Genomic DNA, 144,179 nt, shown 5'->3' on the forward strand with positions numbered 1-144,179 from the left:
TCCCCTTCTGGATAAAAAGGGAAGTTGAATTGCTAGCAATGCCATTTGATTGGGCTCTATCTTTGGAGATGAAAGAGGTGATAACACCATGGTGCAGCTGTAGGTTTCTGTTCTGAAAGCTCCAAGTGTTCTTTGTTTTGCAATAGGATTTCATCATCTCTTCTGCAATCCTGCAAATCTGTAAGTCAGCATAGAATAAGAGGAACAGAGCTCTAGGCATCTTCTGCAGTGTGAGAATTCTATTAACATCCACATTTCAGACTTGCAAACTGTTCAGGATTATATGTATGTGTCTATAGCGAAAGTACATTCCACAACCTGAGACTGAACTGACCCAGGTAAATTAGAGCCAAAAGGGGGCCGGCAAGGTGTAGCAAAACAATGGGTTCCATTATAGAAAAGGTGGTTCAGGTACAAATGAGGCACATTCCCAAGTGAAACAAAGATAGAATAAACAATTCCAGAGCTACGGATGTACATAGACCATAAGATATAGGAACAGAAGTAGGTCATTTAGCCCATCATGTCTACTCCGCCATTCTATCAATAGCTGATCCAATTCTTCCAGTCAACCCCATTCCACGACTTCTCCCCATACCCTTTGATGCCCTGTCTTGTCAAGAACCTATCGATCTCTGCTTTAAATGCACCCAATGAATTGGCATCCACAGCCGCTCGTGGCAACAAATTCCACGTATTTACAAACCTCTGACTAAAGTAACTTCTCCACATCTCCGTTCGAAATGGACGTCCTTCAATCCTGAAGTCATGCCCTCTTGTCCTAAAGTCCGCTACAATGGGAAATAGCTTTGCAATATCTAATCTGTTCAGGCCTTTTAACATTCAAAATGTTTCTACGAGATTCCCCCTCATCCTTCTGAACTCCAGGGAATACAAATCAAGAGCTGCCAGACATTCCTCATGTGGTAATCCTTTCATTCATAGAAACATTCTCGTGAATCCTCACTGAACCCTCTCCAATATCAGTATATCCTTTCTAAAATAAGGAGCCCAAAACTGCACACAATACTCCAAGTGTGGTCTCACAAGTCTCTTATAGAGCCTCAGCAGCACCTCCCTGGTCTTATATTCTATACCTCTAGAATACTTTAGATCTGTTTTCACTAAGGAAGACACAAGCAATCTCCCAGATGTATGGATGGGCCAAGGACATAGGGTAACAGAGGAAATGAAACAGATTGACATTCGGAAGGAAACGGTGATGAGAAGACTGATGGGACTGAAGGCTGACAAATCCCCAGGTCCAGATGGTCTGCACCCTAGGGTACTAAAGGAGGTGGCCCTGGAAATTGTGGATGCATTGGTAATCATTTTCCAATGTTCCTTAGATTCAGGATCAGTCCCTGAGGATTGGAGAATGGCTAATGTTATCCCACTTTTTAAGAAAGGAGGGAGGGAGAAAACAGAGAACTATCGACCTGTCAGCCTGACGTCGGTGGTGGGGAAGATGCTTGAGTCCATTATTAAGGATGAAATAGTGGCATATCTAGAGAGCAGTGATAGAATTGGGCCGAGCCAGCATGGATTTACCAAGGGTAAATCATGCTTGACTAATCTGTTGGAGTTTTTCGAGGATGTAACCAGGAAGTTAGACGGGGGAGATCCAGTAGATGTAGTGTACCTCGATTTCCAGAAGGCATTTGATAAGGTCCCACATAGAAGATTGGTGGGCAAAATCAAAGCTCAGGGCATCGGAGGGAAGGCATTGACGTGGATAGAAAACTGGTTGGCAGATAGAAAGCAAAGGGTAGCGGTGAATGGGTGTTTCTCGGAATGGCAGGTGGTGACTAGTGGGGTGCCACAGGGCTCGGTATTGGGACCACAGCTGTTTACCATTTACGTTAACGATTTGGATGAAGGCATAGAAAATAACATCAGCAAATTTGCTGATGATACTAAGCTGGGTGGCAGTGTGACATGTGATGAGGATGTTAGGAGAATTCAGGGTGACTTGGATAGGCTGGGTGAGTGGGCAGATACTTGGCAGATGGCGTTTAATGTGAATAAGTGTGAGGTTATCCACTTTGGGAGTAAGAACAGGGAGGCAGATTATTATCTGAATGGTATAGAGTTGGGTAAGGGAGTAATACAAAGACATCTCGGAGTCCTTGTTCATCAGTCACTGAAGGTGAATGAGCAAGTGCAGCAGGCAGTGAAGAAGGCTAATGGAATGTTGGCCTTTATTACAAAGGGAATTGAGTACAAGAGCAAGGAAATCCTCTTGCATTTGTACAGAGCCCTGGTGAGACCACACCTGGAGTATTGTGTACAGTTTTGGTCTCCAGGGTTAAGGAAGGACATCCTGGCTGTAGAGGAAGTGCAGCATAGATCCACGAGGTTAATTCCTGGGATGTCTGGTCTGTCTTACGCAGAGAGGTTAGAGAGACTGGGCTTGTACACGCTGGAATTAAGGAGATTGAGAGCGGATCTGATTGAAGCATATAATATTATTAAGGGATTGGACAAGATAGAGGCAGGAAATATGTTCCAGATGCTGGGAGAGTCCAGTACCAGAGGGCATGGTTTGAGAATAAGGGGTAGGTCATTTAGGACAGAGTTAAGGAAAAACTTCTTCTCCCAGAGAGTTGTGGGGGTCTGGAATGCACTGCCTCGGAAGGTAGTGGAGGCCAATTCTCTGGATGCTTTCAAGAAGGAGCTAGATAGGTATCTTATGGATAGGGGAATCAAGGGATATGGGGACAAGGCAGGAACTGGGTATTGATAGGAATTGATCAGCCATGATCTCAAAATGGCGGTGCAGGCTCGAAGGGCCGAATGGTCTACTTCTGCACCTATTGTCTATTGTCTAAATGAATGCCAACATTGCATTTGCCTTCTTCACCACTGACCCAACCAGGAGTTTAATCTTTAGGGGATCCTGCACAAGGACTCCAAAGTTCCTTTGCATCTCTGCATTTTGAATTCTCTCCACATAGTCTGCCCATTTATTTCTTCCACCAAAGTGCATGACCATGCACTTTCCAACATTGTATTTCTTTTGTCACTTCTTTGCCCATTCCTTTAAACTACCTAAGACTTTCTGCATGGTCTTCTTTTCCTCAACACTACCCACTGCTCCACTTTTTTTTGTATCCTCGCCAAATTTAAGCCACAAATCCATTTATGCATTGTTCAAGTCATTGACATACATCGTAAAATGCAGCAGTCCCAACACCGACCCCCATGGAACTCCACTGGTAACCGGCAAACAGCCAGAATAGGATCCCTTTATACCAACAATCTGTTTTCTGCTGATCGGCCAATGCTCCACCCATGCTAGTAACTCCCTTGCAATTCCATCAGATCTTACCTTGCAAAGCAGCTTCATGTGTGGCACCTTGTCAAAGGCCTTCTGAAAATCCAAGTACACCATATCTTCTGAAATTCCTTTGCTCGTAATTTCCTCAAAAATTTGCAATAGGTTATTCAGGCAGCGTTTCCCATTCAGGAAACCATGCTGGTTTTGGTCTATCTTGTCATGTGCTTCCACGTATTCCATAATCTCATCCCCAGCAATCGATTCCAGCAACATCCCAACCATTGATGTCAGGCTAACAGGTTTACAGATTATTGCTGCTGCATCCCACCCTTCTCAAATAGTGGAGTAATATTTGCACTGTTCCAGTCATCGAGTACAATGCCAGAATCTATTGATTTTTGAAAAATCACTGTTAATGCCTCCATAATCTCTCCAGCTCCTAACAACTTACTGCAAATTCTTTGGATTGTGTGCTGTCAGAGGCTGGAGGGTGATGGATGTTACTCTGTTCTTCAGAAAAGGTAGTACTGACAAGGCCAGCAGTAACAGACTAATCTATTTATTCTTTATCCAGGAAAATGTTTCAGAAATGTTGATCTGTGACAGAATTAATATTCACCTAGAGGAAAATGAGTTAATTAAGACAAGTCAGCATATTAATAATTATGTTTATCAACTTGATAGCAGATTTTGATAAGGTAATGTTCAAAGCTGATGAGGTAATATGGTAGGTGTGAAGTATGTGGACTTTAATAAGACTTCATCTAAGGTGCAATGTAATTGACTTAATAAGCAAAGTTGACTTAAGACATTCCAACCTATGCTAGGTAATGAAAAGTGATACATCATCGTGGTGAATAGTTATTCTGAAACAGGAGGAAAGAGGAAAGTATTGATCACTAGAGATCTGTGCCATTGCTTTATAATGGGATTTAGTAAATGACCAAAACTAGTGGATGCAAGCCACAATTTCTAAATTTGTATATAATACAAAACCTGGCAGCATTGTGAACTGTAACAGTGATGGATTACTGCAGGATATTAACAGGTTCATGGAATGAACAGAAGGGTTGCAGATGAAGTTTAATGCAGGTAACTGGGAAAAGGTAGCACAGTAGGGCACAGTGGAGGCTCTTCACAAACTACGTTGGCATTGACTCTGTTGTGAATTGAAGATAAATCCATCTAGCTGTACATATCTCTTATCCTCTATTCACGGCCGATCAGGCTAAATGCCTCTTAAACACCTGCCACTCTGTAAAGATAAAACCTCTCTGACACATCTTTAAATACTCTCCCTCTCAGTTTAAATATATGATCCCATTATTTGATTTCCACCCTGGGTAAAAGACACTGACTCCACCTCATCTATGCTTCTCATCATTAAATATACTTTTATCAGATCACCCCTCAGCCTCCAGTGCTCCAGAGAAAGCAATCTACTTTGTCCAGCCTCTTCTTGTAGATAATAGTGCTGCACAAGTCATTGAAGGTGGCAGGGTAAGCTTAGAAAGCAATTGTAACACAATCTGGTCTTTATCTATCGAGCCCTAGATTATCAATGCTGGGAAATTATATTGAACAGAGTTATAAAACTCTGTTCTGGCTTCAGAAGAAGTGGTGTTTCCATATCGTGGGAAGGATATGAGGGCATTAGACAGAGGTAGCAAAGTTAATGCCCCTGTGCTCACATTTGCCATTGTCATATTGTGATAATCCCAATTTTCAATGATAGTATCCTTGGAGCTTAAGCTTTCTCCCTTTGTCCACTGGGAATCTGATTTCCTTCCATATACCAAAGATATGTCGGCTTGTAGGTTATTTCACCAGTAAATTGCCCTGAGTGGCAATGTTTATGTGACTATTCTGTGATTCAATAACCTTGCAAAATGTTAATTTTTTTAATTATAAAAATCATATTGATGTTTGCACTCAAAGCTGGTAAGACCAACGAGCAGATTGTGGACTTCAGAAAGAGTAGGGCGGGGGAACACGAACCAATCCTCGTAGAAAGATCAGAAGTGGAGAGAGTGAGCAATTTGATATTCCTGATTATCAAGATCTCTGCGGACCTAACCTGGTCCCAATATATCGATGCAGCTATAAAGAAGGCAAGACAGTGGCTATATTTCATTTGGACTTTGAGGAGATTTGATTTGTCACCTAATACACTGAAAAACTTCAACAGATGTGCAGATGTACTTTGGAGAGAATTCTGACAGGCTGCATCACCATCCAGTATGGGGGGTGCTACCACACTGGATTGAACAAAGCTACAGAATGTTGTACAATTAGTCAGCTCCATCATGGATGCTGGTCTCTGCAGTATCCAAGACATCTCAGATAGGCGATGTCCATTGTAAAGGACCCCCATCACTCTGGAAATGAACCCTTCTCATTGTTACTGTCAGGAAGGAGGTAGAATAGTCTGAAAGCACACACTCAGTGATTCAGGGCCCTCTGCCATCTGATTCCTAAATAAACATTGAACCCATGAACACTGCCTCACTTTTACTAATTCTAATTTTGTATTTATTAATTTAACTATCTAATATACATATGCAAACTTGCTGTAATTGATTCACTTTGTTTTCTATATTATCATGTATTGCATTGTACTGCTGCTGTTAAGTTAACAAATTTCTCGACACATGTCCGTGATTAAAAAAAACCCTGCTTGGATTCTGATTCATTATCTTTTGCTCACAGCAAAGGCTGAGGAAAGAAGGAAGTAAAATTTCCTGCATGGATGATCAGAAAACATATGACGAAGTCCTGCACAAAAGAATGGTTGGCGAAACTGAGGCCTGTAGTTGTGGGGGCAGGGATAGAGGAAAGAATGGGAGAAAGGGTCACCAACATCATGGATAGCAGTAAAGCAGTAGCGGTTACCATTTGATATTTCTCCCTGGAGGATGGTCAATAAGTTGTCTTCCCTGGAGTCACTGATTTTATTGTTACATACGTAAATTATTTGGGCATGGGTCTGTGAGGTAATGATTTCAAATCTATGGAGATATAAAGCTTGCAAATCTGTTAAACCTGAGGATATCAGCAATGAACTGCATGGAGACCTAAGGAAAGTAGAAATGTTGAAAATCCTCAGCAGATCTGGCATTCTGTGTGCTTCCTGCATGTTCTGCATTTACTTCAGATTTTAATTTTCACATTTTTAATTAGCAAGATTCAGATTCAGTTTATTGTCATTTAGAAACCACAAATGCAATGCAGTTAAACAATGAGACAATATTCCCCCAAAATGATATCACAAAAGCATATAACAAAACAGACTACACCAGAAAAACCACGTAACATTTGGCAATCCCCAATCCAGAGTCCGGAGAGGCTGCTGCGTATTAATATTGCGCTACCGTCTAGCACATTTCCCGGAAAGGAGCTCCAAATCCAACAGACAAAAACAAGACCAAAAACTAAAGCTGCAAGACCTGCACAAAACCACATAATTATAACATAGTTACAACAGTGCAAACAATAGCATAATTGATTTTTTTAAAAACAGACTATGGGCACAGTAAGAATAGTCCAAGATGTTAAAGGACTGTAAGTTCAAAAGAAATCACCACTGTTTCCACAAGTCCCCAGGGTCCCGACAGACTCGCCATCCCACGCCGCGGCAGAAGGGAATACCCCCGCTATGGACTTCCAAGGCGCCACCCGACTCAGCCTCGCAGACGCAGCACACACCGAAGGCGACCTGACTCCGTCGAACCTCAGAGCCGACGACCATACCCACCGGCACAGATTCTCCGAGCACCATCCTCTGCCGAGCGTATTAAGACGGCCCCGCCAATGGCCATCGGTAATGCGACCCCAAGGACTGGGGGCCTGCTCTTCCTAGCAGAGTCCCGGACCTCACAGCAACAGCAGCAGCAGCAACGAAGAAGGTCTTCCTAGAATTTCCCGATGTTTCTCCGTGCTTCCACATCCGTTTTCAATCGATTATGATTGTGCACGGCACCCCACTTCACAAATCACAGATAATCAGCTCCGGAGTGGCTGCTGCAAGCTGCGTCGCACCACCATCTTGGATCCTATATATATATATACAGTTGATATACAGATGATATACAGTTGACGCTGTGAGTGAATAGATTCATTAGAAGGAAATGTCATTTAGCATAGTGTGAAGAAAGAGCAACTTGATAGAAAGAACAAGGAGTGACAATATAAACAGCACAGTTCCAAACACTGTACAGGAGGAGACGTTTTTCCCTGTAGGCGGCACGGTACACGGCAGCAGCGACCTTTCAGACCTGGTGCTACTTTAATTTAGTTTCTAAATTTAATTTTAATGCACAATTAGGGTTTAGGGCAATGGATAACAGAGCGACTATCTATCATCGCCAGATACTGCTACAATACAGAGATCGCCCAAAAAACAAACCTTCATGAAAATCTGCTGGTTAGATTGTGCGACTTTGGCTTGCTGAGAATATCAAGCCTGCAATTCTGGGAGTTGCCTGATGCCGGTGGCTGGAGTTGGGGACGTCATAAGCAGTGTGCGAGGAAGCGAGGTGAGCGAGTAGGAGTCTGTGTTACGAAAAAATGTAAGCCCTAGGCAGCCGGCTCTCCCGTCCATTCTGCTCTCCAATGTCAGCTTGCTGAGGGAATCGGGCCGGCAGTCCTCGCAGTCGCCTGATGCCAGCGGGCGGAGGTGGGGATGTCGTAAGCGGTGTGTGAGGAAGCATGAGCGAGGCAAGCGGGCAGGAGTCCATGCCAGTAAAAAAGCAAGCCCTAGCCGGCCAGCTCTCCCATCCATTCTGCTCTCCAATGGACATTAAATTGGACTACATCTGTGGCAACGAAATACTCGGTGGGAGTACAGAAACGGATGGAATCCAGGACACTGCCATTCAGCTGTTTATTTATGTAACAGATTTTCCGCAAAGCCATCAGTCTACCAACCTGCTGCCCTCTGCTGTGCCTATTGTCTTGTTTATTATTTATTGTAATGCCTGCACTGTTCTGTGTACTTTATGCAGTCCTGAGTAGGTCTGTAGTCTAGTGTAGTTTTTGTGTTTGTTTACGTAGTTCAGTGTAGTTTTTGAATTGTTCATGTAGCACCATGGTCATGAAAAATGTTGTCTCATTTTTACTGTGTACTGTACCAGCAGTTATGGTTGAAATGTCAATAAAAAGTGACTTGACTTGACTTGAGGTTCTCGGTGCATGGAACACTACACAACTGCACAGAAACAGGCTCTTCAGCCCATCTCACCCATTTAGTTCCATTGACCTGCCCCTGGACGACAGCCCTCCAACCATCTTCCATCCAGGTACCAATCCAATATTCTCTTAATGTTTAAATCAAACCTGTATCACCACTTCTGCTCGCAGCTCGTTCCACACTCACCACTCTAAGTGAAGTTTTCCCTTGTGTTCACCGTAAACATTTTGTCTTTATCCTGAAGCCATGACTTCTAGTTTTCAGTCTTCCCCGATTTTGATGGAAAAAGCCTGCTTGCATTTACCCTACATATAACCCATGTAATTCTGTGTGCCTCTACCAAATTTCTCATCATTCTTTTATGCTCATATGCAATTAAGAGTAGTATGGCAAGCTGAGTGAGATAAGTGAAGCACATGGAATTCTAAGCTTTCTGAATAGAGGCATTGAGCATAAAAAGAAGGCGGCTCTATTGCATCTTTATTGAACACTGATTAAGCAGAGTTCTGGTCACTTCACTTCACCTTGCCAAGAATGTGAATGTGGCTGTATTATGCACAATATACTGCAATAGGTAGACCATATTATAAAATCCTGAACCTGCCATTGAGACAGCATCATTTGGATTGGCCTTACTTTGTAAATGCAGACTTTTAAAAGAAAAACATTTAAAATCAGTATTTGGACATATGATGTGGTGGCCATTAGAGACTTGGATGGCTCAGGGACAGAATTAGTTATTTCAGGTGCCGGGTTTTACATGTTTCAGAAAGGACAGGGAGGGAGTCAAAAGAGGTGGGGCATAGTACTGTTGATCAAAGATAGTGTCACAGCTGTAGAAAAGGTGGACACCATATAGGGATTGTCTACGGAGTCTCTATCAGTGGAGTTTAGGAACAGGAAGGGGTCAATAACTTTACTGGGTGATCTTTACAGGCTGCCTAATAGTAACAGGGATATTGAGGAGCAGATAGGGATACAGATTCTGGAAGGTTGTAATAATAACAGAGTTGTTATGATGGGAGATTTTAATTTCCTGATTGGCATCTCCCTAGAGTGAGGCGTTTAGATGGGGTGGAGTTTGTTAGGTGTGTTCAGGAAGTTTTCTTGACACAGTATGTAGTTAAGCCTACAAGATGAGAAGCTGCACTTTATTTGGTATTGGGAAATTAACCTCTTCATGTCTCTCAGTGGGAGAGCATTTTAGAGATAGTGATCATAATTTTATCTCCTTTACAATAGCATTGAAGAGATAGGAACAGACAAGTTAGAAATGCATTTAATTGGAAGAAGGAGAATTATGAGGCTATCAGACAGGAAATTGGAGGCTTAAATTGGAAACAGATATTCTCAGGGAAAAATATGGGAGGAATGTGGCAAATATTCAAGGGATATTTGTGTAGAGTTCTCTATAGGTACATTTCAATGAGACGGGAAAGTTATGGTAGGGTACAGGAGCCGTGGTATACAAAGGTTGTAATAAATCTAGTGAAGAAGAAAAGCATACAAGAGGATCAGAGATCTAGGTAATGTAAGAGATCTAGAAGATTATAAGGCTACTAAAGAAGGAACTGGAGAAGGAAATTAGGAGAGCCAGAGGGGGCCATGAGAAGGCCTTGGTGGGCAGAATTAAGGAAAACCCCAAGGCATTCTACAAGTATGTGAAGAGCAAGAGAATAAGATGTGAAAGAATAGGACCTATCTAGTGTGATACCGAGAAAGTGTGTATGGAACCTGAGGAAATAGCAAAGATGCTTAATGAATACTTTACTTCAGTATTCAATATGAAAAAGGATCTTAGTGAATGTAGTGATGACTCGCAACAGACTGAAAAGCTTCAGTATGTAGACATTAAGAAAGAGGACGTGCTGGAGCTTTTGGACAGCATCAAGTTGGATATGTCACCAGAACTGGACAAAATGTACCCCGGGCTACTGTGGGAGGTGAGGGAGGAGATTTCTGAGCCTCTGGTGATGATCTTTGCATCATCAATGGGGGTGGGAGAGTTTCTGGAGGATTGGAGATGTTGTTCCTTTATTCAAGAAAGGGAGTTGAGATAGCACAGGAAATTATAGACCAGTGAGTCTTACCGCAGTTGTTGGTAAGTTGATAGAGAAGATCCTGGGAGGCAGGAATTATGAATATTTGAAGAGGTATAATATGATTAGGAGTAGTCAGCATAGCTTTGTAAAGGGCAGGTTGTGCCTTAGGAGCCTGATTGAATTTTTTGAGGGTGTGACTAAACACATTGATGAAGGAAGAGCAGTAGATGTGGTGTATATGGATTTCAGCAAGGCATTTGATAAGGTACGTCATGCAAGGCTTATTGGGACAGTAAGGAGGCATGGGATCCAAGGGGACATTGCACTGTGGAGCCAGAACTGGCTTGCCCATTGATGGCAAAGAGTGGTTGTAGACGGGTCATATTCTGCATGGAGGTCGGTCACCACTGAAGTGCCTCAAGGATCTGTTCTGGGCCCCTAACTCTTTATGCTTTTTATAAATGACCTAGATAAGGAAGTGGAGGGATGGGTTAGTAAGTTTGCTGATGACACAAAGGTTGGAGGTGTTGTGGATAGTGTGAAGTGCTGTCAGAGCTTACAGCAGGACATTGATAGAATGCAAAACTGAGCTAGAAGTGGCAGATGGAGTTCAACCCAGTTAAGTGTGAAGTGGTGCATTTTGGTAGGTCAAATATGATGGTAGAATACACTATTAATGGTAAGACTCTTGGCTGTGTGGAGGATCAGAGGGATCTTGAGGTCCGAGTCCATAGGACACACAAAGCTGCTACGCAGGTTGACTCTGTGGTTAAGAAGTAGTATGATGAATTAGCCTTCATCAATTGTGGAACTGAACTTAGGAGCCGACAGGTAATGCTGCAGCTATGTAGCATCCTGGTGAGACCCCACTTGGAGTACTGTGCTCTTTTCTGGTCGCCTCACTACAGGGAGGATTTGGAAGCCATAGAAAGGGTGCAGAAGAAACTTACAAGGATGTTGCCGGGATTGGGGAGCATGCTTTATGAGAATAGGTTGAGCGAACTCAACCTTTTCACCTTGGAGCGAAGGAGGATAAGAGGTGACCTGATAGAGATGTACAAGATGATAAGAGACATTGATCTTGTGGATAGTCAGAGGCTTTTTTCCCAGGCCTGAAATGGTTGCCACAGGAGGACACAGGTTTAAGGTGCTGGGATGCAGCTACAGAGGAGATGTCAGGGGTAAGTTTTTACTCAGAGTTTGGTGAGTATGTGGAATGGACTGTCAGCAACAGTGGTGGAGATGGATACGATAGGGTCTTTTTAGAGGCTTTTAGATAGGTTCATGGAGCTTAGTAAAGTAGAGGGCTGTTGGTAAGCCTAGCAATTTCTGAGGTAGGGAAATGTTCAGCATAACTTTGTGGGCCAAAGGGCCTGTATTGTGCTGTAGGTTTTCTATGTTTCAATGTTTCTAAAAGCCTTAAATCGAGAACTACTGGCATGAAAGCTAGTGTTGGTGAGAGCATAACTATTTTAAGAAATGTCATGCTAATACGTATGCTGGTGAATACTTTGCAGAATGCTGAGTTTGAGTCAAAGCATAGTAGTAGGAGTTGAAACTCATGAATTGGGATACCATTCAGGGTTCCACTTGGTTAGTCAGTGGGCTGACAGGACAGATGTAACACTGAGAATGAATAATTTGGAGTGAGGTGAGGATGGTGATTTCAGAGTCAATACCTCAGCAGGTGGGGACAGATTGAAAAAATATTAAATGAAAAGAGCAGTTGGTTCCCAATGTTGGACCATGTCCAATAAGGTCATGCAGGGCAACCTGTGCTTTAGAAGCTTGCCTGCCTGGGATAGCTTGCTTTTCAATAATACAAACAACTTCAAAATTCAAAGTAAATATTACTATCAAAGTGCATGCAAGTCATCATATACAACCCTGAGAGTCATTTTACTGTGGGCATACTCAGCAAATCTATTGAACAGTAACTATAACAGGATCAATCAAAGATCAACTGGAGTGCAGAAGATAACAAACTGTGAAAATGCAACTATTAATAAATAGCAAAAAATAATGACAACATAAAATAACAAGATAAAGAGTCCACAAAGTAAGATAATTGGTTGTGGGAACCTCTCGATGGGTGACAAGTGAGTGCAATTGCTTCCACTTTGTCCACCTGTGCTTTAACCACTCTGTCCTGTTTGCAGGTACTGTTCTTACATTTGTTAAGTATGCCCGCAGAAAAAGAATGTTAGGATTGTGTGTGGTGAAGTGTATGTACTCCGACAATAAATTTTACTTTGAACTTTGAGCTGGTAGCCAAGGTATTTGATTTTTATTTTTGCTCACTCACATGCTTGTAAATTGAAGGTGAGACCAGCAGCATGAATATTCTCTAGGACCTTGGAGAGTATCTAGGATATTCTCTTGGCTTAAAGGAAGAAAGCAGAGGGTAGTTGTGGAAGGAAAGTATTCTGCCTGGAGGACAGTGACTAGTGGAGTGCCATAGGGATCTGTCCTGGGAACCCTGCTATTTGTGATTTTTATAAATGACCTGGATGCAGAGGCGGAAGGATGGGTGAGTAAGTTTGTGGATGACACAAAATTGGAGGAGTTGTGGATGGAGCTATAGCTTGTCGAAGGTTACAAGAGGATATAGACAGGCTGCAGAGTTGGGCAGAAAAATGGCAGATGGAATTCTATCCGAACAAGTGTGAGATGATGCACTTTGGAAGGACAAACCAGAAGACTGAATACAAGATTAATGGTCAGTTACTTCAGAGTGTGGATGAACAAAAGGACCTTGGGTTTCAAATCCATACATCCCTGAAGGTTGCTGCACAGGTTGATAGGGTAGATAGGGTAGTTAAGAAGGCCTATGTGCCTTAATAACAGGGGGATTGAGTTCAAGAGTAGAGAGGTCATGTTGCAACTCTACAAATCTCTGGTGAGACCACACTTAGAGTATTGTGTTCAATCCTGGTCACCTCATTATAGAAAGGATGTGGAAGCTATGGAGAGGGTGCAGAGGAGATTTACCATGATGTTGCCTGGTTTGGAGAACAAGTCATATGAAGCAAGGTTAGCAGAGCTGGGATTTTTCTGTTTGGAACGTAGAAGAATGAGAGGGGACTTGATGGAGGTCTACAAGATTATGAGAGGTATAGATAGGTTGGACAGTCAGTACCTGCTTCCAAGGGCACCAATAGCAAACACCAGAGAGCATATGTACAAAATTAAGGGAGGGAAGTTTAGGGGAGACATCAGGGGCAAATTTTTTACACAGAGGGTTTTGAGTGCCTGGAATGACTTGCCAGGGATGGTGGTGGACGCTAAGACATTAGGGGTATTTAAGAAGCCACTTGGACAGGCACATGGATGTAAGAAAAATAGAGGATTATGGGGTAGAGTTGCTTTCATACTTTTTTTTAAAGGATTATATTGTTCGGCACAACATGGAGGACTGAAGGGCCCGTACTGAGCTGTAGTGTTCTATGATTCTATGGACCCTGCCCAGGTGGTCCAGGTCAAGTCACACATTTCAAGGATGCATTTTGTTCGGCTGAGACTACATCTTTACTTTCTCCTGGTTCTTCTCCACTTTATGGAGTCCTGGGTAGGTCTGTAGTCTAGTGTAGTTTTTTTCTCTGTGTTGTTTTTACGTAGTTCAGTGTAGTTTTTGTACTGTTTCATGTAGCACCATGGTCCTGAAAAAAGTTGTCTGATTTTTACTACATACTGTACCAGCAGTTATGGTCAAAATTTCAATAAAAGTGACTTTACTTGACTTGAACTATCCTCTTTGCTTTTTCAGAGTCTAAAGAAATATATGAACACGCATTTCAAGGATTTCTGTTCCTCTACACTATGTTGCTTTTCAAGTTTCACCTCGATTTCTTTTGCCTTGCTTGCCTCCCCAAATACTTTTTCTTGCAGTTCTCTTACTAAATACCATGAAGTCTTCGGGGAGGCAATATGCAATCTACCTTAATGTGCAGTACATCCAAGGGAGCCAAATCAGTGAGTTACAAATCACCTCATATTTCTGAGTATTTTTTGTTATTTCGTTAGACTTGCAAAGAAACAGAAAGTTGGCATAGTTGTTTCACAATGCACAGACAGCTGGCAGAGTTGTGATAGAGGTGGGAAATCATACAGAAAGTGATTGGGGCAGGAACAATTACAATGGTTGAATGGTATTTATGCAGGTACATGGATAGGAAAGGTTGAGTGGGTTATGGGCCGAAATCAGACAAATGAGTGCAGTTCTTGTCGGCGGCTTGATTTCCATGGATGTGATGGACCGAAGGGTCTTGCTTCTCTGCTGTATAACTTTGACTCTAATGACACATTTGAATAGCTGTCACAGCTTCCTTTAGTTATCAGTAACAGGAATTAAAAATCAATCTGCCTTTCTAACCTAAGATTTCTGCTTGTAACATAGTTAGTTTGTTTCAATTCTGAGATGCTCTGGTTATTGCACATATTTTTCCAGAGGTTTACAGCAGCATATCTGATTGATGACGTAAATCAAGCAATGGTCCCCAATTTCACCAGGGCCCTAGGTGTCCAGTTGCAATTCCACAAATTTGTGGTTCAGACTTAAATGTAACTAAAGACAGATAACTCCAATTCTAACTCGCTCCAAAATATACCAATTCTGCGAATGTGAATCATCGTGTTCTTGATCAACAGAAACGGAAATAAACAGCAGATCTTGCTGCTTACCAAGTAAGTTAAGTGTACTTAATATTAACAAGAAAAGGGAAGGAGGATTTTGTCTGTGGCTGTGTCAAAAATAACCTATTTTTTACAAAAGTCTTCTTGCATTTTGCCGTTCACACAAACCAAAGTTTGAAATGCTATTGTCAAGTTGCACATACTTGTGACTGAACAAAACCTATTGATGCCAAGTCTATTTTTGGTGCAGTCTATGATTATTCAGTGGATTGTTTTGGAACTGAGTGGTGTCTTAATTCTTGTGCAAGGACCAAAGAAAGGAAATTATCAGCCAGTTTACTGAACTTCATTGGCTCGGAAGATATTGGAGATCATTATTAAGGATGAGATTTTGGGATATTTGGGAGGCACGTGAAGCATAGTTTCATGTAGGAAAGCTTGCCTGACAAATTTGTTGGTACTCTTTGAGGAATTAGCAAGCAGGATAGACAACGGAGAGAGTCAGTAGATCCTGTTTACTTGGATTTTCAGGCCTCTGATGAGGTGCCACAAGTGAAGCTTCGAAACAAGATGAGAGCCCATGGTATTACAGAAATGGCAGAGCACACTTAGTGGGCTGAATGGCTTCATTCTGTTTCTATGCTTTATGGCCTGAAAAGCATTTATTTGTGAACACTCTTGGAAAATGCTGTATGCTGTTGTAAAGGAGTGTTTTTGCTTTGAGGGAGACAATGACTAAATCTGTTTTAACTAGCTCATAATCGGTAATTAATTTATGGAATAAGATCCATAAAAAGGATTATATCTAGAATGTGGCATTCCAAGCTTTATAGCTGAAGCAACTATTCAATGCAAATCTTGCAATGCGCTAAATGCCCAGGAGAATTCCAATATTAGTTTATCTTGACACTGCCAATTTTGATCATTAATTTGTGGCATGTTCAGGGCATGAAAGGGAGAAAAATGTTGGATTGCTGGGACAGTTTGGCAGAGAGAAGTTGCATGTCTGCCCCCCACCCCCGCCACCTTTCACACCAACATACCTTCAGATTCTACTCTCACCTGTGCACTGGGGGCAATTTGCAGTAGCAGATTAACCTACCAACCCACGCATCTTTGGAATGTGGACAGAAATAAGCCCATCCAGTATGTGATCCATGCTGTCAGAGGAGAATGTACAAACTCCACACAGACAGCACCAGAGGTCAGGACTGAGCCTCAGTATCCCAAGCACTGTTCTGAGTCTGTTGATATAAGACCGGGATCATTAATGATCAGTTTGGTTCAGGACAGGAGGAGAGATTCAACAAAGTCTCAAATGTGTAAGATATTGGTTATTTTTGTCCTGGACTATGTTTCTGTAAGCCACCATTTTGACTTATTTCAGAGGAACAATTTGCTTCCTGATGAAAATAACATTACATTTGCAAGAGGAGTTAAAGGCACTGAAACTACATGAGGCAGAGGCAGTGAATTCAATGAAAGAGCTGTACCAGCAGGTGTAGGGTTTGGATCACCACTTGCAGATGAGCGACGTCTGGTCATAATAATGGGACCTTCCAGCATCTTGTGTCTCACATTACACATTTCAGAGTAATTAACATGTAATTTGTGTTTCTAAATCAGATGATCTAAACAGCACCAGGCCAACAGGACATGTTGTATTAAGATGTGCTCTGGAGTAGTTCTCACGTTGAAGTGAAATGCTTTCAGCGGCACCTTGCATGAACTGGCGGTCGGTGGAAGAATTCTCCAAAGAAGAATGCTACAAAGGAACGACACAAAGAGCTGATGACCGTGCGATTTAGTGAAGCCCAGGCACAAGCTGAACTGTGAAGTTGAGGCATAGAATGCTGGAACTGGAGATTCAGTTAGCTGACATAAACATGACAAAACTACCTCTGTCATTCACTATGCAGGAGAGCAGAATAAAGAGCTGCAGTCTCAGCTGCGTGAGACCAGCCGCAAGCAAGCTGAGGTAGACTGTAAGGTGAGTGTGGTGAACTAGATATACCTGTCTGACTGCTCCTGTGGCTCCTCCCACAGACCCTGCTGACTGCTCCTGTGGCTCCTCCCACAGACCCCTGTATAAAGGCGACTGTGGGCTGCTGCTCTCCCTCATTTTCCCCAGGATGTAGTGTTGTTTATTCTTCCAGTCAATAAAAGCCGATATCTCGCTTCCTAAGTCTCAGCGTGAGTTATTGATGGTGCATCAATGTCAGGAATCCTCAGTTTGGTGGGACTTCGCCATATACTCCGTTACCACACGCACATACACACCGAACCACACATCCCGCCCAGCACCATGCCGATAGCTGTGCTACTGACACTACTTGCAGCCTCTCCACCCTCAAGATCCCTCCCCCATCGCTGTTCACCAACCTGACCCCCGACTGTAAACCGGTGGCGACTAAAAGCAGGAGGTACAGCGCAGGGGACAGTGCCTTTATTCATTCAGAGGTGCAGCGGCTGCTCGGGGAGGGGATCATTGAGCCGAGCACAAGCCCATGGCGGTCCCAGGTGGTCGTTGTTCGGACTGGGCAGAAAAATAGGATGGTTGTGGACTATAGCCAGACCATCAATAGATTCACGCAGCTTGACGCGTACCCCCTACCCCGCATCGCGGATATGGTCAACCAGATAGCTCAGTACAAGGTGTACTCGACAATAGATCTGAAATCCGCTTATCACCAGCTCCCCATCCGCCCAGAGGACCGCCCCTACACCGCCTTCGAAGCAGGTGGCAGGCTCTATCACTTCCTGCGCGTCCCATTTGGTGTCACAAATGGGGTCTCAGTCTTCCAGAGGGAGATGGACCGGATGGTGGACCAGTACAAACTGAAGGCCACATTTCCCTATCTAGATAACATCACCATCTGTGGTCGCGACTGGTCGGATCACGACGCCAACCTCCAACGATTTTTCCAAGTGGCCGAAGCTTTGAACCTCACTTATAACAGGGACAAGTGTGTGTTCAGAACCACCCAACTCGCTATCCTTGGGTATGTCGTGGAGAACGGGGTCATTGGCCCTGACCCCGACCGTATGCGCCCCCTGTTAGAACTCCCTCTTCCCACCACTCTCAAGGCCCTCCGGCGGTGCCTGGGGTTTTTTCCTATTACGCCCAATGGGTCCCCCATTACGCAGACAAGGCCCGCCCCCTGGTCAGGTCTACCACTTTTCCCCTCTCTGCCGAGGCCCGCGCGGCCTTCAGCTGCAATAAAGGGGACATTGCCAAAGCAACGATGCATGCGGTGGACGAGACCATTCCCTTCCAAGTAGAGAGTGACACCTCTGACGTCGCGCTGGCTGCTACCCTCAATCAGGAAGGCAGACCAGTGGCGTTTTTTTCTCGTACCCTTCAAGGCTCTGAACTTCGGCACTCCGCGGTGGAGAAAGAAGCCCAGGCCATAGTGGAAGCTATTAGGCACTGGAGGCACTATCTCGCCGGCAAAAGGTTCACCTTGCTGACCGACCAGTGCTCGGTTGCGTTCATGTTCAGCAACCAACAGCGGGGCAAAATCAAAAATGATAAAATTTTGCGATGGAGAATAGAACTCTCCACCTACAATTATGATATCCTGTACCGCCCTGGCAGGCTCAATGAACCCTCTGATGCCCTATCCCGGGGAATGTGTGCTAGTGCACAGCTTTAGTGTTGTTTATTCTTCCAGTCAATAAAATTGATGCACCATCAATAATTCAGGCTGAGACTTAGGAAGCGAGATACCGGCTTTTATTGACTGGAAGAATAAACAACACTACATCCTGGGGAAAATGAGGGAGAGCAGCAGCCCACAGTCGCCTTTATACAGGGGTCTGTGGGAGCAGCCACAGGAGCAGTCAGCAGGGTCTGTGGGAGGAGCCACAGGTGCAGTCAGACAGGTATATCTAGTTCACCACAGTGAGCATCAGTTAAAACTCCCTTTAAAACATTGCCTGCCACGTTCAGCCTGCTCAACGAAAGATGGTTTGCTATCTAGCAATTTACAAACGTGACCTGTGAGAGGAATGTAGAGCAATTCTGAGCATCCTAGAGGAGCTGAGTACTCAGTAAATCAGGAAAGTACAGGGTATATTTTAGTGCTTGAATTAATCATCGAAGATTGTACCATGACATTCGGAGCAACTCGCCAGATACGGGTATTCATCACTCTTATGGAGCACCCCAAATGCAATGAATGTTTATTTCGTGCCTCTTAGTGTTTTACAGTTAAAAATAAACAATGGCCTGAAAATGTTTTTGATATTGAGCTACAAAGGCAACTAAAGGCAAAGATGCTTATGCTGAGCCATTTAAACTGGGGTTGCACAAGAGTGTGTAGTTGGAGGAACGTTAATTCTTCAACTTAATGATGGTTTGAAAGGTGTAATGCATGAAATGCATGTAATGCTGGAGTGAGTTGATCAGAGCAGTTTGCTTTGGATGAACAAAGTCTTGTGTAGAGAACTCATGGTTGTGGGTGGAGCCAGAGTTGGACAGCGCTACATGTCAATTGGCCATCTGGCTTATCGAGTTTACTGTGCCATTTCATCATGGCTGGTGCACTTCCCATTCAACCCCATTCTGCTGCCTTCTCCTTGTATCCATTCATGCCCAGACTGATCAAGGATCTATCAACATCTGCCTTAAATATACCCAATGACTTGGAATCCACAGCTGTCTGTGGCAACAAATTCCACATATTCATCACTCTCAGGTTAAAGAAATTACTCTTCATCTCCATTCTAAATGGATTTCTGAGGCTGTGCCCTCTGGTCTTAAACACCCCCACCATAGAACATATCCTTTCCACATTCCCTGTATTAAGGCCTTTCAACATTCAATAGGTTTCAATGAGATCCTCTCTCATCCTTCCAAATTCCAGTGAACACAGCCCCAGAGACATCAAGAGCTCCTCTTATGATAAGTTATTTTTGTGAACCTTCTTCATACCTTCCCCAGTGTCCGTGCATCCATTCTTAGATAAACGGCCCAAACCTGCTCAAAATATTCTATGAGGCCTGGCCAGTGCCGTGTTAAGCCCCAATAATACATCCTTGCTTTTAGATTCTAGTCCTCTGAAAATGAATGTGACCAATGCATTTGCCTTCCTCACCAGTGACTCCACCTGCAAATTAACCTTTAGCAAATCCTGTAAAACTTCCAAGTCCCTTTGCACCTCAGTTTTTGAATCTTCTCTCCATTTAGAAAATCATCTATGCTTTTATTTCCTGTTCCAAAGTGCATAAGTATGCACTTCCATCTGCCACTTTTTTGCCCACTCTTCTAATATGTCTGAATATGTAATATGTCTTCTGTAGCCTCTCTGCTTCTTCAACACTACCTGCCACTCGACCTATCTTTGCATCTTCTGCAAACTTGGCCACATAGATATCAATTCTGTCATCAAATTATTCACAAAGAAGTGGTCCTAACACGTATCTTTGTGGAACACTACTAGTTACCTGCAATCAAGCAGAAAAGGCTACCTATATTTCCACCCTTTCCCTCCTGCCTATCAGCCTGTGCTTTGTACTTGTTTGAATCTTTCCTGTAATACCATAGGCGCTTTTTTTTTAGCAGCCTCATTTACGGCATCTTGTCAAACCCCTCATAAAATCTATGTATACATCATCCACTGATTCTCCTGTGTATATTCTGCTTGTTATTGTTTCAAAGATTTCCACCACTTTTTTCAGGAGAGATTTTCTCTTAAGAAAACCATGCTGACTATTTTATCATGTGCCTCTAGCTACCCTATCATCACATCCTTAACAATTGACTGCATTATCTTCTCAGCTACTGAGGTCAGACTAACAGGCCTATAATTTCCTTTCTTCTGCCTCTCTCCCCCCTTGAAAAGTGGAATGACTGTTGCAATCTTTTCAGTCCTCTGGAACCATACCGGAATCCATTGATTATTGGAAGATCATTACTAATGCCTCCACAATCTCAAATGTTTATAGCGGATGCCTACTTTCACCACGTGCAATTGTCATTGTAGGATATCATATTGGATTTTCAGTCCACCACCTTTCATGATATGGATTCAGAAAGAACAATGTAATGCCATTTTGACAAGCAAGGCCTGCTGAAAGGAAAAGAACCAAAGGGAGATTAACTGAGGTGAACCGTTTGATTGGAGGGATAAGAATAGGTGTTTGTTTTGGTGCCTGCATTGAAGTGTTTTCTGAGGATCTTTGTGCTTTAGATATTCAGTTGTCTTCAAGTAGCCAGCTTTCTTCTATTTAAAGTATTTTCTTTGTTTCTTGATCCACCATGCTTCCTGAGTCATCAGGCATTCTTAACAAATTATATTTTGCTTCATAAAAGTGTGAGCTTTCATAAGCCTGTTGAGTCAATGCAGCTAGCTCTATCATTGTGATATCAATATTCTTAATATTTTGAATACTGTAGGAGTGAGTACATCATCAGTATACATTCAGAGCATTGAATATTACAGCTTCAATTCTCAGTAAGGAATTCATTGGGATGCATCTGAATGAAAGAACTGTTATCAATGTGTTCAAGTATAGAAGCTGATGATGTATTTATTTTGAGAACTATAAATGTTTTCAAGTATTTGATTTATCTGCCCCGCACTAAATTCTGCAATGAATGGAACCTGTAGAGATTCTGGTGATGTTGTGTGCTGAGATTGAATGGAGCTACAAGATTAAGCTAACAGAATGATGCAACACTTATTTTCAAAATTACAGTCAGAATAAAAACATTTCTAACCCTCCACCACCATAATTCAGAAGGAAAAAACATATCTGCTTGTGCTTACTTTATGTGGGCACTAGGCTACAGTATAACTTTCGCCTCATGCAGTAATATATTCACAGCTATCCAAAGTGGGTTTTTGAACAGAAAACACACACAGCTGATACTATTTAAAACCTGTTTGCTCTAAGTACCGTATATTGTCTAACGGATACACACGTACGCACGGTTCAGGCTTGTTAGAAACTGTTCTTCAATAGTCTCCTGTTCCAATTAAGCGGCGCAATGTACCAAGCAAACAAAGGGAATCCTGGCAAAACTCTTGATTAGCGTTTTGCTCTTTAAATGTTGTCCCAAACAAATGGCTGGCCTGATTGTCCAATTTACTGAAAACGACCTTTTTTTGCAACAGAAAAATACAGCATATTTGCTCACTGCAGTGTTTAGTTCATTAATAAGTCTTGCTTATTATGTGCCAGTCATCGTAAAAAGATGGAATGGGCTGATTTTCAGAGCAATTATGTGAGGTGGGACTGAATATGATGAAATTAGAGGCCAGCAGTTACCTACATTTGGAGATGTAGATCAAGGGTTGGGAACACTCTGGGAGAAAAACTGAAGTGGAGATGTTGGAGCAGTAGATTAATGGTAGGAGTGTTATAAGGGTGTTAATAAGCATTTCAGTTATCTGCAGATATAAATCAATGTCAAGAGTGCCCAGAGCAGCATGGTTAATATTCCCTGTTGATGGTCTAAGAGAAAAGTTGGCCCTCAATTCAGAACTTGCTTCTGAGGTCACAAAGGTAGCTTGCAGCAGCAATTATTGGCCATTTATATTTTCCACTTCAAAATTCCCTGGAACTGTTATATTTACTTGTGGAAAAATGATTTCATAAAGAAGATATTAATGCAGTTAGACTTCCAGGTAAATCTGCTTAAATTTGTTAAAGACTTAGTATAGAGACATGGAAAAGAATCACTTCCTTTGCATGTTTATAAATAAAGCAATTATTTAGCTGTTACTAAAGAGTCAACTGAGTTAATAGGTTTTTTTTCTGATTTTGTAGCTAAAATCCAGTAGAACTCTTTAAAATAACAGTTTCAATTGAACAACGTAAGCATTACTGCTTTGAAACGTAGTCAAGATTATTTTAAAGGCAAACGTTTGTGTATTTTCACAGTTTGTTTTTAGTCTTTATTTAAAGAGGCAGAAAGCTGTTGATACTTTGGTTAAAATCTGTTTGTGTGGTGATTTGCTGATGGATACAAACACATTAATGCTGAAGTGAGAGATGGCAATCTAATGTGAACCTTGCACTCCAAAGGTGTTACAGCTGCAACTTTTTATCTCTAAGCAATTTATCCAGGATAGAGAAGGGGCAGAATTTGAGAAGATTAGAGCTTAGTTAGTTATTGGAGCTCAAAGTCATCACCTGAACTTCCAGCTGGGTTCTTCACAGACCACTGGCTCTGTGCTCAATTAAGTAATTTCATTTTATCTAGAACTTGCCTTTATTGTTGCTGGTTTCTCTAGTTTTCATTCATTGGAGTTGCCATTCTCTCCTTTTCATCTATCTCTTGCTACTCGCACTTTCTCCAAATCATTTGCAATGGACATACATTTGCTGCTATCGTTCAGCTAGCACCATTACGGTTTGCATTATGGTATCTCTTGCTCTTTGTAGGAGGCCCTTTTAGGATTGATGACTCCTATTCCATTCTGACGTAAGTGGTGAGGCCAATATCAGAAGTGACAGTAGCACAGAAGATGCTGGCAAGACATCAGGTGGATAGTATGGCACATGGGGTGCAATTTTTGTCATTTATCCTGGCCTTCTACCTGCTCCCAACATATGGACTTAATATTTTCAGTCTCACATGCTTCCTATCCACACTGCGTGATTTCGAGGAGATGGTGAAGAGGTTGTGCAGTTTTCCAATGAGATGGAATTTTTTATTCTGTTTTCCTGTGACAACAGAGCACAGATCAATGCCTTTATTTTCAAGAATCTGGCAGGCAAATCAATTGCATGCTTTGCCCAACTAACTGAGCAAGAATATGTCAGGTTTTGGAAGCCCAAACTGAGTAAAGCCCTTGAGGAAGATGGAAGAAGCAGGATCTAAGCTGGCTGAAAAGGGCCGTGAAATGCCTTTTTAAGTAGGATTACGGATAATTCCTAGGTATTTTATATGTCTATTTACAAGAGTGTAGCTGGGGAAAAGGGAGATCCACTCAAAGACAAAGGAGAGAATTCATGTGTATTTTACATTTATATTCACCAAAGAGAAGCAAACAACTGATGACGAGATTAGGGAATGGCATGATGATATTCTAGAGCATGTCAATATTAAAGCAGAGGAGAGTTGGATTTCTAGAAAATATTAAGGTGCCTTTGTCCCAAGGACCTGATTGGGTCTGTCCCAGAATACTGAAGTATGCATGGGAGGAGATTGTTGGTTTTTCGACCAAGATTTTTAAAACCTCTTTAGCCATAGGTAAGATTGCAAAAGACTTGAGAAGAGTCAAAATTGTTCCTTTGTTTCTGAGGTGGAGCAGGGACAAACAGGGAATCTGTAGGCCAGTGGCAGGACAATCACTGGTGATGATTTAGAGGGGGAGGATCTACTCACATTTGCTGAAGCATTTGTTAAGGGCTTGCAGATGGTTCTCTCAAGAATAAAGGAGCAATTCCAAATGAGATTGGAGGCAGAATCAGATGCATGTTAAAACTCTTAAGGTTTGCAGGCCATTATATTGAAACACAGAGCATAGAAAACCTACAGCATAGTACAGGCCCTTTGGGCCACAAAGCTGTGCCAAACATGCCCTTACCTGAGAAATTACCTAGACTTTCCCATAGCCCTCTATTTTTCTGAGCTCCATATACCTGTCCAGGTGTCTCTTGAAAGACCCTATCGTATCCACCTCCAACACCGTCGCCGGCAGCCCATTCCATGCACTTATCACTCTATGCATAAAAAAAACTTAACCATGATATTTCCTCTGTACCTACTTCAAAGCACCTTAAAAACATGCCCTCTCATGCTAGCCATGTCAGCCCTGTGAAAAGCCTCTGACTATCCACATGATCAATGCCTCTCATTATCTCTCACTCCAAGGAAAAAAGGCCGAGTTCACTCCTACAAAGCAAAACATAACATCATGATTGGGAAGTTTGCTAAGGCTATTGAGGAGAGTTTAAACTAGGATTGCTGGGGGTTAGGAATCAAACTGAAGAGACAGAACAAGAAGTGGTTGGCTCATAAATAGAGAAGGATTCAGTGTGAGAGGGAGGATAGGTAGGAGATTGAGAAGAGATGCACTCAGACTAATGGTTTGAGATGTGTCTATTTTAATGCCAGGTGTACTATGAACAAAGTGGATGAGCTTAGGGCGTGGATCAATACTTGGAGCTATGATGTTGTGGCCATTACAGAGACTTGGATAGCTCAGGGGCAGGAATTGTTACTTTGAGTGCCAGGGTTTAGAAGTTTAAGGAAGGACAGTGAGTGAGGGAAAATAGCTGTGGGCATGGCACTGTTGAACAGAGATAATGTCATGGCTGTAGAAAAGGATGAAGACATGGAAAGATTGTCCTCGAGGCTCCGTGGGTGGAAGTTAGGTGCAGGAATGGGCCAATAACTCTACTGGGTGTTTTCTTTAATACACCACTTAGTAGTAACAGGGATATTGAGGAGCAGATAGAGAGACAGATTCTGGAAAGGTGGAATAATAACAGGGTTGTCATGGTGGGAGATTTTAATTTCCCAAATATTGATTGGCATGTCCCTAGAGCGAGGGGTTCAGATGGGGTGGAGTTTGTTAAGTGTGTTCAAGAAGGTTTCTTGACACAGTATGTAGATAAGCCTACAAGAGGAGAGGCTGTACTTGATCTGGTATTGGGAAATGAACCTGGTCAGGTGATATCAGTGGGGACCATTTTGGAGATGAGGATCATAACTCTGTCTCCTTTACCGCAGCATTAGAGAGGGATAGGAACAGAAAGTTAGGAAAATGTTTAAATGGAGTAAGGGAAAATATGAGGCTAACAGGCAGAAACTTTGAAGCATAAATTGGAAACAGATGTTCTCAGGAAAATGTATGTAAGAAATGTGGCAAATATTCCGGAGATATTTGCGTGGAGTTCTGCATAGGTATGTTCCATTGAGACAGCGAAAGGATGGTAGGGTACAAGAACCATGGTGCAAAAAATGTTGTTGTAAATCTCGTCAAGAAGAAGAGCTTATGAAAGATTCTAAAAGTTAGGTAATAATAGAGAGCTAGAAGATTATCAAGCTAGCAGGATGGAGCTCAAGAGAGAAATTAGGAGAGCTAGAAGGGCCATCAGAAGGTCTTGGCGGACAGGATTAAGGAAAACCCCAAGACATACTACAAGTATGTTAAGAGCAAGAGGATAAGACATGAGAGAGTAGGACCAATCAAGTGTGACAGTGGAAGAGCGTGTATGGAACCGGAGGAGATATCAGAGGTACTTAATGCGAACGTTGCTTCAGTATTTACCATGGAAAATGATCTTGACGATTGTAGGGATGACTTACTGTGGACTGTAAAGCTTAAGCATGTAGATATTAAGAAAGAGGATATGCAGAAGCTTTTGGAAAGCATCAAGTTGTATAATTCGCCAGGACTGGACGAAAAAGTACCCCAGGCTACTGTGGAGGCAAGGGAGGAGATTGCTGAGCCTCTGGCAATGATATTTGCATTATCAATGAGGACAGGAGAGGTTCTGGAGGATTAGAGGGTTGTAGATGTTGTTCCATTATTCAAGAAAGGAAGAAGAGGTAGCCCAGGAAATTATAGACTGGTGAGTCTTACTTCAGTGGTTGGTAAGTTAATGGAGAAGATCCTGAGAGGCAGGATTTATGAACATTTGGAGAGGCACATTATGATTAGGAATAGACAGTATGGCTTTGTGAAAAGCAAGTCATGCCTTACAAACTTGATTGAATTTTTTGAGGATGTGACGAAACACTTTGATGATGGTAGAGCAGTAGATGTACTGTATATGAATTTCAGTAAGGCATTTGACAAGGTACCCCATGCAAGGCTTATTGAGAAAGTAAGGAGGCATGGGACCAAATGGGAAATTGCTTTGTGGATCCAGAACTGGCTTGCCCACAGAAGGCAAAGTGTGATTGTAGATGTGTCATATTGTACATGGAGGTTGGTCACCAGTGTAGTGCCTCAAGGATCTATTCTGGGATCACTACTCTTTGTGAATTGTATAAATGACCTGGATGAAGAAATGGAGGGATGGGTTAGTAAATGTGCTGATGACACAAAGGTTGGAGGTGTTGTGGATAGTGTAGAGGGTTGTCAGAATTTACAACAGAACATTGACTGGATGCAAAAAATGGGCTGAGAAGTGGCAGATGGAGTTCAACCCAGATAAGTGTGAGGTGGTTTATTTTGGTGGGTCATATATGATAACAAAATTTAGTATTAATGGTAAGACTCTTGGCAGTGTGGAAGCTCAGAGGGATCTTGCAGTTCGAGTCCATAGGACACTCAGGGCTACTGTGCAGGTTGGCTCTCTGGTTAAGAAGGCGTATGGTGTATTGGCCTTCATAAATCGTGAAACTGAATTTAGGAGCCGAGAGGTAATGTTGCAGCTATATAGGACCCTGGTCAGACCCCATTTGGAGTATTGTGCTCAGTTCTGGTCACCTCACTATAGGAAGGATGTGGAAACCATAGAAAGGGTGTAGAGGTGATTTACAAGGATGTTGCATGAATTGAGGAATATTCCTTATGTGAATAGGTTGAGTGAACTCGGCCTCTTTTCCTTGGAGTGATGGAGGATGAGAGGTGACTTGATAGAGGTGTATAAGATGAAGAGAGGCATTGATTGTGTGGATAGTAAGAGGCTTTTCCCAGGGCTGAAATGGCTTGTACAAGAGGGCACAGTCTTAAGATGCTTGGAAGTAAGTACAGAGGAGATATCAGGGGTAAGATTTTTATGCAGAGTGTGGTGAGTGTGTGGAATGGGCTGCCAGTGATGGTGGTGGCAGATATGATAAATCTTTTAAGAGACTCCTGGACAGCTATATGGAGCTCAGAGTATGGGCTATGGGTAACCATAGGTAATTTCTCAGGTAAGGACATGTTTGGCACAGTTTTGGGGGCTGAAGTACCTGTATTGTGCTCTAGGTCTCCTATGTTTCTATGAATGGCAGTGATGTTTCACTCCCAGATGATCTCATGCTCGCTTTGAAAAGGAGAATGAAACTACAAATCTGAGGATCCCTGTAGCACATGGTGACTCTGTGATCTCTGTCTCAGAGGCTAACATAAGACTGTCTTTCATGAGGGTGAATGCTCGCAAGGCAAAGGCCCTGGTGGGGTACCTCCAACTGGCACTGGTGTTCAAAGACATTCAATCTCTTATTGCCACAGTCAAAATTTCTCCCGCACTTCAAAAGGGCAACAATTAAAACAGTGTTAAGAAGAACAGCATGAACTGCGTTAATGACTGTTGTCCAGTAGCACCTACCTTGTGGTAATGAAGCATTTGTGCAATTCATTTTTGCTGTAATTAACTCCTATCTCAGCAAGGACTTGGATCCACTGCAATTTCCATATCTCCACAATAGCTCTACAGCAGATGTGATCTCATTGGCTTTTCACGTGGCCTTGGACATGAAACAATATAAATACAATAACAATATAAATACCTATCACACGATGCTGGTTATTCACTACAGCTCAACATTTAACACAATCATTCCTACAGTTCTGATTGAAAATCTCCAAAACCTGGGCTTCTGTACCTCCTACTGCAACTGGATCCTTGACTTCCTAACCAGAAGTCCAAATACTGTGTGCAGTTTTGAAATAACATCTCCACCTCACTGAAATCAAATACTCTTCATATGATGAACTTCTCAACTGCAGAATCATTTTTGTGAACCTCCTTTGAACTGTCTGCACATCCTTTCTCAGATAGGGTCCCAAAACTTCTCACAATACCCCAAGTGAGGCCTCACCAGTGCATTATAAAGCCTCAACGTTACATCCTTGCTTTTATATTCTGGTCCTCCTGAAATGAATGTTATCACTGCATTTTCATTCTTCACACCATCGCAACCTGCACATTAACCTTTAGGTTAGTACTAGTACTCCTGTGTCCAATTACACATCAGATCTTTGTATTTTCCCTCCATCTAGAAAATTGTTTATACTTTTGTTTCTTCTATCAAAATGCATGATTGTACCTTTCCCAACACTGCATTCTAAATGCCACATATTTGTCCATTTTTCTAATTTGCCAAAGTCATTATGTAGCTTCTCTAATTCACCAAAAGTACCTGCCCATCCATGTGTCTTCCTATCATCCTCAAACTTTGCTACTAAGCCACCATCAACTCCATTGTCCAAGTCATTGACTTATGATGTAGAAAGAAGCAATCCCAACACAGACCCCTGTGGAACACCACTTGTTACCGGCAGCCAAACATAAAAGTCTCCTTTATTTCCACTCTTTGCCTCCTGCCAATCAGCCACTACTTTATTATCTCTGCTTGTATTTTTCCTGTAACACCATGACCTCTTAACTTGTTCAGCAACCTCATGGCAAAGTTCTTCTGAAAATTTAAGTACACAACATCAAACGATTCTCTTTTGTCCATCCTGCTTGTTAGTACTTTAAGGAATTTCAGCGGATTTGTCAAGCAAGATATTCCCATAACAAAACCATGCTGACTGCGACATATTTTATCAAGGTACCCCAAAACCAAAATAACAAGGATAGATTTCCCCTTGTACTACAACCCCACGAGCTTCCACATTCTGCATTTCATTTGTTGTAATCTTCACCATCTTGACAGGGCTACCACTAAACACATCTTTCCCTACCCCATCACTCTCCGGTTTCTACAGGGATCATACTCTCCGTTGTTCATTCATATCCTTCATCCCTCCCCACTGATATTTCTCCTGGAACTTATCCCTGTAGGCAGTACAAATGCTACACCTGCCCATTCACCTACTCCCTTATGACATATTAAGGGCCCCATACAGTCTTTGCAGGAGAGCATCATTTCACCTGCTCGCGCCATCTATTGTATCTGGACCTTTCTGTTTGGCTTGCTCTCTGCATCAGTGAGACCCAAAATAAATTAGGGGACCACTTTGTTGCGTGCTTTCACTCCATCTTCAACAGGTAGGATTTCCTGGTGGTCATTCATTTTGATTCTACTTCCCATTCCCATTCAGACATGCTGTTCCATGGCCTCCTTCATTGCCAGGATGAGCCTTCTCGCAGACTGAAGGAGCAACATCTCATATTTTGTCTGAGTAGCCTCCATTTTCATAGCATAAACATCAATTTCTTTAGTTTCCTCATCCCTTTTTTCCATTCCCTGTTCTGGATCCACATCCAGCCCTTCTTATTTCATCACTTACCTATCCTCTCATGCCTCTCCCAATTCCTTTTTTCCCATGATCCATTTTCCTACCAAATTCCTTCTTCTTCAGCCTTTTTTTTCCAACTGTCACCTGCCAGCTTCTCACTTCATCCCTCCTCTACCACTTACCCCCTTCCCACACCATGCTATTCTAACTTCTTCTCCCTTCCTTTCCAGTCCAGATGAATGGTGTCAGCTTAAAATGTTAAAGATTTTTCCCTCTCTGTAGATGCTGCCTGAATTGTTGTTTTTGTCCAGTATTTTGTGTGTGTTGCTGTGGATTTCCAGCATCTTCAGAATGTCTTGCGCTTAAGTTTAGAGAGACACTTTGTTGACATGGACCAATAAGTCAAAGGGCGTGTTTCTGTTCCCCCTGGCTAAACACTTATTATCTGAAAATTACACATTGAATCATTTGTTAAACTTTGAATTTATTGTGGAAGGAAAGTCACTGATGGGGCAATTCAATGTGGATTAATGTAAAGACCTGATCAATCAGAGATGAGCTGAGGTATCTGTGCCAAACAAAGAACATCTGTAACAAAAAAAAAAGTAGTGTGCTGACTATATTTATATGCTGTGAGGTATTTCATTTTAGTAGTTTTCTGCAAAAGTATCGTGTTCTGCTGACAGAATGTTTTGGTTTCAGGTCATGAGATACAGCCATATTATTCAACTTCAGAATATTGTGTTAGCCAATCAGGACAGTGGAACTGGGAGAAGGTTCGAGAGAGAGCCGGGTGGAGAGAGATTTGTGACAGACGGTGGTGGAGCGCTATTTTGGCTAGAGATGCAGAGAAGATAAGATCAGGAAGACCTGATTCAATCCAATGTGAAGGCACTATTGCAAAAAGCAATTTGCAAGATTAAGGCATCCAAAATCGAAAGTTCTATTTGTGATTGTTGGTGAGACTTCAATGCTTTGAGTAACATTATTTCCAGTTTTTGGAAGAGCTCTAATAGTCATGTGCACCTTTAGACTGGTCAACCTTTAATTGACCCTTATATTTTTTTCTTCTCTTTCTGATAATAGCCTTTTGATAAAACTGAAACTAACAAATGCATTTTGCTTATATTTGCAGGCTGGCATATGATTTGCCATTTCTCTGCAAACAGTAATTCTGTATGGACAGTATTTACAGAGCATTTGCTCAAATCAAGATTTTGTTAATCAGAACATCATAACTTTTCTGTTCATTGATCACCAACTCATACCAACACTCCATTACATATTGTTATAAAGGTGGCCTTCTCACCACTGAGTTACATGGCTGTTTGCAGATTTGGCTATCAAGCCAAATCAGATCACCAGTGTTCAGAACCTCAACTGGATCATGGCATCAAGAGCTGTTCACATGTCAGGTATCCTGCAACAAGTGACCTACCAAGGCAGGGTGTTCTGTGGGGAAAGTAATGAGTTTATTTTTGTGTCTATGGTTGAACACTGCTTAGAAAATTATCTGTTCTTGATCTCAAATGAAGAAGTTTGCACAGGGCATGGTCATGTAGGGGAAAAGAGATTGATTGGAATACCAGAACTCACTTTATAAGTTCTGTCAGCTATTATGTGTAATAGTCTTGAAAGAAGAGAACATTTCAGTTTGATTATGTATAATTGGGAGGAATGAGTTTCTGTGCAAAGCAACAGTTGCTTTCATTGTCTATATTCTTCCAATTTTGCCATGTTCCTTTTAAAAGTGAGAGTCAGTGCACACTGAAGATTAGAACTCCTTGTTTAAAGCAAAGATCTTCAATGTCTCCTCTGTACTGTAAATGGATGTAATTCAGCACTGGCACTACCTGTTGTCTTTGTCACTGGAATAATCTTTGGTGTCTCACTGCCCACATTAGAACAAGTAGGAGGTTACAGCCATGTGTTTTCAGGAATCAGATAACTTTGCAGTCATTGTTGACCTCCACCAGCATAATGCTGAACTGGACTTCCAGGTACAATTGATTGAATATGTGTGTTGTGAACATTGTTGTTCTGTGTCAACTTCAACCTATTACTTGTCTTCTTCTGGTCGCTGTCACAAGCATGCATTTGGCAAAAGTCATGCTGTAACACTCCTTGGCATCAATCATCAATGTTGCCTCATCTTGGTTAGTCTTTGTGAAATTGCATCAATCTGTTCTGCTTGTTTTGTCCCAGTTGTTACCTCTTGTTTTCCAGTACAAATACATTATGTGCATCTGAGGATAATACGGGTTTTCCATCTTGTCATTCACTGCTGATGTAAAGAGTTGGATGTAAACTAAATGCCAGTGGTATTAAGATGGACAATCCACAATTTGTTCCAAAGTTCCACCTTCCTCCTGTTTTGCATTTAATAAATATTTCAATACTCTATTGTATGAGAGTTCTTTAACTCTTCAAGCTCTGCAGATCCATTTCCTGAAATTGTGTAGATTTATAGAACAATGTCCACATTTCAGTTAATTGCGTATAAGTTTCAACATCAGCATTAGATCATTGACGTTTCATTTATTTTAACTTAACAAAACAATGAACCGATAATCTCACCTCATCTGGTCAATCATTTACTATATAAAGAATGTCAGTGAAGATATTTTTTTTCATTATAATCAGTGAAACAAGGTGGTGTTGGCAGTGTTGTGGGCAGGGAGTTATGCCCATATTACTGACCTTCTCTCCATTACCTGGCTAAATTCAATGTAAGTATTAGGAATAGTACAGAAATCAAACAATTGGTTAAATATTATACTTAAAAGCCAGTAAATAATTTTCTAGGCTATTTGCAGTTTCCAATTTAAGACACTTGATTGGACCATTCAACTGATTTGTTTTAATGTATATTAACACTGTACTAAAGGTAGTCATATTGATGTATTCACAATGCTGTTACAGTCCTTGAAATATGTCTGTACTTGTCTCATGGTTATTTAACTCATAACCAGGACTGCAAATTACCATCACAGCCAGTTGAATTGGTGATACATACATATATGTGCTGCCTAATATTTGTCTTTCTAAATGACTGTAACGTGATACTTGACTTTTGTGCTGAATGCCGTATTCCATGACATTTAACCCATTTGACTTCAGTTGCAGGACTCTGAACGATTTAGGCTGTTGTAGTATTCCCTAGTTAATGTAAAGCTAATGCAAAGCAAAAGTTAATGTAAAGCAAATCTCTATTTACCAAAAGTAAATGTCAGTCAGCCAGAAGCTGACCGAATGATCAATAAAGCAAAAGAAGGAAATGACATACAACATAACTTAGATAACAGAAGGGAATATTTCTACCAAATATTATTTTACAAAGCTATTTAACTGTATGAATGTTAGTGTCAGTATAATGAGCAGGCTAGAACTGATGAACTAACCCAACATAAAATCCATAGGGGATTGTCATCAATTGAAAGATTAAACGAAGTGTGGCTATACTCTGTGGATTTTGGAAGAATGACAGATAACTTATCATTGAAATATATAGAGATCTTATGTCCTATGGTAAATAGATGCCTTGAGAATAATTCCGTTCATAGGGGAGTTTAGAACTAGAAGACATTGTCTCAGGATAGGGGGAAACAGAATTTTTGGTGCATGATGGTTCTTTGAGACTCTCAAGCTCCAACCTCTGGATACAAAGTAACTGGTTATATCCAATGTCAAGAGAGATTTCTGGTCCATCATGCAGTTGAAGTTTATCGGCATCAAATAGATATATGAAGGTTAAAGATAAGAGCAGCAACACATCACTGGCAAAGCAGACTCATTGAACTGTTTACCTGATTTATATTGTAATGTACTTCAAATTTTCCAATTGAAAATATTTACCTTTTTCATTATGAAAGGCTTTGAAAGATACAAAATGCATCATTGCTTTTGTAGAAAGCTCCACGTAGTAATTACCCAGTTTTATTGTTCTAATCTCACTTGCAGTTTTTATGGTGACCTGAATGCCTTCGACTATTGTTTACACACAGATTAAAAAACATAGAAACTTAGAAAACCGACAGCACAATTTGGGCCCTTCAGCCTACAAAGTTGTGCTGAACATGTCCCTACCTTAGAAAATACTAGGCTTACCCATAGCCCTCTATTTTTCTTAGCTCCATGTACCAATACAGATGTCTCCTAAAAGATCCTATGGTATCCGCCTCCACCACCATTGCCGGGAGCCCATTCCACGCGCTCACCACTCTCTGAGTAAAAAAAATTACCCCTAACATCTGCTCTGTACCTACTCCTCAGCACCTTAAACCTGTGTCCTCTTGAGGCAAGCATTTCAGCCCTGCGAAAAAGCCACTGATTATCCACATGATCAATGCCTCTCATCATCTTGTACACCTCTATCAGTTCAACTCTTATCCTCCGTCACTCCACGGAGAAAAGACCGAGTTCACTCTACCTATTCTCATAAGGCATGCTCCCCAATCCAGGCAAAAAAGGATATTCTTTCCTGTTTCCATCTTCAAAATCATCATAATTTTGAAGATCCTCATCAGATCTTTGAATATCTATCTCTGCAAATTAATCTTTCTTCCCTTTCCATAACTGAAGCCTCTGACACAATATATATATTTTTTAACTTTCATCCTTCTGTTCCTAATACACTGAAATAAGGTTCTCAAACTTCAGCAGTGTGATAACTGCAGTTCTAACAAGTTTTTCCAAAGAAGTAAGATGTCGTTTAAAAGCTGAGAAATACTGAATCTTTGCAGAATTTAGTTTTAAAGAGGAACTGTTCAGAGGAAATAGGTGAAATGTTTATGGCTGGAGCAGCAAGGCTTTGTGCTTCCTCAAATGTCAACCATATACTGGCAAGTATATGCAATCAAAAATTCTTTGTTATAAACTTCCTCATTTCACTGCACGATCTTAGAACCTCTGTAAGGTCTGACTCTAATGTGAGTTGTTCAGTGGTTTGACACATTGCTGCATTTGAGGAACAGGCTTTTTAGCTTACCACACATTCCATGTGCTGCACATCTAGGGAACCAAACCTCAAGCAGTCTGCTGGTCTGGTGAGATGATCACATAAATGAGTAATGTTGGGCTTATTTCTAAAATTAAAAAGAGTTGAAAATTTGGATGTCAGTGAGTTTAAGAGTTTAGTATCAAATTGTTTCATAAGTCTTCACAGTGTGTGCTGTTAACTTAACCACGCTGAAACTTTGTGAACTGTGCAGTCAAATTGTAAAGATTATCAGAGAAAATGAATATTTCTCAAATACCAAAAAAAAATTGGAATTGGTTTAACATTTTCATTAAATCTGTTTTTCTGGAGCATCATGTACCCACAGATGATACTTATTCTTGATCTGAGAAGTAATACATAGGAAAGAATGAGCTTGTATTTCTGTACAAAGGCCTAGTGGTCCCTGTGTGCTTGTTGCAGAAAATAAAGCACCTTTGAAGTGTTGTCCCCAGTATAAAGTAGGAAATACACTAGTCAAGCCTTTTCTGCTCCAGTTTCTGGACTGATTCAAGGTGTTAGAACAGAGATGAGGAAATTCCTGGGCTTGATATATGGAGGAGCAATGCAGGTCCAATCAGTAGTGAAAAAATTAACCTGAGATCCTGAACATCCTCCTTACTGAACAAATGGGCCACCAGAACTCTAAAAAAATGCTGCGAATATATGCTGATTTTGTTACCATCATTTATTTCAGCATCACTAACACAGATAATGTGATAATTATCACTTCAGCCTTTTGTGGGTACTTGCTGCAAAGTCGTTTTGTGATGATCTACATTTCTACAATGCTTACAGTTCAAGAAGATTGGGAGATTCTTTTGGTAGATCCTGTGATGATGAACAACACCACAACCAGTGTCTTGGTTGTCATCTGGTCCCAGTTTTTACTGCCTTGTATTAAAGAAATAGAATGAACTACAAAATTGAGAATGGTGTATATTGGAAGGAAAGCCATAATGTCATGAACATTGTTAGATATTTATTTTGGTGGAATTTGTGAAACAGCTCAATCAGCATCGACAGAGAGAAAACAAGATTAACTCTTCAGATCTATCACCTTTCCTCAATAAAGGAATTTCGGTGGGGCCACTTTCTTTGTCAGTGGATGGTAAGTCAGAGAACAAGATATTACTGCTGAGCAACATTTTATGGCTGCTGAAAAGGAAATGATGCTTCAGCTATTCAGGGCCTAGCTGAATAGCCTTAACAAATCTCCAGTATAGCTGAGGTTTTTGTGGGAGTGATGTGTAAATGTGAGGAGGCAACGGAAGGAGTTTAGAGATACCATGCAGGACGTTTTCATGGCCTGGATAAAAGCTAGAAATTGCAGGCAGTAAGGAGAAGGGAGGACTGGCAATTTAAATGTCTGTGAGAGAGTGAGTCCATGGTTATTATACTGATTAGTCCTGGTGGTCATTTGGAGAATGAAAACACCAATTATATTGTTATCAATATTGTGAAATTCACGGCTATAATCGGGGAATGTTGTCCAGTTTACGTTGAGGGAGAAGGAAAATCATCGACAACTTTGCTCATTTGTGAGAAATGGTGAGAATTGTCCCTTTGATGGAAATAGAAATGAATTACAGTAATTTGTGCAATTTGGCATTCAGTTGAATTGACTTTCTGGTCGGAAGGTTGGAGTCGTTTCTCAAATCAATGCAACATGAAAAATCAGTTGGCTGTTTCACTTTGCAGAACATACAGTTTTTAACACCCTTCCAAAATGAGTTGTATGGGATTCAGGTGAAGCTAGCGAGGTGCAGCTAACAATTGCCACGGTGCTGGGAAGCAGATAGTGATGGCTGAAATCCAATTCCCTTACCGGAAGCCTCTGGCACGTTGGGATCCCTAATAGTCTGTGTTGGAAACTCTGTTGTTCACTATTTACATAAACAATTGATCTCATATGGAACCCAAAGCTGAATCACATTGGTCAGCTCATGGTACAAACGCTTTCAATACCAATGCTTAAAGTACAGCTATCTGCATTCCCTTTGCACACTTGAGACTTCTGAATTCAAAATGCAGTGTTGGCAGCTCAGTGAGAGGAAGTGTATTAAAGAATTTTACTTCCCTTTTGTCTCACAGATTCATCAAAGACAAGAAACGTGACAACTGAAAGCATGGAGTTGGAGAATACTTATGAAAATGCTAAAGAACTTATTGAATGCCAAAGTGGAAGAGCGGGTGACAACGGAGAATCTTTGAAGCCAGGTAAATGCCAATGTCACCTATTTCACGTGTTACTTCTAAATTACTGAGCAACAATTTTGCAACTTCAGATCGATTAACAGAAGTGAAAAGGACATTCGAGAGTATATGTTGTCAGTAGAACCCCTCAAAAGGCTGAGCTGATTTGAATGGTAGAAGAGAAATGAAACATGGTTTTGCTTCAGAGGCAAGTGTTACTAACATAACCTGAAATGGGGATGAATGTCCCTGAGAAGTCAAGCATTCTTCTCTTATGACCAATGATATGTGGAGAGATTGAGGTAAAACTGTTTAATGCAAAATTGAGTGGTGACATATTGAAGTGCAAAAGATATGAGAAGACAGAATTCCATTTATTTATGTATAAGTCTAGTCTGGGAGAATGCAGTTACTACCCAATATTTCCAGTATATGTACCCCTTCCCGGGGAACTTTATCATCTTCTGCAACATTCTGAATCAGAAGATGAATTGGAGAGGAGCAAAGCATACGCCTTTGAATTAAATACAGAGAAGGTGAAACAGTGAATCCAAGGATTACCGGCTGAAAGCTTTACTTGTGGAAAGATTATAGAAATGTTGATGTTTCAGGAACGAATTAGACCAATCTGTCCATCAAGTATGCTTCACCATTCGAAAATAGTTGATTTATTTCCCCCTCAATGCCATTCTCCTGTTACCTTAGACACCCTAACTGTTCAAGAACCCATCAACCCCGTTTTAAATAAACGCAAGGATTGCCTTCTACAGCTGTCTGTTGCAATTACTTCCACAGGTGGACAATTTCTAGGTAATGAAATTTTTCCTCCTCTTTGTCCCAAAGCGATCCTTAGATTTTAAGGTTGTGTCCTCTGGTCTTAGACTCTCCGACTATTGAAAACATGCTGTTCTGGTAATATGCAGAACATGCACCTGCTCTGTTCCCTGTGGAATTTTTGTCAAACATACAAAGGGGAACGAATTTTATAGTGTGAAGTTAACTTTTGGATGGTCAGATTTTGTCTCTTCCCGTATCCAGATCAAAAAGATTTGGATTCTACATCTTTCTCTCAGTGATGATTTTCACTTGAATTTTGCAGAGTGCCATGTCCAGCCAATGGAGCTGGCCCAAAGAAATCTCTCTCTCAGAGTGATCTATGTCCTCCTGGGTGTCTGCATTTTTCTGTCCGTTGTGGCTATCATCACTGCAGTTATGCTGAGTAAGTTGCACAATGATGCAGTATTTTTTTTACATTAGCTCCACAATACGAATTATCAAAACTCTGTAAATGCATGTAATACCCAGGAGATATGAACAAAGTTGTTACTATTACTATATTAGTTAGTAAGGCGTAGTGACGTTGTTATAAATCGAGGATGCTGTGTAAAGGGAAATCTTGAATTAAGCTCCATACATCAATCAGATACTTCTTTTTTCAATGATCATTTATTTGCGCATCTATTGACACTTTTATTTGCGGGTTTTCAGTGGAAGACGATTTATGTAATGTTATTTCAGTTCCAGTAGTTAAAGGCTCAATTTATTGAAATAATGTAGAAGAACTGGGTTTGTTGAAGCAGAAAATCATGAGAATATTCATAACTTGCAAGATCACCCTCATGGTCCCTACACCTCCCCCATGCTGTTTTCCGTAGTGTGGAGTTAGAGTATGTCAAAAACCTAATGTACAAACCCCATTTCCAGAAAAGTTGGGATATTTTCCAAAATGCAATAAAAACAACAATCTGTGATATGTTAATTCACGTGAACCTTTATTTAACTGACAAAAGTACAAAGAAAAGATTTTCAATAGTTTTACTGACCAACTTAATTGTATTTTGTAAATATACACAAATTTAGAATTTGATGGCTGCAACACACTCAACAAAAGTTGGGACAGAGGCATGTTTACCATTGTGTTACATCACCTTTCCTTTTAATAACACTTTTTAATCATTTTGGACTGAGGATACTAATTGTAGTAGATTTGCAATTGGAAATTTTGTCCATTCTTGCTTGATATAAGACTTCAGCTGCTCAACTGTCCGTGGTCTCCGTTGTCTGATTCTCCTCTTTATGATGCGCCATACATATTCAATAGGAGATAGATCTGGACTGGCAGCAGGCCAGTCAAACAGATGCACTCTGTGTCTACAAAGCCACGCTGTTGTAGCCCGTGCAGAATGTGGTCTGGCATTGTCCTGCTGAAATAAGCATGGATGTCCCAGGAAGAGACGTCGCCTTGATGGCAACATATGTCTCTCTAAAATCCTAATATACGCCTCAGAGTAAATGGTACCTTCTCATACATGCAACTCACCCATACCGTGGGCACTGATGCACCCCCATACCATCATAGATGCTGGCTTTTGCACCTTACGCTGATAAAAATCAGGATGGTTGTTTTCATCTTTGGCACGGAGAACTCGACGCCTGTTTTTTCCGAAAACTAGTTGAAATGTGGACTCATCTGACAGCACACAGTTCCACAGTCTTTCGGTACATCTGAGATGAGCTCGGGCCCAGAGAACTCACCGGCGTTTCTGCATAGAGTTGATGTATGGCTTCCTCCTGGTGTAATACAGTTTCAAGTTGCATTTCTGGATGCAGCGACAGACTGTGTTAAGTGACAACGGTTTTCCGAAGTACTCCCGAGACAAGGTGGCTATAATTGTCACAGTAGCATGACGGTTTCTTAGGCAGTGCCGCCTGAGGGCTCGAAGGTCACGCGCATTCAACAGTGGTTTCCGACCTCGCCCTTTATGCACTGAGATGTCTCTGAATTCTCTGAATCTTTTCACAATATTATGTACTGTAGATGTTGAAAGACCTAAATTCTCTGCAATCTTGCACTGGGAAATGTTCCTTTTGAACTGACTAACAATTCTCTCACGAAGTTTGGCACCAAGGGGTGATCCACGACCCATCCTTGCTTGCAAAGACTAAGCCTTTGATGGACGCTACTTTTATACCCAGTCATGATACCTCACCTGCTACCAATTAGCCTGCTTACTGTGGAGTCTTCCAAACCGGTGTTACTTGAATATTCTGTGCACTTTTCAATCTTATTTTAACTCTGTCCCAACTATTGTTGAGTGTGTTGCAGCCATTAAATTCTAAATTTGTGTATATTTACAAAATACAATTAAGTTGGTCAGTAAAACTATTGAAAACCTTTTCTTTGTACTTTTGTCGGTTAAATAAAGGTTCACGTGAATTAACATATCACAGATTTTTGTTTCAATTGCGTTTTGGAAAATATCTCAACTTTTCTGGAAATGGAGTTTGTACTTCAGAGATCAGTATAAGTAGAGGAAATATTGCCTGAAATCAAGGAAGTAGTCTGACAGTATCGCAGAAGTTGCATAGCTGGAGGCCCCACACAGGCAATGTAGAAAAAGTTCAAAAGCATTGTGAACTCAGGATAGGTGAGTGCTGATATATAGCTCCCACATCCTGCATCTCTCCCTCTCTCTAAATGTCTGTCCATCCATCTATCTTCATTACTGTGCAAACTCTAGCTAGGCACTCATGATACTTTATCAAAATTTTGTTTTAGATTTTATTATTCTGTGCTGTAGTTTCAGAAGAAAAGGGTAAATTTTAGAACTTCAAACATTCATTTTCCATAAACAATTGAAAGCTACAGAGGCTTTTTTCAGTATTTTGTTAAAGTAATTAACATAATGCTTAAGGCTCCAGATTTCAAATCAAAACTTGATTACTTTGTCGGTATCTAGTACAATGCATGACTGAAGAAAGATAACAAACATGTGCTAACAATCAAGTACATGATGCGTTGCATGATGTAAACTGATTAACAGAAACCAGTGTAGATGGAATCAAACCGGGAGAAGTACAACCAAACGAAAAGAAAAAGTATGTGGCAGATGTGAAAGTTTAACCTTCAAATAGTCATTTCTTATACCATTGCGACAAGACAAAAAGGTGGTCATCCTACATCAGCAAATTATCTTCCAAGCATAATTTCTGTGCAGAGAGAATTTCAAGGTGTATTGTCCAGTTTCTGCTGAAGAAGCACAAAGAAACACGTAAGGATCAGGACCAGAAAAGCCATCGTCAGCCAAGTGGTAAAGCAAAAATATGTTCAACAGCATGAGTTCTGGATTAAGCATGGTAGCTGGCGGAGGAATGAATATTATCACGTTTGTCAATGACTTTCAGTGGATACTACCAATAGAACTAAAAGAGTATAAAATCCCGTGTACATCAGAACTAGCTGACGTATCCTTTACTAATGGACAGAGGATTGGCTCGAAATCACAAATGAATGATTTATACGCAATTGTAATAAAGACAGAGAAAGTGGGTTCTCAGACATTGCAGAATTCGACTGAATCTGAAAGGCTATAGTTGCCAGTAGACGAGGAAAAGGATGTTCCAATATAACTCGGAGTCCTGCCATGTGCAGAAGTTCGCTGATGACACGGCCATAGTGGGGTGTGTCAGGAATGGACAGGAGGAGGAGTATAGGAAACTGATACAGGACTTTGTGATATGGTGCAACTCAAACTACCTGCGTCTCAATATCACCAAGACCAAGGAGATGGTGGTGGACTTTAGGAGATCTAGGCCTCATATGGAGCCAGTTATCATTAATGGAGAATATGTGGAGCAGGTTAAGACCTACAAATATCTGGGAGTACAGTTAGACGAGAACCTAGACTGGACTGCCAACACAGATGCCTTGTGCAGGAAGGCACAGAGTCGACTGTACTTCCTAAGAAGGTTGGCGTCATTCAATGTCTGTAGTGAGATGCTGAAGATGTTCTATAGGTCAGTTGTGGAGAGCGCCCTCTTCTTTGTGGTGGCGTGTTGGGGAGGAAGCATTAAGAAGAGGGACGCCTCACGTCTTAATAAGCTGGTAAGGAAGGCGGGCTCTGTCGTGGGCAAAGTACTGGAGAGTTTAACATCGGTAGCTGAGCGAAGGGCGCTGAGTAGGCTACGGTCAATTATGGATAACTCTGAACATCCTCTACATAGCACCACCCAGAGACAGAGAAGCAGTTTCAGCGACAGGTTACTATCGATGCAATGCTCCTCAGACAGGATGAAGAGGTCAATACTCCCCAATGCCATTAGGCTTTACAATTCTACCGCCAGGACTTAAGAACTTTTTAAAAGCTATTATTAATGCTTTGTGAGATAGTGTTTTAGATGCATATCATATTTTTTACTGAGTTAAGTATTGTATGTAATTAGTTTTGCTACAACAAGTGTATGGGACATTGGAAAAAAAAGTTGAATTTCCCCATGGGGATGAATAAAGTATCTATCTATCTATCTATCTATCTATCTGTTCCTCTTGTTTGTTTGAGGCCTTGTAAGGACAGTAATGTAGACCAGCGACAGATCAGTGAGAATAGAAGTGATAGCAGTGCATAGTAAGAAACCCTGGTTGCTTCTGCGCAAAGAATACCACTGCTCTAAAAAGTAGACATTTAACAGATAGTGTTCCTGCAGAATGGAGGCTACTGTGTGAACTCAAAATGCAGTAGGCTATGTTGGAAGATGTCCGATTGAATCAATGATGATCGTGGTAGGACTGCCTGGATTGCTGAATTGTTAGAAGGGAATAGATGAGAGCGCATGCATTGTTCATTCTGTGGTTATATTTTGAAAATGGTGTTAGAAAAGAGGGAGTGATTTATGGAGCAATACGAGTGACTAGGCAGACAAAAAAATAACACTCACGTCAAAAGGCCACTAGAGAAGAATTTGTGACTGGTGGAATCTTGTTCAAAGTGGCACATATTGTGATGGTTGATCTGTTAAAACTAGAAGTTCTGGTGCTGGAAGAATTACTTTTGCAAGAGTAAACAATATGAAAGGACAGATATGGAAATAAATGAATTATATTCATGTTGTCTATCACAGACAGACAGACAGACATACAGACAGACAGACAGACAGACAGACAAACATACTTTATTGATCCCGAGGGAAATTGGGTTCCGTTACAGTCACACCAACCAAGAATAGTGAAGAAATATAGCAATATAAAACCATAAATAATTAACTAATAATAGGTTAATCATGCCAAGTGGAAGTAAGTCCAGGACCAGCCTATTGGCTCAGGGTGTCTGACACTCTGAGGGAGGAGTTGTAAAGTTTGATGGCCACAGGTAGGAATGATTTCCCATGCCGCTCAGTGTTACATCTCGGTGGAATGAGTTTCTAGCTGAATGTACTCCTGTGCCTAACCAATACATTATGGAGTGGATGGCAGTCATTGTCCAAGATGGCATGCAACTTGGACAGCATCCTCTTTTCAGATACCACCGTCAGAGAGTCCAGTTCCACCCCCATAACATCAGTGGCCTTACGAATGAGCATGTTGAATCTGTTGGTGTCTGCTACCCTCAGCCTGCTGCCCCAGCACACAACAGCAAACATGATAGCACTGGCCACCACAGACTCATAGAACATCCTCAGCATCATCTGGCAGATGTTAAAGGACCTCAGTCTCCTCAGGAAATAGAGACGGCTCTGCCCCTTCTTGTAGACAGTTTCAGTGTTCTTTGACCAGTCCAGTTTATTGTCAATTCGTATCCCCAGGTATTTGTAATCCTCCACCATGTCCACAACAGTAGAATGAAACCAGAATAAACCTTTGTAACACTGTTTCAGTAGCCGGAGAGCCATGCCTTTTAACTTTCCAGCCTTGCTACATTGGCATATATGACAATATAGCGACATATAAGATATTCGGATAGGCAGAATATATAGAGTGCAGGACACAGGAAACAGGGTGACAGTCAGGATGGTTGTAGATGGTTGATATTTTGTATGGATGATGGTGACCAGTGGTCTTTGGCAGAGATTTTTTCCTGGACCTCTCTTCAAAGTTGTGCAATTTGACAGTGTTGTTAAGAAGGCTCATAGTGTGATCCCCTTCATCTAACATGGGACTGAGTTCAAGAGCAGTGAGGTTGTGTTAAAGCTATACAAGACTTTAGTTTGACACTACCTGGAGTACTGTGTTCAGTTCTGGTCACCTCACTACAGGAAGGATGCGGATACTAAAGAGAAAGTGCAGAGGAGATTTACAGGGATTTTTTTTGGATTTGAGAGCATGTCTTATGACAATAGTTTGAGTCAACTTGACCATTTCTCCTTCAAGCAACAGATGTGATAGAGGTGTATAAGATGATAAAAGGCTTTATACATGTTGATATCTAGAGGCTTTTTTTCCAGGGCTGAAATAGCAAATGCGAAGTGGCACAGTATAAAGGTGCTTGCAAATAAGTAGAAGGTGGAAGTCAGAGGTAAGCTTTTCACATAGTGTGCTGCATACGGGGAAAAGGACTGCCATCAACGGTGGTTGCGGCAGGTACAATAAGGTTTTTTGAAGAAACACTTAGAGAGGTACATGGAGGTCAGAAAAATAAAGGTCTATGCGGTAGGGAAATTCGAGGCAGTTCCTAGAGTAGGGTACATGATCGGCATAACATTATAGACTGAAGGCCTGTAATGTCCTGTAGATTTCTATGTTCTATGTTCAATGTTCTAAAATGTATTCATGAAGGTTTCCTATCTCAAAAGAATAAGAGCACACAGAGTGCAAGGTTGAGGGGATTAAGAGTAATATCGGCAGACAGATATTTCACAAGTTTGGTGTGTGATAGCAAGATCACATGGTAGGTGGGAATGGCAATAAATTGGTGATGTTGTTCTTTAGCAAAATGAAGGTCATGATGCTGACCACTGCTTGATGTCAGATTTGTGATGTAGGGATTAATTAACCCACCAGTCAGAACTACATCAAATCATGGATAATATTTTTAAAAAACAGAAGAGCAAGATGTCATGCCTAAAGCAGTGACCAAGTGGTAGAAAGTGGAAATCATCATGGAAAGCAAGAGAGAGAAATTATGTGGATTGCGCAGCATTGGCGTGTTCTGTAACTTCCAGTGGTGACGACGGATGATAATGTATGTGGTAACAAAGAGATCAGAAGATGTGGAATAAAGAAGGTAGAATAAATATCATAGAGTTTCAGAGAAGTACAGAGCTAATAAACACCATTCAGCCCATCTAGGCCAGTCCTTCTTCTGCATTATTGTTCTTTCTCAATTGTACAATAACTCAAAATGTTCATGTTGATTCACGTTAATATTTGTACTCTAAGGCTTTGAAGTTGCATTACACAAAATATAAAAAAAAAATTCCCTTCATTTCTCAACGAAGTAAACTGTCTGTGACTGCGTACATGATGAGGACATACTCAGTGCACTCACAGTGCACCGCATTGAAGAGAATGAGAGCCATGCTACTGCAGGAATATTCCCCATTGTGAGAATGCTGTAATTTCATAAAGAATAGTGGATGTTGGATCTCTTCCGGGAAGAAAATTCTGTCATTCAGAGTGCAAATTAAAGTATCTTTGTTCAGCACGTAGGTGCTTCCAACTTTGTACTAAAAACTCAAAGCTAAAAATATCTCTGTGCTCTTTTCTAAAATTCCGATTGTTTCCCAGTAGAGTGTGAGTAAGGCGGAGTAGATTTGACTTCCCTCTTTCTACTTCGCCCAGTTTAAAGGAAAGAATTGTTTCCAGTTTATAATACTGAATGCAAAAGCAGTGCTCACCAAATGTAACGAGCACCGTATAGACGTTTTCTGCATTGCAAACAAGAAGTCCTGTCCAATATAAGGTGATGGCTTCTGCGTTAATTCTAGAAACGAAATTAATCACCCCAAATTGATCGCATCGATTTCTGTTGTACCATGAATTATCATAACACTGGCCACTCTAATCACATGAGTGAACTTAGTTTGCGAAATAATTGACGACAGGAAATATAATCAAAATTGGTAGCCTCTAAACAGCTCTTCCGCTTTGCCATTCCCTGGAACTTGCAACATTTGATGTCAATCAAATTCGTTTTCCTGGAAGCTTCATATCACAAAAGAATCAGAACTCATCGAGAGCAAGATGTAGTGGATTAAAGGTGATATCGGGAGACAGTCGCTTCTCGAAGTTGATGCATGCTAACAAGCTCACACGGTAGGTGGGAATGTCAACAAGTTGGTGACGATGTTCTTAAGGAATAAAGGTGATGTCATGATGCTGACCGCTGCGTAATGCCAGAGGTTAGATGTAGGAATTAAATCAAACACTCGCAGGGCTTCCTCAATCTTTGCCATCTGTGGGATAGCAAACTCTGGATTCACAAAGCAAGGTCTCCTTGCCTCATTACTTTTTGAGTCTCCTTGCGTGGGAAACTTAATCAAATGTCTTACTGAAATCCGTATAGACTTCCTCCACTGTTCCACCTTCATCAATATGTTTTGTTATATCCTCAAAGAATTTATTCAGGTTGGATAGGCATGACCTGCACTTGGCAAAACCATGCTGACTATGCCTTATCAGATTGTATCCTTACAAATGCTCATAAATACTGCTTCTCAGGATCTTCTCCAATAACATGCACACCACTGAAGTAAGACTCACTGGTCTATAATTTCCTGTGTCATCTCTACACCATTTCTTGATCGAGGGAACAACATTGGGAACATTCCAGTCCTCTGGTACTTCTCCTGTCCCTATTGATAATGTAAAGATCATCGGCAGAGACTCAGTGATCTCCTCCGCTGCTCCCACAGTAGCCTGGTGTATGTCTTGTCTGGTCCTCATGATTTATCTAACTTAATAGCTTTCAGATGCTCCAGCACATCCACTTTCTTAATGCCGGGACAGTCAAGAGGTTCAATCCGCTGTAAGACATACACAAAATTGCAAAGGTCCTTCTCACTGGTCAATACTGAAGCAAAATATTAATTAAGTACCTCTGTTATCTCCTCTGCCTCTAGGTGCATGTTTCCCCACATTTAGTCCTCTCTAGTCCTAATCTCACATGATTCACCTGTTTGCTCTGAACATACTTGTAGAATGTCCTGGGGTTTTCCTTAATCCTGCTTGCCAAGGCCTTGTCCTGGCTGCTTCAGGCTCTGCTCATTCCATTCCAGAGCTCCTCCCTGGCAACCTGGAGATTTTCTGGTACTCTAACAGTACCTAGCTTTTGAAATTTTTCGTAACCTTTTCTTCTTAATTAGATTCTGTACTCCTTTTGTACGCCATGGTTCTTTTACCAGATTCCTGCTTCAATGAAAGTTTTGCCACATTTCTACGGTGCATTTCCCTGAGAACATCTGCTCCTATATTTTTTTCCTAAGTTCCTGCTCTTACCCCAATGCAATGCTTTCCCAAATTCTCTGCTCTTATCCTTCTTCAGTGCTACAGTAAAGGAAATGGAGTTGTGATCACTACGTCAAAAATGCTCTCCCATCTAGAGAAATGAGACCTGACCAAGTTCATTTCCCAAGACCAGATCAAGTACACCTTCTCATCTGTTTGGTCAGGAAATATTCCCTGCACATCTAACAAATTCCACCTCACCTCAACCCATTGCTCTGAGGTGATGCCAGTCAGGATTATGAAAGTTAAAATTTCCCAGCACAACAACCATATTATTATTGCACCTTTCCAGAATTTGCCTCCCTATTTGTTCCTTGATGTCTCTGTTACTCTTGGGAGTCTTAAAAAACACCGAATAGATTATTTCTCCCTTTACTGTTTTTGCCTTCCACCCACAATGACTCAATAGACAATCACTCCATGACTTCCTCCTTTACGGCAGCTGTGATGCTTTCCCTGATTAGTAATGGCCCACCTTTTTTGCCTGCTGTGTTGTTGACATGTAGTAATACCTCTGGCTGCTCAGCACCCCTACAGGTATAGTCTGCAACCACTCAGAGACATCCTGGAGCCTAACACCCGGGAGACTATCCTGGAGTCTCTATTGCAGCTGCAGAATCTCCTATCTGTCCATGTAACTGTTGAGTTCCCTGTGACTTTTGTTCCATCTGATTGCACCCTCCCTTTCTGAGGCTCAGAGATGACCACAGGGCTATTAGTCTGCCCTTCCCAGACAGGGCATCCCACTCAACACAATCCAGAAGGGTATACCTTGCTGATGGGAATGGGCACAACAGAACCCAGCACTGACTTCATTCTCCCTGCACCTCTCTTGGTGTTAACTCATCTATTCCATTGTTGGTAGAATCTCAGGTGGTGACAAGAGGGCATACAAGATTCAGATATGACAACTAGTGGAATAGTGCAGAGGCAACAACCTGGCACTCAGCGTCAGTAAGACAAAACAGCTGATTGTGGGCTTCAGGAAGGGTAAGACAAAGGAACATATTACAATCCTCACAGAGGGATCAGAAGTGGAGATAGTGAGTAGCTTCAAGTGTCAAGGTATCAAGATCTCTGAGGATCTAACCTGGTCCCAGCATATTGATGTAGTCATAAAGAAAGGCAAGACAGCGGCTATACTTTATTTGGTTATTGAAGAGATTTGGCATCTCAACAAATACACTCAAAAACTTATATAGTGCTACCGCGGAGAGCATTCTGATGGGGTGCATCACTGTCTGGTGTGGAGGAGCTACTGCACAAGACTGAAAGAATCTGCAGAAGTTTGAAAAGTTAGTCAGCTCCATCTTGGGTACTAGCCTACAAAGTACCCAGGACATCTTTAGGAAGCGTTATCTCAAAAAGGCAGCATCCATTATTAAAGACCTCTAGCACCCATAGCATGCCCTTTTCCCAGTGTTGCCATCGGGTAGGAGATACAGAAGCCTGAAAGCACAAGCTGCCATCCGATTCCAAAATGGACATTGAAGCTTTGAACATTACCTCACTTTTTTAATATACAGTATTTCTGTTTTTGCACGTTTTAAAAAATCTATTCATTATACGTAATTGATTTACTTGTTTATTTATATATTTTATTTTATTTTTTATTTTCTCTCTGCTACATTATGTATTGCTTTGAAATGCTGTTGCTGTTAAGTTAACAAATTTTACGTCCCATTCCTGTGATAATAAACCTGATTCTGATTCTGAATTCTGCACTCCATGTGTAACCACCTGCTCAACAACTATATCTATGAATTTCTCTGCCTTCTGGATGATCCTAAGTTCATCCATCTCCATCTCCAGCACATTAATGCAGCCCTTCATGAGATGGACTTGGCTGAACATCCCACAGGTGTAGTCATCCAGGAGACCTTGAATTCCCACATCTTACAGAAGGAGCATCCTCTGTCATATCTGTCATCCTGCCTGCACTGTACAATGGGTAACGAAAACTAAGTTTTCTGACCTGTTTCATTCCTTAAGCCTCTTGAGTCAAAGACTGATACTCCTACTCTCAGCGTTGTCCTACTACCAAGAATGGCCATCCCGCATGTCCCTTCTGTACTTTTACTGAATTCACGGTACTGTGTACCTGCCGCTGATTGGGGCTCCGGAAAGTCGGAATGCCTGCAAAGCCGTCGACATCAAAGTTTCAATTAACATCCAATAATCCCAGGGAATAGCAAATGTGCTGTTTAGAGCCTAGCAATTTTATTTTTTTTTCCTGCAGTCAACAGTTTTGCAAACTGAGGTAACTCAGGTGATTGGAGTGATTGTAGCTATGATAATTCATGGTATATCAGAATTTGCTGTGATTAATGTGAGTGATTAATTTTGTTTCGAGAATGGGAGTATAAGCCATTGACTTCCTTTAGTAATGCAGAAAACTTCTTCAGAGACTGTTCGCACACTTTCAGTTGGTGGGCACTGCAATTGCATTTAGTGTTATAAACTTCAAATACTTCCTGTCTTCAAGGTTGGCAGAGGTGCGTCAAGTGAAATAAATTAGTCAATTTATCAGCCAATATAACCAAGGTTTGCTCTAGGGCAGCGGCCTTGTCAGTGGAAGTGCCTTGTGAGAAAAGTATGATTCTTTGCCTCGAGAGTCCTCGGTGAGGAGGCTGAGGGAGGAGACTATGTCACAGCAGGAAAGGGTGAGAAGTGGTGAAAAAATGGCAGGTAAACTGATTCAGTGTGATGCCTGCATGATGTGGGAGGTCGGGGTCACTGATGGTGCCTCTGGCTGCTACAACTTTGGAAAGTATGTCCAGGTTCAGCTCCTGAAGGACTGTGTTGGGGCACTGGAAAATCAACTGGATGACGTCAGGTTCATCTTGGAAAACAAGAGTTTTCTGGACAGGACCTACAGCGAGATCGTTACACCGAAGATACCAGAAGAGAGAAGGGGGGTGATGATGAGGAAGGGATGGATGCTTGGAGTACAGGAGAACCTGGGGGATGTAACTCTTGAAAACAGGTTCACCCTCTTTGAAGCTGTCGGGACAGAAGACACTGCCAGTCTGAGAGGCGGACAGGTCTGTGAGTCAAAAATTGGCGCTGAAGCAAAGCCGAGGAGACAGAGGGCAGACAGAGCCGTGGTAGTAGGGGACTCCATAGTGAGAGGTACAGAAAGGTGTTTCTGTGGCAACAGGCGAGATCTAAGGATGGTGTGTTGCCTCCCTGGTGCCAGGATCCAGGATGTCATGGACTGATTGCAGGGCATCCTCAAGGGTGAAGGTGAACAGCCAGAAGTGGTAGAGCATGTCAGCACAAATGACATCGGGAAAAAGAGGGAAGGTATTCTGCAACATACCTTCAGAGAACTCATAAGAAGGCTGAAAGGCAGGTCCTCCAGGGTGGTTATCTCCGGTTTGCTTCCAGTTCCTCGTGCTGGTGAGGGCAGGAACAGGGAGATAGGGGATCAGAATGCGTGGCTGAGGAGCTGGTGCTCTACCACTTCTGGCTGTTCTGGCTGGGATTTAGATTCTTAGCAGGCACGAGGAAATCTGCAGATTCTGGAAATTCAAGCAACACACACAAAATGCTGGTGGAACACAGCAGACCAGGCAGCATCTATAGGAAGAAGCACTATCGACGTTTCGGGCCGAGGCCCTTTGTCTCCAAATTTGAGGAAGGACATTCTTGCTATTGAGAAAGTGCAGCATAAGTTCACGAGGTTAATTCCCGGGATGGCGGGGTTGCCATATGTTGAAAGATTGGAGCAATTGTGCTTGTATACATTGGAATTATTAAGGGATTGGACATGATAGAAGCAGGAAACATGTTCCCAATTTTGGGCGAGTCCAGAACCAGAGCCCACAGTTTAAGAATAAGGGGTAGGCTGTTTAAAAAGGAGTTGAGGAAAAACTTTTTCACCCACAGAGTTGTGGATCTGTGGAATGCTCTGCCTCAGAAGGCAGTGGAGGCCAATTCTCTGGATGCTTTCAAGAAAGAGTAAGATAGAGATCTTAAAGATAGCGGAGTCAAGGGATTTGGGGAGAAGGCAGGAATGGGGTATTGATTGAGGATGATCTGCCATGATGACAGTGAATGGCAGTGCTGGCTCGAAGGGCCGAATGGCCTACTCCTTCACCTATTGTCTATAAACCAAGCGAAACAGAATGAGCGAAGTAAAATGTACTTCCTCTTTCTCACATCCTACTACTGAAAGAAAATGAACTTTGGACTGCAAGAATGGAGCCCAGAGATATTTTAAGTTCTAGTTTCTTGGAACAATGTTGAAAATGTTTATGAGCTGACCAAAGTTAATTTGTTGTCTACTCTGCATGACGTAATTGTCCTTCTTAGAATGGACCCAACATCCACCATTCTCTATGAAAATACCGCTTTCTAAAGATGTGAAATATTCTGACAGCAGCTGAGCTCTCATTCTATTCGCTATTGTGTACTGTGAATACATTCAGTATGCCCCCATTCTGTATGGAGATCAGTAAATAGTCAGTATAATTTGCTTCGAAATGCAGGGAATCATCAGACAGTCTTTGCAATGCAGACCCATCATGGCTTTGGTTTTGGCAGATTAGTCTTCATAAATAAGAGTTTTGAGTAAATAAAATTGGATGTTACGTTGAACTTGTATAAGACATGGCTGAGGCTTAAGTTTGAGTGTTTTGTACAGTTTGGTCACTTACCTACAGAAAAATATATTGATACATTTCAAACAGGAAAGAGAAAATTAACAAAGAATTCCCCTTTTCTGCAGGACTCGAGTTGTATGGAAAAATGATCAGGTTAGGAACGTTAGTTCTTGCAATGGAGAGGATTGTAAAAAGTACACAATATCATGAAAAGTACAGATATGGTAAATATAAGCAGATTTTTTCCACTGTGGTCGGGTGGGGGTACAACTAGATGTAATGGGTTAAACATGAAAGGTGAAAAGTTTAAAGGGGGAGAAGGGGAAAATTCTTCACTCAGAGCATCATAAGACCCTAAGACATTTGAGTAGAATTAGGCTATTCAGCCCATTCAATCTGCCCCGCCATTCCATCATGGCAGATCACGGATCCCTTTTATTCCTATATACCTGCCTTCTTACCATATCTTTTGATATTCTGACCATTCACAAAATGAGCAAATTCCGTCTTAAATATACGTATGGACTAGGCTTCCACTGCAGTTTGTGGCAGAGCATTCCACAGACTTACTACTCTCGGGCTAAAAGATTTACTCCTTACCTCTGTTTTAAAGCGTTGTTCCTCAATGTTGAGGCTGTGCCCTTTAGTTCTGGATACCACCATCAGAGGAAACATACTGACTACATCCAGTAAAGTCCTTCCAATATTTTTTAGGTTTCAATGAGATGCCCCCTCATTCTTCTAAATTGCAGTGAGTACAGGCCTGTAGGCCCTCGCCAAAGGCCACCATCCACTACTAGGCTGCAGAGATTGCTATCATCGGAAATTTTAACTTTCCTAATGTTGACTGGCATCACCTCGGAGCAAGGGGTTTAGGTGAGGTGAAGATGGTTAGGTATGTTCAGGAAGGGTTCCTGACACAGTATATAAAAAGCCAACTGGAGGGGAAGCTGTGCTTGATTTGGTATTGGGAAATGAACCTGGCCAGGTGTCACATCTCTCGGTGGAAGAGAATGTTTGAGGTAGTTAACACCACTCTATTTCCTTTACCATGGCACTGGAGATGGATAGGAGTAGACAATGAGGGAAAGCATTTCATTGAAGTACAGAGTACATTAATAACTTTGAAAATCTCCAGCACATCCCGTTTCTTAATGTTTGTACACCCAAGTGGTTCAGTCCGCTGTAAGCCATCCATACAATTGCCAAGGTACTTTTAACTGGTGAAAACTGAAGCAAATAAAAAATTAAGTAACTCTGCTACCTCCTCCACCTCCACGAACATGTCTCCTCTATTCCACCTCTTTAGTCCCATTCCCAGACGGCTTATCCTCTTGCTCTTTACATACTTGCAGAATATCTTGAGGTTATTTTTAATTCTCCTTGCCAAGACCTTCTCCTAGCCCCTTCTACCTCTCCTAATTTTATTCTTGAGCTCCTTCCTGACAACTATGAAATTTTCTGGAGCTCCAACAGTACCTGGTTTCTTGAAACTTTTCATAAGCTTTTCTTCTTATCTAGATTTTCTATATCCTCTGTACATCAATGGTTCTGTTTTACTAAGATCCTTTTCCTCCCTCAATGGAACATACTACTGCCAACTGCTATGCAAATGTTCCATGAACATTTGTCACATTTCAGCCGTACATGTTCCTGAGAACATCTGCTCCCAATTTATGCTCCTGAGTTCCTGCCTAACAGCATCATATCTCCCCCAACCCAATGAAATGCTTTCACAAATTTTCTGTTCCTATCCCCCTCCAGCGCTATGGTAAAGGAACTGTAATTGTGCTCACTAACTCAAAAATTCTATCCCACCGAGAAATGTGACACCTATTCAGGTTCATTTCCCAATACCAGATCAAGTACAGCTTCTCTTACAGGTGTTTATTTTTTTACATATTGCGCCAGGAAACTTTCAATAAACCAACTCAACCTCAACATGTTGCTGATGGGAATGGCCACAGTGGGACCCTACACTGTCTTCTTTCTGTCTGTGCGTCGCTTGGTGTTCATTCATCTACTCCTAGAATTGTGTACTCTGGGTGTAACCACCTGCTCAACAATCATATCTATGAATTGTTCTGCCTTCTGGATGATCCTAAGTTCATCCATTTCCAGCCCCAGCAACTTATTGTGACCCTTCATAAGCTGGACTTGGCTGCACATCCTGCAGGTGTAGTCATCAGGGAGACTATCAGATTCTATGAATTCCCACATCCTACAGGTGGAACATTCTGCTGCCATATCTGTCATCCTGCCAACATTGTACACTGGGTAACCAAGACCAAATTTTCTAACCTGTTTCATTGGTTCAAGGCTCTTCTGCTCAAAGCCTCTTGCATCAAATCCTGACACTCTCACTTCTATCTTGGCCAAGTCCGAACAATGGCCTCCGAACTTGTCCCATCTGTAGTTTTATTTACTTCGCAGTGTTCTGCTCCAGCCATTGATTGGGCTTCTGGAATGTCTGAACGGCATCAAATTTTCAATTGACATCCAATGTTGCAAATCCTAGGGAATAGTAAAGTGGATGTGCTGTATATAGGCTAGTGATTTAATAGTCTTCCCTGTAGTCAGCGATTTTGCAAATTCAGATAACTCAGTGATTACGGTGGTCGGAGCTATGATAATCCATGGTATAACAGAATATGATGTGATGAATGTGGATAATTAATTTTGTATCTAGAATGGGCACAGAAGCTAATGCCTTATATTGGATAGGACTTCTTTCTCATAATGCAGAAAGTGTCTTTACCAACTGTACGCCACTTCATTTGCTAGGCACTGCTATTTCATTTAGTGTTATAAACTTGAAATAATTATTGTCTTTAAACTGAGTGAAACAGAATGTGGGAGCTAAAATCAACATCCTTTTACTGGAAAAGAAACTTAACATTAGACTGAGAGAGAAGAACTTCATATTAAATTTCTGTTTCTCAGAACAGCATTGGAAGTGTCTCCAAGCTGACCAAGATTAATTTGCTGTGCGCTTTGCATGAGACAATTTCCCATCCTAGAATGTATCAAACATCCATCATTCTTTGTGAAAATACTGCCTTCTAACGATGTGAAATATTCCAACAGCAGCCAAGCTCTAATTCTATTTAATGTTGTGTACTGTGAGTACATTGTGAATGCTATCATGCTGTATGGAGTGCAGTAACAAATCAGTTTGATTTACTTCAAAATGCAGGGAATTGTTTTTATTATTTTGTGTACTGCAGATTCAAAGCTTTTACAGACATCACATATAAAAATGAATCAGCATGAACATGTGGATTTATTGTATGTCTGAGAAAGAATAGTACAGGAGGAGGTCAGCAGGCCAATCCGGGTGACTCCCATCGGAACACAGCAACCAATTCAATCCTAATTACAAGATACATGCTGTACCACTTGCCCAGCATATTAGAATAGGGTTAGGGTTAGGGTTCAAAGATGCTGTGATTCCAAAAGATTCAGATGGTGAGTTCCAGGTTAAATCTCAGCATCACAATGGTATCGTGTTCTACCCCCCCCCCCCCCCCCACTAACTGCATTAAACTCACCAACTCAGCTTGGTAAAATAGTAACACACACAACATGCTGGTGGAACACAGCAGGCCAGGCAGCATCTATAGGGAGAAGCGCTGTCGACATTTCGGGCTGAGACCCTTCGTAATAGTGATGGCACTCATTTTCCTTTGTAATAGTGATGGCACTCATTCCTGCTCCCTGACACTCACGGACCTCTGGCCCACTGCTCGTGTATTCCACAGTGAAGAATGATGCTAAGTACCCATTAAGCTTATATGCCGTTTCTTTGGCCCCCACTACTACTTCATCAACATCGTTTTCAAGTGGTCCAGTATCAACTCACACTCCCCTTTCCTCTTCCTATATCTGAAAAAAAATGTTTTGTATCCTGCTTTAAATTATTGGGTAGTCTGCCATAATTTTCCTCTGTTGTCTTTTGTCTTTTTAGTTGCCTTTTATTGGATTTTAAGAGCTTCCCAAATCAGCTAGCTTCCCACTCACGTTTGCTACCAGATATGCCCTTTCCATGGCTCCAATGCAGTTCTCCCCTTCCTTTCTCAGCCATAGCTGCTTACCTGTTCTATTTGAGAACTACTTCTTCTGTGGTATATATCTATCCTACGCCTTGTGATTTATTGCGAGAAACTTCAGCCATCTATGCTATGCCATCATCCCCGTCAGTATCCTCCTCTAAACCTCCTGGGCTACCTCCTCTCTCGTGCCTCTGTAATTCCCTTTATTCCATTGCAGGCACATGTGAATTATGTTTCCCCCGCAAATTACACCATGAAATCAATCATATAATGATTACTGCCTCCTAGATGTTCCTTTAAATTAGGCTTGCTAAAACGTTCTGGGTTACTACACAACACTCAATCTAAAATAGCCTTTCAACAAGTAGGCTGAAGTACAAGCTGCTCTACAAGGCCACTTCCTAGGCATCCAACAAATTCCCACACTTGCGATTCGACGCCAAACGGAATTTCCCAATTCCCTTGCACATTGAGGTCCCCCATTAAAATTGTGTCATTACCCTTTTTACATGACTTTTCCAGCTCCCTTCAGAATCTCAACTCCACATCTTGGCTACTATTCAGGGGATTATATATGAGTCCCATATTCTTTTTTACCCATGCAATTTCTTAAATCCACCTACAAAGATTCAACATTCTCTGTCACCTTCACATAAAGGTGTAATTCCATCGTGTACCAACAGAGCCTCACCACTGCTTGCCATCTTTCCTGGCCTTCCAATGCAAAGTATGTGCTTTCATTTTAAGTTCCCAACTATGACCTTCTTTCAGTCACGATTCAGTGATGCCACAACGTCATTCCGATCAATGCCTAATTCCGCTAATTAGGTCGTGGGAGTGTAGAACGAGCTGCCAGCGCAAGAAGTGCTTGCAAGCTTAATTTAAACGTTCAAGAGAAGTTTGTATTGATACGTGGATGAGGTAGGGGAGCCATGGTCCCGATGTAGGTCAATGAGAGTAGGCAGATTATATGGCTCTGCACGCTCTGGATGGACTGTAAGCTATGTTTGGTGCTAGACTTTTCTATGAATCTTTGACATAATTCTACCCTCTTTAATCCACAGCCTGTGACCTTCTTGTTACTATGTGCAACATCATCCTACTTCAACACCGAAGACAGCACACGGGTCCACATTATTTTGCTCCATTGCTGCGCATCACAACTTCCACATTTTACCACTTGATGCCCCTTCCATTCGTCAAGACGTCCCACTTCTCCACTTTGAAAAAAATATTTCCTATCATGTGATGAAACCCTGCCGGTGTGTTACTTAATCACTCCATCACAAATCTGACACCACGCAGCAGTCAGCATCGTGACGTCACCTTTATGTTCCTTCAGAACATCCTTACCAAATTGTCCATTTCCGCCGACCGTGTAATCTTGCTATCACGCATCAATGTTGTGAAGTGTCATTCTCCTGATGTTACTCATAATCCCCTCACACCTTGCACTCTTATTCTTTTGTGATATGAAGTCTTCAGGATTATGCTTTCTATTGATATTAAATGTTGCAAATCCCAGGGAATAGCAACGTAGATGTGCTGTCCAGAGGCCAGCGATTTGAATTGTATTACTTGCAGTCTACAATCTCGCAGATTAAGTTCACTCTTGTGATTAGCGTGGTCAGAAATATGATCATTCATGGTATAACAGAGTTTGGTGCAATTAACTGTGGGTCATTAATTTTGTTTCTAGGATGATGCAGAAGCCATCGCCCTATTTTGGACAGGACTTATTGTTCATAATGCATAAAACGGCTATATGGACTGTGCGCCCACGTTTCATTTGGTTGGCACTGCTATTGTATTCAATGTTATAAACTAGGAATTATTCCTGTCCTTAAACCGTGCTAAACAGAATGGGAGAGGTAAAATCTACTTCCATGGGTTAAGAGTCAAAGGTGAAAAGCGGAAAGGAAGAATGAGGGGAAACATCTTCACTCAGACGGTTGTGAGAGTGTAGAATGAGCTATCAGGGGGAGTGGTGCATGGGAGCTACATTTGAAATTTTAAGAGAAGCTTGCATTGGTCATAGATGGGTGAGGTACGGAGGGCTGTCTACTCCAAGTGCTGATTGATGGGAATAGGCAGATACCGTGGTTCAGCACGGTCTAGATGGACTGAAGTGTCATTTTTGGCGCTGTACTTTGCTATGGTTCTGATTTGCTTGCGATTTAAAGCTGCAGTATGTAGATACTTCTCACTCAGGGTGTTGAATCTTCGGATTTCTCTACTTCAGAGAAAATTGCAAGAACCATCAAATAATTTTTATGCAAGTACATAAATTATTGGAAGATAAGGAAAACTTGGGCTATGAGAAATGGCAAAAGTTGATTTCAGGCCTGGTGCAGGTCAGCTCTGCTCTGTTGAATGGCGGTGAAAATTTAAGCAAATATGTAGACACTCTTGTTTCTAAATCCTTAGGTTTTAAGGCTTTTATGGTCATAACTTCTGTCATCTACACATTGATCCACTTGACTTGTATATGAGTCGGTTGTAGTGACACAGGGCTTTTGAGTTTCTGAATTATTTGACCATATAGGTGGTCAAACGGTCTACCGAGTCTGTAGACTGCTGAATTCACGGAAATTAACGGAACATCTACGATATTTGGTAGACCGCGAGGGATATAGTACTGTGTTACGCTGTTGGGTACCAGGGATACTTTGAATCCTGATGTTATTTCAGAATTGCATCGTTTACACCTAGATATTCCTGGTCCATTAGGAGCCGACTGTAGGGAAAGGGCTTCTGTCACAATTTTGGGTAGTATGTAGTATACTGTGGGAACTGAGTGTTTTTGTATTCATCATTTTGTTTTGTATTATCTGCATTTTATTGATTATACTCATCATGTATGATTGCGCTTTCGGCTTTTATGATGTGTTATAGTTAGATCTTCCTAGTTTATATTTACATTGCACACGTCCTTTGATAATTCTCCTCAAGTTTTTTCGGGTGTATAATTAAGTATCCTTGAACTGTTATCCTTTTCAGAATGGTTACTTTAAACTTGTCAGCTGTCTGGGGTCTAATGAGGTATACACATGACCTGGATTGCATTTCAAGAGGTAGTGCTAACCCTCGGTATTCTTATTCGATGGTCCTGACCCTTGTCGAGTAATGTTCAGGCCGAGTTATTGTGAGTTATCCAAGACCATAAGACCATAAAATATAGGAGCTGGAATAGGCCATTCAGGCCATCAATTCTGACCTGCCATTCAATCATGGGCTGATCCAATTGTTTCAGTCATCCCCACTCACCTATCTTCTCCCGAAAACCTCAGATACCCTGGATAACTAAGTACCTATCTATCGCAGCCTTTAATACACACAATGACTTGACCTCCACAGCTGCTCATGGTAGCAAACTCTGTCTTAAGTAATTTCTCTGCATTTCCTTTTTAAATGGATGTCTTTCAAGGTTCTATTATGCATTCTTGTCCTAAACTCCCCTACCATGAGAAATAACTTTGCCACATCTAATCTGTTCAGACTTTTCAACATTCAGAATTGTTCTATGAGATCCTCCTCATTCTCTTGAACTGCAGGGAATACAACCCAAGAGCTGCCAGACTTTCTTCATACGGTAACACATTCGTTCCTGGAATAATTCTCATTAATCTTCTCTGAACCTTCCCTAATGTTAGTATATCCTTTAAAAATAAGGAACCCAAAACTGCACACAATACTCCAAGTGCAGTCTCACGAGTGCCTTAAATTCTATACCTCCAGAAATGAATGCCAACATTGCAGTCGCCTTCTTCTCCATCGATTCAACCTGAAGGTTAAACTGTAGAGGGTCTCTCAATCCCCTTCTCTATATTTTGAATTCTCTCCCCATCTGACTAAAAAGCTACTCGTTTATTTGTTCACCAAAGTATTTCATTTGCCATTTATTTGCCCAATCCCCCAAACTATCTAACTCTCTCTAAAGTTTCTCTGTTTTCTCAACACCACCCGCTACTCCAGCTATTTTGTATCATGGGTAAGTTTAGCTACAATCCAATAACCAAGTGTCCAAATAATTGTCATACATTGTAAAAAGCACCAGTTGCAACAACGACCCCTGTGGAATTCTACTAGTAACTGGTCTCCAGCCAGAATAGGATCCCTAATTCCTACTCATTGTTTTCTGCCGATCACTCAATGCTCCACCCATGCTAGTAATTTCCCTGTAATGCCATGGGCTCATATCTTGCTAAGGAGCCTCATGTGCGACACCTTGTCAAAGGCCTCCTGAAAATCCAAGTACACAACATCCCATCCACTGTAGCCCCTTTGTCTACCCTGCTTGTAATTTCCTCAAAAAATTGCAGCAGGTTAGTCAGACAGGATTTTCCTTTCAGGAAACCATGCTGACTATCTTGTCATGAGCCTCCAGGTACATCTCAATCTCATTCTTAACAATCGATTCCAACAACTTCCCAACCACTGATGTCAGGCTAACAGGTCTATAATTTATTTTCCACTGGCTCACTCCCTTCTTAAACAGCGATGTAAAATATGCAATTTTACAGTCATAGGGTACAATTCCAGGATCTATCGCTTCTTGAAAGATCATTGCAATGCCTCTACAATCTCTCTTGTTACTTCCTTTAAAACCCGAGGATACATTCCATCAGGTTCAGGAGATTTATCCACCTTGTAAGCTCCACTGTTTTCCTTTGTCTTTTTAGTTAATTAAATACCTAAGGTTGTTTAACACTTCCGACTATATTTGTGATCCTTCATTTGGATTTGCAGTGTGTCACTTCCTGTCCTTTTACATTGTAGGACAGCTGAATTGGACTGTGATATGAATGTATTTTACATTGACTCCGTCAGTTTTATACTATTTTCACTCTTGTGAAAGGAAATCTTGTCAGATTCTTTCAAACTTTCTGATGCAAAATAAGGGAAAGCGTATTTGGCCAAATATTTCCTAATGTCTTACTTTAATTCCGAACGGAACAGTGTATTGTGTTAACAGCTTCTCACGCTGACTGATTCAATATCTGACAAATGTAGGTGTGCTCCAAATACATTTCAGATTTAGCTTTATTTTCAATCACATTGATGATGATTATCATTCGTCAAATCATTCAAGTCTGAAGAAATAATGAGCTAGCTGACAAATAAAACCGCACGATCTAACCTGATATCCACATTTAGTTGCAGGAAACCAGGGGAAGACCCTTAGTGTCTTCGCTAAACTTCAAGATGAGATTTCGCAGTTGAATATGAGTAAGTTTAATATATATAAGACAAAATATCATGTCCAATTTTAAATTTGGAAACGATATGAATGTTGATAAGAGGCAAGGGGGTGTAGATTGCTAAAATTGTTTCAGCTAATCCTATTTATGTCCCAAACTCCAAAGTCAAACCCAATCCTGCTTATTTACTTATCTCTTGGAAAATGTTCTTACTCTATGCCTTCAGCAGTTGGCAATTCACATCACACCTTGACCTTGAATTAAAATAGTGCGAAAACAATAAAATAAAAGATAAATGTTAGGAATTACGACGTGTTAAACAATTCTGGTCGAAGTAGAAGAATAAATGTGCAGGGCCATTCATCAGAATTCTGAAAGAGAGAGGAGAATAAACAGATTAATTCGAAGTTCCAGAGAAACAGGAGAAGCGATCTTGAGTCCGAAAGTACTGCCCCATGATCAGGATATCGGGAAGTTGTGCCATTAATATGTTTGTCAATATGTTAATCTAGAAAAAGAGCTTTGATCAGCGACAGAACCGGACATCGGAAGTATTGAGAGAAGGAAATTTCAGTCAGGTCCTCTGCCCCAGTAAGTAAGTCGGCAGTGTACAGTGTAAAGGAGCTTTGAGCAGCGACGAAAACGAAAATCGAAAGTTTTGAAAGGAGGGGACTTCTCTCAGGTCCACTAACCTAACAGAAATGCCAGCAGAGGGTTGCCAAAGCAAAAAAGAGCTTTGACTAGCGAACAATCGGCGGTTAGGGATGATTGTCATGACCAAATTAAAGAAGGTCAGGGGCATGCTCACTGTCGCACCAGCTGTTATCTGAGTGGACGGCTTCAGAATGGTTTGATTGCAGCTTTAGCTCTTCGAGGCGAAAACAAGCTTGAGTCAGAGGAAGCAAAGTATTAAAAACTCAAGATTAAGTTTCATTTCCTTCACTCCTTTATCTATGCTTAGGTAGGATAGTAGAGATGCCAGACAGGACAGTGGAACGCTCCTGTTGTTGAATGTAGAGAGTCAGAGAGACCACCAGAATCCTCTCCGATCACATCCGTGTGAACAGCATCCAATTTCAGCTTCTCACAATCTGCATTAAGGAATTGGATCATGAACTGGATGAACTCTGTATCATGTGGGAGGCTGAAGAGATGACAGATAGAGCATGTAGAGAGGTAGTGACTCCCTAGGTGCAGAACACGGGAGATTGGGTGAGAGTCGGGAAGGGGTAGGAGGTTAAGGAACCAGTGCATAATACCCCTGTGGTCATCGGAATCAACAACATATATCAGTTATGATACTGTCGGGGTTGGGGGGTAGACATAACAGACGAAAGTCACAGTGGTCGGCTATCTAGGACTGAGTCTGGATCTGCCAATCAGCATTGAAGGGGAGAGAATAGGCATGTTATCGTGATAGGAGATTTGTTTGTTAGGGGAACAGTTAGGAGGCTCTGTGGGCGTGAGCGAGATTCGCGGATGGTATTTTGTCTGCCAGGTGCGAGTGTCCAAGCTATCTCCGATCGAATCCTTAGGATTCTTAAGTGGAAAGGTGAACAGCCAGAAATCGTCGGCCATGTTGATAGAAATGCCATGGGTAAGACGAGTAATGACTGTATAGTGTTTTCACGGAATTAGGTGCTAAATTAAAGGGTAGGGCCTTCAGGGTTGTGACCTCAGGATTGCTATCCGTGCCTTGTGCTCAGATGTAGGAAGATTATGCAGTTTAATATGTGGCTAAGGAGTTGGTATAGGAGGGTGGGCGTAAGAGTTATAGATCATTGAGCTCTCTTCCGGGGTATGTGGGACTTGTACAGAGAGGACAGTTTGACTTGAAATGGAGTGGAACTAATATCCTAGCGGGAAGCTTTGTTAATGTTGCATGATTGGATTTAAACCAGAGCTGCAGGGGCATGGGAACCAGAGTGCCAGAACAGTTTGTGGACAGGACGTGGAGGAAAATGTTGGAAAGTACTCAAACAAAGTTAGCAAACGAAATGTTGAGCGTGGTGCGACTAGTGTCCTGAGATGCACATTATCTCATTGCAAGAAGTATCAAAGGAAGGACAGATGATAGTGCTGAAGATGAGTTAGCTGGTTTACAAACAGAGGCTATGTGTAGTTTTTGCATCACATTTCAGGAGGGCTGGAATATAACAGCAACGATGTAATGTTGGGATTTTATAAAACACTGCTGGGACCTGAATTGGAGTTTTAGATGCAGCTGTAGGTCACTTATCTTCGAAAAGATGTACTGAAATTGGAGAGGGTTCAAAGGGCGTTGACGAAAATAAGTCAGGATTGAATGGCTTGTGTCATATGTAGAGCACCCAATGTGCAGAGGGGAATAAAAGCAAATCTTGCAAACATTTTGCCAAGGTTTTGCCCTGTGGCACTAGCAAAACGAAGTTTCATATAGCTGTATACATCTGCTTGGCTGAAAGGCAGTAAATTTGATCTTGAACTTGAAGAATGCCTCCGCCTGTCCTTTTCAGGTTTTCAGTTCAGAATATTACATCATAATGGGCCTGACTGTCTCACTCGCTGACGGATTCAATATCTGACTGAGATGTGCGTAACACATGGTTCAACTTTTATATTATGTTCCATTATACTGATGAAGATTATCAGACTTCTTTAAATCATTGTCGTCTGAAGAAAGATGATCTACATGTGAACTAAAACCCCATGATCTGATGTGTTGCCCTTTCAGCTATAAGAAACTCCGAGCAGACCCTGAGCTCCATCGCCAAAATTCAGGACGAGATATCGCAGCTGAGTAAGAGTAAGTTTAATAATTATCATTGTTGTTATGTCGCATTTTAATACACAAAACTATATATGTGTTGATTTGGTGCGGAGCAGCGTCAATTGCTGAAGTTACTTCGCCGACTTGTACATGTATCCGAACTGCAGTATCCAGACCAATCCTGCTCATTTGATTATCTTCCAGACACTTATCTCATTCTTTACTTTCAACAGTAGCTACATCACATCACTCCACAAATGCACTGGGTTGAAGCTGAAGAGAGATAGAGCTGAAAATTATAAATGAAAGCTGATTTTTTTAGAAATTGAAATAGAGAAATGTCAATCATTTTTGGTGGAACTAGAAACAATGTTGATGAGGACCATTCATCAGTTCTGCAAAATAAGAGAGGGGCACACACAAATTCATTCTAGTTTGCAAAGAACCAGGAGGAGTGATGTTGAGGTTCAAATATCTTCCGCAATGGATTGAATTCTGCCATGGCTAGGGCTATTGGAAGACGTCATTAATACGTTTGCCCATGTGTTAATTTATCTCTTAATTGCAGTAAGCGGGTAGACAAAATGTGGGCACAGAATATAAAATGCTGCGAAATGTAGAGCTAGTGGATATTTTTAAAGATCAACACGTCCCAAATACTTTTATTATGGTACGTACAGAAAATAATTGTACAATATTAAAACAAAGCAAATAACCTTCATAATTGAAGTGCACGGAAGTGAGTACACAGCCTGAAGTCAGTCATCACTGCAGACAATCCAAGCGCATGTTACGTACATACCATAGCCTCAGTTCAGCACAGAAACGAGTGACTCTGGAAGGCAGCGAGCGGCACCCCGGCCGTTTCCTTTCCTCCCGCCTCGACACCGACTGACACATCAAACTTTTCAAGCTGTCCTGGTGCTTATATCGGCCAAACAACGTGGCTTTCTTCGGTCTCAGATCCGGTATTTGACGCATCTGTAGGATCTTGTGTCCAGGACCTTTCATCTCGACTGGGCCTGTGCCTGACTTTTCTAACTGGCCCGACGCTTAAGTTGGTCAAAGATCGGCTGATTCCTCACTCTCAGGTCCTACCGCTTCGTATCGCCTCCATGTCCGCTCTAGCCATACATTGGTCCGTCGCCCGCTCACGCGTCTGTGCTCTGCGGCCTTGATTCGCCCCGTATACACCACATGCTTGAATTCACTATGAATTCGGCTATTAATTGCAGTAATTGTTTTGGATTGTTTGATTCATAACTTACTGAATAGTTTGGATTGCTGCCACCATGTTATCCCTGTTCTTCACCAGCGCCATCTAAACACGGAAGACAAGTTAGCCAGCCTGTAAAATGGAGACAGAAAGACTGAGTTAAATTCACAGATGATGTGCCGATAATTAAGATAAATAGAAAGCACGTTTGCTGTCAGCCATTGTAAATTATGCAATTTAATCTGAAAGGTTAAATTTTTCCATACAGCGTACAGTCCTGTTATCTTGTTATCACTTTCTAATATTTCTGATCTTTCAGGAGGTGCGAAGCTGGTGAGTCCGAATGGGCGGAACACGCCGAATCTCTCTAGCCGCCTGGTAATGTCATATATCTGCAGCAAATTGCTTTTAAGTTTCCTCAGGCTATCCGATCTCCAGAAGTACTATTTCGCAGTCCTTGCAAATGTTGGTGAATCTCCGCTGCAGACATCTTTGTTCTGCAGACCGTCGGACAGGTCGTGTGCAGAAGTAGATACGAAGCCTAAACAATATTTTAATTGGAAAATTCCAGCAGTGTCACCACATTCCACATACTTTGTCAAGCTGATAACGTTCTAGAGTATTTAAGGAATGGCCGAGGCAAACCACTTCAATATTGCCTTTTCGAGTCACAAGTCCTTCTTTCAATTTTAGTGTCACTGGCGGAAGAGCAGCGCTACTAGCAGTGCGCAGATACTGAGAGCTTGCCGAATCACAGAGCTGCGTCAATAAATAGTAGTTATAGTACAGGAAAAGGGCAATCAGTTCATCATATCAAGAATATCTGTGCCGTCTTCGCTGTTAAAATAGTCGCAGATACTGCTGGTGCGATGTGCAGTTTCGGAAAATAATTAAAATACCACTCGCATGACGTGTAAGACGGGAAAATAGTTACGAATTGAAACAAGGGGAAGCGCACCCCATTTCTCTAGCAGGATAACTCCTTATGACTCATAAACTAAATCTGAATCTGCTACAAAACAGATTTCAATGACTGCATCTCGGACTTCCATTTCTCCTTTTAGTTGTTTACATTGGCTCAACATTTTCTCTGCTTCGGCAGAGATTCTACATCTTTATTTTTAAACGGCAGAAACGATTATTCACTGTTTCTGTATAAATGGACACCGCATGCTGAGCTATAGAGTAAGAGCAAAGGATGTTTTCTAATTGGAGAAGAACCAGAGAAAACGTATGGAAAGAGCATTTCTTGAATCAACCTCGTGGTATATTAGTGCCTTAACAAAGAGCCACAGAAATCTTATTAGCGGGATGGAGAAGGATAGTTTAACTTATTCCAGCGACATTAAGTCGCGCAAACATCGAATGTCACTATAGAAAAAGAGGCACAGGCCCATCCTATCAATGACGATCGAAAAATTTCCAACATATCAAATCTAAATTTGCAACAAAACGCCACTTCACTTGAAACGCGTGGCAGAGGGTTGTTATAATAGTTTGAACGTTTATGGCTTTTTCTTCAGTTTTAAATGTAGATTTATCACCGCACTATAGTATGCACAAGAAGCCTGCCTCCTCAAATCCCCCAAATTGCTTGAAATATTCTCCTCTTAACCGTTTTTTTTTTGTTGTTGCCCTACTCCACTCCACCTGGTGTGGCAGACTCTCAATATTTTTCTCGAGTGCCCGTCACAGCTCTTATACTCTCCGTGAAAATATCTTGTTAATTTTCCTTTTATTGCAAAAAGCAGCCTTTGCGACCTTCAAAGATGCAATTTCCATATCCGAACAATAGCGTCCAGAAACAGCTGGCCATCCGTTTCAATTACTATCATATTACCTATCATACAGTGAACAATATTTTGTACGCAACCACGAGTTGTCCAATTCTTGCAATGTGCTTCCCCTGCAAGATGCCTGTTGTTACAAATGTCCTACTGCCTAATAATGATGAAGAAATATTTTGGATAGCAGACCATTTCCCTTTAGGACTAGATGACTATATGCGGGTGAACATTTATTTTCCATTTCAGATACAGCAACGTCAATCGCTGGTGTGAAGAATGAGCTTTCTCAGTGGAAGAGTAATGGTGAGTGTAAAACTACAATTTGCTGAATTGCTGTACATACAGATGGTTCACATCCTGCATTTGTTTTCCCAAGTTCCGCCGTCAGTTCGGGCTTGAACTGATTTCTAATATGGAGGACATTGTGTTCACCTGTGGATAATGGAAGAAAAGAGAGATAATTCGAAAGTGTCAGTTGCACTACAATGTTTATTCTATCACGTCCCACCTCACTGAACCCCATCCACCCGATCGAAATAGCTGCTCCCTTGCCCCTGCCCTATTCAGGACGTTACTTTGAACTCTTTGTGTGACAATGTTGCCCGCAATTGGCTCTCAGTCATATCCCACGTGTGCACCTCCTGCGAGTCAGCAACGTTGGGAAGTTTCGCCGCGAACTATCAGGCTTTCCTTCATCCACCATTAACACTGCCCTCACCCGCATTTCTTCCATTTCATGCACGTCTGTCTCAACCCATCCTCCCGCCAACCCACCAGGGAGAGGGTTTCTCGTGTCCTCACCTAGCACCCCATTAGTCTCCACGTCCTACACATAATTCTCTGTAACTACCGAATCTCGTACGGGATCCCACCACCAAGCACATCCTTCCCTAACACCACCCAGCCTACTGTCCATTCTCCTCAGAAATTGCCCCTATGCGGCTCCATTTCTAAATCATCTCTCTCCACTTATCCCCCTCCTGGAACTTACTCTTCCAACCGGAACAAGTGCCACACTTGCCTCTACACCTCTTTTCACACTACCATTCCGGACTGCAAGCAGCCCTTCCAGGTGGTGTGACACTTCAGCTGTGAATCTATTGCGGTCATCTGCTTGATCAGGTGCTCCCGCTGCGGACTCCTGTACATTGGTATAGCCCGGCATAGTTTGGCAGACCACTTCACCAAGCACCTTTGCTCAGTCCATCAGAAAAAGTCGAATCTCCCTGTATTCACCCATTTTAAATCTCATTCCAATTCCCACTCAGACATGACAGTCCATGGCCTCCTCTACTTCCATTTTGCGGCCACACTCAGGTTGTAGGAACAACACCGTGTGTTCCTTCTGTGTACCCTCCAACCTGATGGCATGAAAATCAATTTCTTGAACATCCGGCAATTGCACCCCCACCCACTTCATCATTCCCCATTCTTGTTTCACTCGCTTCACCTTTTCCTTACCACTCCATCACCACCTTCTAGTGCCCCTCCTTCTTCTGTTTCTTTTATGGACTGTTTCTTTATGCCCCTCTCTGATGAGACTGCCCCTCCTCTTGCCCTTTATCTCCTTCATCAATAAACTTCCCAGTGTTTTACTCACCCCTCCCAATCCCCTGGTTTCCCCATCACATGCCACCTGGTACATCTTTCTTCTCTCTCTGCACCTTCTTCTGTGACTTCACGGTGTTTATTCTAGTCTTGATGAAGGGTCTCGGTCCGAAAAGTTCACTGTTAATTCTTTCTCACAGATAATGCCTGAGCAGCTGTGATCCTCCAGCATGTTGTGTGGTTGCCACGGAAACACGTATCTGGTGCAATAGTGGTTTATGTCTCCACTTTCTTTGAATACGAGAGTTCAATGCGTCTGACTGTCTTTCTCGCTGACTCAGTCAATACCTGATATAACTGTGCGCAACGTAGTTTTACCTGTTATTTTATTATCAATTATATTGTCGACGATTTTCGTCGTTCTTTAAGACACAGACTTGGGATGGATGGGAAGGAAAACAGTAGAATCTGATGTGCTGTCCTCATTCAGTTGCACAGAATTTCACGAAGACCGGCAGTTCCATGACCAAACTTCAGGACGATATTTTGCAGTGGAGTAATAGTAAGTTAATATATATCAGCTAGAAATATATTTCCAGTTTTTAAGCTTGAAACTACATGAATGTTGATCAAGTGCGGAGCAGCGTTGTTTGCTAAAATTGCTTCAGCTACCCCTCCCTATACCACAAACATCATACTCTAACCCTTTTCTGCTCCAAAGTTTCCTGTTCATCTGTATTTCACTTCCCTTCCGACGCCTAATCTACATCTATAGACTCCGACACTTTCCTGTAACCACTAGCTCCAATGTCCATTTCGAAAAAATCACTTGGGCTTCAAACTCCTTTGCCGAAACACCTCGGCTGGATTAACCCCTAAGGCAACTGTACTGGGAGATTGATATGACAACACCCTAGTCCAATACCACCCGATATTCAAAAATGGCAAGTGCCATGGAATTTGTTTGTTTTAATGTAGCACTATATTACACACACACACACACACACACACACACACACACACACACACACACACACACACACACACACACTCACACACACACACACACACACACACACACACACACACACACACACACACACACACACACACACACATACATATCTAATAGCGCAAAAGAGGTGGGGTTGCTGTTGAAGTGTTCGTGCATTCATTTTCTGTTCAGAAATATGACGGCCGAGGGCACAAAACTGTTCGAAGAACCTTGTGTCGTCAGGCTCCTGCTCCTTATCTTCGATGGTAGCAAAGAGTAGAGGACATGTTGTGGGTGATTTGGGTCCTTAATGATGGATGCCGCCTTTCTGAGGCATCATCCATTCAGGGATGTCGTCCTTTCACTCCACAACCGAGTATCCCTGAAACATGTCCATCCATGTATAAGTATCAGAATCAGAATCTGGTTTATATTAATGACACAAATGATGACATTTGTTTTTTATGGTAGTGGTTCATTGCAACATATGGTAATAAAACGATAAATTATAACAAGAAGTATATATTACAATAAATTAAATAAGTAGTGCAAAAAATCAGGGGAGAGTTGCTAAGTGAATGCTCGTAGGTTGTTTGTCTATAATGGTGGAGGGGAACAAACTGTTCCTAAAACGTTGAATGTGTGTCTTCAGGCTACTGTTCCTCTTCCTTGATCGTAACAATGAGAAGTGGGCATGTTCTGGGTGATGGGGGTCCTTAATGATGAAAGCCTCCTTTTTGAGGCATCATCCATTCAGGGATTTCCCCCTTATGGTCTACATTCAAGTATCCCTGAAATATGTCCATTCAAAGAAGGACACTGCCTCAGACGTTAACAGTACTTCAATTTCTTCATAGATCGGCTGCAATGTCCCACAGAATGGATTCGGTTCAGGGAAAGCTGTTATCATTTTTCCTCAAGTATTAAAACCTGGGTAGAGGCCCAGAGACGGTGTGCATCGTTAGATGGCCATCTAGTTGTCATTAACAATGCCGAAGAACAGGTAGGAGATTTTTCTCTTTGAACAGTCAAGCTGACCAGCACCTTCAGATTGCTCATTGCTTTGTGATGGTGTTGAGTTACAAAAGCAGAGAGAAGCCATAAATAACTAAGTGCTGGGCTGTTGCTAGTCACTATCTCGATAAACCTTTGCTACAGATCAATGACAGCTCTTTTCCACTTATTTATACCTTCTTATTTAAACATGTTGCTATTCATTTTTATGTTATGACCTCTGAAAATTGAGTTCACTGGGTTATGAACTGTAACGTTTTAGAAATGAACCAGTAGCAATAGGTTACACATGTAGTCTGGGTTTGATTTTAAAATCACTATCTTTATTATTATCTGCTTATAATATAGTAACTTAAACAAGATAAGCAAAAGTTTACAGAATAATGTGTATATATGTGAGTATATATACGTATTGAGCTTGGGGAAACAAGGTTTGGAGGCTTGAGATGGTAAAGTAGGAAAGTTCAGTAATCCACAGAATAAATGATGGGGGAGAGATATGGTGGCATGCAAAAGCTTGGACATCCCAGGTCAAAATTTTTGTTACTGTGAGTAAAAGATGATCTGATTGCCAAAAGGCATAAAGGTAAAGATAGCACATTTCTTTAATATTTTAAGAAAGATTACCTTTTTTTTTGTAATTTCCATCTTACACTTGCATGGTCAGTAACACCCCCTGTGGCAAGTATCACAGCTTGTAAACTCTTTCCACAGATAGCTAAGATTCCTTCAATTCTTGTTTGGGGGATTTTCACCCTTTCCTCCTTGCAAATGGCTTCTAGTTCTGAGAGATTCTTCAGCCGTCTTGCATGCACTGCTCTTTTGATGTCTATCCACAGATTTTCGATGATGTTTAGTTCGGGGGACTGTGAGGACCATGGCAAAACCTACAGCTTGTGCCTTTTGCAGTAGATCATTGTGGAGGTTGAAGTGTGTTTAGGATCATTATCCTGTTGCAGAAGCCATCCGCTTTTATTTCAATCTTTTTATTAAGTTTCAAATTAGCAAACATAACAATAATAATAATGATACAAAGAGATCGGGATTACATTAATAACGGTTAACATATACAAACACAGATTCCAAGTAGCAAATGTAGCTTAACCTCCCAATATCTTAGTTACTAAACATGAAAAAGATATTTTATGAAGAGAGAAAGAAACCTAAACTAAAAAAACAAACAACAAACAAAGATTGGGCTGCCATATTTCATCATCTAAAATTATAATTTGTCGTTAACTCCGTTCCTCCATACCTGAGCAAAAAAAAAAACTCAAAAAAGGATTCAGAAAGGGTCAACTTAGATCATATGAAAATATTGAATAAATGGCCTCCAAGTTTCTTCAAATTTAACCGAAGGGTCAATAGTACCCCTCCTAATGTTTTCCAAGTTTAAATATGCTATTGTTCGGGAAAACCACTGAAATGTGGTAGGGGGATTGGAAGTTTTCCATTTAAGTAAAATGGATCTTCTGGCTATTAGTGTAGCAAATGCAATTAAACAACAAGCTGATGGGTTTAAATGACTGGAGTCTATGATTGGTAGTCCAAAAATGCAGTAATAAGTTGAGGTTATAAATCAACACGCAAAGCTACTGAAATAATATCAAAAAATCTTTCCAATATACTTTCCAAAGGAGAAGACCAGAACATGTGTGACAAGGAAGCTACTTCAGAATTATATCTATCACAAACAGGATTTATATGGCAATAAAAAGGAGCTAACTTATCCTTGGACATATGAGCCCTATGAACCACTTTAAATTGTATCAAAGCATGCCCGGTACACATTGAATAAATATTAACTAGTTGAAGAATTTTCTCCCATTTATCTGTAGATAAGGATATTTATAGTTTTCTTTCCCACTCATTCTTATTTTTATCAGAAGTAACTAAGTGTATTTTCATAATTAAATCATAAATACATGCTATTAAACTCTTCTGAAATGGATTTAAACTTAATTTTTTTCTGGAAATTCAATTTGATGCGAAATTGGAAAGGTAAATAAAGTGGCATTCAAAGAATTTCTAATCTGTAAATATCTGAAAATGAGTGATCTAGGCAAATTATACTTTGTATTTATAAGACAACTGTTCAAAAGAAATGAAACAATCATCCACGAATAAATCACGAAAACATGTTATTCCCTTTGTTTTCCATAAAAGAAAAGCCTGATCAATTCTAGATGGTTGAAACAAAAAATTAGATATAACAGAACTTGACAGGATAAATCTATTCAATCCAAAAAAATTACAAAATTGAAACCATATTCATACTGTATATTTAATTATTGGATTTATCATTTGTTTATTCTATTTAGTAAGGGCAAAGGGAAGCGCGGCCCGTAAAATAGAAGCCAGTGAAACCCCTGTACAGGCTCCTGCTCGAGGTTCATCCATTGTGGACATTGAGTTTCATCCAGCTCTTGTGTCCAAAACGTTATATATTGAATATTAATTGCTCAATAATAAAATCTATGGTTCGGCAAAGCCAAACCACCTTCCTTTTTTGATTTCTGTAGATATTTCCTACTTAACCTGGGATTTCTATTCCGCCATATATATATATAAAGAAATTTTAGAATCAATACAATAAAAAAAAAGGATTTAGGGATAAAAACGATACCACCTGAAATAGATACAATAATTTAGGTAAAATAATCATCGTAATAGCATTAATTCTACCAATCAAAGATAAGGACATTGGGGACCATTTAGGAAATAGTTGATTAATGATCAATTAAGGGTAAAAAAAAAATTAAATAGATCATTATGCTGCTCAGTAATTTTAACACCTAAATAAATAAAACAATCAGTAGCTAATCTAAATGGTGATTGTCTATAAATTAGAACTTGCATATTTACCGGGAAAAGCACACTCTTATTAAGAGTCAATTTATAACCAGAAAAACTAGTAAACTAAGCAAGTAGTGTTATTACTGCAGGAATGGATTTCTCTGAGTCAGAGATATATAGTAACAGATTATCTGCATATAGTGATACTTTATGCGTCCCACTCCAACAAATAATACTAAATATATTGGGTGAATCACGAAAAGTGACTGTCAAGGGCTCCAGGGCAATATCAAATAGTAAAGGACTTAAAGGACAGCCCTATCTAGTACCTCGGAAAAGGCTATAAAAGGGGATCTCTAATTATTGGTAAGTACAACAGCCAAAGGTGTATGATATATCAATTGAATCCAAGATATAAATTTTGGGCTAAAATTAAATGCCTCAAGTATATTAAATAAATATTCCCATTCAACTCTGTCAAATGCCTTCTCAGCGTCAAGCGAAATAACAGTAGATGAAGTAGTGAAGTACTGTATCCAATGTTCATTAACCCCCCAACATTAAAATATGAACAACGATTTTTAATAAATCCAGTCTGATCCTCGGAGACAATTTGTGGCAATACCTTCACTAATCTAATTGCTAATATTTTGGAAAGGATTTTACAATCCACATTCAACAAAGATATAGGTCTGTATATGCACATTCAGTGAGATCTTTGTCTTATTTAGGAATTAGAGAAATAGATGTTTAATAAAAGGATTGTGTTAATTTAACTACAAATAAAGCATCTTTAAAATTCTACATAAGCAGGGAGAAATTAAATCTGAAAAATGTTTTAAAAATTTGGCTGTATACCCTTCCGGGCCAGGTACTTTACAAGAGATCGTCCAAAAAATTGCTTTCTTTATTTCCTCTTCAGTAATGGATGCATCTAATGCTAAACGTTCATCAGCTGGTAATTTTGGAATATTTAGTTTCCTTAAAAAATCATGCATTATGGTAGGATCATCAGGAACTTCTGATTGATATAAATTGGTATAAAATTCTTGAAAAGATTTATTAATTTCACTATGGTCAACCGTCAAAATACTATCCCATCTACGAACTTTATTAATCTGACGTTTCGCCAAAGCAGCTTTCAATTGGTTAGCCAATAATTTACCCGATTTATCAGCATTTCCATAAAATGTCTCTTACTTTTAAGCAATTGATTTTCAATCGGGGATGTTAATAACAAACTATGTTCCATCTGAAGTTCAACTCTCTCTTTACAAAGCTCCAAACTGGGAGCAATGGAATATTTTTTTAAATCAATTTTTAAATCTTATCAACCAATGTTTGTATTTCACTATCAATTCGTTTTTTTTTTTCAATCCAGCAGAGTATGAAATAATTTGCCCACTGATATATACTTTAAAGGTATTCCATAATATTCCACTGGATATTTCTTCCGTTGAGTTAGATGAAAAGAAAAATGCAATCTGCTCTTTAATGAAATTAACAAAATTTAAATACTGAAGCAAGATAGAGTTAAACCGCCATTGTCTAGTACTAAAAGTTACATCACTGAATTTAACTGATAATTTTAAAGGCACATGATCAGAAATGGAGATTTCATCATACTCACAGGCAGTGAAAGGCAAAACTAAACGAGAATCAAAAACGAAGCAATCGATTCTAGAGTAATTATGATATACATGAGTAAAGAAAGAGATCTCATTATCATTAGGGTATAAAACCTCCAAATTTCAAAAATTCCAACATCAACTAGAAACAAAACTAATAAAATTAGCAGCTTCATTTGGAAGTACCTGGTTGGGCGCAAACCTATCCATTTTAGGATTCAGACAACAATTAAAATCTTCGTCCATTATTAACATATATTCATTTAAATTGGGAAGAGATACAAATAAATGCTTAAAGAATTCAGGATAGTCAGTATTTGGTGCATAAACATTAAACAAAACGACTTTTTAGTGATAAGGTAAACCAGCAATTAATAGAAATCTACGATATGGGTCTGAGATTGTATCATAATGAACCAATGAGATCGAAGGGTTTACAAAAATGGAAACACATTTCATTTTAGTCGATGAGTTTGAATGAAGCAGTTGTTCTTTCAAAAACCTAAAAAAAAACACTGATTATACTCCTTCCTCACATCAGTCTCCTGTGCAAAAATAATCTAAGCATTCAATCTATGAAAAACTTATAAAATCTTCTTCCATTTAATTGGATGATTCAAACCATTCATGTTCTATAAAACAACGTTAATAATATTATCCATTTTCCTTAAATAAACCATATGGTATGTAAAGGTTTTACCATATTGCATAGGAAACTCATGAATCAGGAGAGGGAAAAAGTTTAAAGAGGAACCAGAAGTTACGACAATACAGACATTTGTGTCGTTTCAAATCAGTCCAAATGAAAAATACTGAACTAAAATAGCTCCCCCCGCCCACAAAGCCCCGATACCTGGCCAATAGGCAGCCAGAGAACTATCTAAGAACCTACCACCCCCGTCTCTCTTGACGACAAGTTTCCAAATTTAAAAACAAAATTTTTTAAAACACCCAAAACATAGTCATAACAATGCGCAAGGAATGCCAAGCACAAGTTAAGTAAAAAAAAACAACCCTTTGCAAACCATTTTGAAATACAAGGTCTTAAAAAATGAAGCAGAATACAATCTTAATACTATTTAAAGAAAAAACAAATTATCAAGTCAGAGACTTCACAATTTTCTAAAACGAACAATTAAAAATAAAAAAGTAAAATAATAAAGGAAAAGGAAGGGAACGTTAACATAGAAACATAATAAACCTCCGTAAGCCAAAGCAAAGTACCAGAAGAATCAGCCCAAGGGCAAAGCTCTACGAACTTAAAATGTCCGAAGCTATAAGCTGGTCATTAACTAATAAACCAGGTGTATACAAGCATAAAGGAACGGTAAATTTTTTAAACATCTGAACTCAAACAATGTTCCTCGAGAAATTGTTGTGCGTCATCCACGGATTTAAACCATTTAAATGATTTATTAGATAAAACAACTCTTAAGCGAGCGAGGTATAGCAGGGCCGGTCAGAAATTCCTTTGATATAATTCTGACATCACAGACTTAAAACACAATCTTTCTTGCATTACCTCAGGACAATAATTTTCAAGCAGACAAAACTTAAGATTTTGATGTTTACTAATAACCGTTCCGATGAGCAATTCAAATTAAGTGCTCCTTTGTAATCACATAGTGAAATCGAAGAATCACAGGCCTCGGTTTTAACTCTTTCGGCGGTTTTGGGCTTAATGCCTGAAGCATACAGTCAAGTACCAAAGGAGAAGAGAAGGCCTCCAAGCCAAGGATTTCGATTAAGAATTGAGAAAAGAATTCAGTAAGGTCCCTGCTCTCAACGTCTTCACTGAGTCCTATTATTTGCAAATTCCGTCTGTGACTACGACTCTCCAAATCAATAATCTTGGCTTTATACTGCTTCAATGAACGAGTAGTCGAATTTAATTTCTTTTCTTTTCTTTTAATTTCTTTTCCAAAGAATTCAGTCTGGAATCTCTCTGTTTTCCCGCTTCAGTAAGCTCTGAAATTTGACGTTGCTGTTTATAAACAAGTGCTATCAGCTTACCTTCACTCCCCTTTAACATTACTTCCAAAGCAGCGTATCTCTTGTCGAGTTTTTCAACCAGTAAATTCGAGATAGCCTGCAAAGTGAGTTGAGACTGTTAAGATTATTCGAAAACACGTTCTTTCTTCCCGTTTCCATTACTGGTTTCCTTGCCTTCAGTTAATGCCTTTCTTACTCTGGAAGGTATTTCCGTCGATTAAAATTTAGAATTCAAGCATATGAAGGTGTTAAAGACACTTTGATATATATAATAAAATAGTGATAAGGAAATTGAAAAATGACCAGAGCAGAGCCAAAATGTGATCTACTCCACCTAGCGCCGCCAAGAGAGTCACAATGTTCTTTTCATCTTCAGCTTTTTCACAGACGGTGTGATGTTTGCTTGCAGAATTTGCTGGTATTTAATTGAATTCATTCTTCCCTCTACCAGTGAAATGTTCCCCCTTGCCACTGGCTGCAACACAGAGCCAAGGCATGAACAATCCACCCCCGTGCTTAACAGTTGGAGAGGTGTTCTTTTCATGAAATTCTGTACCCTTTTTCTCCAAACATATCTTTGCTTATTGCGGCCAAAAAGTTCTATTTTGACTTCAGCAGTCCATAGGACTTGCTTCCAAAATTCATCAGGCCTGTTTAGATGTTTCTTTGCAAACATATGAACATATGTCACTGAATTTTGTGGTTTGGACGCAGGAAACGTTTTCTTCTGATGACTCTTCCATGAAGGTTATGCTTGTGCAGTTGTTGTTGCACAGTAGAGCAGTACACCACCAGTCCAGAGTCTGCTAAATCTTCCTGAAGGTCTTTTGCAGTGAAACGGGGGTTTTGATTTGCTTTTCTAGCAATCCTACGAGCAGTTCTCTCGAACGGTTTTCTGGGTCTTCCAGACCTCAACTTGACCGCCACCGTCCCTGTTAACTGTCATTTCTTAATTACATTACGAACTGACGAAACGGCTACCTGAAAACGCTTTGCTATCTTCTTATAGCCTTCTCCTGCTTTGTGGGTATCATTTATTTTAATTTTCAGAGTACTAGGTAGCTGATTAGAGGAGCTCATTGCTGCTTATTGTTGGGACAAGGCTTGAAGAGTCAGTGTATCTATAAAGCTTTGAAATGTGCATTACCTTGCCTTTCCTAAAGATGAAGGTCAATAAGCCATAGCCCTAACAAGCTAAGTAAGTTCTGAGACCTTGGAAAAGTTACCTGAGAGCTCAAATCTCTTGGGTTGCCAAAACTTCTGCATGGTGCTTCTTTCCTTTTTTTCCCTCTAAAATTGTACAAAATAAATATAATACACTAATCTTGCTAAAATGTTGAAAAGAATGTTTCATCTTTAACTTGACCTCTTTTGGAGATCAGTTCACCTTCTACTCACTTATACATTCACAGTAACACAAATTTTGACCAGAGGTGCCCAAACTTTTGCAAGCCACTGTATTTGTAATCCAACGTGAAACGTAGAGAAAGGTTAAGTACGAAGTTTTCCACGGGTTCCACGCTGGTAAAATGAGATAACGGTCGCCATAGGTCTTTTCTGATGTGTCGTTCCAAATCCACATACAAATTATCACCGAAAGTGACCTGTCACAGAGATACCGTCTTCTAGTGATTACCACACAACATACCCAGGCAAGTGTTAACACATCGGTGGTCCCACAGGATATCCCAAAATCCACTTCTATGGATTATACGAAGTGACAGACACCCATACTGGAGCAAACTTGCCCCGGCGGTTTGTAGTTCCAAGTCTTGCGAAGACTGCAAGAGTAGCTGTCTCTCCCTCTCTGCCTCTCTCCCTCTCCCCCTCTCTCCCTCTCCCTCTGTCCCTCTCTCCCTCTCCCTCTGCCCTCTCTCCCCCTCTCCCTCTCCATGTGTGTGTCTCTGTATTTTAATCTGTAGAGACAGCGGAAACGTGTGACTGATGTCATAGTCCCTCCTTACTTAGGCGCTCTTAAAGTGACAATCCACAGTAAACGATATCTGCGAGTTCGTAACAGTTACCCTCGAAAAGGAAACTTTTGATCTATAAGAGCAAAATTTTAACTGAAAACTACAGTATGTGAAACAATACATATATGGTTATCATTTAACATATTGCAGAAGCATATACAAATGCCAGATTCTACTCCACCATTAAAAATAAATTGCAAGCTTAACATCTAGAAAGACAATCGGCAATTATATTGTCCTTGCCTTTAATGCGAGTTATCATTAAATCATATTCTTTCAAAACCAGACTCCAGTTTGACAATCTTCGGTTTTTGTCCTTTACCTTACTTAAAAACACCAACGGATTATTATCTGCATAAACCACAACTGGTTTCTGAGTTGGGCAAACATACTCGCCAAAATGCTGCAATGCTAGAATAAGTGGCAACAACTCTTTTTCTGTGGTGGAATAATTTATTTGGTACTCATTGGATTTCATGAAAAGTAAGCCACAGGATGTTTAACATCATCATCATCCTTTTGTAATAATACTGCTACTTCAGCTTCATCACTGGCATCCACAGCTATAGAAAATGGCTTTGGAAAGTCAGGTGCCCTGAGCACAGGTTGGTGACATAAAATGGCTTTCAATTGATCAAATGCCTCAAATAAACTTTTCACCCTTCTTCAGGAGGTGAGTCAAAGGAAGAGCAATATCAGCAAATTTCTTACAGAACTTACCATAATATCCAACCATTCCCAAAAACCTCCTAAGAGCTTTTTTTACCAGTTGGAATGGGAGCTTCAGAAATTGCCTGAACTTTTGCCTGAATAGGACCTAACTAACGTTTACCTACCACATAACCAAGAAATGTCACAGTGGCATGGCCAAATTCACTCTTATCTAAGTTAACTGTAAGGTTGGCCTTTGAAAGCCTGTCAAACAGCTTTTCTACTGCAGATATATGGCCTTCCCACCTGTCATTTCCTGTGACTAAATCATCAGTTATAGGCATCTGTGTGTTATCACCCTCGAATTACAGCATTCATCATTCTCTAGAACGTTTCTTGAGCATTTTCCATCCCAAATGGCAACACATTGCATTCATACAACCCTGAAGGTGTCACAAACGCAGAAATTTCTCTACCTCTATTCGTCAAAGTAACGCACCAATACCTTTTCAATAGATCGATCTTTGTAAGAAATTTAGCCTTTTCAACCTTATCTATGCAATCATCCACCCTAGGGATGGGATAAACGTCTGTTTTCGTTACAGCATTCACCTTTCTATAGTCAGTGCAAATCCTAATGCTACCATCTTTAGGTACCATAACACAAGATGAGCCACAATCTGATGTTGGAGACCTAATAATGCCATTTTCTAACATATAGTCAACTTCCTGTTCAGCCAGCTTACATTTTTCTACTTTTATGCGAAATGTGTGTTGTTTGATGGACTTAGCATCGACATCATGTGATGCGATTCTGGTTCTCCTTTGAATATCAGGAAATAAGCCTTTAAACTTCGAAATTAATTCCTTCATTTGTTGTCATTGCTGTGGCTGAAAATGAGCCAACTTGTTATCAATGTTTTCTCGCATAGTCATTTTCTAGTCTTACCGGGACTATGTCTGATTTAGAAAAAAAAACCTCAGTTGAATCAATTAACTCATTCCCAGGGTTGCCAGACTCATTTGTTTTGACAACAAAACTCACGGATGGTGCCTGCTCACCAAAATATGGCTTCAATATATATATATATATCTACCACCTGTTTTGACTCTCGTCAATCAGATGTTTTGACAACTTACATCATTAATTTGAGAGATTATTTCATACGGTCTGTTGAAAATTGCCTGGAGTCGGTTTGTCAACATTGGAAATAACACCAATACCTTATCTCCCACTTGGAAATTCTTTTTGCGAGCCTTCTTATCAAACCAAAGCTTCATTTTGTCTTGAGAAACCTTTAATTTTTGTCTGGCTAGGCTACAGGTTTTGTGTAATCTATCCTTTAATTTCAAAACATAATCCAACAAACTGATAACCTCAATAACCTACTGTCCTTTAACAGAGTCAACGGTCCTCAAACCCTATGACCAAATACAAGTTCGAATGGAATAAAGCCCGGGGATTCCTGTACCGTATCTTGTGCTGCGTATAAAAACAAATGAACTCCTTCATCACAATCCTTCTCATTTTCAACACAGTATGTCCTAATCATTGTTTTGAGGGTAGAATGCAATCTTTCTAAAGCTCCTTGTGATTCTGGATAATAGGCAGATGACGTAACTTGTTTGGCTCCCAGTTCATAAACTACCTGCTAAAATAATCCAGATGTACAATTACTTCCTTGATCAGACTGTATTTCCTTAGGCAAACAAAAAAATTGACAAACTTTATAAGATCCTTTGCCAGAGTTTTAGCCTTGATATTTCCGAAAGGTATTGCTTCGGGGAATCTAGATGTGGTACACATAATGGTTAGCAAATACTGATGGCCATCGTTATCTTTGTCAATGGGCCAACACAATCCGCAATAACTTTAGAAAAGGATTCACCAAATGCCAGTGGAGACTGCAGTGGGGCTACTGGTGTGACTTGATTAGGTTTACCCACAATCTGACAAGCGTGACAAGTTCAACAAAAGGTCACAACATCTTTCCTCAGACTAGGCCAGAAAAATAGTTTCAAAATGTTGTTTGCAGTTTTATTCAAAACTAGATGACCATCTCAGAGTCTTGGCTCTGCTCTGCTCGAAACTCGTTCCTAGACAGAGACAAATCTTTCTCATCAGATATAATACCTGAATTCTGATGAAACAATGAAGGTAGAAAAGTCCCCGATATGTCATCACAACCTGAATCGACAAGGAAGTGTCCAATTCTTGGCTTACAGTTGGATACTTCTACCCAAAGCAAATGGTTTCTTGTGGCACTACAGAGCCTGGTGGTTCACACACACACACACACACACACACACACACACACACACACACACACACACACACACACACACACACACACACACACACACACACACACACACACACACACACACACACACACACACACACACACACACACACACACACACACACACACATTTAATCAAAGACCAATAAATTCAAGATGGTAGCTGTAGCAATTGTCAAGAAATATCAGAAACAACCCAGCACATTACAGGATCCCGTAGTGGTTTAACACAATTTGATTACACAGGCACAATCAAGTAGTAAACATCATTTATCAAAACCTTGCTTCAAAATACAAACTCATAAAAGTAATCACACCTTACTATAGATACACCCCAGATCCAGTTTTAGAGTACAGAATACCACAAATTACAAGCGTTTGTATATTATGACTGATCCGTTATTATAAATGAGACAATCCACAATATCCGTCTGGATAGAATAACACAGGATAAACAAGCAAGAACAACTTCTCTAATAGAAATAGCCATTGCAAGTGCACATTGCATACAGAAATCAATAACTGAAAGCACCAGAAATATGCAGAAATAAAAGAAGGACTTTGGAACATAAACACGGTATACATTGTCCCAATAGAAATATACACAACTGGTATCATCCCAAGCTCACTGCACAATAGGACTAAATAATTAGAACTACATTGTAAGATCTATGTAAATCTTCAGAAAGCCACGAAACTAAACAACACTAGGATAGTCCAAGAGATCCTAGCAATTGCCACATGGGCGTGCTTGGCTACGACCGTACCCCACGTTTTACAAACGGGAGCTGAGAAAAATATAATAACAATAATAATATTTTTTTTCTGTTTTTATATTTGCACATCTTGTTGTCTTTTGCATATTGATTATTCATCCGGTCAGTTGTGGGCAGTCTTTCTTTGATTTGATAGTGTTTCTTACATTTACTGCGAATGTCCGCAAGAAAATCTCAGCACATGACCCACTTCCCTCTTACACTACCCACCCTAAGTCTTGCTCCTGTAGGCCAAAGGAAAAGCAGATACCGTTTCCTGTAAGTAAATCTGTGGGTGTGTGAATGACATCCGAAACACTACAGTGAGCAGAGAACCGTGAGATGAAACAGAGCTGAACAGCAGAATCTTCGATTGATTTCGTGACTTGGAAATGAGAACAGACGTGATAGTAACTTTAATCTGCACAGGCAAAGCAGCCCCTAACACATGATATTCTTTCGGATATTACAGTGAATGAGGGGAATATTGCTTGAATGTTGCAGAGGAAACAGACTCTCTGCAATCTGGATCCTCTTTGGCAAATATGCATCATCAGATTTTCGTTTTAAACCCACGAGAATGAAGATTGCAAAAGCCAGGCTGAAGTTTGCTTCGAGACATACATTGGGCATTGTTCATCTGTTTTGGGGGAGTTGGCAAGCCAAAGCTGGAGCTCAGCGAAATTCCTCGCCAAGGCCCATACCTATAGTATTAATTTCCCCTTAATCACGTCTTCCATGTCCCAGAAAAATGAAGAAAATCTCTCTGTCTGCTATATCGCAGTGTCTACTTTCCATCCCTTATGATACCCGCCTACCCGTACCACCCCAGTCCCACTCTTCATCAGTAGTCTGATGCTGCAAGTATTCCCAGTCGGCCATTCAGCCTGGTAGGCAGGGCTCAGGAGAGGATACCTCCAAATTCTATCTGCAGAGAGGGACAAAATAGGCCTGAACGTAGTAACGAATGTCGTAACTCCCCAATCATCTATCCCTACTCAGTGATAATCCTATTAATCATGATCAATACAGGAATGAATCTGTCAAATTTAATTCAAGAATAATGATTTATCATCGGGCATAATCCGAAAGTCTTGCACACACTTGAAGGCAATGATCTCAATGTTCACAACAATGTCTCAAAACTTGGATCAGCTAGCTGCGGCAGAAATTTGTAGAACCACACAGAGTGTATTCTTCCTGAGCAAATGATCATTAGTTGCTCTTAACTTTCGCATCGGAATGCTCTCATGGGACTTAGGTAAGAGCTGAATTTCGGGATAGGCATTCACTTATGTGCCTCATCATATATCATGAAGTTGATGTAAGTTATCAGCCCCACCCAGCTGATATCTTACATCCCCCTGAACCGTTTGTGTTTGATTACCTACTACAGAAAAGAAAGTTTTAATCTGATCTCTCAGTGGAATAATGTGCAGGTTGGACAAGGGCTGAAGGACAGACAAAACAAGAAAGTTATTGGCTTGAACTCATACTGCCTCTCACCAGGGCCAATTTGAGGATGAAAGCAGTCTTGGGTAAATATGAAAAATGCTTGTCTATCCCTGTATCAATTTATTATTGCCCGCATGCTGTAATGGACTAAGATCACATGAGTGTTCTTCCTAAACAGAAATGAAAAAATCAGGAGCGAACTGGTTCAGACACGGACCGGTGTCTGATTGGTAGGAAGATGCCAGAGCCTAGGAACCATTTCTATCGATTGCAGTTCTTTTTACATTAATGGAACACAAGATCCTGTGCTTTAACAAGGCATTTGTCCAACAGACAAACTTTTGTGTGTGAATCCCGATTGGATTGATGACTCTGAGCAATTGAATTAGTCGTACCAGGAGCACCAACAAATCTAGTCATGTGAATATATTGCTTTGTATTTGCAGGAACGTATTCGACAGAATGTGAATCATAACTATTGGATTGGACTCCATGACATCGTCCAAGAAGGGATTTGGCACTGGGTAGATGGCACTGATTATTCATCCAATGTCAAGTGAGTACATTTTTACCTCACAGGGTGAAAAACCTTTACCCGCAGTCTACTGAAGTATGCTATTATCCCCCTTTATTACAGAATTTTGTGTAGTGTTAATAATGTTGAACTCTGCCCCAGCTCGCAGTTTTATATCCGTTCCCCTTTTCCTTTCTCGGACACATTTGTTTTATATCCTTTCCCTCTCTTGCTGACATAGACTCAGTGGTCAGTTTATTAGGCCGCAGCCGCACCAGATAAAGTGGCCACTGAGTGTATATTTGTGGTCTTCTACTGCGATAGTCTATCTACACATCAATGTTAGATACGTTAGACCATACGATAGGGCATAAGATAGTGCTTAAGTAGGGCATTCGTCCCTCCGCCATTCAATCATGGGCTGATCCAATTCATCCAGTCATTGCAACTCCCCTACCTTCATCCTATACCCTTTGATGCACTGAATAACCAAGAAACTATTGATGCCTGTCTTAAATACACCCAATGACTTGGTCTCCACAGCCGATCGTGGCAACACATTCCAAAGATTTACCACCATCTGACTGAAGTAATTTCGCCGCAACTCAGTTCTAAATGGACATCCCTCAATCCTGAACTGGTGCCCTATTGTCCTAGATGCCTCTACAATGGAAAATAACTTTGCCATATCCAATCTGTTCAGGTCTTTTAACATTCAGAGTGTTTCTATGAGATCCCCTCTCATTCCCCTGAATACCAGGGAATGCAGCCCAACAGCTGCCAGACTCTCCTCAAACGGTAAACTTTTCATTCCTGGAATTATTCTTGTGAATCTTCTCTGAACGCTCTCCAATGTCTGTATATCCATTCTGAAATAAGGAGCCCAAAACTGCACACAATACTCTAAGTGTGGTCTCACGAGTGCCCTATAGCAGTGGTCCACAACCTCTGGGCTGCAGACCCATACCAGGGTGCGGTAGGCGGAACGCATCCAGCACATCTTAAAGAAAAAATGCCGAAATAATCAAGCTAATCGAGCAATCGCCTCTGATCTGGGCCGACATTTACGTGCCGGGCAGTACCTAAATAATTAGCTTGATAGTTTCGGCTTTCTTTCTTAAAGATGTGCTCCAGCTACCGCGTTACTCCTACATGCTTCGCGGCCCGGAGGTCAGGGATCACTGCCCTATAGAGCCTCAGCTCATCATCCCTGCTCTTATATTCTATACCTCTAGAAATGAATTCCAACATTGCATTCGTTTTCTTCACCACTGATTTAACCTAAAGGTTAACATTTAGGATATTTTGCACAAGGACTCTGAATTCCCTTCGCATCTCTGCATTTTGAATTCTCTCTCCATCTAAGTAATGGTCTGTCCGTTTATTTCTTCCACCAAAGTGCATGACCATACACTTTCCAACATTGTATTTAATTTGCCACTTTTTGGCCCCTTCCTCTAAATTCTCTAAGTCTCTCTGTGGGCTGTCAGTGTTCTCACCACAGCCCACTCCTCCACTTACCTTTTTATCAGCGGCAAATGTAGCCACGAATTCATTAATAATGTAGTCCAAATCATTGCCACACATCGGAAAAAGCAGTTGTCCAAACATCGACCCTTGTGGAAGCCCACTGGAAACTGACAGCCACAAAAATCGGGTCCCTTTATTCCCACTCTCTGTTTTCTGCCGACCAGCCAATGCTTCACCCATGTTGGTAACTTCCCTGTAATTCCATGGGCTCTTATCTTACTAAGCAGCCTCATGTGCGGCATCTTGTCAAAGGCCTTCTAAAAATCCAGTTACACCATGTCTACTGCATTTCCTTTGTCTACCTGTTTGTAATTTCCTCAAAGCATTGCAGTCGGTTTGTCAGGCAGGATTTTCTTTTCAGGAAACTATACTGGCTTTGGCCAATCTTGTCACGTACATCAAAATACTCTGTAATGCCATCCCTAAAAATCAATTCCAACAACTTCCCAACCACTGATGTCAGGCTAACAGGTCTACCATTTCCTTGCTGCTGCCTGCTACCCTTCTTAAGTAGCGGTGTAACATTTGCAATTTTTCAGTCATCGGGTACAATGCCAGAATCTACAATTCTTGAAAGATGATCGTTAATGCCTCCGCAATCTCTTCAGCTGCTTCCTTCAGAACCCGAGGGTGCATTGCATCAGGTTCAGGAGATTTATCCACCCTCAGACAAAAAACTGCACAAACGTAACTTCCCTGACACTCTTGAATGTCCAATGTACAACAATCGTTCTTCCAATGTGATTCTGCCATCTCTGCATGTCTTATTACAATATCTCCAGCGTTATTTTGTATTAGTCCTATATGTGCCCTCGACTCTATTTTACCCTTTATATACTTAAAAAAGCTTTCAGTATCTCCCTTGATATCAGTCCCAGCTTCCTTTCATAATTCATCTTTCCTTCCTAATGAACTTCTTAGGTTCCTTCTGCAAGTTTTTTTACAAGCTTTCCAATGCTTTATCTTCCCAATAGCTCTGGCCGTCTTGTATGCCCTCGCTTTTGCTTTTATGTCGAGCACTCACACATTCTCTTGTGCACACCATGATTGTAACACATGGCTATTTGAGTGTTGTCGCTTTCTTTTCAGCTTGAACTTGTCTATCCTTTTTCTTCTGATCTCTGTCATTAACAAGGCATTTTCTCCCACAGAACTGCCGCTCTCTGAATGCGTATTTTTAGAAACATAGAAAGCCTGCAACGGGATATAGTCCTTCGGACCACAAAGCTCTGCTGAACATGTGCTTACCTTAGTACTTACCTAGGGTTACCTATCGCCCTCTATTTTCCTAAGCTCCATGTACCAACCCAGGAGTCTCTTAAACGACCCTATCGTATCCGACTCCACTAACGTCACTGGCAGCCCATTCCACTCACTCACCACACTGTATGCAAAAAAACCTACCCCTGACTTCTCCTGTGGACCTACCGTCAAGCATCTTAAAATCGTGCCCTGTCGTGTTTGTCATTCAGCCCTGGGAATAGCATCTGGCTATTCACACGGTCAATGCGTTTCATTATCTTATACATATCTGTCAGGTCAGCACTCATCCTCCCTAGCTCCAAGGAGAAAAGGCCGAGTTTACTCAACCTATTCTCATAAAACAAATTCCCTAATCCAGGCAACATTCGTGTAAATCTTCTCTGCACCCTTTCTATGGTTTTTCATCATTCCTGTAGTGTGGCGACCAGAACCCCAAGTGGGGTTTGACCAGGGTCCTATATAGCTGCAAGATGACCTCTCGGCTCCTAAACTCAATCCCACAATTGATGAAGGTCAATGCACCGTATGCCTTCTTTGCCACAGAGTTAAACGGTGCAGCAGTTTTGAGTGTCCTATGGACTCGGACCCCAAGATCCCTCTGATCCTCTGTACTGCCAGGGGTCTTACCATTAATACGACCAAAAAATTGACCTACCAAACTGAACCGCCTCACCCTTACCTGGGTTAAAATCTATCTGCCACTTCTCAGCCCATTTTTGCATCTATCGATGCCCTGCTGTAATCTCTGACAGCCCTCTACACTATCCACAACACCCCTTATCTTTGTGTCATCATCAAATTTGCTAACTCTTCTCTCCACTTCTTAATCCAGGACATTTATAAAAATCTCAAGGAGTAGCAGTGTGTGGAACAGATCCCTGAGGCACACAACTGGTCACCGACTTCCATGCAGAATATGACCCATCCACAATCACACTTTGCCTTCTGCGGGCAAGGCAACTCTGGATCCACAAAGCAATGCCCCCTTGGATCTCATGCCTCCATACTTTCTCGATAAGCCTTGCATAGGGTACTTATCAAATGCCTTGCTGAAATCCATATATACTACATCTACTGTTGTACCTTCATCAATGTGTTTAGTCACATCCTCAAAAAATTCAATCAACCTCGTAAGGCACTATTTGCCTTTTAAAAAGCCAGCTGAATATTCCTAATCATATTATGCCTCTCCAAATGTTCATAAGTCCTACCTCTCAGGATTTTTCCATCATCTTACCAACTACTGAAATAAGAGCCACTGGTCTATAATTTCCTGGGTTATCTCTACTTCCATTCATGATGCAAAGATCATCGCCAGACGCTCAGCAATCTTTTCCCTTACCTCCCACAGTATTCTGGGGTACATCCCGTCCCCTTTCGGTGACTTATCCAACTTTATGCTTTTCAAATCCTCCAGCACATCCTCTTTCTCAAAATCTCTATGCTCAAGCTTTGCAGTACGCTGAACATCATCCCTACAGTCGTCAAGATCCTTCTCCGTAGTGAATACTGAAGCAAAGTATTAATTAAGTACCTCTACTATTTCCTTCGGTTCCATGCACACTTCTCCACTATCACGCGTGATTGGTCCTATATTCTCACATCTTCTCGTCTTGCTCTTCACATACTTGTAGAATGCCTTGGAGTTTTTCTCAATTCTGTCCACCAAGGACTTCTCATGGCCCCTTCTGGCTCTCCTAAATTCATTCTTAAGCTCCTTTCTGCAAGTCTTATAAACTTCTATATCTCTATCATTAAATAGTTTTTTGAACCTTTCGTAAGCTTTTCTTTTCTTCCTGACTAGATTTGCAACAGACTTTGTACATCACAGTTCCTGTACCCTACCATCCTTTCCCTGTATTATTGGAATGTACATATGCAGAACTCCACGCAAATATCCCTTGAACGCTTGCCACATTTATGCCGTAAATTCCTTGAGAACATCTGTTCCCAATTTATGCTTCTATGTTCCTGCTTGATAGCCTCATATTTCTGAAGTCTTTTTGTTTGTTTCTAGAACAATACTCTGTAAACTGCAGAGACTGTTGTGCGACAGTTTTGAGATTTTCAAACAATCCTGTCTGGCACGAACAACCATTCCATGTTCATTGTCACTTAGATCAGATTTTTTTTCCTCTTTCTGATGTTTGGTCTGAATAACAACAGAATATCTTGGTCATGTATGCATGATTTTATGCATTGAAGTCCTACCATATGATAGCAAATTGGATATATTTGTATAAACAACCAGCTGTATAAGTGTACCTAATACCGTAGTCCCTTTGTGGATATACGGGTTTATATGTAAGCAGAGTATTATACAGTGATGCCCTTCAGCTACCAAAGTTTGGATTGTACTGCAGTTAAATTCAAAGCAGGGTTCTTAGCATAAATTTCCGCCTCATGGATTTTTCAATAAGACCAAAAGACAGTGAGATATAGGAGCAGATTTAGACCATTTGGTCCATGGAGCCAGTTCCGCTATAGCGTCGTAGCTGATCCAATTTTCATCTCAGCCGCAATTCAATCTCCTGCCTTCTACCCGTTTCCCTTCATACCCTGACCAATCAAGTATCTATCAGCCTCTGCATTAAAAATACGTAATAACTTAACCTCTATACTGCATCTGGCAAAGGATTCCACAGACCCAGCGTTCTCTGGCTAAAGGAGGTTCTCCTCATCTCCGTTTTAAATGGACGACCCTCTATTCTGAGGCCTGTGTCCTCTGGTGGTAGACTCTCCCACCATAGGAAACATCATCTCCACATTGACTCTATGAAAGCCTTTCACCACTCAATAGTTTTCAATGAGATCACCCCCTCATTCCTCTGAATTCTAGTGATATCAGACCCAGAGCCATCAGACGCTGTTCATAAGATACGCCATTAAGCGCCTGAGGTGTCTTATCTGAGCCATGCTGAACCAGAGTAACTCGCCCATATCATTTGCTATTGCAATTAGAAGATCAAAGGCAATCCAAACTTTTAAACAGGAAAAAGGGGAACAAGTGCTTTCGTGGACTCAAAGCTGTTGCCGGGCAAAACAAAAAGGTTAAAAGGGCAAACAAGAACACAAAGAAAGTCAAGTGCAAAAATCGTGGGATATTATAAATATAAACAGAAATACTCAAAAGACTAGGAGGTCGAAATGCAAACGGGAACAGAGAGCATACTGAAAGTGAGAGATGAAATGATAGGTGATAAATATGAGGTTACGGGTTAGAGAGGCAGGAATAAGTGAGAAACATTTATATTCAGTAATGGACGTCTAGGTAATCCAGGAATTGCACAGGAGATGAACCCTCATATATGTTGAGGAATTCGAAGAAACTCTGATTTTAAAAAGCCGAATTTTGAATGCTCCTCTGTAGAACTTCACTTTCAGAATTCTGAAAAACAAACCATCAGCAGGAAATTAAAGATTTGCACGATGAATGGAGACATAACTGTTTTGTTCACAGCTGCTGGGTTTTGGTCTCCTTTCTAAGTGGTGTTCAGGCTGTTTGAGGCCACTGGGCTACTTACCATTGCTTCCTACTATTGTGGTGGTGTAGGAGTCAGGTCAATCCTCCTTGGGTCTGCAAAAGAACATACGAAATTGAAGCAGGAGAGGTCATCTGGCCCATCGACCCCCCTCAACTATTCAATAAGAATATGGCAGATCTGACCATGGATCCATCACCACCTACCTGCTTTTTCTCCATAACCCTTAATTGCCCTACTATGCAAAAACCTATCCAACCGTGTCATAAATATATTTACTGAGGTTGCTCCACTGCTTCATAGGGCAGAGAACTCCACGGGTTGTCCACCCTTCGGGAAAACCAGTTCCTCCTTATCTCCGTCCTAAATTTATCCCCCGAATCTTGAGGCTATGTCGCCGAGTTCTAGTCTCAGACATTAGTGGAAACAACTTCCCTGCCTCTATCTTATCAATCCCTTTCATAATTTTATATGTTTCTGTACGATCTCCTCTCACCCTTCCGGATGCCAGCGAGTACAGTCCCAGGCGGCTCATTCACTCTGCATGGTCTAACCCCCTAATCTCTTGAATCAAATGATGAACTTCGTCTGCACCGCCTCAAAAGACAGTTTATCCTTTTCAAGTACGGAGACCAGAACTGCACACAGTACCCCAGATGCAGCTGCATCAGTACCCTGTACAGTTACAGCACAACCTCCCTACAGGAATCCAAATGATTATGAATGTAGTTTACTTCTGGGTGTTCCCTTGTCGAAACATTCAGCTCCCTGCTGAATTTCCGAGTGGGACGTAGCAAGGAGATAAAAAAAATATAAAACACTAGAGCACAGGAATAGGCCTTTCAGCCCACGATGTTGTACTAAGATAATGATGCCTAATTTCACTAATACCTTCTTTGGTATGCACATAGTCCAAAACCCTAATTCTGTATAAATTTACACGCCTATCACATCACCCCCATTATCAGCCTGGGCAGAGCATACCAAGAACCTACCACTCTCTGTGAAATACTCCACCGTGTTTTCTCCTCTCACATAAAATGCATACTCCCCACAATTGCACATTTTGATGCTGCAAAAATAACCTTACTGGCCATCTGTGCCTTTTGAAACTTTATATTCGACAATCACGTCTCCACTTAGCCTCTGTTGCTGCAAGAGAACACCCCAAATTTGCCCACCCTTTTATTACACATACCTCAATGCAGGGAGCATTCTAGTAAACATTGCCTGCACCCTCTCCAAAGCCTCTACATTCTTTCTAAAATGGGGCGAACAGAATTTAATCCAAGAATCGAGATGAGACCTAACGAAAGTCTTACAAAGCTGCAGCATTATTTGCTGATTCTTGAACTCAATGCTTAGTGTAACAAACGCAGGCACCCCCTCGCTTCTCTCCCACCATGTCAAACAGAGGGCCGTCTCCGGAGAGCTATGAAATTGGACGCCAAGGTCTGTCAAGGCACTTGTAACAAACTTTGAACTTTTTCTTTTCACTTGAGCCCCAAACTGCCGCATCTGACACCTATCAAGTTGAAATCAATCTTCCACCTGCCTCTCTGTATCTGCAACCGATCTATATCCCATCGTGCCCTTCGGTAATCCTCCACACTAATAGCAATGCCACCGATTTTCGTGGCATCTGCAAAGTTAATAACCCACCCATCCACCCATCTACGTGTTTATTCCAGCCAGATATTTATATATACACAATCATCAGAGACCCTAGTACATATCCATGTGGAACATTATGAAGATTAGATCTGCAGGCTGAGTAAAAGCGGTTGCCATGACCGCTCTGTCTTCGGTGGACAAATCAACGCCTAATCCAAACAGCCAAGTTCACATCTTTCACATCCAGGGTTCCATTACTTTGACCTTCTCGTCCTTACTTCTTCCCGACTCTTCTTGTACTTACCTCTTAATGGCTCATATCAGTCCTAAACTCGTCAAGCAACCTTTACAAATCGGCCTAGACTTACTCAAAATCAGCTACTTACAATTAACTGCCGATAGATCCTGTCTCATACCCTCCGAATTTGCACCACCCCAGTTTAATACTTTCATGTATGGTGTCCATTTCTCTTTATCTATATTCATCTTAAAACGTCAAGGAGTTCTGATCACTAAATGTTCCTCTACTGGAAGTTTAATTACCTTCTCAAGCTGATTTCCCAACTGACAATCCACTATGGCTGATCTGTGAGTCGGCGATCCATCCTTTTAACTCTTTTGCACTAAGGAGGACCTAAATAACACTGTGGAAGTTGAAACGGCTTAATACGAATTTGTCAAACCAGTCGGGTGTTCACCTTAATATCTGATCCCCAATGTTGCGGTGTCTATTGGAAGTTTGGGTGGGGTTGGGGGAATCTGCGACTATATATAAATGATAAGCGCTACATAAATGAATGTTCAGGACTAAACAACGGATTCTAGAAATATGGTGGCGATTCATAATTGTGGGGTCTGTGTTGTCGGTGCTAGATGTGCAACCATCTGTCGGCAGTGGAACCTCGGGCTGACGGTGCAGGTCAATGGTTTTTAATGAGTTATCGAATTGTCCATTGTTTTTCTCCACATCTCTCTTTCCACTCAGATTCTGGGGTAGCAGTCAACCCAATGGTAATGAAGAATTCGATGAAGACTGTGCCGTGGTCAGCGGAGACGGATCGTGGCACGATTGGATATGTGATTCTATGCATTTAGCTATCTGTGAAAAACGAGCAGCCTAACATTCCTTCAAGCTACAGTATACTCGGGGTAATGTGAGCGGTAACTGCGTTTATAAACTTCTTTCTTTCCAGTATACCAGATGAGCTGCTCTGAGCTGGGAATGGTGCGTTGGGTGCGTGGCCATATCTCTTTGACCCGTGTACTCCCCGCTGGAACAGAGTTAAATCGTCAAGTTATTTCACGGCGTATATGACGGATAAACTCTTCTCTGGCTTCCAGCCGGGTACAAGTAGCGATTTTAAATGATCTTTTCGTTGACAAACTCTGCCATTTCGTCTGAAATGATGCCTATGCTTATCTAGTCCCGTGGAATATATACCTCCGATGATCGTCCCTCCTGATTGGCTAGTGCTCATCCAAGCCGGTTTTGGCTATCCCACCTTGCCAACAATCGAATTACAGTTCTTACTTACAACGAGACATTCGTCTTTGATAAAATTCTTTATCTCTAGTTTCAAAAGACTTCCTTCACCAGGCGGTCCCAAAGCCATTGACGCGGGACAGTAGCTTTGTACCGTCGAAGTCAATCCTGTGGCCATTCCGAATGCAATGCTCTGCTACCGCCAGGAAATCCTGTCTCCTTCCCCTTTTTTTCCCGAAACCGAGCACCCAACCCCCCATCCCTGTGCCCACTTTCATCTGTCCATATAAATCTTGGAAGACTTATCAGAACTGGTTAAAGGTTAATGTCTGGGTCTGTAACCGCTGAGTTATTTTCCAGTCGTTGAGGTGTTCTTTATTTGTAACTTACCAATACCCGCCAATAAGCTGCGGTTTATTCGATCCAATCATGATCCTAGAAAGCTGGGCTGCCAGCTCTAACTTCTATGAGGCTGGTGTATGGAATTGATCCGAGTGTTGCCAATGCTACCGTTGAATACCAGTCCCACACACGCCTCAACGTTTTATTTTCTTTCTATTCGTCGACAAAGCCATCTTCTACTTTTCCACGCCAAGCACCCCGTTTCTGAACATCATATTATTTTCAAGTTCTAGCCTACAAGGTAATGCTCAGGATTTGCCGCTTTCTAAGATTAATATCTAGTCAAATGTGTTGGTTACTTGGATCTCAATACTAACAACTTAATCCTGAATAAAGTAGATATGAATTTAGGAGTGTTGTGGTATCGATAATTTCTTTGTCTGCATTCAGAGGGCTCAGTCGCCTTCGGAGGGATTGTGCTAACACTGTTAATGAAATTTAAGATCCTTTTTGCTTCACCAACTCTTTCGGCATGTTCTGCCGACTACGAGGATCTATGTAATCCACTCTTATTCCCGTTGTGGCTTTAAAAATGTAGATTTCACTCAATATTTCCTTGCCCCATTCCTTCTACTTCTCACAATTGTCTGTATTATCTACAATTCTCCACTCTATTTGAATTCTTCCTCTTCCACGTCAGGCCCTTGGAGGATGTCTGAGAGGATTTCTTCTTCCCACTCCATATCTGTGCATATGGGGGGTAAATGAGGTCAAAGTATCTCTCTCATAGGTGGAGGAGAATATGTTAAGCAAGTTGCCAAGTAGTTCCGAAAGATTATGTTAAACTAGTTGAGCTCCCCTTCTGTCACTTATGCTGTGCTTCATCGTGCTTTAAATTAATGGGCAAAACCTTTCTGATGTCAACATGTATATTTCTCCATTTTGTTCGATCAATCATTATACAATCCGACGATTCAGTTGGTCTACTATAAATTCCAAGAAAAAAAATTGAAATTATCCCTAAATAATTTGCACTTTCTACCAGTTAATATCTTGCCACATGGAGTTCGGGTAGGATTTCTGTTGCCGACTCTTCAATCAGATATATAACCGATTTTTGCCTTCAAGCTTTGAATTCGGACAAAGCAAACGCGTTTGCAACCAATCAGTCCTGTAAGCATTTAGAGACTCTCGTCTAACTTCAAAAAAGTGTATCACTGATCAGTCAAGCAATAGACTGTGCATATGTTACATATAATATATTAAGCATCTAATTACCATACAAAATTATGTTTCATTTCACCAACTAAACAGACCAGCTGCATCCATGATACCATGGCAGAGACTGAGAATGCCCAATGCTGATTGCACACTGGAGGTATTCTAATGACATTAAGTTAAAAAGATTAAGGAAATTTCTTCCCGAATTCAACTATTGTATGTTTTGCTGATGAATTAGTGCGCTCTATTTTGAACAAAGCGGGAAGATGTACTGAAGGTAGAAAGGGAGGTAATCGGCGTGGACTCCAATGGTTATCGGTTAGAAAAGCCAACCCTGCATAAAGAGGTGTAACCCCCTGGTAAGCCTCAGGCTCGCTCAGCTTGCTTTTGTCTAGGGGGAGCAGCCTTTGGCCCGGCCAAACTGGGTAATCAGCTTGTGTGGATGCTGTGTGATGTCCCCAACACGCCCAATAACAGACAGTACACCATATGCGATTAAATGAGTTAACTTTATAGATTTTACTGGAACTATGTACTTAATAGAGATACAATATAAAAGAAAAAGTAAAAGGCGCCAAACTTATCAAAGTTCAAACCACTTCGTGCACAACCGTTGGGACTCAATTAACGAAGTCTTCTGGCCACCATTCGATCCCCTCAGACCTCCTCGACTCGTAGTTCAGGACCAGCCGAAGTGATCAACCAAGCATCAGCAGCACGTCTGTCTTCGTCTCCTCTCCTCGCCAAAAACCCTGACCTCGGACCCCCTCTCGGTGTCCGTTCCGTCGCCCAGCTTACATCATCGCGTCCCCTGTCTCACCCAAAAGCCCACCAACAATAGCTTACATACCCAGAAGAGAAAATAACATCTATCCCAATTGGTTAACAAAGGAATACAATAACCATTATCAGCAATCATAACCCAATCAAGCTTCCAGAGGAAGCACCTGCTCACCAGTTAGCATAAAAAAGAAGCATTTTTACTTTTAACAAACAAAGAAGCCATTTTGATTAACACACGCAGTAACATAGAGAGAAAAAAACCCTTACAGTGGCTTAGATATGAAATTCATGGTTGCCGGAATAAGGTATTAACATGCTCTGATGGAAGGAACTAATGAGTGAACTTATTTGACCTAATTCTAAACAATTTCTCAGTCACAGAAACATACTATTCCTGACAAAGGATCTCGGCCCGAAACGTCGACAGTGCTTCTCCCTATAGATGCTGCCTGGCCTGCTGCGTTTCACCAGCATTTTGTGTGTGTTGTTTGAATTTCCAGCGTCTGCAGATTTCCTCGTGTTTGAACATACTATTCGAGTAAATTTGGAACATCAGCATCCATGTAATAACTCAGAATTTCACGACTATATACTTCCAACAGAAAAAAAAAGTACAAATTCATTCTGGCTAATGACCACGCTGGCAGTTTAGTTACCGTCACATTTTGGAAGGATTAATCAATATGCAGTCATGAAATAGACTCAATTGCACCTGCTATTGTTCATAAAATATTTTATATCTGTTAATGATAATTTCCATGTATTGCACCGTCGCCACTGATTTTAAGTCCGGCAATTTAACGATCTTTAGACGAGCGGACCTAGGTGCAGAATAAAGTTAGGACTCAGCAGTAGAAATTAACGATGTGGATTTCTTCGGAAATGTAATACTGGGAATAAGAGCTCCCCTAGCGGTGACTTCAGCACATAAAACGGTAGATCACAAGGAAATCGAATTCAGGCATCAGCGATGATCGCTGGTCCAGAATAACCTCAAATAGATTGTAAAGCACAGGAACCTGGTGGGGTTCGAAATCAAAAACCAGTCACCTAAAGGCGAGAAGCATTAGGGAATCGTGTTCAAATAACAAGCGTCACGAGAAACGCAGTGAAAATCTTGTGATAAAAGGTGCCGGTAAACAGCACAAATAAACTCAAATACATAACCGTCAGGTACGCCAAGACCTGCCGGTACACGGCTCATCCCGTTGATCCAAAGGATTCATGACTGGTGATCAGTATGTGTATATTAGCACTTTCGCAGACAGTACTGATACATCCAGCAATGGATAGACAAACACCCATTGCTCTCTGTTTCCATATCCCATTGGGACTCACAACCTGTTTTATAACATTTGTTTTCTGTTTTTCTTCCCAATACACCGTAATATTGTTTTACCCTGTTTTAAATTTCGTCTGCAAGGCAGATCTATTCTGCCAATCTGCCAACATTATCTCGAAAGCTATGGTTAAATACTCTTATGAAATTTTCATTACCTTATAACTTATTATACAAAATCGACATTTTGGGAAATGTTTGATAAATACCAATAGTCCTAACACCGTGTTTCGGTGACTGCACCATACTACACGGTAAGTCTAATTCCTGAACTACTCTAATCTTTCTAACGAAGTAGGGGAGAAATGATGCTCCAGATTTAGGTCAAGCGATAACAAAGAAACATTAATTTCATTATGATGCATTTCTCATCTTTTGGTGTATTGAAATCCTGTAATACAGCCACTTGCTCAAATAAATGCTGTAAACTCTGGAAAGTGGGAACTATTATAATCAATCTGTTGTCTGGTCCTTAAATTTCACCGTTTCTTCACCATTTCTTCATCAGAAGATGCCTGGGTCATTTCTGATGAGGTATCTCAGCCTGCAGTCAGGATGCAATGCCCACTCATCATTCACCCCGAAGAGACTCGGCCGTGTCTGTAGCACTCACTTTTTGAATCTACTATCACCGATATAAAATGATGCTGGACTGTAGTCGTTAATTGAGACGTTTAATTATCCGCTCGAATTCACAACCAGATGTAACAGGGTTGCGGGATTTTTATGCTATCTTGGGAATTCATAGCTCTACATTTAGAACTTTCTGCATATAGCACGTAGAGCAAATACTATATGTAGTTGATTCGTTTATATTCTGCTATTTAAATCTCGTCTTGAATCTTCAATGTGTTGGCGCCTCACTTTCAGGTATATATGGAGTCTTTTGTACTCCAGAGAGCCAGGGATGAATTCACGGGTACTCAAATTCGAGTTGTAATAGCTGCTCTGTTGATACTGTTCTGTACAGTAATATTGTTACTGAATACGGAGATAGGAGTCGATTTCCATTAGGACCAGAGGGTTTTATTTATTTATTAATTTGGAGATACAGTCAGCGTGGCAGTACTTTTGGTTCCACGTAGTTCCTCACGATGTACTTTCAATTCTTCTTGGTAAAACAAGCCCTTGCCGGCCAATTACACCCAGGTGGCCAACTAACCGACGAACCTGTACGAATTTGGGAATTTGCGTGGAAACTGGTGTACTTGTAAGAATCCCACGCCACCAAATGGAGAATGTACATACAGGAATGGAATGGACCCACGTCGCTGACAGGCCAACAGAGGTCGATCCGATACATTTTCTCTGTGGCAGAGGTTGTACTTCAGGACTAAAATATTTTATTTTCAAATATTTTTATTATCATTGTTATTATTCAGAAATAGTACAAGTACATCGAAGTAAGAAAACTTACAATGCCTCAAAATAGAAAAAAAATTATCTTAAGTATTGAAAGTTTTTGTGAATTTAAAAAACCCTACTAAGCAAGAAAAGTGAGGAGAGAAAAAAAGAAACCCATTGGAGGTACAAACCCGGAGCAATGCGTCATACAAAACTTTTCTAAAAATAAACTTCAAACCACCAACAAGAAAAAAAATATATTAAAAAATATTACATTTAGATCGTGGAGGAAATCTATCAATTAACTAAAATTATAATAACGAGCAAATGAGCCCCATCTCTTCTCAAAATCAAATAAAGGTTCAAAGGTCCGACTTCTAATTTTCTCCAAGCTAAGACACAGCATCACTTGAGAGAACCATTGTGACAAAGTAGGAGCTGATATATCCTTCCATTTCAACAAGATGGCCCTCCTAGCTATCAATGTAACAAACGAGATAGCACGTTGGTCAGACGCAGAAATACCATGGATAGTTTGAGGAATTATTCCAAAAAACACAGTCAATTTATTAGGTTGTAAATTGATTCTGAGTGCTTTAGAAATTGTCGAAAAGACTGACTTACAACCGTGTCCAATCCTCACATATAAAAGTCAAATTGAGTTCCTTCTCCCAATCCTGTTTAATCTTAAGTAAAGGACGCTTATCCCATTGCAATAATAAATTATAAATTCTTCCAATAGAACCTTTCAAAGAGGGATTCATGATCATAATAGTATCTAACAAGTCAGCCTCCAATATGTAAGGAAAACTACTTAAATATTTTTGTAAAAAAGGTCTAACTTGAAGATATTGTAAAAAGTGTGAATATGAGAGAGAATACTTATCAACTAATTGTTCAAAATACATCAATCTGCCATCTTTAAATAAATCCAAAAAATAATTAATTCCTTGATTTTTCCAAAGTAGAAAAATCGGTTCACTCCAAGAAGTTTAAAAAAAAGTAATTACGATAAATTATACTACAAAGTTTAATTCTTTTAAGATTACAAATTGCAGAACTGGAGCCAAATTTGTAAGGACTAAAATATTTTATTTCCGCCCGATTTTATCAAAATGCTATGTGGCCCTTTAATTACGTTTTACAATTGAGCTATCCAATTGATTGATAAGTTAGGATTGTTTAATTTATCAATACAACGGTTCTTGTCAATATTTAGCGAATAAGCTGAGCCAGAACATTCTAGAGAGATATGGGTGGTCGTGGGGAGAATTTGCAATTTTCTAGAGAGAGTGCAGGTGTTTTGGAGGAAGAAGGAAATGGAAATGGAGCTGAAATGCTGAAATGAATTTCCTTGCTGAAATCCATACACACTACATCTGCTACTCTACTTTCACCAGTCACATCCTCAAAAAATTCAATAACTCTGGTAGGGCACTACTGTTTCTAATCATATTATGCCTCTCCAAATGCTCATAAATCTTGCCTCTCATGATCTTCTCCATCAATTTGCCAACCACTGAAGTCGTGCAGAGAATTGTGATGTTAGTTATTCTGGATAGGTAGACGCAACTGATCCAAAGTAATTTTCAGTCAGATAAGCTCAAGATGCGTTGAAGAAAAAACATTCACCCTACTCTCCGCTCACGCATCAGTATTTATCCTTGTGTCCATATTTCTAGCTCCGAATGTTAATTAATCTGAATGTGCCATCAGTTCGAGTTCATTCTCTTAGAACAGAGAAGCAAAAAAATTTATTTAATTATGCTCAAAATGATGTGAACTGTGCAAGAAATTTTCGGCTGGTTTGACTCCATAGTCCGTTTGTTATCATCATTCTAACTGCTAATTTCAGTATATCAAATAGATGTCCTCTAGCAAGGCAAAGTGGAAGGCTGGCTTGCGGAATTCACAACTGATAGTTGAAGTTTTCGGAATACTCCCCAATGCCATTCGGCTTTACAATTCAACCGCCAGGAGTAAGATATGTTAAAGTGCCGGGGTTAGGACTCAAGATATTTAAGTAAACTACTTAAGAACTTTTTAAAAGCTATTATTAATGCTTTTTGAGAGGGTGATTTTAGATGCATATCACATTTTTACTGAGTTAAGTATTGTATGTAATTAGTTTTGCTACAATAAGTGTATGGGACATTGGAAAAAATGTTGAATTTCCCCATGGGGATGAATAAAGTATCTATCTATCTAGCTATCTATCTATCTATCTATCTATCTATCTATCTATCTATCTATCTATCTATCTATCTATCTACCCTCAACATATAAAAACGGGTAGGTTAGCATGGTTCTTCATTCGGCCATCATTTTGAAATAGACACAGAAATTGCTTGAGAATCTATAGAGATCAAGGATCCTTTGCTAAAAGAGTAGAAGTTAACATTTTATGTCAGGTATCCTGCATTGGAATTGAAATGGAAAGAAATTAACGTGGTGGGAAAGTGAACAATCATTGGATGGTACTCCAAACTAGCAAATGTGAAGAATTCTCTGACAAACCACCACAGTCATGTCATTTGTGGAACCAAATGATCCACCATAAGGTATAGGAGCAGAATAGGCCAGTTGACCTATTGAGTCTGCTCCGCCATTGAATCATGGGTTGATCCAATTCTTCCAGTCATCCCGACTACTCTGCCTTCTCCCCTATACCTTTTGATCTCCTGGCTAATCAAGATCTTATCTATCTCTGCCTCAAATACACCCAAAGTCCTGGCACCCACAGAGGCAACAAGTTCCTCAGATTTATCACGCTCTGACTAAAGTAATTTCTACGCATCTCTGTTCTAAATAGAAGCCCTTCAATCCTAAAGTCGTGCCCTCTTGTCCGAGATTCCCCTACCATGGGATACAACTTTGCCATATCTAATATTTTCAGGCCTTTTAACATTCGGAATGTTTCTATGAGATCGCTCCTCATTCTCCTGAACGCCAAAGAATACAGCCCAAAAGCCGCCAGACGTTCCTCATACGGTAACCCTTTCATTCCTGGAATTATTCTGATGAATATTCTCTGAACCCTCTCCAAAGTCAGCATATCCTTTCGAAAATAAGGTGCCCGAAACTACACACAATACTTATCGTGTGATCTCACGTGAGTCTCACACAGCCTCAACATCACATCCCTGCTCTTATATTCTCTACCCCACAGATGAATGCCAACATTGCATTTGCCTTCTGCACCACAGACTCAACCTAAAAGTTATCCTTCAGGGTATCCTGCACAAGGACTCTCAAGCCCCTTTGCATCTCTGCATTTTGAATTCTCTTCCCATCTAAATAATAGTCTGCCCGTTTACTTCTTCCATCAAATTGCATGACCTGGTCAAGACTATGTCTTGAGAGTATGACAAATACAATAAACGTTCGATTAAGATTAGTGCAATACAATTTTTTACATCAACTATATATTACACCACAAAAAATAAATAAATTAAACCCAAATTTATCTGATCAGTGTTTCCGATGTAACCAAGAAATTGGTACTTTTTTACATTCTACTTGGTCTTGTTCTAAAATTCAACCTTTTTGGACAAATGTAAGAGTTTTACTGGAACAGATTATTGGAATACAACTTCCACACAACCCAATATTACTTTTACTAGGTGATATTGAAGGGATAAAACCGATATCCAAATTGAATAAATATCAGAAAGAATTTATAAAAATTGCATTGGCAGTAGCCAAAAAAGCTATTGCAGTGACTTGGAAATCGGATACATATCTAAGTATAGATCGTTGGAAGAACGAAATTTATGGCTGTATTCCACTTGAAAAAATTAATTATAATTTAAGAGATAAATATGAAACATTTTTGAAAATTTGGCGCCCTTATTTACAAAAGACAGGATTAAATATATAGGTGCTCCGAAGATGAAATAATTGGTTACTTGGGGAAAGAAATAAATATATATACTAAAGTTATTACGAAATCCATGGAGCATGTGGGGATCTTCCAATATCCAGGCATTCCTTTTTTTTTCTTTCTTTCTTATTTTTTTAATAGGGATGTTAGGGGGGAGGGGTTAAGGGGAGGGGGGCTGGGTAAAACATTTTTTTTCATACACATTTATTCTGTAACTATTTGAAAACAATAAAAAAGTTTTAAAAAAAGAAAGTGCATGACCATTGTATTTCATTTGCCACTTCTTAGCCCATTCCACTAAACTACTTAAGTCTCTCTGCAGGCTCTCTGTTTCCTCAGCACTACCAGCTCTTCCACTTAGCTTTGTATCATCGGCAAATTTAGCCCTCAAATCCATTAATCCCATAGTCGAAATCATTAACAGAAAGCAGCCGTCCCAACATCAACCCCTGAAGTCTTCTGGCTACCATTCGATCCCTTCCGACCTCCTCGACTCGAAGCTCAGGACCACCCGAAGGGATCAACCAAGCACGCCAGGCACGTCTGTCTTCGTCTCCTCTCCTCGCCGAACCTCCTGGCCTCGGACCCCCGCTCGGAGTCCATTCAGGTCGCCAATCTTACAGCATCGCGTTCTCTCTCTCACCCCACCCCCCGTGCCAACTCCCCAAAGTGCTCGCCAACAATCAGTTTACAGACCCAGAAGAAAGAAAAGCATTAATCCCAATTGGTTAACAAACGAATACAATTCACGATGTCAGTAATTTTAACCCAAACAAACTGCGAGAAAAGCACTTATCATAACAAGGAAACATCCCTACTTTTAACAAATCAAAGAAGCCGTTTTGATTAATATACGCAGTAACAAAAGAACCCCCTTACACAAAAAAACACAAAAGAAGAAACCCCCTTACATAAATAATTCCATTCAACCTGGTCGAAAGCCTTCACGCATTCCGATATCTCCTTAGAAGGAGAATAGATAAGATTTAATAAACGTCGTATATTGAAGTGGGAATATCGATTTTTAATAAATCCAGTCTGATCATCAGAAATGATAGATAGTAAAATATTTTCAATCATACGAGCCAGAAGTTTAGATAGAATTTTAGTGTCAGCATTACGTAAGGAGCGCTTTAACGGGAGTTCCGAGTTGTGCTGGAAATGTACGCTAGTGCTTTAGGGTGTTGGAACTGATAACGCACAAGTTTGCTGCTGAACAAAGTAAAGTGGCTTATAACATGCGCGTCCCCCACCACTCAATCCCGTCCAGTAACGCTCTAGAATGGGCAACAGATAAGTGGGACAGAAAGGAGAACGGAGGTTTCTTTATTGGGCCATTTTTATTCTGTTCTTTTGTACGAGGAGTTGAGATTTGGTGGTTGATGATCGTGTTGCCTATCTTTATTTCTTGGTTTCATAGAATTTCAGAATTGTGTACGTTGATAATAAATGCAACCTTGGAACTATTTATCGACACCCGAAATTGAACGTTTAATTACCCCAACAGCGGGCAACATTTGGTCTGTGCCAATGGATTCCGCAGATTTGCTTCCTTCCATAACCCTATTTACTAGTTATCAGACCTGTGCCCTTTCCCCTGCAATGCTCCCTATGAGATAACATATCTTCGAGGATCAGTGGCTGAAGACAGCAGCATCCATCATAATGATCCGGACATGCCCTCTTCTCGTTGCTGCTATAGAGGGAGGAGCACGCGGAATCTCACATTCAACTACTATTAAACAGGTTCTGCCCTTCAGCCATCAGATTTGTAAACGGTCGACGAACTCATGAACAATATTTCATTACTCTTTTTCAAACTATTTATTCATATTTTAAATTTGATGCGTTGGAACTAGGGATAGGATTCCCCTTGTCCTCACCTAACATCCAATGAACTTCTGAATCCAACGTATCACTCTGTACAAATTCCGCCAGCTCCATTGGGTTCCCACCACTAAACATATCATATGCTCCCCTTTTTTCTTCACTTTTTGTAGTTATGCTACTCTCTGAGAATCCTTTTTTCAGTCACCCCTCCCCAAACAGCATGCAGGTTTCAGGTACTTATCCAAGCAATCATGATCTGTCTGCCACTTTGCCTCCCTCTCCAACCACCATTCATGGCCCTAAGCATTCCATTCAGGTAAGACAGATCTTCACATATGAATTCATTTGTGTCATACATTGCACCCAGAGATCCACGTGCAGCCGCCTCTACATCGATGAGATCCAATGCATATTGCTGGACCGCTCGGTATAGCAACGTCACTCCGTTTCCTCTATTGCCTAAGATCTGCCAGTGTTTACAATTTTAATTCCACTTGCCATTTCCATACTGGCGTGTATGCTCAATGCCTCCTCTACTCTCAGCTTTAGGCTCGATGCAGATAAGAGGAACAAAAACCTCGTATTCTGTCTTGGTCATCTCTAACCTATGGCTTTAATATCTATTTCCCTAACATTTGATTTATGTCCTTACTCCTTAGTTTTCGCTTATTCTTCTGACTCTTTTACCTCTTCTCTTGTATTTTCCTCCAGAGCTGGACAATAATGTTTGAACTGAGTGCCGATACCCTCTGGAGAGGACAACGAATAGAAGCCAAAGACACTGTAGGGTGCTAGGTGTCAGGGAGAAGAGCAAACCTGGGGGAATGTGAAAATGGACATTAAGAAAAGCAGACCCCTTCATCACTACACCTTCTCAACTCTCCGTCTCTGACAAAGAATAAAACATTACCCTAAGGAAGACAAATGTAAAACTCCTTTATTAAGAATCAAGATAAGAAGATACAAGACTAAAGAGGATAATAAAAATTATTTTAGTGTAAGTACTCTTGAAATCAAAGATCCAGTGACTAATCTCTTTAGGTTCCAATTGGCGTCACAGAAATTAGAGGAAATTAGGAGATCAGGGGTGAAAGACGGCCTCGGGAGGAAAAGGCTTTGACATCTGGTAACTCCTCCAAAAATGAAATGCCTTGAAGAAACAACAGACAATAGGTGCAGGAGTAGGCCATTCGGCCCTTCTAGCCAACACCGCCATTCACTGTGATCATGGCTGATCATACACAATCAGTACCCCGTTTCTGCCCTCTCCCCATATCCCTTGACCCCACTGTCTATAAGAGTTCTATATAACTCTCTCTTGAATGCATCCAGAGACCTGGCCTCCAAGACGTTGTATATATACTGTCATCATTACTTTTTAACATAGAAGAAGAGACAAGCCAAACAAATCCATCCATAGAGGGGCTGTTATAACTACTGGTGGGTACGAAATGTTTTCAGATGAGGTTGCAAAGAGAGAGGGCGTCACTGCGGCGGTTAAAGATGATAAAGATAGAGGGCACGGAGAATGAGGAATGTGACGCGAGAATGCACTATCCAGCACCGTCAGGCCGCCTCTCTTTATTTAAATTTGTATTTGAGTGGAGCCCAATTCTTTGGTCTTTGACAATCAACGCTAAATGCCAACAGGAGCGAAACTGCATTAAACCATTCCAGTCCACAGAGGAGGGCGGGCAGATCTAAGTTTTCAAACGGTAATATCAGATTAACACTTTCATCAGCATGGTTGCAAAGTGCCCACTCAGGAAAGTTATACAATAGGGAGTTACTAGCCCTAAGGATTTATTATGTACCGACTCATATGAAGATATCCCTCCACATGTCTACTTGCAGTGCGGGGTTAGGATAACGGAGAAGACGTGAATGTGTGTCATCATCGTCAGAACATGTACAACGGGAAAGGAAGGGAGGAAGAACAACGGAGGGGGAGATCTGCCAGGCACCTACCACACAGATTTCAGGTCGGGGAAGCTCCTCCTGTATACTTTTGCGTTCCATTTACATATACTGTAGATTTACTTTTCACTTTGTAGCGAGTTTAACATGGAAGGAAATGTCAATGTACTGACTTTTCACAGACGGAAAAATTCTCGGAATTGCATGGCAAACTGTGCCATGATCCTTCTTCAGAAACCACCGCACGTTGTTTGTCCGAGAGCTCACCAGGGATTGGGTAGATTTCTCGCCCACAAACTGGAAAAAAAAAGAGAGATCTGAGTTCGGATGAATGAGATGTTGCAAAATTCAGGGCAACTGCCTTTCTAATGTACTCAGTCCCAATATTTTTACTACCGTCTAATGATTACGCATGCAATTGCAATAATCCTAAAATATGTCGCATCACCATTCAGTTATGAAAATTCTTATCCTTTTCTCATAGATGCTCATACGTCTCTCTACTGTCTCTAACTCCACAAATTCCAATAACGAATCAAGGGGATGACTTAATAATACGTTAGAGGAGAAAATTACTTCATTTGCCACAGATCACCCAATGATTGGCTTTATCCCCACAAGGCAGAAACTTTGCTTATTAGCCTTAGTCTGCGTCCTTGGATTGAATATAAATTTCTGTCCCTGTCCATTGTCCTTACAGCCGTCAGCTCTCATTTCTCTATCTCACATTTTAACCATCGTTCTACTTGTCTTTGTCTTTGCTTCTGTCTCGATATAAACGTCGTGACTTGCACAATGTTTCACCGTTTTCTATTCCTTTTCTCAGGTTGCATTCCGACATCTACTGAAAATGTCTTAACTTTAATTGTTGTATGTCTTCCTGAACCTCCTGGTCACTCGACTGGCTACAAAGTATCCACAGGGATCATGCCCTCGCTCTACCCCGTTCGGGTGCTGAAATTGCCATGGATCTACTCCACGCAGCACTGCCCGATGTGGGTACATTCCTAAAACTAGACCTAAGTCAGACAGAGGGCTTCGGTCAATTATTAAACTATTATTGAGGGCGAAAACTAGGGACAGATCCCACTTTTATTTCAGCTGCAGTGCAGTCCAGAAACTCCGGGGGAGGAGAAGGCTACAATAAAATAATTCAATATACAGTGAGAGATGCAATTAGGAGTTGGGTGGCTTACTCAGCATGTGTGTCTGGATTAAAATGCTTGAATTCTCTTCGTTATAAATTTGGGGGTATACCAAACACACAAGAAATACAGCGTTTCCAGAAGACAGCACCTACTGAAGGAAAATTAGGGATAGGTAATTTAATGCTGGAATATCCTTGGAAGGCCTCATCTAATTAATTAATTAAGAAAGGAAACGGGTGAATGTCGAAGACAAACTACGCTAAGAAACATTAAATGTATTGCACAAGACTTCTGAATGACAGAAGGTGAGATAACATTCCAAGCGGACTGTGGGCAGGAAAGGTACAACACTCACTGTACATTTGAAGCATAATCCCTGCCATCCACACAGCACCGGGCCCCTTCTTGTGCAGTATCACGGAGTCCAAGCCAACACTCGCAATTGCTATACCGCTGGATATATTCCTGTCGGGAAAGTAACAATGTGGCCACATGAACGGATTCCGCAAGCATCATTAGCATGGCTCAAAGTTGTTTGTTCAGTGATCGTCGACCCAGTTCTAAGTCTTACAGAAGTGTTTAATTATTTACTATGCCAACCTATGATACACGTACCAAAAATAGCATGTGCAAAAAAATATTGCACAAGGTATGCAGTGTCTACCCTCAATTTTTAAAATTCCGAGCATTAAAAAGATATTTATTGATTAGTGACTTGCAAACAAAGAAGTATATGTTATTTTACAAGACGAGAGCAGTGAGATGATTTCACAGGAAATGTTTCAGGCCGGCTTGGTGTGGCTTCGGTTGTGAGAGCACGTGTCTATTGATGATTCGTTTTAAAATCCTCGAATTCCTGAAGTATATTACACACTTGGATAGTAGTCGGTTACAGTGACAACACTGTTTAGAAACGATGTTACTTTTCAATTCACACGAAAAGTTGCAGGAACTCAGCAAGTCAAGCTGCATATATGAAAGGGAATAAACAATACTTTATGGGCCGAGACCCTTTATCAGGTCTGCATTTTTGTGTCTGGTATGGAGTTCTTCCAGTATTTTAGTGCATTGTTCAAGATTTCCAGCAACTGCAGAATGTTCTATCTTTATTATATCTGAAATGACCTTTTAAAAGATTAGCCTTAATATTGTTATATGTTTTCTAAAATGATTAAGTTATATCAAAATATCGGTGTTAAAATTTCACCACTACAAAGACAATGAATAGGGGTAAATAAGCAACAGGACGAATCATTTTCCTTTTAAAAGTCAATAATTATGTTTCCTAATTGATTACTTAATGAAAGGTTTTTTGTCAAATTTACCATGATTATCGATAATTGCGGCATAAGCTCTCAAGATCCTTTGTCATCCCTGTCCTAGACTCTGTTAACGTGATGACGAAGTACACGCAAATAGTTTGTTTGTTTGGTCCGGTTGGATTTATCTACCGTCTTTGCCACAATGCTAACAAGTTGGTCTATCTTACTCAAGTCAATTGTGCACTGAAGCATATCCAAACCACTATTAAGACCCAGATTCTCCTTCTCGTAATTAATCTGTTGCTGCCTGACCATGTTGAAAATAATGTTGGAAGTCACAGGTTTATTACATTATTAACTATATATGACCACCTAAATCATACCAATTTTGGCATCGGAGGCCCAAATTTTAATTGTAGTGAAGCCACATGCCACCGTTTTAATACCAGTTCAAAATGTAACCTGTCAGTTAAAACTAGGCGCTGAATGGAGTATTAATTCGGAAGTGACTACCTGTTTCCGATTCATCCCGTTCACCAAATGTTGTGTTATGCAGTCCTATTGTTCCCTCAATGCCATGATTAATCGACTCCTGCCTTCACCCCCTCCCCCCCCCCCCCCACCAATATCACTGGCTCTCTTTCCGACCTTCCGAATCACACCATCTCCACCCTCACCATCCCGTGCCGCAGTTTTACTCATTCGGTCTCGTAGTTTGGAGAGAAGACCAAGACATTTATTTTACAAGTCTGGACCAAAAATTTGTTCCGCTGTATGTAAACAGACCCTTCGTAGAGAGGCAGAAATACTATGCGACTTTGAAACCTCCTAGCGCTCAGAGGGAATCAACACTGCTGACTTGCCTATAGGTTTAATATTGATAAGGACTAAAATGCCCTAACCGGCTTAGAAATATGAGCAAATGTAATGAATAAAATGATGCCTACCCGCTCTTCTTCACTGTTAATTGCCAGAAGAGTAGAGTACAGTGTGGCACAGTACTTTAGAGCGTTATCCCTGGTTTGTTTGATTGATGAGAAGAAATCAAGATTATTATTGAAGGGTCTCCATTGGTTCAAAGGATGGCCAAAACTAGGTCTGTGAAGAAATAAAAGTAAGTGTTATAAAATTATGTGGTAATACTGGTTTTAGACAATCTCTTTGTTCACCAGCTTTTGATTGTGGAGCATATTTAAAAGTAACTTCACACATACATATCATATCTTGTCAAATTTTTGCTCACTGAATATTGCACATCTTTACAGGACCACACCAAAAGCTGTTGGCGATATTGTTTTCAAATCAAATCTTTAAGATGAAGCCAATGAAAACACGAAGGAAAAGGACCTGAAAGACGATATGTATGTATGAAATGAAGGTCTGCTACCATGGTAGGCGAGCTACCATCTCGTCATAACGTAAGATAATGACGTAATCATATAAGATTATATATAAGATAATATAAGATCATATAAGCACATATAATCAGATAAGGTTCATTATGTCTGGAGTGAATTTATTCGTATAGTTCGAAAGGATATGGTCACCTGGGTGTGAATATGTAGGGAGCAAAGTAAGAAGCGGTTGACAGAGCCTTGTGAGACACCAGTGTTGAGGTTAATCATGACAAAGGAGCTGATCAGCTGTTTAGGTTGTGGGCCCTGTTTCACAACGAGCTCATTGCTGTTCTCACTACACATTTACACTCAGCGCGCAGTGATATTCATCATCACAATATACAATGCTGCTTCGATGTCAGGTACGTTATTCTTCTAAACTCTTAGGCACATATGTATCGCAAGCGTGCCTAAGAATTTTGCACGATGCTCTCTTTTTGTCAACGTCGAGCGAAGAGCAAGATAGTAAATCTGGAGGGAACAAAGGATTTTCGGAATGGCGAGGGCGGAATGCTGCGGGAGTGTTGTAGGATGGGAGCAGTAGGGAGTGCCATGGGCGCAGAGGGGGGACTGATGCGGCGCGGGTGCCGACACATCTAGCCCTGAGACACCAGGGAAGTTCGATCGATTCCAAACATCGGTTTATTTATCATTACACAATACCTCGCTGGTGCCTCCCGCTCTCTCCCCTCTCTCCTGCCCTTTTCCCAACAACGATTCCTCTTTCCCCTTCCCGCTTCCCAACCACGATTCCCCTCTCCTCTTCCAGTTTCCCAACCACAATTCCTCCCTACCTGCCCACTTCCTACTCTCAGACCACAATAGACACCCATATTATCACTCCCATGTTTCATGATTTTTGTTTCGTGGGAGCAGTACAGTGCAATACATAAAATTACTACTGTACTGTGTAAAGGTCTTGGGCACCAGCGCTCTATATATGTGCCTAATATTTTTGCACAGCTTTGTACATCAAATTTTGATTCTGGGGGAAAAAAAGCGACGGTCACCACGTCCCTGGTTCCTATTCTTCTCTGACCATCACAGGGCAATTTTCCACTATGCATTAATTCTCACCAGGTATTCTGTTATTCCGATACTTACAGGTCCCTACGCTCCAGGAGAAACTTAACATTGGTGCTCACCTAAGATATATCGTGCAGCCTGTTCTCGCAATCGTCTGAAAATTTATCAGAATAAATTATTACAATGTGGTGCAACATCTTGAAAAATGTTCTTCAATGCATTTAGGGGTATTGATGCAAAACTATATAGTTATTCAGAATATTTAACAGTCAGGCAATACCAAAAAGCCAAGCGTGCCGGATTATTGTACTAGTAATCACTTTGACTAGTATAGGCATCATTTCTCTGTAACTTAAGCGACTGAAGAAATATAGATTTGAAACTTTTAATGTATCTATTGAGATACAGCACAGAATAGGCCCTTCCAACCTTTCGAGCCGTACCGCCCAGCAAACCCCCATTTAATTCTAGCTTAATCACGGGACAATTTACAAAGACAACCAGTAGGTCTTTGGAATATGGGAGGAGCCGGTGGAAACGTGCGTTGTCATGCGGAGAACGTACACATTCCTGACAGGTCGTGGCGGAAATCGAACCTGGGTCGCGGGTGTGTAAAGAGTCTGCTAACCACTACGCTACCACGATTAACGTGCGAGTCTGTTTCATTTGCCTAAAGAATATAGTAATAACGTCTTGGAGTAATTGGTGCCAATTTAGGACTGGAATAAGAAGCTCTTTTTTCACAAGGACGGTGGGCAGCTTTGATGTTTTCGACTGAGGATGGCTCTATAAATACATTTTAAATAGAAAATAAATGTTCCGATATGAAGCTAGTTAAAGAAAACTGGGTTCGGAAAAGAGCGTAATCTGAAAAGAATCTCAGAGCAGAAATCAATGTCCAGATGGACTTCTTTCCCTCAAGTTTTTGATGTTAATGTTCTGCTAAAGGGAATTGGAGAAGATTCGGTACTGGTTTGTAGATTGAATCACAAATTAAAAAGTGAGAGCCTGGGTTGAAGAATAACTTGTGAATCTGATAAACTCGAAATCACTCTGCATTGAAGAGATGAAGATACATCGGACTTGATTTCACGCTCACCATTACTTTTCCACTGGGATAGTTCTACCAGAAATCCAACGTCACTCAGCTTTAGTTCAACAAACGCATGTCTAACTAAAATGGAAACAATGTATTGAAACTCACGAGCAATATTGACATAGCTTTCCCTATAAAATTCTCGTTTGTCCTTATGTTTAAAAAGAGCAGGAAAGTTCTGCTGAAATTTTATACAGCATAAGGAAGATCTCGGAGTTGTGCTTTATACAGTTCCGATCCCCAAACCACCGGTCATATCATGCAACCAGTAAAAATACAGAGAAGATTTGTGATGAATTTCACAGGAATGGAATATCGTAGTACTGAGGACTCTCTTGGTTGTATTTGTAATGTTTGGCACAGTAGAACATAAGTATTTGTTTATCTCAGGTGCACGAATAATGCAGGGCCAGGGAATAAATGGAAATTATGTCATTTCCTTGCAAGTGGCCGGTAAAAGAGAATAGAACTATCATAGCAAGAGGGAGATAGAGAACATTTTGACAAGCAAAGAGAACCGAATGAGGTCGGGGAGGAAGTCCAGAAGCAACTATCGTTGAAGATAGGAGGGGCAGTAACTGAAGCTAGCTAAACAGTATCCGAAGTCTGTTTCACGTGTGCTTAACCAGACTGAAGCCTATTTCAACTCTTTTATAATATTGAACCAAATTGCATATTATGTATTGAATGTTTAGTGGTGGTAACCTGGATCTTCGCACGACCACAAATTCGGCTTCCACTGTGATCCACAGCCTCCGCCTCCTCAATGTGATCGACAAATCATGACTTCATGTGAAGAGTTGTAAGCTGACAAGTCTTGCAAACCACCGTTCCACTCTGGGAACAATGAAAGTGCAAAATATTAACAGGATGCTGCTATTAAGCCTTTCAATCTTACTCGGATATTCTATTAATTATGTCTAATTATCTAGCTTATCATGTTCAAGCTCTGCTTTTGGGTGGGGTAGAATAAAATGTTTTGCTTAATGTGTATGAATATGGGGAAACGTTAGAAGTGGAATCCCAGGGACTAGTGCTAAGTCCACATAGAAATATTCTCCAACAAAATCACGTTTTCTTTTATGATGATTTTGGATTTACCAGAAAGTACGGACGCCCATTCACTGAGGACGCAAACAGGGGGAATAATAAGTTCATACTCTTGGTCCAGATTTGAGCGGTACAAGTGGCCAGCATGATTTAATCGACAGAAATGCTATTTAGTCGACAGGAATGTGAGATTTGCCGATAAAGATAAATAGCAGGTGATCTGACCTTCAGGGAGTCCGACAGATAAGTGTTGGGGGGGGGGGGAGGGGAGGATAAATTAGCAATTGGAGGAAAGATACCTTGTCAGATTGTGTTCGCAGTTATTTCTTTTAAAAACTGGTCTTTCCAAGCAAAGTTAATTCACAGCTAGAATGCTTATGAATGTCGGCTGTGCTTGTAAATGTGAAACCGGAGAAGTGGTAGTGATGTGGGGTTGGGGGTGGTGGTCAGTAGCCATTGGAATAGACCTGAGATACTGTGGACACGAACGCAACACCGGTATGTTGCCTCACAGGTGTCAGGGTCAGGTATGTCTTGGATTGTGCCCATAACTTTTAGGAGGGGAGGGGGAGCAGCGAGATGTTCTCAGTACATCTTGGTGCTAGTGACATAGAAAGGGGAAAGCAAAGAAGTTCTGAAAAAAGAATTTAGAAAACTAGCCAGAAAACTAAGTAGCAGGACCTCCAGGGTAGTAACTTCTGGATTGCTGACTGTGGCATGCGCCAGTGAGGGTAGAAGAAAAATGATTAAGCCGATGAATGCGTGGCTGAGAAGCTGGTGCAGGGAGCAGGACTTCAGGTTCTTGGATCATTGGGATCTTTTCCGGGGGAGTTATGACCTGTACAAAAGGGACGGTTTACACCTGAACCCGATAGGGACCAATATTCTTGTGGGCAGGTTTGTAGGAGATGTTGCGAATGGTTTAAAGCAATTTGGCAGGGGGATGGGAACAGGAGTGAAAGCATTTAGGATAAGACAAATAGTAAAAAAGCCACGACAGCATGCAGTCAGACTGTCAGGTAGGGCAGGCAGATGATAGAACAAAATTGATGCCAGCAGGGTGTGTATCGATGCATTAGGGATGAAAAATCGAAAAGGGTAGCAAATACAGTACTCAGTATTATATCACAATGCACAGAGGTAGATGCACTTGTTGCTCTTGGTAGATTCACTTTTACAGATTGTCAGGTCATCACTGAGTCATGGCTGAAGGATCAGAAGATGTTGAATACTTGTGGGTTGAGTTAAGAGACTCAATGCGTAGCTAGGACGTGGACTGCTGCTTACAATGGGAAATATAAAGGGAGTGTCAAGAGTGCAATGTTGTGAAGTTATGCGAGGTTTTAATATGAGGTAAATTGGAAAAATTGTTTGTAATGATCAAGAGAGTGAATTAGTTTAATGCCTATGTGATGGCTTTTTAGAGCAGTTTGCCCTTGTAGCAGGCCTCGGTTAGTCTCGATAGACCATGGATTTGCACCTTGGAAAGCCTGGGCAACATATTTTTCTGGAAGACCTGCACTTGCCCAAGCTGCAAGTCTTCCCTTTCCACGCCACCAATGTTGTCCAAGGGAAGGGCATCAGGATCAATACAGCTTGGCACCGGTGTCGTCGCAGAGCAATGTGTGGTTAAGTGCCTTGCTCACACACGCTCGAACTAGCGACCTTCAGATAACTAGACGAACGTCTTAACGACTTGAACACGCGCTCTGTACCTACTGGGGGATTTAGTGGATTTGGTGTTACGTCACGAACCAGAGACGATTAGGGAGCTTAAAGTAAAGGAGCCGTGAAGAGGCAGAGATCAGAATATGAATCAGTGCAATTTGAAATTTGACAAGGAGAACGTAAAGTCTGACGCAGCAGTACTTCAGTGCAGTAAGGAAATTACAGTAGTATGGGAGAAGAGCTGGCCAAATTAAAATGGAAGGAGATGCTGGCATTGATGACAGCAAAGCACAAAATGGTTGTAGTTTGTGGGGAAAAGAGGAAGCTGCAGAATAGATGTATTCCAAAATCAAATAAGTACTCAAAGGGCAAAATAGTATAAACGTGGCTGACAAGGGAAGTCAAAGTTAATGTAACACCAAAGTAGAGGGCACACAACAAAACAAAAGTTAGCGGGAAGTTACGGGACCGGTAAGCTTTTAAAAATCTATAGAATGCAAGTAAACGAATCATTAGGAGAGAAAACATGAAATATGAATGCAAGCCAGCAAATAATATTCAAGTGGATAGACAATACTATTTCAAGTATATAAAAAAAAGGACAGGTGAGTGTGAATATAGGGCTGCTAGAAAATGAGGCCGGGGAAATAATAACGGGCGACAAGTAGATGACAGATGGACCAAAAGAGTATTTTTCAACAGCCTTCACCGTGGAAAACACTAGAAGAGGGATAGTTTTTGAAGGGTGTGAGGGAAGAAGAAGTGAATGCAGTTACTATTACAAGGGAGACGGTGCTCAAAAAGCTGAATGACCAAAAGGTGCATAAATCATCCAGATCACATGAACCGCACCCCAAGTTTAAGAAAGAGGTAGTGGTAGAGACAGAGCGGGCATTGAAAATGATCTTTCGGGAATCATTGACGCTGGTAAGATTCTGGAGGACAGTGAAAATTGCAAATGTCATTCCACACTTTAAGAAAGGATGCAGACAGCAGAAAGAAAATTATGGGTCAGAAATTTTATTATCTAGGTATCCTTTAATTTGATATAATTATACTTACCTCGATAACCTCTTCTGGCAGCTCTTTCCAAATGCTGAACACCTGATATGTGAAAACGGTGCCTCTCTAGTCCATGTCAGGAGTTGCCCCTATGATATGAAATCTACACCTTCTGGCTTTAGACTCTCCTATCCTGGGGAAAAGGTTGCTATCATTCAGTCAGCCAGCACCCTTATAATAAAAGGTCCCCGCCTATGCAATCTGGTTTCATAACTCCAAATACCTTGCACCGCCATATCCTCGTCAATGATTTCCAGGATAATGATACCACCCCCTCAGCTGGGCGGCCAGAATAGCGCAGTATGTCCATGCAGGGTTTGACCCATGACTTCCGCAATTGTAACATGGCATGCTAATTTCTCAAGTTGATGCCTGAACTGATTAAAGGAACCTTGCCAAATGCTTTTATCAATGTATGTCTTCCTGTTTCTTTTTTGTCATTTTCATGGAGAAGTATACCTGTACCGCTAGCCCTCCGTGTGCAGCAACAATCCACAAAACGCTATCAAGTCCTGCTATTTTAAAACTTGAGAAGTACAATAATTTCTTAAGGGAACTGAAATGCAAGAAATACAGAAAATTCAGCAATTCAAACAATACAGCAGATTTATTACAGAAATTAACCACCAAAGCTAACAAGAACTCAGGGAAACCATGCAGAATCTTGAAGAACTAAAATTCCTCACAATGCACAGAAGAATTCGGACTGAGTTTCAAATGAAAATGATCCATGGCGACTAAGTAAATAGAGGTCAGTATGTTTCCACAGACATTATGCGGTGAAGGCCAGAATATTATCTAGATCCCGTCAGAAACCTTAGATAACCGCCTTCACTGTGCATATACCATGAATTGAGGTATCATCCTCAAACAGTGCTAAGCATGCCAACTACATTCTCATCAAATGCGTTCATTAAAGCTGTAGACACCATTCCAGCAATAATGCTTGCACCTTTGGTCAGAAATGTAAAAAAACATTTCTTCTTTATCACCCTCTAACACAATCTAGTAAGTCAATTTTGAATCCAATTGGCTAGACCATCTTCAATCTCATGTGAATTATTCCTTTGGTTTAACCCCCGACCTGACACCTTCTCAAAAGCTTTGCTAAAGTCACTCCCACTACATCGCCGTTCTTTGCCTTACACCTCCAAAACCTTAAGTTTGTGGAACACATTTTCCCATGCACAATACTGTAGCATGTCGGTTGTTTCTCATCTACTCCTGTTTTTTTACTATATAGCAATAGATGTTGTTGCCCAAGGGATCTCCATGAAAAACTTGCACACCACTACTGATTGGCTCATAATCCTGTATTTCCATGCCTTGTACTTGTGGATATTTTAAAATTAATTCGATGCATTACCGAACCTTTATCCATGCCGTACGACGCCCTTGCCTAAGGGTGATGCAAGTATCCCTGTCAAGGTTTGTGAAATTCATTCCCTAACTTTGTACTTGATTCGAGCGTATACTTGTTTTGATAGCAGGAACTTCTTCCAAAGTATTAAGTTCGAAAGCCACCGACACCTTTTTCTTTTCTAATAAGGATATATGTTAAGAATCAGTGTTCTATTTCGTTTATTTGCCAACTTCCATTAATTAGTTAAGATCTCGTCTATTTTCCAAGCCTCATACACAGACGATTGCAGAGATCCTTAAGAGAAGACATCCTCTCCCTGTTTGCCCCTTTCAAATTTAATATACGTTTAGAATCTCTTAGAATATTCCTCTTCCTGATCTGTCTGATCTATCTTTTTCCTCGTTTAGCTCTCTTGACATCCTTATTAGGAGTTTTACCTCGTTTATACCCCTAAAGTGATTCACCTGATAACAAATGCCGATATATGTCAAACACCGCTTTCTTTTTACTGATCAGAGATTCACCGTCCCTCGCCAAACTATGCTTGCTAATCTCCCCTTTCAGTTTAACAGAACATTTTGCCCCTACACACCCCTTGTCTAAGTTTAGAAAGCTTTCAGTGGGAACTTTATCTACTATAAATAATCTATTTAATTTGCCGTGCAGTGTCTTTAGAATTTTCCTTGATACAGCTCAGAATTGAAACATTATCACTGGGCATGATGCCCGTCCCCATTAAAAACCCAATCACATGCTCTGCCTCGTTTCCTAATATGAAGGGCAGTTCTGCCTACGCTTTTTATTTATGAGAATCTTATGGCAAATATAAAAACGTTATTCCCTAACTAAGCAGCCTACACTTTGGAAGTCTACGTTGATACCAGCGAGGTCGAAATTACCTACACTTATTTCCCTATAACCTCGACAAATATCTGCGATTTCCCCACGCACAGTATATGCTCTTCTAATTCCCGTGGAGGCCTTAGTGACCTCTAATACGATCTTAAGTGATAATCGCTTTCCTATTCCTATAACTCCCACTTTGCCTCCCTCGACAATCAGAGGGATCTATTCACTAATTTTAATGATTATTTTGTAGGTGCCTTTAACTAGACTGCTAATGAAATGAGGATTGGCGTTGCTGTTGATAAGGTGGGCGACAGCATTAGACCTCCAAATGACGTTGCACAGTGGAGGGCATTAAAGGCAGTGAAAATACTTCGAAGGGGAATATGAGGAAGTCAATATTGGGAGAATTAATAAATATATGTGAATTTTGCCTTGATCAGTGAACTCCAAGTAGATATTGGAGCTAATGGACATAGACAAGTATATCGCAATGAGCAGAGTGAAACATGAATCATGCGAGCAAGTGAAGAGTAATCCGTTTGGAATTGAACAGGAATCCAAGTTCTTTAGTTCCCGTTTGTGAAGGACAAACTACTGTCTCCCCTTTTATAGCGGATGGAACATGATATCACATGACATTCACATCACTCCTCTATCAGGAGACAAGTACATCATGCTCACGAGAAACGCACAGGACAGGTCACAGTATGCATCCTATGGGAAGTTCTGTATTCATTAATAATTTTTCCCTGCAGGCAGTTATTAACTGTGATCTAGATCAACGCTGTTCGTGTCAGCTATTTGTACGACATTGAAATAACTGTAAGATTGACACTAAAGAGCGCTGAATTTCCCCAGCAGTGAAGTTAACCTAATTGCCCCACAACCGTTGACTTTTTCCTTTGTGCATTTCTGAAACATCGAATCACTTCTAGTACTCCAAGCCCTTCGGCGTTAATGCGGCAAGTATAGGAGCTGTATTCCAATGTCGACATCGATACTCCCATAGGTTCAGACCTATCTCAATATCACAACAAATGGAATAACTTCAGTGGTGTGAAAACACAGTTACTTCTTTCCAGGCTGACAGCTGCTGTTTATCTCTACTAGCTGGTGCCACGTGGAATGCTTCACTCTGCTCCATATTGGCTCACTGTTCTTCCCTTGGACTGAATGGAACGGTAAAGGGAGAGATGTGCCTGGAAATGCTGTCGTAATGTTCAGTTTTGTAAAGTGCTTGTCGAAGAAGCATCTCAATATTGAGATTTAAGTGTTTCCACTTCAGGTTGACCAGAGTGGCTTTGGTCTTCACTCAATAAGATTAATTTGCCTTCTAGAATGGGTCACTTAAAGTATCATCGCCTTTCATTCGCTGATTTTCTCTGTTCCTATGATGTTTTATTCACACCTACGCGTGTGTTCACATTTCATCTAGTGTGCAATGTGATAAATTCACTGCCCACCCATTCAAGTGAGAGTGAGCTAACAGGCATGGAAGCGCAATGGTCGTTTTGTTGTTTTGTTTTAAGACAGAAATTATCCTACAATATCTTAATGAATTGACACAATATAGTGACAACCTGTAAACTCTGTGGAAAAGGAGCACGTCTGATCTGGACAAATAGAAACTTTAACGAAGCCTCCGAATCGGCAGAATTGTAAAAGAAAGAATAGTTTTAATGGGTTGTCCCAATAGCAACAATTCTGCTTTTTGCTTTGTAGCTAAATTCTATTCCGCTTGAATAATCTTTGTTTGCAGTGTAACTCGAAGTTTTACCATTATCCTTGTGGGTACTCATCAGCAGACTTTTAACTCTTGGCAAACTGGGATTGAATGCCAGATTAGCAGGCATATATTCAACTGCAGTTGCCGGAGCTAAAAAAAATTCCCTCCTTGATAAGAATTGGTCTCCTGACCTGTTTATCTCTGTAGAAAAACAGACGTGTTTTGTTTGATCATACTATGAAACGTAAAGCATATTATTCTTTTTTTTGCACGTGAACGCGCGATGTAAGTATGTTCTCCTAAAATAGGAATGATGCGGGAAGTGTATAAATTTATTTGTGAAGCTGAAGTAAAAATAATTTCATTAGTATTGCTTAATTTCCGAGAAATGAAGAAGTTGTAGAAGCAGAGTAGTGGAAGAGATTGTACTGGGAATACACAATTGAGAAACACAAATCAGAAAAGAACCAGAGTGACTCGATGTTCTGCTTTGCGTCCGATAGTGATTTGCAAGATCCGTCCAGCTGTATGCTTGTCCGGTCAGCATCAAAATGGTGATAGAGTTCTGCTGTCAGGCTCCAGAATGAATGAGGGATACTGAGCTTCCAATCAGCGAGCGGACCCAATGTAAGTGAATGGGGGCCTACATTTCCTGTAGTTGTTGTAGGAGACATCTCCAATTTATTGCAACGTTAAATTGGCTAATGTGACATTCATGACTGGTTAGTTGGAAAGACAAATTCTAAGCCGAAATCTTCCTGGGAATTTTACTGTTGAGTGACGTAGGGATATTATCAAATCACCCATATTCCAAGAAAAGTGATACATATAAATAAAGCATAAGACCATAAGATTTAGGTACAGATTTAGGGCATTTGGCCCATCGAGCCCTATCCAATTTCATCATGGCTGATCCCAATTTCTTCTTCGCCCCAATCTCCTGACTTATCTCTGTATCCCTTAATGCCCTAACCAATTAAGAATCTATAAACCTCTGCCTTAAATATACTTAAAGTCTTGACCTTCACAGCAGCCTGTGGTAATGTATCCCACAGATTCACCATTCTTTGGCTAAATAAATTCCTCCTCAACTCTAAAAGGATGGTATTCTATGTTCTCTGGTCTTAGTCTCTCCCAACTTAGGAAACATCCTCTCTACATCAACTTCTCAAGGCCTTTCACTATTTGATAAGTTTCAATGTGGTGTCCCCTCATTCTTCTGAATTCTAGTAAATACAGGCCCAGAGCCATTACATGCTCTTCATGTGACAAGCCATTCTATCCTAGTGTCCTCTGTTAATCTCTGCTGAACCTTCTCCAGTTTCAGCACATCCTTGCTAAGATAAAGGGCCCAAAGCTGCGCACAACACACCAAGTGAGCCCTTACCAGTGTTTTGTAAAATTTCAACATTACACTCTTGTTTTTATATTCTGGTCCTCTTGAAATAAATGCAAACGTTGTATTAGCCTTCCTCATCACAGACTCAACCTGAAAATTAACATTTAGGGAATCCTGCACAGAGACTCCCAAGTCCCTTTCCACCTCAGATTTTCTTTGTATTTTCTCTCTATTAAGAAAATAGTCAACTCTTTCATTTCTTCGACAAAACTGCATGTGTGTACACATCCCAACACTGTACTCCATCTGTCGTTTCTTTGCCCGTTCTCCTTTTCTCTGTCAAAATCCTGCGGTGGACTCTCTACTTGCTCAAAACTACTTGACTCTCCACCTATCTCATATAGACTGCAAATTTTGCAACAAGCCATCAAGTCAATCATCCAAATCATCGGCATATATGGTAAAAGGTATCGGTCCAAATACAGACAAATACAGGATCACCACGAGTCACCAGCAGCTAGCCAATAAAAGCTCACCTCATTCCGACTCATTGCCTCCTGCCAAGCAGCCACTGCTTCATCGATGCTGGAATATTTCCTGTAATACCATGGGCTTGTAGCTTGTTAAGCAGTCTCGTGTGACATCTTGTCAAAGGTTTTCTGAAAATCCAAGTACACACAATCGAGTATTTATCCTTTGTCTATCTTGCTTGTTATTTCTGCAAAGAATTCCAATAGATTTGTCAGCAAGATTTTGCCTTGAAGAAACCATGCTGTCTAGAGCATTTTTTATCATGTTCCTCCAAATACACTTAGATCTCATCCTTAATAATCGACTCCAACATCTTCCCAACCACTGAGGTCAGATTAACTGGCCGAAAGATTCTTTTCTTTTGCCTCGTTCCGTCCTTAAAGAATGGAATGACATTTCAATTTTCTAGTTCTGGAACCATGCCAGAATATTGCAATTCTTGAAAAATCATTGCTAACGCCTCCACAATCACATTAGCCACCTCTTTCAGAACTTTCAGATGAAGTGTGCACCATCTGGTCCAAATGGCTTATGAAATTTCAGGCCTTTCAGTTTCCAAATAACCTTCTCACAATGCACACATTTCATGACCTCTGATACCTGGAAATTCCACCACACTGCTAGTGTCTTCCACAGTGAAGACTGATGCAAAATACTTATTCAGTTCAACTGCCATTTCCTTATCCGCCATTACTACCTCTCCAGCTTGGTTTTCCAGAGGTCCAATACCAGCTGTCGCCTCTCTTTCGCACTTGATGTATCTGAAGAAATTTTCAGTATCCTCTTTAGTATCATTGGTTAGCTTACTTTCGTATTTCATCTTCCTATGAATCATATAAACTGTAACGGAGAAGAGTTGCCAAGTAGAGTGCAAGTATTGCTAGTGCTATTGGTGCTGAGAGCAGACCAAGGGCAATAATATACCAAAATCTGCAGCAGAGAGTGAAAGGGAATCAGTCCTGTTTTCTGTCAGTTAACTATAGGATATGGAACTATTTTCATCAAACACGTAAGGTTTCTTTAAATTTGCTCAAAATTCCCGAGAATAAATTGCCCGAGCCTGCTCTCATTTCCCAGCCCAGGTAGCAATGTCCGTTAGCTTTCCATACACATGGAGGCCTGAAACCGTCCTTTGAGAAAAATACTGCATTGTTCTCCTCTTACCAGGGAAAATACTTTGTTGTGCTACAGGCGACTGGAAAGTAATAAAGTTAGTAATTCTAGTGATTGTTTTGTGGGAATTTTGAGCCCGTCCTGTTCTGTATGCGGAAACGCACTAATGCGCTGAGTGTGCACAGGGCCGCCAAGTGCTGGTAACGCGCCTCCCGCTCCTGTGTGAAATTAGTTATTAGTGTTATAAACACTCAACGTGGCTCATGTTCAAGACTTGAGCTATGCACAGGATTCACTAATCATCGGCAATTTTTTGGGTGGTGGAGAGGGGAGTTTCCAGACAGCGCCTTTCAGTTGCTGAGCCTCCAAACTACCGAACGAAACGCTGCTTCACGTTCCTGCTGGTTCCCCTACATGCTGAATCCTCCAAGCTTTAAAAATCTCTGAAGATTTTTTTTTTTCCCGTACGCATTCGATGTTGAAGTTCCACAATAATCCGAGGAAACTAATTTGTTAAGTCTATGTCATGCTTATTGAAGGAATTTCTGTACATTTAGGCCTCGGCGGCCATTGCTGAAATAGAATCCGAACTCCAGTTTCTCAGCATTTTCCTCCAGTCGCTCCCAGGAGGGGCGTTTCTCTCATGGACTCAGCTGCTGTACTACAATACTCCACTGAGCATAGGCCAGCTTCACCCGTAGACCCGGTTCCGCGTAAAAGAAAGCCCATTTTGTTAATGTGACCCAGGACCATTTATCCTATCACTTCTAGGTCAGAGATCCAAGGCAATATGTCCACCGTGTGTGGACAGGGATCTCTGTGTAATTGTCTTTACTAGAAGGGCAGGATAGATCTTCCCGTGCTCATGAGAATGAGCTAAGGACTCTCTGGTAAACGGAAGCGAAAAAGGAGTTGTAACGTGTTTGTCACAATTGGGGAGCTGCAGTGATCACTTGTGTCCAGTGCAGCCGAATAGGTCTGCCTGACTCGTAGTCACCCGTTCACACGCCCAGTACTATTAGGTTAACGCAAACTGGCAGATGGGCTAGACCCCGAAATCGACCAATCACGTAACATCACATGAGAGACAGATAAACAGTGGCACAGTGGATAGTAGATCTCTCCAAACGTAAGTTTAAGGGGAAACCGGCTTCATAATATTCCACTGGTGGCTATCGTTGTTATGAAATATCAGACGATAAAATACATGCTGATGTGGTAAACAGTAAACCAGAAGTTTTTAGGCTGCAGGATACGTATGATGTGGTCTGTCGGGAAGGAATGCGGAATATCCAATTTCATCTAACGAATTGTGAAACAATACATTGGGGGTAGCGAAAGAGAGGAAGGGAAAGTATAATGAATGGGAGAATTTTGTGCTTCCTTGAGGGCTGATCAATACTCTCGTTTAATTGGAGGAAACTCCGCTGGTTTCGTTGGCTGCGTAAGTCTCCGGAATGCACACTCCGGTCCCGCAATTCCCGAGAGATTGAGCCGCATTTCGCACCCCAGATCTTGGTTTAGAATCAGAATCAGGTTTATTATAACCGGCATATGGCGGGAAATTTGATAACTTAGCAGCAGCACTCCAATGCAATACATAATCTAGCAGTTAGAGGAAAATATAAGAAATAATAAAATGAAACATAATAATAAATAAACAAGTAAATCTATTATGTATATTGAATAGATTTTTTTAAATGTGCAAACACAGAAATAATGTATGTTTAAAAAAGTGAGGTAGTGTCCAAAGCTTCAAGGTCCATTCAGGAATCGGATGGCGGAGTGGAAGAATCTGTTCCTGAATTGCTGAGTATGTGCCTTCAGGCTTCTGTGTCTCCTACTTGATGGTAACAGTGAGAAAAGGACATGTCCTGGGTGCTGGAGGTCCTTAATAATAGACACTGCCTTTCTGAGACACCGCTCTCTAAAGATGTCCCGGGTACTTTGTAGGCTAGTGCCCAAGATGGAGCTGACTAGATCTAGAACCTTCTGCAGTTTCTTTCGATCCTGTGGATGCTGAATAATTCGCCACCCTGTTGCAACTCAGTGCCAATAAATAACATACAACGTAATCCACAAGGGTCTGTTTTCGGACCGATACGTTTTATGTTATGTGGCAAAGAGGTCACAGAAGGGCTTCGACAGATTAGGAGACTGGACAAAGAAACGGCCAGATAAAATATAGTGTCGGGAAGTGTATAGACATGCAGTCTGGTCGAAGAAATGAAAGAGCTGACGATTTTCCAAATGGAGAGAAAATACAGAAAAAAACGGAGGTCGAAGCACACATGCGGTTGCAAGTTGGAACATGGAATGGTGGTTGTTGGGACAGGTGCATACACAGCTTTGTGGCGTCGATCTCGTGCTACTGCAAGGTGTTGATTTCGGTCATCCTCAAAGTCAGATGCAGCTTTTCTTGTCAGGGCGCGCCACGCATCCCTGTCAGCTGCGGACACCTCAAGTTGCCGAGGCTGGAGGTCTGTCCATTTGATGTGAGATTTCAAATTGTCTTTAAATCTTTTTAGGGGCAGCCCTGATTGCGACTGGCATGCTCAGGCTCACCGTAGAACAGCCTGTCTGGTGATTCTCGTTTCACTCAGCCGGATTACATGGCCAGTCCATCGTAGCTGGGCCTGGAGAATCCTTGCTTCAATGCTAGTGCTGTTGGCTCTGTTAAGGACTTCTTGGTTGGTGATTCGGTCCTGCCATCGAATCCTCATGATCGACCGCAGAGAGCACATGTGAAACAGCTCCAGCGGTTCAATGTGCCTGCGGTACAGTGTCCAGGTTTTGCAGCTGTACAGAAGAGAGGTGAGGACCACAGCCTTGTACACCTTGAGCTTGGTTGAATGCTGAATGTCCTTGTGCTCCAGAACTTTGACACGGAATTTCCCGAGTATCTGGCTAGCTTTCTGGATCCTTGCTATGATCTCTTTGTCAAGGGATCCGTCACTAGAGATGGTACTTCCTAGATACTTGAAGGTCTCCACATTCTTCAGGACAGTGCCGTCTATGATGATGCATGGCTGAGGACGGTGACTGCTTGGTACAGGTTTTAGGAGAACTTCTGTCTTATCGAGGCTGATTGTCAGGCCTAACAGCTTTGAAGCTGCGCAGAATTTGTCGACAATCATCCGCAGGTGGTTCTTCTGGTGGGCCATGAGGGCACAGCCATCAGCAAACAGGGCTTCAGTAATGAGCCTCCTCATCGTTTTGGTCTTTGCAGCAAGGCGTCTCAGGTCAAGCATCGATCCGTCTAGGTGATATCTTAAGTAAATACCCAGGTCTCGATCCTTAATAGTATGTTTCAGCATTTGGGTGAAGAAGAGGTTGAAGAGCACAGGTGCTGGAACGCATCCTTGCTTCGCACCATTTGAAATGTTGAAAGTCTCAGATGGGGAACCATCTGAGAACATTTCTCCTGTCATGCCATCGTGGAGCAAGCGGATGCGTGTATTGAATTTCTGCGGGCAACCAAGGTTTCTAAGGATGATCCACAGCTCTTTTCTGTTGACCGTGTCAAACGCCCTCGTCTGATCAATATAGACAGAGTATAATGTCGTGTTCTGTTCCAGGCACATCTCCTGTATCTGTCTCAATGCGAAGATTATTCGACAGTGCTGCATTCGGGTCGAAAGACACATAGCGACTCGTGAACGTTCTCTTCTGAAACTGTTGGAATCAGTCTGTTGAGGGCAAGGATTTTTCCGGCAATGGAAAGTAGTGAGATGCCTCTGTAGTTCCCGCAGTCGGTCTTTGAACCTTTATTTCTGTAGACGGCGATTATCGTTGCGTCTCTAAGGTTAGGGGGCATCTCTTCTTCTTCCCAAATGCTAGTGAGGGTGCTGTGGAAAGTGATTCCTTGTTCAGTGCCCTGTACAGTTCAGCAGGTATTCCATTCTTGCCGAGCGCCTTGTCACTGCTTATCTGCGTGACAGCCTTCTGGACTTCATCTACCGAGGGAGGAGCATCTAGTTCCTCGTGAATTGGTTGTTGGGATATTTGGTCCAGAGCAGACTGGTCGACCGATGAAGGGCGGTTCAGGAGCTGGCCGAAATGCTCTTTCCATCTACGTTGGATGCACTCTTTGTCCTTTAGCAGTGTGGTTCTATCAGTGGACAATAGTGGAGATGAGCCAGATCTTGAGGGGCCGAAGATCATCTTGATGGAGTTGAAGAGCAGCTTCGAGTTGTTGAAGTCGGCGAAGCGTTGCAACTCTTCAGCTTTCCTATCCCACCACAGGTCGTGCATCTTGCGAATTTCCCGTTGGGCATGGGCATGAACGGACCTGAACCGCTCTTTTACGGAAATGGAGCTTGGGTCGTTTTGCCACTCCAGAATGCGTTTTTCTTCCTGGCCAGGAGATCTTTGATGGCACTGTCATTCTCGTAGAACCAATCTTGATGGTTCCGGTCCTTGGGGCCGAGGACTGATTTTGCTCTCTCCGTCACAAACTGATTCCACTTCTGGATTGGTCCACCTGTTAGTGGTCCGTTGCCAGACAGCTTCTCGTCAAGGGCGGTCTGGAACTTGCGAAGATAGGGTGGCTCTTGGAGTCTGGTGGTCTTAAAAGCTGGTCTAAGGAACCTAGGGCGCTTGGGATGGTGGGGAGCAATACGTAGCTTCAAATTGGTGCAGGCAAGCCTGTGGTCAGTCCAGCACTCCGCTCTTCACATGGCTCTGGTGATAAGGACATCCCGAACAGGACTGGCGTATAAAAACACTGGTGTGGCCTCACCTGCAGTATTGTGAGCAGGTTTGGACCCTTTATCTTAGAAAGGATGTGCAGAAACTGGAGAGGGTTCAGAGAAGTTTCAGAAAAGATTCAAGGATAGAATGGCTTGTCCCATGAAGTGCATTTCGTGGCTCTAGGCCTGTTTTCACTAGAATTCAGAAAAATGAAGGGTCACCTCATAGAAACCTATCGAATGGTGGAAGGCCTTGATAGTGGATGGGGGCAGGATGTTTCCTGTGGTGGAAAAGTCTAAGACCAGAGAACACAACCTCAGAATACAGTGGCATGCTTTTAGAGATGAAGAGGAATGTACTTAGCCAGAGTGCTGAATCTGTGGAATTCTCTGCCACATGTTGCTATGAAGGCAAAGTATTTAAGTATATTTAAGGCAGAGGTGATTGAGTCTTAAATAGTTAGAACATGAAAGGATACATGGAGAAGGCAGGAGATTGGGGCTGAGAGGAAAATTAGATCAGCCATGATGAAATTGCGTAGTAGGCCAAAATGTGTACCTAAATGTTAATCTCTTTTTCTCTATTTATAAGTATCAAGTTTGCTAGAACAGGGGTGATTTTATAATATCCGCTCTAGGCTCCCTGCTTCACTCAACAGTAAAATTCCCAGGAAAATTCTAGTTTAGACTTTGCCTTTCCAACTAACTAGTCAGAGAATCGAACTCAGATTCACCTATTTAATGTAGTAATAATATGGGAGATGTCTCCTACAACAAGTACAGGAATTGTAAACCCCCATTTAGTTACACTGAGTCAGCTCGGTGACTGGAAGTTCAGTATCCCTCATTCATTTTGGTGCCCGACAGCATAACTATGACAATTTTGATACTGAGTGAACAAGCATACAGCTGGACGGAACTTTCACTTCACTATCAGACACAACACAAGTCATTGAGTCACTCTGGTTCCGTTCCGATTTGTGGTATTTCAATAGCGTATTCCCAGCCCGCTCACTTCCACTACTCTGCTTCTACAAGTTCTGCATGGCCCGGAACTTAGGCCATACTAATAAAATTATTTACTTCAGCTTCACAAGGAAATTCATACGCTTCCCGCGACACCTTATTGAAGTGGAACTTATTTACTGCTCACGTTTCACGTGAAAAAAAAAGAATAATACGCTGTACTTTTCATTGTGTGATCAAACGGAACACGTCTGTTTGCTACAGATGTAAACAGGTCAGGTGAGCAATTCTTATCAACGAAGAAGTTTTTATAGTCCGGTGACCGCAGTTGAATATATGTCAGCTAAGCTGGCATTCAGTCCGAGTTTACCAAACACAGACTCTTCAAAGAGTTAAAAATCTGCCGATAGTGGCACTACATGGATAGTGGTAAATCCGTGAGGTAGAATACAAATGTAGCGATGTACTACATACAGAGCTAGAAACAACGACACGGTAAGTCGTTTCGAGACTAGTTTATTCAAACTTCGCGGCGCTGGTTTTTAATCCCTGGTTCCCGCCCTCTCCGGTCGGAAATTACGTCAGAGGTGCATTACCACAGTCTCCCCGCACGCGGGCTATTTGTGAGCCGGTTCGCCTGCGCAGAAAGTGGGTCGCCACACAAACAATGATAATTCAAGCGGAATAGAATGTCGTTACAAAGCAAAAACAAAACTGTTGCTCTTCCGCTACCCCATTATAACTACTCTTGTTTTTCCAAATTTTCTGCCGGTGCACTGACGTCATTAAAGTTTCTGGTTGTCCAGATGAGACGTGCCCCTTTCGCTGAGGTTTGGCAGCTTGTCATTATATTGTGTCAATGCATTGCGATATTCGAGGTTAATTTCTATCTTAAAATGTAACAATAAAACGAAGCTTGCGCTTCCGTGCCTGTTAGGTCACTGTCAGTAGAATGGGAGGGCATTATCATTTTACATTAGATGAAATGTGAACACACCCGTAGGCTTGATTAAAAACATCATGTGAACAGAGAGAAGTAGCGAGTGAAGGGCGATGATACTTTGAGTGACCCATTATTGAAAGCAAATTAATCTTATCGACTGAAGAGCGAAGCCAATTCGGTCAACCTGATGTGGGATCACTTAAAAAGGAGCATTGAGAAATTCATCCTCTAAATATTTCCGTGACCACTGGACATTGTTTATAAAGAGATGATTTTTCAACAGACACTTTGCAAAACTAGCAGCAGCACAACTTTACGCCATCACGTCTTGGCACATTCCTCCCTCTCCCGTTCCATTTAGTCCAGGGGAAGAACAGTGAGCCAATGAGTAGCAGAGAGGAACATACCGATGGGCAACACCTAGTAGACACAAATAGCAGCTGTCACCCTGGGAAAAGTGTAATTCTGTTTTCAGACGACTAGATTTATTCCATTCGCCGTGATATCGAGATGGGACTGAGGCTGTGGGTGTTTCGATGTCGACGCTGGAAAACACCTTCCACATTTAGCTGCATTTTCGCTGAAAGGCTTGGAGTACCAGAATTGACTCGGTTTCTCAGAAACACACAAAGGAAAGAGCCAAAGATTGTGGGACAGTTAGATTAACTTCACTGTTAGTTTCCATTTTACAGTAATTATGATGTGTCAATAGCTGACACAAAACAATATTGATCTAGATCAAGATTAATATATGCTTGCAGAGGAAAATTTGTAATTTATACAGAACTTCGCATAACATGCGTTCGATCAACATTCCAGTTCATTCATGTTACTCTCGGAATCTCTATCGGTTGGCTGTTTTGAGTCTCGTCACTGCAACTAAACTAATTACAAATATTCGTAAGTAAATATAAAATTCGAGACTTATTCTAGAAAGCCGACTATCAAAACTGGTGAACGGATAAGCATGGATCAACACTTACTGAAATTTTGGCGAAAGACAGTGATCAGATGATTAATTAATTCCTGCGCAGCTGGAGATGCACAATTAAGTGAAAACTGAGATTCCTGATGAACGGCCAGCAATGTGATCGGATGATTGCAGGCTTTCTTGGGAATCAATCAACTACCGCAAATTGACAAGGAAACTACAGCAAAATGACTGGGCAACAGAATAGAGACCCAGGCATTACCGCTGGGCCTCAGCTATTCCTCCTTCCGTTACCAATCGGCAGAAAGTAAAGTGCACCTTATGCGGTGTTTGCTCCAACACAATCTATAACATTTCCTCCCCAGTAGCTTTACAAACTTACTCAGCTTAACAACAATGATAAGAGTCACAGCGGACATCAGAAGGGAACAATCAGGAGAGCGCAGATGATCCACGGGAAGAATTTTCTTTGGATAGGCTCGGCTCGTGGACCACGAAATCCTGCAAAGTACAACAAAATATCATCGCTGCAAGAACAAGAGGGAATCGTTCAACCAAGAGACTCGAAAGCTTTTGGGTTCGATCTGGAGAATGTGCAGAGGAACCGAGTGTTGTTGCCAACACTAGAATTCCTAAACTATTCAATAAACGTGGCGTCATGGTAAGCATCTTCACTCACAGCAGATGAAAAATCCAAACAGCGTGGAGGCGAGGTTCTAAAAGTTCTTTACAATTACACACAATACCACTCGCTCAGATAAGAGCGATGTTGAAGGAGCAGAGTTTATGGCTATAGCCACCACCAATACTCAAACCCGCATCACCAATCTGTCAACATTTGACAATCAGTCCACCAATATTGTGGTTCTTTTGTTTCTGAATGAGTAATTGATTCCAACTCATTCGCTGGAACGAAAGAACAATTACTACCCTGTCTTCCACTTCCCCAGCTGAAGACCGCTTTCAGTGAGTTCATAATTATCAGTTAGCTCCCTGTTGCTGGCAGTGGCCCCCACTTGACTGAAGATCATTGGAAAGCGAAATGCAGTTTTTGGTCGTAAACTTCCTCAAACCGAACTTTCGTTATTCCGTGTATGTATAAATTTTACATTTTTCTGCTGAGTTCTATTAAAAGTAAACAGTTCTGCTTCCTGATGGCCTGATCTTAAGAATAACAGGGGCATGTGTATATTCACTAAACCGGGAGTCTTTGCACACAACTATCAGGACATGAAGGCACTGACTCTCAGTCGGAACTCAGACCTTACCATCAACCACATTATGATCCTGTACCTCAGTACTTAACTGCACAGCGCTTCATCTACAGCTGTTAAACTTTATTCGTTATTTTTATTCTTATATCTTGCTCAGTCTCGGTGCATTTTACAATAATTTGATCTTCATGAACAGTACACAGGGCACGCTTTTCATGCTATCCCGGAACAAGTGTCAATAGTAAACCAATCCATCGTGACAAGATATTCGTTTGTTTAACTATCACAACGGTTTCCAAGCTAATTTTCATAGAAGCCGTTGCATTCAAGAGACGGATGGTACGATGTCCGGTGAGAAACTAAATGCAGGGGGAGAGACACTGAAGCAGATTAATCAAATTGAACTTGAAACAGAACTGTGCATGGAGGTTAACTAATGTTCTCAAACTAAGAGCTGACACCGATACTGCGTCTCGGAAGCATTAGCAATATTAAATAAATTTCAATCCGTTTTCTTTTACAGAACGAAGGCTAAGGTAAGCAGAAACGTTCCTGTCCCTGTGCTTTGGTTAAAACTACATGTCAGAGTCAGTCGTTCGATAAGGACCACCACCCCACCACCCTTTCCCACCTGGCCCACCGCGCCCCTTGGACTAGATCCCGTCCCAATCCTGGAGATTCCAGACAAGGTCCCGAATCCGAAAAGATGCCAGAAGGCGCCGCATATACCAACGACAAATAAACCAAGCGGGAAGGAGGAGGAGAGGGTCACTGGAGCGAGTGGGGATGAAGTCATTGGCTTAAATTGGGAAAGATGGAACACTGGGTAAATCTACATCGATTGTGTTGGGCCTAATCAATATGAGGATGTATTGGCCGCCTTCTCTGCTACGAAAGACCCCACGTAACATGGGATTAACTTGCGACTCTTAAGTTTCAAAGAAAGATCCTCAATGCAACTGTTTGGGCTCAGCACGTAAGAGGAATTGCAAAGGAAGTACGGTGGGCCTCTACTTCCATAGATGTTTGCGATGATTTTGCATGATATCTAAAATTTTGAATAACATCTATACATGTGTTTGTATAACAGCTTGGTATGGAAATGCCAATGTCCTTGTACAGAAAAGCCTATAAACAGTAGTATATATGGTGCAGTCCATTATGGGTAACACCGTCCCCACTGTTGAGCATATCTATATGAAATGCTGCCGCAGGAAAGCATCATCAGGGAGAACCATCTTCAAGGACATACTTTCTTCTCGATGCTGGCATCAAGAAAAGATGCAGGAGACGCAGACTCATTTCTGCGTCACTCATTTCTCAATTGCTAGGAACTTTTGGACTTCAGGTGATGTTCAATATTGCAGCTTTCTGAAGATTTATTAAATATTGCTGTGCAGGCTTAATTGTTCAATGACTTTTTGTCGTGTCTTTGGGATGACACTAGTTATAGATATTACTATTGGGACAATATTAATGTTAATGTTCCAGAGTATTACAATTTCTTCTTTTATGTCAGCATATTTCTGGTCATTTCGTTTAGTTATTTCTGTATGTTGTCTGTGTGCGTTCGAAAAGCTATTTCCATTAAGTAAATTGTTGCCCTTTTATCGTGTAATATACCATGAGAATTATTATGGGTTGTCCTACTGGTAACAATGGATCTGTCATAATATAATTTGTGAGTTTGTATTTTACTGCAAAATTTTGGTGAGCAATGTTTGCCTGCTGATTTTGCACGTGTAAGTAATCAGATTGAATCAATCTTTTGCAGTATTTTAATGTGTTCAAATGCTTCTGGTTTCTCTTAACATATATAACCTTGAATTTGGTAGTCTTTTATTGATTATTTTGAATTTTTTGTGTGTGTTAATCACCTGCTCCTGTATTGACATAAGAAACGTCTCTATTTCTGGTCAGAGTTCTCCAAACCTGAGTTTCTTTGTCGAAATCTAGTCTGCTCGGAACTTGGGCATGCGTTTCATGGATGGTTCATACTCTTCCATTGGTTGACTTTTTCTTCTATAGTGAGCCCTGCCCTGGCTCCACTTGATCTTTTAGCGTTGGACCAACAGTTCAACAACAAATCCTCCCACGCCAATCCCTTTGAAGGGAAGTGTGGTGCCTAGAATTCTTTGTGGCATTCAACGGCGGGGGAGGGCAGCTAATGGAGGACGATTAGAGGTTATTGCAGGCACTCCCTTGCTAAATCAGTTGAGAGGTCTAGCTCATAGATTTGGAAGAGACAAGGCAACGCAGAGTTGTCTCCAGATCCTCATTCACTCTCTTAGTATGGCCTGATGAGAAGCTGACTATGATTCTCAAAAATGAACAGAAATCCTTCCAGGAACGGAATGTGAACTGCGATTTTCAATCCGGTACTATGCCTTGAGAGAAGGGCCATGCATCTTGAACACGTTGTGAACCTCGAGCTGACGGGAACCTCGGGAGAGCAATATAGTCGGCAGCTTTAGAGAACTGGAGTGCAATAATCGGAAACACCATAGTACTTCTATCTGAAGGCAGACCGGTGACAAAATCTGCCGAGTGTCATAGGGGGCCGCAGGAAGCGGATCCTACACAGAGTCAGGACCCCTCCTAGGGAGCAAGACGTAGGGCCTGGACTCGTTCACAGAAAACAGAGAGACAGTACCCAACATAAGGTAGCGGCAAACAGCCGGACTTACCTAGCGAAGGCATGGACACTGAGATGGTTCCCAACAGAAGGTAGCGGCAAACGGTCAGACATACCTAGCGAAGGCATGAACACAGAAACAGTTCCAAACAATAATAGAGATTTCCTTATCTAGACACAACAAGGCTTTGGTCTTGCTCCAGCAGTAGAAGTTGACAGCACTACAGGCGAAGACGCAGGCGAGGTTGCAGGAAAGGCTTCAGGCAAAGGCTTCAGGAGGAAGGTGAAGGGAAGGGAACAGTCTTGCCTCAGGGTAACGGCAAAGACGGCCTGGCTTACCCAGCCAAAGCAAAGACAGAAAGTGGCAGATCCAACCGCAGGCGAACGGCAAAGACAGCCTGTCTTACCCAACAGAGGCGAGGACGGGATACTGATGAGACAAACCTGCACCCACACTCAAACCCAGGGCCACTTATATTCCCAGCCCCAAGACGAGCGTCAGGTGCATATGATTAAGCCCAAATAAAACAAGGGACAGCTGGAAGACCCGGATTCCGGTGTACATGGAACGCGGACATCACAGACCAGACCATGACAGAGAGGAGAAACCAAGGGCTGTGATGCAGAGACAGCGTGTAGAGTGGACCAGTAGGGCGCTGATGTGATGTCGTGTTCTTGTCACAACTGGGTTAAACGGAGATGAAGTTTTAGACATCATGGGATGTACATAGCCACCAAAATTGTTGTTTTATAAATTCCAGGGTCCGTTGAAATTCCAGGTAGCCAACAAGAGTGGAAGAGTTGTCAACGCCAGAATTCTGGGGCGCTCAGTGACCGGAACAAACAGCTGGTTGGGACCACCCCCAACTCGTTCTGGACATCTATCTGACTGCCCCTCACCTCTGCGTGTATTCCCCAAATCACTGGAGCAGAAATTCCTGAGCGAGGAAGTGCGAGCACTTGAGTAGCATTTTCCTCAATGTTTCCAAACACTTGGGAAACAGCAACTGTACTTGCATTCTTGCTGCCAGAACGGTAGGTGAGGTGAAATTGAACCGGGTACGAATCAGATTGTCATGGTTCGAGTGTAGGTGCTGGTTCGTCTCGTCAGTATCCCGTCCTCGTCTCCGTGGTGTAAGTCAGGCTGGATTTGCTGTTACCATGCGGTTGGGTCTGTCCTTTCATGTCTTTTCCTTCGTTGGGTAAGCCAGGACGTCTTTGCCATTACCCTGAGGCTGGACTGTTCCCTTCCCTTCCCTTATTTCTGTAGCCCTTGGCTGGAGCCCCGCCTGCTACCTTTAGCCTGGAGTCTCGCCTGCTATATTTTGCCTGGAACCTCACCTGCTAGCTTTTGCCTGGAGCCTCGCCTGCGTCCTCGCCTATTCTCGCCGTCAAGTTCTACCACCGGAACAAGACCGGAGCCTTGCTGTGTCTCGATAAGGAACCGCCTTTCGTTGTTTTGAACTGTCTTTGTATCTTCATCTTCGCTAGGTAGGTCTGGCCGTTTGCCGCTACCTTCTGTTGAGAACCGTTCCGTCGTGTTCAGCTTTCTGTGTATGAGTCCCAGCACTACGTACTGTTCCCAAGGAGGGTTTCTGGCTCTGTGTTCTACGTTCCGGTCTCCCAAGCCCAAGGTTCTGTGTTCTGCGTTCCTGTCTCCCAAGACCAGGGCTATGTGTTCCAGTCTCTCAAGGAGGGTTTCTGGCTCTGTGTTCTGCGTTCCTGTCTCCCAAGATCAAGGCTCTGGGTTCTGCGTTCCTGTCTCCCAAGATCAAGGCTCTGGGTTCTGCGTTCCTGTCTCCCAAGACCAGGGCTATGTGTTCCAGTCTCTCAAGTCCGAGTCTGAGCTTCATTGTCCTCATCCAGCCCAGGAGTCCCTCGTCCTGCCCCCACGTTCTGTCCTGTTGCGTTGTCACATCTTGCCTGAACCTAGATCTAGAGACCAAGCCCGAGACAAAACCCATGTTTCGGATTCCTATCCATTCTCTGGCTCGGAGTCCTTGTCCAGGTTACAAGTTCCTAGTTCCTAGTTCCTCGTCCAGGTCCCACTTTCCCAGTCTAGTCCTAGCCCTGGCCCTGTATCCTAATCTCGTTCAGGGCCTGTGACTTGTCAGCATCGCTTCTTTTCCACCTCCTTTGCTTTCTTGACACACCTCGTCCCGTCCCTAGTACTTCAGTCTCTGTGTCTTACATTTAGGTCTGCTCCCAACGCCTATCTTATGACAAAACGAACCACCCATACATGGACTCAGCAATGCAGATACTGCCGTCTAACTCTCGTCATCCTGGGTTCCCTCCTGATTGAATACCCTATCCTCACCCGCCCAAGTCGTCCTGAGTCTGGGAGAGCCTTTTATGTCGCCGGGAGGGTCTCATGGCGAGGTGGGTACTGTCATGGTCTGGCCCGTAATGTCCGCGTTCTGGTTCACGGTCCGGTCCATAACTCCAGACTCCAGGTCTTCCGGCTGCCCTTGTTTCAGTTGGGCACCTGAGGCTTGTCTTGGGGCTGGTAATATAAGTGACCCTGGGTTCGAGTGTAGGTGCTGGTTCGTTTCGTCAGTATCCCCTCCTCCATTATTCTGCCAAAAGATTTGGCAATATTATCAGAATGCAATTTTTAATAAAAACTCCATTTTTTATTATCAGTTCTGAGCAAGAACGCTCCGAGTGAACTGATTTTTCGGAGCGCGAGAGTTATTTACTAATCGGAGAAAAGAGAGGCGAGACTGCGCAGGTGGGTGAGCGCGAAAGGTTTAAAAAGAAGGCAGCCATATCCAGCGGGCAGCGGAGTGAGAGGCAGCACAGTGGTAGGGATTTGGCTCCACGGGCAATGCGGTAACGGGACCAGCCGAGGTAGGAAGTATGTGTTGGGCCAGTTTTCTGTGCTCAGTGTGAGATGTGGGGGGGGGGGGGGGTCCTGGAATCTCCCTGATGGGCATATCTGCACCAGGTGTGTCGAGCTGCCGCTCCTGACGGACAGAATTTGGGAACTGGAGATGTAGCTCGATGACCTTCGCCTAGTCACGGAGAGCGAGGAGGTGATAGAGAGGAGTTACAGGCAAGAGGCCACACTGGGGCCAGGAGAGAAGGACAAGTGGTCACAGTCAGGAGAGGGGAAGGGGAAAAGTCAGGTACTAGAGAGTACCGCTGAGGCTGTACCTCTTTACAACTAGTACTCTTGTTTGGGTGCTGTTGGTGGGGCGGGGGAGCAACCTATCTGGGGAAAGCGGCAGTAGCCATGCTTCTGGCACAGAGTCTGGTCCTGTGGCTCAGGAGGGTAGGGAAGAGATAAGAAAGGCAGTAGTGATAGGGGATTCCATAGTAAGGGGGTCAGACAGTCGATTCTTTGGACGCAGGAAAGAAACTCCAATGGTAGTTTGCCTTCCAGGTGCCAGGATCCGGGATGTTTCGGATCTCGTTCAAGATATCCTGCGGTGGGAGGGAGAACAGCCAGAGGTCGTGGTACATATTGGTACCAATGACATAGGTAGGAAAAGTGAAGAGGTCCTGAAAAAAAGACTTCAGGGAGTTAGGAAGGAAGTTGAGAAGCAGGACCGCAATGGTAGTAATCTCAGATCACTGCTTGTGCCACGCGACAGTGAGAATAGTAATAGGATGAGGTGGAGGATAAATGCCTGGCTGAGGGATTGTACCAGGGGGCAGGGATTCAGATTTCTGGATCATTGGGACTCTTTTGTGACAGGTGTGACCTGTACAAAAAGGACGGGTTGCACTTGAATCCCAGGAGGACCAATATCCTGGCGGGGTAGTGTGTTAAGGCTACTGGGGAGAGTTTAAACTGGAATTGTTGGGTGGGGGGGGGGGGAAACCGAACTGAAGAGACTGTGAAAGAGGAGGTTAGCTCAAAATAGAGAATACTTGTAGCCATTGGGGGAAGGAGGATAGGCAAGCAATAGAGAAGGGATGCGCACACAACGAATGTTTGAGATGAGTGTATTTTAATATAAAGAGTGTTGTGAATAAAGCGGATAAGCTTAGAGCGTGGATGAGTACTTGGAGATATGATGTGGTGCCCATTACAGAGATTTGGATGGCTCATGGATAGGATTGCTTACTTCCTGTGTCGGGTTTTAAATGTTTCAGAAAGGACAGGGAGGGAGGCAAAAAAGGTGGGGGCGTGCGACTGTTGATAAGAGTTAGTGTCACAGCTGCAGAAAGGGTAGATGCCATAAAGGGATTCTCTAGGGAGTATCTATGAGTGGATGTTAGGAGACAGGAAGGGGACAATAACTTTACTGGATGATTTTTATAGGCCGCCTAATAGTAACAGGGATATCGAGGAGCAGTTAGGGAAACAGATCCTGGAAAGCTGTAATAATGAGAGAGATGTCATGATGGGAGATTTTAATTTCCCAAATATCGATTGGCATGTCCGTAGAGCAGGGGGGTTAGATGGGGTGGAGCTTGTTAGGTGTGTTCAGGAAGCTTTGTTGACACAGTATGTAGATAAGTCTACAAGAGGAGAGGCTGTACTTGATTTGGTGTTGGGCATTGAACCTGATCGGGTGTCAAATCTCTCAGATGGGAGAGCATTATGGAGATAGTGATCACAATTCTTTCTCCTTTACAATAGCATTGGAGAGAGACAGTAACATAGAAGTTAGTAAAGCGTTTAACTGGAGTAAGGGGAGTTATAAGGCTATCAGGCAGGAAACTGGAGCCTTAAATTGGAAACAGATGTTCTCAGGGAAATGTACGGAAGAAATGTGGCAAATATTCAGGGGATATTTGTGTAGAATTCTGTATAGGTACATTGCAATGAGACAGGGAAGTTATGTTAATGTACAGAAACCGTGGTGTATGTAGAGAGGCTGTAATAAATCTAGTCAAGAAGAAAAGAGAAGCTTACAAAACGTTCAGACAGCTAGGTAATGTTAGAGATGTAGAAGGTTATAAGGCTACTAGATTTCAGAAAGAAATTAGCAGAATTAAGGAGAACCCCAAGGCATTCTACAAGTAGGTGAAGCGCAAGAGGATAAGATGTGAAAGAACAGCAGCTATGAAGTGTGACAGTGGGAAAGTGCGTATGGAACCGGCAGAAATCGCAGAGCTATTTAATGAATACTTTACTTCAGTATTGACTATGGGAAAGGATCTTAGTGGTTGTAGTGATGATTTGCAGCAAACCGAAAAGCATGAGCATGTAGATATTAAGAAAGAGGATGTGCTGGAGCTTTTGGAAAGCACCAAGTTGGGTAAGTCGCTGGAACCAGAGGAAATGTACCCCAGGCTACTGTGGGAGGCGAGGGAGTAGATTTCTGAGCTGCTGGCGATGCTCTTTGCATCATCAATGAGGACGTGAGAAGTTCCAGAGGATTGGAGTGTTGTTGATGTTGTTCCTTTATTCAAGAAGGGGAGTAGAGATAGCCCAGTAAATTATAAACCAGTGAGTCTTACCTCAGCTGTTGGTAAGTTGATGGAGAAGATCCAGACAGGCAGGATTTATGAACGTTTGGAGAGGCAGAATATGATTAGGAGTAGTCAGCATGACTTTGTAAAGAGCAGGTCGTGCGTTACGAGCCTGATTGAATTTTTGGAGGATGTGACTAAACTCATTGATGAAGAAAGTGCTGTAGTTGTAGACTATATGGATTTCAGCAAGGCAATTTGTAAGGTACACCGTGCAAGGTTTACAGAGAAAGTAAGGAGGGATGGGATCCAAAGGGACATTGCTCTGTGGATCCAGAACTGGCTTGCCCACAGAAGGCAAAGAGTGGTTGTAGATGGGCCATGTTCTGCATGAAAGTCGGTCACCAGTGGGCTATCCCTGGGATCTGTTCTGAGACGCTTACTCTTCCTGATGTTTATAAATGACCTCGATGAGGAAGTGGAGGGATGGATAGGTAGGATTGCTGATGACATAAAGGTTGGAGGTGTTGTGGGTAGTGTGGAGGGCTATCAGAAGTTTCAGCAGGAAATTGATAGGATGCAAAACTGGGCTGAGAAGTGGCAGATAAAGTTCAACACAGATAAGTGTGCGGTGGTTGATTTTGGAAGGTCAATTGTAATGGCAGAATATAGTATTAATGATAAGCTCTTGGCAGTGTGGAGGATCAGAGGGATCTTGGGGTCCGAGCCCATAGGACGCTCAAGCAGCTGCGCAGGTTGACTCTGTGGTTAAGAAGGCATATGGTGTATTGTCCTTCATCAATCGTGGAATTGAATTTAGGAGCCGAAAGGTAATATTGCAAATATATAGAACCCTGGTCAGACCAAACTTGGAGTACTGTGCTCAGTTCTGGTCGCCTCACTACAGGAAGGATGTGAAAGCCATAGAAATGGTGCAGAGGAGATTTACAAGGATGTTCTCTGGATTGGGGAGCATGCCTTATGAGAATACGTTGATTGAACTCAGCCTTTTCTCCTTGGAGGGAAGGAGGATGAGAGGTGACCTAATAGAGGCGTACAAGATGATGAGAGGCATTCATCGTGTGTATAGTCAGAAGCTTTTCCTAGAGCTGAAATGGTTGCCACAAAAGGACGCAGTTTAAAGTGCTGGGGAGTAGGTACAGAGGTGATGTCAGTGGCAAGTTTGTTACTCAGAGACTGGTGCGTGCATGGAATGGGCTGCCGGCAACGGTGGTAGAGGCGGATATGATAGGGTCTTTTAAGACGCTTTTAGATAGGTACATGGAGCTTACTAAAGTAGAGGGCTACCGGTAAGCCTAGTAATTCTTTGGTAGAGACATGTTCGGCATAACTTTATGGGCCACAGTGTCTGTATTGTGCTGTAGGTTTTCTTTCTTTTTATGTTTCAAGGATTGAAGCTATTAAAATGAAATTATGCCCAGACTATTATATGTCTTTCAGACCCTACCAATAGAGATTAATCGAAATCTATTCAATGAATAGCACAAAATGTTTTCAAGATATATGTCAAGGTAAAAGGCCTAGAGTTCGTCTCAAAACTTTGCAGTTAGCCAAGGAAGAGGGGAGATGGGTCCTACCTTCTCTTGGCGATTATTACTTTACAGCATAGTTGAGAGATCTGATATATTGGTGCAACGCATCAAATGACGCTCAATGGAAAAGCGTTGAGGAGGGGATACTTCCCATCCCTATTCACACAATTTTGGCTAATAAAATCTACAATTGTACAAAAATACTATTGATAACCCATGGGCGAAATGGATTCTTAAAATACTGAAATCTATTATAAAAGAATATAAACTATAAGGATAGAGAGCAATTTTAAATGGTGTGCATATGACTCGGATTTTACGCCCAATAAACTTTATGCAAGATTTAAGGAGTGGATAGCTAAATGAATAACAGGTCTTTGCAATATAATGAAAGAAGGAGCACTGTTCAGTTTTGAAATGCTTAAAGAGAAGCACTTATTAGAAAAACAAGACTTTTATTGGTATCTACAGATTAGAAAAACATATAATTCAGCTAACGGTAGTAGAATCACTTCAAGCGTGTATAAGGGTTTGTCACATCTTTAAAGACGTTCGACTTCATACATTAAAACAAAGTGTGAGAAGCAAGAAGGGATATTAATATCTGAGGAAGAATGGACAATAATGTGGAGGTAATAATGGAGGTGTACCAGTTCACAGAAATGGTGGGAGTTTGAATGGGAAAACTTGGTGAGATATTATATTACACTTTGTTAAAAATCCCATTATGATAGTAACCCTCCTGTTTGCTGGAGAAATTGTGAAAATGAAAATGCAAACCATTATCATAGTTTCTGGGAATGCCCCATTATCAAAGACTATTGGAGAAGGGATGTACAATGCCCTACAAGACATCTTTAAACGCGAAATACCTTAGCAAGTAAGACCATATATTGTGGGTATATACTTCAAGAATAGTTGAAACGGGAGAAATATTTACTGAATATACTGCTGGTGGCTGGTAAAAAGACTCTTACCAGGAAATGGTTATCACAGGAGTGCCCAACTTTAAACACAGGGATGGAAATTACAATGGACATTCACAAAATGGAGAAGATAACAGCATCTGTTAACCATAAGTTAGAACAATTTGATTCATACTGGGGAAAATGGTTTACCTACATAACACCTCATCGGCCAGATTTTATACTCACAAATCAATGAATACGTTGGAAAAAAAAGATCACTACCTACATGTACATAGTTTTCTCCTTTTGCTTGTTCTTTCTTTCCTCCCTTTTCTATAAGTGTATACCTCGGATAAATATTATGTGGAGGTTTGTGGCAAATATGACTAAATTATATATATATAATATACATCATATGGAAATGTTTGATGATGGACTTCCATAAAGAATAAATTACAATAAAAAATGCTATAAAACAGGATGTGAGTCCCAATGGGATATGGGAACAGAGAGCTATGGACGTTTAATCATCCACTGCTGGATGTATAATGAATGTATCTGTACGGTCTGCGAAGGTGCTTAATATACACGTACTGATCACAAGTCATGAACCAGGAACTATGCGTTTTTCTTGACACTTGTTATTTGAACATGATTTCCTAATGTTTCTCACCTTCAGCTGAATGATTTTTGACTTCGAGCCAACACCAGGTTCCTGTGCTTTATGTTGTATTTGATGTTATTCTGGAACAGCGATTATCTCTGATGCCTGGATTCGACTTCCGTATGATCTACCATTCTATGTGCTGAAGTCACCACTAGGTGAGCTCTTATTCCCCGTATTATTTTCCGAAGAAATCTTCATTTCTTCATTTCCGAAGGAATTTCTACTGCTGAGTCCTGACTTTATTCTGCGCCTAGGTCCGCTCGTCTGAAGATCGTCAAATTGCCGGACTTAAAATTAGTAGCGACAGTGCAATGCATGGAAATTATCGTTAACTGATATAAAAAAAATGTATGGACCATAGCAGGTGTAATTAGATCCATTTCATGACTGCATATTGATTAATCCTTCCAAAGTTTGACGGTAACTAAACTGCTAGCTTAGTCATTAGCCAGAATGAATTTGTGCTTTTTTTGTGTGTTGGAAGTATATTGTCGTAAAATTCTATGAGTTATTACGTGGTGCTGGCGTTCCAAATTTTTTAGAATAGTATGTTATTGTGACTGAGATACTGTTTAGAATTAGGTCAAATAAATTCACTCATTGGTTCCATCAGAACATGTTAATACCCCATTCTGGCAACCATGAATTTCATATCTAAGCCACTTTATGCAGTGTTGGCTTTTGTAACAGATAACTCGTGAAGACCACACCGACTACCTCCCTTTCTACCTTCAGTGCATCTTCCCACTTTGTTCAAAATGGTGTGCAC

General features: G+C 41.4%; 1 protein-coding gene across 2 annotated transcripts; it reads left to right on the forward strand.

Annotated features, from left to right (window-relative positions):
• The first annotated feature begins 36,668 nt into the window (after positions 1–36,668).
• Positions 36,669–94,979, forward strand: LOC140740195 (CD209 antigen-like protein C). 2 transcript variants are annotated; one of them, XM_073069211.1, is made up of 11 exons: positions 36,669–36,772; positions 37,316–37,441; positions 38,517–38,636; positions 52,369–52,467; positions 61,453–61,524; positions 64,210–64,281; positions 67,495–67,551; positions 69,287–69,358; positions 70,648–70,793; positions 84,804–84,913; positions 93,746–94,979. In XM_073069211.1, the coding sequence occupies exons 2-11, from the start codon at positions 37,351–37,353 to the stop codon at positions 93,879–93,881; spliced, it is 975 nt and encodes a 324-aa protein (XP_072925312.1). In that variant the 5' UTR covers positions 36,669–36,772; positions 37,316–37,350; the 3' UTR covers positions 93,882–94,979. The 2 variants fall into 2 exon arrangements, with proteins under 2 accessions (XP_072925312.1, XP_072925313.1); XM_073069212.1 differs by lacking the exons at positions 36,669–36,772; positions 37,316–37,441; positions 38,517–38,636; positions 52,369–52,467 and adding an exon at positions 46,352–46,445.
• Positions 94,980–144,179: the final 49,200 nt, after the last annotated feature.

Source organism: Hemitrygon akajei, chromosome 16 (genome assembly GCF_048418815.1).
Source record: "Hemitrygon akajei chromosome 16, sHemAka1.3, whole genome shotgun sequence".
Taxonomy (NCBI): Eukaryota; Metazoa; Chordata; class Chondrichthyes; order Myliobatiformes; family Dasyatidae; genus Hemitrygon; species Hemitrygon akajei.

Bases quoted from the DNA above. Each gene is read 5' to 3' on its own strand.
- LOC140740195 (XM_073069211.1), top strand. From the start codon at position 37,351: ATGGAGTTGGAGAATACTTATGAAAATGCTAAAGAACTTATTGAATGC. The intron at 61,525-64,209 runs GTAAGTTTAATA...TTGCCCTTTCAG, and splicing joins GATTTCGCAGTTGAATATGA to CTATAAGAAACTCCGAGCAG. The intron at 84,914-93,745 runs GTGAGTACATTT...CTTTCCACTCAG, and splicing joins GATTATTCATCCAATGTCAA to ATTCTGGGGTAGCAGTCAAC.